This window comes from Ochlerotatus camptorhynchus, unplaced genomic scaffold (assembly GCF_037179485.1).
Source record: "Ochlerotatus camptorhynchus isolate MF236.1 unplaced genomic scaffold, CSIRO-AGI_Acam_v1.1 ptg000124l, whole genome shotgun sequence".
NCBI lineage: Eukaryota > Metazoa > Arthropoda > Insecta > Diptera > Culicidae > Ochlerotatus > Ochlerotatus camptorhynchus.
The window spans coordinates 2770234-2914412 of NW_027040614.1; the positions used below are offsets into that span (position 1 = coordinate 2770234).

The 144179-nt window shown below is 42.4% G+C and overlaps 6 protein-coding genes across 6 annotated transcripts; 2 read left to right on the plus strand and 4 right to left on the minus strand.

Annotated features, from left to right (window-relative positions):
• Positions 1 to 774: 774 nt before the first annotated feature.
• LOC135699944 (cuticle protein 18.7-like) lies at positions 775 to 2209 on the minus strand. Its single transcript, XM_065220271.1, has 2 exons — positions 2066 to 2209; positions 775 to 1951 (listed from the first exon to the last, which is right to left on the minus strand). Exons 1-2 carry the CDS (start codon positions 2075 to 2077, stop codon positions 974 to 976), a joined length of 990 nt encoding a protein of 329 aa, XP_065076343.1. The 5' UTR covers positions 2078 to 2209; the 3' UTR covers positions 775 to 973.
• A 14109-nt stretch (positions 2210 to 16318) lies between these two features.
• Positions 16319 to 17165, minus strand: LOC135699945 (cuticle protein 18.7-like). The gene is made up of 2 exons (XM_065220273.1): positions 17066 to 17165; positions 16319 to 16944 (listed from the first exon to the last, which is right to left on the minus strand). The coding sequence occupies exons 1-2, from the start codon at positions 17075 to 17077 to the stop codon at positions 16393 to 16395; spliced, it is 564 nt and encodes a 187-aa protein (XP_065076345.1). The 5' UTR covers positions 17078 to 17165; the 3' UTR covers positions 16319 to 16392.
• Positions 17166 to 37249: 20084 nt separating this feature from the next.
• LOC135699967 (uncharacterized) lies at positions 37250 to 95295 on the plus strand. The gene is made up of 8 exons (XM_065220291.1): positions 37250 to 37367; positions 37500 to 38069; positions 43003 to 43386; positions 58079 to 58132; positions 58266 to 58819; positions 78133 to 78312; positions 94063 to 94090; positions 94223 to 95295. Exons 1-8 carry the CDS (start codon positions 37356 to 37358, stop codon positions 94784 to 94786), a joined length of 2346 nt encoding a protein of 781 aa, XP_065076363.1. The 5' UTR covers positions 37250 to 37355; the 3' UTR covers positions 94787 to 95295.
• LOC135699989 (ras-related GTP-binding protein C-like) lies at positions 61879 to 63153 on the plus strand. Its single transcript, XM_065220333.1, has 2 exons — positions 61879 to 61934; positions 62014 to 63153. Exon 2 carries the CDS (start codon positions 62028 to 62030, stop codon positions 63078 to 63080), a length of 1053 nt encoding a protein of 350 aa, XP_065076405.1. The 5' UTR covers positions 61879 to 61934; positions 62014 to 62027; the 3' UTR covers positions 63081 to 63153.
• An 11782-nt stretch (positions 95296 to 107077) lies between the features above and the next one.
• On the minus strand, positions 107078 to 115835 carry LOC135699995 (cuticle protein 18.7-like). Its single transcript, XM_065220342.1, has 2 exons — positions 115700 to 115835; positions 107078 to 107599 (listed from the first exon to the last, which is right to left on the minus strand). Exons 1-2 carry the CDS (start codon positions 115709 to 115711, stop codon positions 107126 to 107128), a joined length of 486 nt encoding a protein of 161 aa, XP_065076414.1. The 5' UTR covers positions 115712 to 115835; the 3' UTR covers positions 107078 to 107125.
• An 18855-nt stretch (positions 115836 to 134690) lies between these two features.
• On the minus strand, positions 134691 to 140672 carry LOC135699968 (uncharacterized). Its single transcript, XM_065220292.1, has one exon. The coding sequence runs from the start codon at positions 140670 to 140672 to the stop codon at positions 134691 to 134693; it is 5982 nt and encodes a 1993-aa protein (XP_065076364.1).
• Between the last annotated feature and the right edge of the window lie 3507 nt (positions 140673 to 144179).

The window sequence follows — 144179 nt, forward strand, 5'->3', positions numbered from 1 at the left end:
TGGCAAAATCGCTAAAAGTTGCCAAATCAACCGTTACAAATGTAATTAAAGTGTTTGGGGAACGTTTGTCGACAACCAGGAAGTCTGGATCGGGGGGAAATCGAAAACCGGAAGCCGCTGAGACGACAAAGAGAGTTGCCGGTAGTTTCAAGCGAAACCCTAACCTCTCTCTCCGAGATGCCGCAAATAAGCTGAGTGTATCGTCTACAACCGTGCATCGAGCCAAAAAACGAGCCGGACTATCTGCGGCGAAGAAGGTACAGGCTGTACAAAATCTGATGGCAGGGGTCAAGCGTAAGGCCCGGCAATTCGGATTTGGAAAAGCGGAAGCCTAACTGAATATTTTTCCTGAATTTTATACTAATTGAACTTGAAAAAGAAATTTAATTTGATTTTTTAAATAAACGATTTCACCGATTTACACGCGTTTTCCCTTGACCAAATTTTGACCGTATCACCCTTTACTGTGTTTGAATCTCTTTTTCAATGAGAAACGGTAAATAAGTGGCAGTGGCAATTTCAGTTGTCTCAAATTACTTCAAAGTGTCTTACCGAGATCGAGTTGATTCGAACTACATATATATATTACAAATAAGCAAACTCATGTTTCCCATTGCTTGAAGCAATCACTCGGAATTTTCGGATCAAACGAAGCCACGCCAGAACAAAACGAACAACTGTTTTCATCAATGCTTTGCATTTTCGCTAGTACTAACAATGTGTTGCAATACATACTAAGTCAATTATAACAGTGAGAGTGTGTGTATCTGTGTGTGTGTGTTCCACGTTTCCTCCATTTGAAGCTACTTCCTCCGGAGACGGGTGGAAGCACTCCTCCTTCTACGGCGTGACGACAGCTTTCCTCATTATTTGGCACTCAATGGTAAATATCAGTAATATCGGTTGCGTTGGGCAGTGGTCCAATGACTTAGGTGGCTATTTTGGCATCCTCATGACAAGGTCCGGTCAAGCTTTAGTGTTGGTAGTTGTGTTCGTCCCACAGTTCTGGTTTGTAGGAGCCGTCGTCTTCAGGGCCATGGGATGCGGCAGCGTGGGCACTTGCCAGAGCGTTCAGGTGGTAGGCCTTGGCATGCTGGACCTCTGGGGTTTCGACTGGGACTCCACCGTGGATCACTGGAATATGCTGAGGTCCTTGCCAAGGTCCGTAGTTGTGGTGATCCTGATGGGCTGAATTCTGGTGATACTCGTGGGATGGAGCGTAGCCCTTGGCATGAGCGGCAGCGTGGAAGGCCTTGGCGTGCTGCACTTCTGGGGTCTCAACTGGGACACCATTGTGGATCACCGGGATGTGGATGGGTCCGTGCCACTTTTCAACTGGGACTTCCTGGTGATGATCCCAATGGCCACTGTGGACAGCAGGGGAAGCACTTGCGTAGTTTCCATTCTGAACAGCAGCATAAGCGGCGAAGTGGGAGTGCTTGGCAGCGGCGACTTCCGGGGTGTCAGCTGGGACGTGGTTCCAATGGGCAGCGTAGATCGAGCGTTTGTGTAGTCTAGCCTTAGCTTCGGCATGAGCAGCAAAGTGAGCAGCCTTGGCAGCCTGAACTTCTGGGGTATCTAGAGGAGCGCCATTGTGGCCCAGGACAACAGAATGCGAGTGAGCCCATGGGCTAGCGTAGTGAGAGTACACTGGAGCAACGGCAACGACTGGTGCGGGACCCTTGGGAAGGTTAGTTGCAGCTACCTGGAAACCATGGATCGGATCAGCGGTGTACTTGACAGTCTGCACATGACCATCACCATCGACGTAGGAATAGCCTCCATGGGTCACACCGTGGGCGTCTTTAGTTTCATGCTTCTGTGAATTCGGGTCAGCATAGCCATACGAGTATCCTCCAACGCCATCATGAGCCTGGTACTGGGCAGACACGGCATGACCCAGATACGAACCCGAAGCTGTCGAAGCCAGCAGCAACACCGATCCTAACACCTGAATGACGAAACAAATTACCACTAATTAACACACTGATTTTTTGCACAAAATTTACACCACATTTGCAGTCCTTCAATTGATGTTCATGAAATCAAACACCGCTCTACTTACAAAGGCTCTCATGATGCAATTGCTGCTATTATCGATTTTCTCGTCGTACACAACCGTTACAAAACTTGAACAAGAAAATGAAAAAAATAAAACACGATACACCACTATTGAGTGCGCAAATTGATTTCCCGAAACCTCGCTAGCTGCTGCTAGGACTGTTTACGAACTGTGCCTTCCCTAGAAGGAAGATTGTGGTTTTATACCAGCCAAACGGAGCCAAATGAAGCCATCCGCGCGCCATGTGCTGCGCCTCTCGCCGTCCATTTCCACCGCCCAAACGATCAAGTTTCCACCCGGTGCTCGTTCATGTTGGTGGCAAGGTGTATGGTCGACGGCTTTTTGCACTAACTACCACCCTCTCTCTCTCGCTATCGGTTGCTCTCACTTTCATTCTCTCTGGCAAGAGAAGATCGAGATCGGCCACGTGCTTTTGAAGTGATTCTCTCGCATGGTCTCGCTCCAGACGAAATGGCATGCTACCTGTTTGAGCGCCGTGGGCGTAGGCAGCAGCGGTGCCAGTATTCATGATTTGCTGTTCTCTTGCCAATTGACACATTTCTAGATTTCTAAATTATTTTCCAGTTTTTTTTTTGTCAAACGTTCCCTTAAAAGTTATGAAATGAGCCAATTAAAAAAACTTGAAATGTTCCATTATTGTAAAAGATTAAATGTTCCATTGAAATCGCCGAAGTTTGTGGAACATTTCCGCTCATTGATTGGAGCATTTGATCTTTTTTAAGGAACATTTAATCTTTTCACTAAATATTTTTCTTTTCTTTTAGAAGCTTATTTTTAGACGCATACCCGTCGCTCCGCCCCTCAAAAAAAAAGCACGAGCAGGTCAGTGAATCCTCGCTTGGAGAAAAGATTTCTAATTTTATTTATTAGTGCATTTCATATTTTATATTGAACATTTCAGTAATTGTTAGGGAAAATATTATTATTAATTCAACTTCAATATTCGCATCTACCTGTATTTTTTTTATGGTTATCCAATCCAGATCAAATAGATAAACCACGACTGGGACAATGTCCGTTGCTGCATAACATGTCAAAGTAGGCTCAGTTGACTGGTATTTTTTCCTCAATCATCGTCTCAGTGAATGATCTGTCAAATTGCAATAAAACACAACAATGTCCCATCATTACGCAGATAATTATCAAAACATTTTGACTCGAGAATTATCGTAAAAATTAAGGTATCCTTTATTTTGTCCATTGATTATCTGTACCACCATGTCTGATTATCTTGCTGCAAGTTTCGCAGAAGCGGGCGTCGATGAATACAGCATATCATGCGCTTCACGGATACTTTTTCCTTGGTCTATCCAGCTAACCTTGCAATCATCTATCGGAAGCATAAGTCAACTCTTTTCAAATGGATTTCCACGTATCAATATCAAATATCGGATCTTTTTTCCGAAAGGAATACGAACGCGACGTGAAAAATTTGATGCAGATGAGCGGACCTGGCTGGTTGAATTGTATCGCTGCAAACCGACTCTTTATCTGGACGAAGCAAAGCGGTTGTTTGAATACACGTTCCGGATCGCCATTTCATCAATTTGTCGAATCCTTCGCCAGGAAGGGCTTAGCTGGAAAGCATTCGAGAGACGAACTATTCAAATACGTAACGAAGAAGTCGTCCGGTTTGCCTCAGAAATGAGTGTAATCAAATGGGATTATCAAAATTTAATCTTCCTGGATGAAGCCAGCTTTGATAATAGGTCAATGCTTAGATCTAGAGGATACGGAGTAAGAGGTGAAAGTTTGATTTGTAGGGATGAGTTTGTCAGAAAACCCAGAATGTCCCTGTTATGCTTCATTGGACAAGAAAGATTAACTGAAGCATTCTCGACAGAAGGAACTTTTTACAGAGTAAAATTTTCTTTGGAATCTGGAACAGTTCAGTGCTACCCTGGGTTCGATTCTGTTTGGATTCTTGATGGTGCTAGAATTCATTGCGACGCTGCGATAATTTCCTATCTCCGGTCATTGGGCATTTATGCCATATTCCTGCCATCCTTGTGCCCTTTTTTTCAATCCGATAGAATTTGTATTTGGGATGATCAAACGAAAACTGAAGAGGAAGTATCAAGAGAACCACAATAACAATATTGAACTAGCAGTGACGGAAGTATTAACAGACTTCTCGAAGTATTCTATGAATAATTTATTCAAAACCCAACTGTTGGATTGGAATGTGACAAGATTGCTCTTAGTTTTGAAGACAATAGGTTTAAAAATAATTAATAATTAATAAACATAAAATATTAGTCTCTTTGGTCCACGTCGATGCTACTGACATTTCCAGCCAGAGAAGCTTCAAAATCCGACTCGTTGAATGTGATTGCTTCTTCCGCTGCTGAGAGAATTGATTCGCCAAAGCGGTCTCGCGCTTCAAATGCCTCAATGTTCTTTTTTAAAAGCCGCATTTGAGAAGTAAAGCATTTAACGGTTTTTTTTTCAAGATTGTTGAATGTTTCTCTTATGAAGATGATTTCATCGTGGTACCCTGCATTGACGTTGTGAGCCACGGTAAAGTTATGACGAATTTGTCTCAATCGCGGCAGCTCTTTGGCTGTGAAAAGCTTCACCAAGTGCGCTGGAGGTCCAGGCTTTCGTGGAGACAAGGGTCTGAAGCAAAAATGGCATTAGCCCACATCATCCATGCAACATCCACGGCTTGCCAATGCTCTCAGTGCCTTTGACGTAACTTTTACTATTATTATAGTCCATCTGATTTGGTAGTCTCAATGAAACACTCAAATCTAAATGTAGTCACTCATTAAAAATTAAAAATTGGCCTGCAGCAAACGATGACGAAATCTGGAGGCATTGATGTCAAAGTCAAATAGGTCAGAGGCTTCGTTGAATTGATGAATCATGGCGACAAAGGAACTGTTTGCAGCATAGTTGGTTGCATGTACTTCTTCATGTAGCAAGGCTCTCGGACGGAGTGTTCGGGCAGGAGCATACAGATTAATTTTGACCAGTAACTCAGGAACATCAAAGAGCAAGACTTTAGCAACGAAAACGACCTGCAATATGTTTCGTCGCTTAGCAAGAGTATCCTAATCCGACAGTGGTGGTAAATTCAGCGGGTCACTCCATGGTAGATAGCGCAGTGCGTATCTGACGAAATTGCGTTGAACAGCTTCGAATCGTCCACTCCATACTGCTTGGTAGGGATTCTAGACAACACACGCGAATTCCAGTAGTGAGCGTGCCAATGAACAGTAAAGGGCTTTAAAACACAGAGGATCACGAAATTCCTTAGATATCTTGAACATGAATCCAAGCTGACGATTTGCTTTGTCGATCGTGGTTGAAAAGTGGCGAGCTTTTCATCCAACATGCCACCGAGGTCTTTAACGTGATCGACACGTTGAACTGCAGTCCCAGCAACGTTATAATCAAACAAAACGGCAGTCATAGTTCGACGGAAACTAATTACGCAGCACTTTGAGACGCACAGGACCATAAAATTTCGTTCACACCAAACATTAAAGATTTCAAGAAGGTTTTGTAAACAGTCAGCATAGCCTCGAACGACTAGGTAAATCTTCAGGTCATCGGCAAAAAACAATTTATCTCCACGTAGTAGAATAAGCGTTACATCGTTCACAAATAAAGAGAAGAGCAGTGGTCCCAAAGTGCTACCCTGTGGAACTCCTGATCTGTTCGAGAAACAGTCCAATGCATACAGTAACTTCATGTTGCACGAGGTACAATCTAAGCCAGCTGCAGAAGGAAACAGAACATCCAATTTTTTCAAGCTTTGATAGCATGTGCACGTCGTGCACAACTCTATCAAACGCAGCTTTAAGATCAGTGTAGATGGCATCCACTTGAAGTTTCTTGCATACATTTTCCATACAGAACAACGTAAAGCTGACGAGATTAGTTTCCACGAAGCGGCCAGGTAAGAAACCATGTTGACATGTACTTATGTAATGCTTACAGGAAGCAAACAATCTCTCATTTATCAGCGACTCAATTAACTTAGATTCAACCCCAAGCGAGGTAATCCCACGGTAGTTTTCCACATTGCGTTTGTCTCCTTTCTTGAAAACAGGGAACATAGTAGAGCGTTTCCATAGTGCGGGAAATTTCGGTTGACGAAGTGACAGGTTGAAGAGCAAGGACAACGGAGCAGCTAAGATATCGGAGCATTTTTTTTAGGACAGCAGATGGAATAACACTCGGACCTGGTGAAAATGATGATTTGGTTTTACTCATCACAGAGAGAACCATTTGTACATCTACGGCAAAAACATCCATGTTTACGACGTCGGTTGGCACATCACGGACGGCTCGCTCAATATCTGCTTGCGATGGGGAGTCATTCGAGAAGACGTTTAAGAAGTACCTAGCAAATAGGCTGCATTTGTCCTCAGTTGTCAATGCTACGTCATTGCCGAGAAAATTTTTTGACGGCAGCCCAGTTTCCTTCCTCTTCGTATTCACAAACGACCAGAATCCCTTCGCGTGGTATTGTAGATTATGTTGAGTACAAATACATACCTCTTATGAAGAAGCTTGTTGTAGTGGCGATAATCATTGCTGGCAATTGAAAAATTTCATTTGGTAAGGGTACATCGTCGATGAGTGAGAGCGCGGAGAGCTCTAGATCGAGATTTTTTAAGACAGATGGGCAGGAACTCACGGTCTCCCAGTGTTGGTGAGTTCTTTGCCGTTAATTTTCACGAAAAGTTCACTATTTTGCCATACAGAAATTCAAAACAAAAATTTTTATCTGCGGATTTGCACTGTTTTTGACCTGTTTCGTACGACCGGAAGTTATATGCCAAACTGATTTCCTAAGCAATTAATCAATCTTTGATGTGAATTTTGCTAATAAACACGAGGAGCATTTCTTATAGCAAACTTGCCATAACAAAATGGGCATGGTTCATTTAAGTAAACAAACTAACACTTCTTCCGACTGTGGCACCTCTCTTACTCGCCTGGGCTCTAGATCACACTCGTTTCAGGTTCCGGAGAGTAACGTTAGACCAAGGTGGTTTTCTTGGAGGTAGGCATTTTGGTACTGAAGTACAAATAACAGTCGCGCAAAAGGCTATTATAACGAGCGACTGTTGTATCGATATCAAGGTCATTCAACACGTTCCAGTTGATCCGGGACAAGGAAAGCATCAGCAAACGGAAATATGTCTTCCCAAAATTGGGACGAGCTAATAGTCCAACAGATTTGTTGGCTGCCGTTAAATAATGCGAAACGACTGAAATCTTCTTCATCCGGTTGCATTTTTGTGCACCATGACGGCTGGGCAACACCATTTCCATCGTAGACGAAGACTATCTCGCGTTTGAGAAACTGTTGGGGCAACAACCTAGAGTTTTTCGCAAACTCCACGGGAGAGTCTCCTGAAACTCCCCATTTTTTTCGTCATTTATTTATTTATTTGAGAGGGAAAAGCCCACTTCAGAAGGACCAAACTTGCCCCTTCTCAAGTGGGCGGAAAACCTCTTCTTTTCGTATCAACAGGTAACATAAAATCCTACAGATACATATATACTTAAACTTAATCAGGAAACATTTATCTTTACTTAATCAGGATGACAAAACATTATAACATAAATACTTAAGGCTAGCACGGGAAGCATTGAAGGCAAAAAAGTTATAACATTTATTGAAAATTTTACACATGCTAGTAATTGGTTCGTTTGCACCATAGTTTGTGCGAGAAGTCGGGATCGTGAAGAAAGAGTGGGTTCGCAAATTGACTCGTCTTATATGAATGTTAAGCTGTTGCAAAAGTGGACAACAGTCAATGCCCGAACGCAGGAGATCAGCGATGAAGACAGCCTTAGTGACGTCACGGCGAGCACTGAAAAGTTGTAGGCTCAGCAAGTTACAACAACTTTCATAATTAGGAAGGTTTGCATGGTCTCTCCTCCAGGGTAGCCAACGAAGAGCATAGCGAACAAATCTCCTCTGAATAGGCTCAAGTCGATTCGTGGCATTGTTGTAAAACGGCGCCCAAACTACTGAACAGTATTCCCGTGTCGAACGGACTAGTGAACAATAAAGCGTTCTCAAGCACGAAGTGTCTCTGAAATCTTTAGCAAAGCGAAAAATAAAGCCAAGCTGAGAAGATGCTTTACTGGCGACATATGACACATGCTCCTTGAAGGTTAGTTGACAATCTAACATGACTCCTAAGTCTTTGACTGTAGTCTCCCGATTCAGTGTCTGACCATGAAGGCTGTACGTAAAGCAGGTGGGTGATTTTTTTTCTGCAGAAAGTGATGATGGAACATTTGGAAGCATTCAATACCATCCTATTCTTGTGACACCAAGTAGCAAACACGTCCAGCTGTTGTTGAAGGAAAACTGAATCACTACGATCCTTTACGACAAAATACAGTTTAAAATCATCCGCATAAGATAGCTTCGGACACCTGATTGAATAGTGAATGTCATTCAAATACAGCAGAAATACGAACGGCCCAATATGACTACCTTGGGGTACACCAGAAGAAACCGGAAACGACTGAGAATTTTTTTTTTATTTTCACTGACATTTGACGACCGGTGAGGTAAGAACGAAGCCAATTAAGAAGGGGACCATGGAAGCCTAATCGCTCTAATTTGGCAACAGCAATCTTGTGGTTCATTTTATCAAACGCAGCAGAGAGATCCATGTAGATAGCATCAACTTGTTCGCCTTTTTCAAGCTCGCGAATTATAAAAGATGTGTATTGCACGATATTTGATGCAGTGAATCTCTTCTGCATAAATCCATGTTGTTCGGAGGCAACGTAACTGGAGCAAGTGTGTTTAAAATAATCCAAAACTATCAGCTCAAAAAGTTTTGAAACTGCGCACAGAGCCGCAATGCCTCGATAGTTGATTACTGACTGTTTATCGCCTTTCTTGAAGACAGGAAAAACAAAAGAATTCTTCCAGCCATCAGGGAAGATTCCAGAATGCAACGAGAGGTTGAATATAAATTCTAGTGGTACGCATTTAGCTGCATTTCTTCCTGAATTCTGACCCTTAAACAAGCCACTAGGCAGCATAGATTGGGCGTAGCCACGATTTTCACCGGTTAAATTCAACTCATAATCTACAATCACGGCCTGGTCATCATCACAATCAGAGATCAAGCGTTCTTCTCCTCCTTGGCCATCTTCGGGATATTCCATCTCGTCATCGGGGTTGGAAAGAAGCGACAGATTTTCAGTTTCCGGATTTTCCGAAACTTCCAAGCGACGCCGTTTTGTGTTTTTCTCCATACTCTTGCAACTGTGCAATTGAGGAAATCGTTTGATTAATTATTCCACAACTGATATTTGAAAATACCCATCTATCGATGAATGTACACTGGTACAATAAACTTTTCCCCAGACTATTTATTCCGGAACGAAGCCGATAGGAAAACAGTGGAACAAAACAATTGAATACAATCTGACAAGCGCGTAAGTGGAAAACAATCAAAACAAATAAAGAAAAACGATCAAAGCATGCACGTTGTGGGTGAGGTGAGGGATACTGACTGAGAAAATAATTTCAGCACAGGAGTCTACTAAGGTGCAAAATGAGCAATATGTAGGTATATCCGATGTTCTAGGCTCTCCAAATCGTCGTGCAGCTCAGATCATTTAGTATACTAGATCAATCCCTACTAAGGGAATGTCCGTAGTAGTGAAACGTGTTCAAACAGATTCATAGAGTCAATGCCTCTCCCTTACGATCGATTTTCATGTTCCTGATTCTCCAAGTAGTCTACATTCATATGAAGCTTATTTGTAATAACTGAGTGAGCGTTTTGTAAAAAAATAATCAGTTTTTTACTTTCAAGCTAATTTGACACCTTGTAATTGCTATTGATATGGAAAATGCATTATTTTGCATGCTCTTATCAATCCAACTGATTTTATTTCTGAGCCAAAACGGCACTCTCTCTCTCTGATTTAAATCGTTACCATTGAGTTACCATCGCGTTCAGTCGGGTTCGACCTCAGCTCCGAAAAATGTTCGGCGTCCGTCAGTTTCTCCTCTGTTTCTGCTGCTTCTACAGAGCTGAAAACTCTGAAATTTATGAGAACAATTCATTGTCAAGCTAAGAAATTGGTTTCATCATTTCCAAGTTTTGAAATAGTTTTCAATTTACATAAACTTGCTAGCCATCAAAAAGTTCCAAAACATTTTATTGATTAAATATAACTGATGAGTCATTTGATTTAAATAGCATTTATTAAATTTACATATTCATTTTGATTTACGGTTTAGGAGACTTCGCAGTCAATTTAATTGTTTATGAGAAAGTTTGAGCATACTGAGAGGTAAGCACATATCATCGTGTTGTGTGTGTTGTTGTGTATCAGAGAACGCTTGCGCAAACAGACTAGGTTGGGAAACGGATTCGAAACGCAAATGTCATTAACCAAATACATCAAGAATAAGCAACTGTATTGTAGGCAATACTGTTTTCTGCAGTTTGACATAGTAGCCATGATATTTGTGCTCTATTCTTCTCATCAGAAACACCAATGTTGCCTGATGAACAGTTGATTGAGCATAATCATAAGACATCAGTGACTTGAATCATTAATAACCTTTGTTCCTTACATTTGATCGAAATCTGGTCTTCAACAAAGTTGAAGCTGAGAAAATTTTCAACAAGCTCAGCTATCATTTTCTAAAGTAGAGTGAACTGGTGAATTTTGAGATAGATGTGAACCGAAATGATGGTTTCTCCATAGTAATTCCCATATAAACTTCTAATGGTTTGTGCCAAGTCAGTTTCTCTCTAAATGAGTTCAAATTTTATGAGGCTAATCAGAGCCAAATTGGGAACCGTTTGAGCACTGTGGAGCAAAAATTTCAAATTTTGCATCAGTCTAATTGGTGGGCCCAAATTAGTGGCATTTACGCCGACAATACACCCATTTCCCCTATATGAAATTGAATTTTGTTTGATTATTTCGGAGCATTCCATTCCATATAATCTGTTCCAGATTTTCATAAAAATGACCTGGCAACGCTGAGTAGGCAATGAAAAATGCACCGCCGCTGCCGCGTGCTTGCAAAGAGAGTGATGAGAGCTAAAGAGAGATTTTTTTCTCAGCCGGACGGACCAATCGAGGAATGGTCAGCAAAGAGTAAGAAAGAGAGAGAGAGCGACTGGCCTTTGGTTGGTGTTGGGTTGGGACAAGCGATTCAATGACCGATCGCGGCGCTCTTGCGACTGCAGCTTGGTTACGTTGTTAATACAAGCCTTATCGACTGCCGGGTCCGGTGGCAATCATCAATCCATCCGACGACGGTCGTAGGGAGGTAGAATTTTCCAGAATGTAGGCACAAGAGAAAGGCCCACCCAAGGATCACTTCATACGGCAGTCAGCAGCAAGGCAGGGTTTCTCTGATACCGATCGTTGAACGTTCTAATTTTATTGTTCCATTACCCGTGGCGAACCGCCGCGTCACGTCAGTCGGGGTTGGGTTCTAAATGGATTGCGCACTGTGCGCTGAACTTTCGATTTTTTTTTTTATTGCTTCTATTTTTCGTTGTTACTGTTTATGAGCGGGCAACATGTGCCGGCGGTCGGTGGCTTAATCCATAATAGGGGGTTTATTGGACCTTAATGGGTGCATTTTTTTTAAATCGCTGATAGATGTTTTGCAAATTTAGATCGTTTTAAATGGAATTTATTTAGATTAGTAAAGTTCTATACCAAGCAACGCACATGCTTTAAAGCAGTTTATATAACCTTTGTGGGACTGTTTTTGTTTGTCTAGTAGTGTCTACTCAACATAATTAAATGAATTGGTGTTACTTTGTATTCGCCTTCTTCTTGCTTCATTATAGAGACTTTCAGTGCTGAGCTGGTTCGTATCTTAAATTTATATTATAAAGTATCAAATCTACAAGCAGGAATTGCTTGTCGATTCTGATTTTTGACCGTGTATTTTTATTTATGTGTTTTGAATTAGGATTTTTATTCATTTCATGTGAATATCTTACTTATTTAAAGACAATAAAACAAAAAATGAGGCAAAAATGGTCAATTCCGCATGTATGGAAGATAAATAAGATAATTTATGAATGATAAAGGATGTCCCTTACCAAATTGCATCACGGAAAAAACGCTTTAGAAAATTACCCATTGGGTATTTTCTCTTGAAAATTTGGGTGGAAGTAGTTTAGAGTGTATTGTTTACACTGTATTTTTATCGCTGTCAGTTTTTTAAAGGTTGGAAAAAATGGCGTCGAAAAGCTACGTCGCGAATTGATTTGGCGCAAGCACATGGAAAATCCTCAAATCTCTCATCGGTACATCGGAAAATAACTCGGAATCGTGCAGTCAACGGTGAGTCGTGTGATTAAACGTTACTACGAAACTCTGAGCATCGAACGGAAGGAGAAATGCGGTCAGAATGGATGTTCTATTAGTGATCAGGATCACAAGCGTGTCGTGAAAGCGTTTAAGCGGAATCCCAATGCTTCGGTCAGGGATGTGGCCAAAAAGTCGAATATGTCCAAGTCTTTCGTTCAGAGAGCCAAGGACCGGGAGGGATTGCATACGTACAAAGTGCAGAAGGCTCCAAATCGTGATGAACGGTAAAATACGGTGGGAAAGTCACGGGCCCGGAAACTGTACACCCAGATGCTGACGAAGTCTCATTGTCTCATCATGGATGATGAGACTTACGTCAAGGCGGACTTCCGGCAGCTTCCGGAGCTACTGTTCTTCACCACTCAGCACAAGTTTGATGTTCCGGAGGAAGTAAGGAAGCAGAAACTTTCAAAGTTTGCAAAGAAATACATGATTTGGCAAGCGATCTGCTCATGTGGCACACGGAGTGCGCCGTTCGTCACTACCGGGACTGTAAACGGGGAGATCTATCTCAAGGAGTGTCTACAGAAGCGTCTGCTTCCTTTGTTGAAGCAACACGAGGGCCCAACGATCTTCTGGCCGGATCTAGCTTCGTGCCACTATTCAAATGTTGTCCTGGAGTGGTACGAAGCCAACGGGGTCACTTTCGTACTCAAGGACCCCCCCTATGCATCGGAACTAAGGTCCATCGAAAAATACAGGGCTATTATGAAGCAGGCACTACGGGAGCATTCTAAGGGGGTCAAATCTGAGGAAGACATGAAGAAAAAGTGGGTTTTCGTACAGAAGAAGCTGCAGTCAGATGTTGTATAGAACCTAATGAGTGGAGTTAAGCGTACACACCAAATTTTGAAATCCTGTTCCAGCAAAATGAATTGCTGAATCGCATCCAGCAAAACTAACTTAAACTGAAAAATCAGTAAAATGAAATATTTTGCTGAACGTTCCAGTAAACTGTATGAAACGTCAAAATCAGGCCAAAATCTATCCTTCGTACCTTGACGATTTATGATTATTTTTATGTTCAAAGTGTTCGACTCACAAAATATCATGGATATTATATAAAAAGAGCTTTTGTCATGAAGTAAGTATACTAAACTACCTTAGCAACCTGAATTAAGTTGAAAAACTTTCGTTTTTCTCTGAAATTTACAGTTTTCTTCATTCGCAAACCTTCTCCTTAATAAAGAAACAACAACAACAATAACTCACCCAGGATGGCCCATCATAGCTTCTTCAAGACATGATTTTTTAAAGAAGTGCAGTCACATTTAATAAATTACTATATACAACTACATAAAAGTGTAATAAAATATTTATTCCAATAATGCCTCTTTAAGAAAACAACAATCGAGATTTGCTGCTCTTCCAGCAAAATGATTGATGTTCCGTTTTGCTGGATAATCAGTAAAGTGCTGTCAATTTGACATTGGCCTAAATTGCTGGTCGTCCAGCAATAATATTTTGCTGGATAGATTGCTGAACTTACAGCTCGGAAAAATCCAGCAAAATATTGCTGGTTTCCAGCGATAAAAAATGAGTGTGTAAGGTGCGAGCGTATGGTTGTGGTATTGAAGTTGAATGAAATAAATATGCCAAAAGCTTACTAATGGTAATTTTCTACAGCGTTTTTTCCTTGATGCAATTTGATGTGGGACACCCTTTATGTGGGTCTGTGTTTTAATTTTCATGGAATACCTTTTGAGTTATGGCAGATTAAAGGACAGGGAGCAGTAGGAAGATGCCTGGCTTCTTTAGATTGAAGTAGGTAGGCTACAAAACGGTGAGTTGACAACCTGGAAGGAGCGGAATACCTAGCCCTGGTCCTCACAAGTTCCTACTTCATGCCTCCCCGAGTCATATGATAACAAAAGACTACCAGCTGAAACATGGACACAGCTGGGTTGCGTAGCCTGGGCAATGTTGCCAGTCCGGCAATAGCAAAGTGAAGAGGTGCGACACGAACACTGGCGCGGTAGCCATAGTACGGTGATAGAGGAAATGCTTCACCAAACCCGAGCGTCTGTTCACCATGGAGGTGTGGCTCAAAACGGCGTCTGTTCTCCATGTTAGGAGCGGCTGATCACCGTCCTAGTGCCAGCGTGGGACTCTAAACAGGGCTGTGCACGATGGTCCCCCGGCGAGACAGGGGTTGGGGCAGGCACAACAAGCCGCCCTGGAAAAAAACAAAGCTGCAAATACCGAAGAAAGAAATACGGATCGGAACAATCGGCACAGACCTACGCGACGAAAAATACGATTGAAACTCGTAACATGGAACTGCAAATCGCTCGGCTTCCCGAGCTGCGATAGGTTAATCTATGAAGTAGAAGGTGACTTGCGGACCCTTCGCAGACTACGAGGTTGGCGAATGGCCATGGATCGAGTAGAGTGGAGACGACTTCTTCGGACAGCAGAGGACAACAAGGCCTTAGTCTGATTGGTAAGGTAAGGTAAGGTACCGCTGCAAAAATGTCGTGATTTGGGTTTGATGTGTTTTTTTTTTGCGTATTTAAGCGGTGTTTTAAAGTGATTACTATGGCACTTGAGTTGATGTTTTGAACAAAATATCACATTTTTTTACTTAAAATCTCGAAATTTTCCGATGCAGTCTGAAAAAATCTGGATATTTAATTTAGAAAAATGATCAGCCAAAATCTTTATTTACTCCCAATTAGAAAAATCTATGAATGTCTTCTTCAATTTCCAAACATGTCTTTACATAATTTCAAATGTCTTCAAGAAAAGACATGTTTTCAAATCTGGCATCCCTGTTTGCTAACGTCAACAGTTGTGATGCCAGCTTTCTCTGAAGTCAATTACGCTATTCAAAGATTTCAAATGTAGTGCCTCAAATATTTTTCCAAAATGGCACGTTGATCAGGATGTTTTGAAAACAGATTTCAGTAAAGTAAATATCTAAGTAAAATAACAGATTTCAGTAAAGTAATATAAATCTGATTTTGGTTACATTATTTATAGTTGACATGACAAATATGTCGTCTCTGATCATAAATCCTTTTTAAAATCATCGATGGTGATACAAAAATAGTTAAAAATGTGATGTTCGATCTTGTTTTCCGTACTGAGTACCAATGTACCGACGGCAGGGAGACAGCTCCCACACCTGGACCCTACCTATCGACCCACCAACTCATGAATAGAGGACCAACGGCTTTACTTCCCTTCCAAAGAAAGACGTGATCAGAGATTTTATGCCTCAGAAAAACCCAGCTGCGCCAACTGGGATTGAACCCAGGCCATTTGGGGTGAGAGGCAATCACGCTTACCCCTACACCACCGGTGCCGCTATTTAGTCAAACATGAATGCACCATTAGATGTAAATTGACTCTAATAATAAAAAAAAGGGGATTGATGGGATAGTCGCCCCGAGAAATGTCATCGACAACTTTTGTAATTTCTCTATTCAAAAAGCACATAGTTTGAGATTCTTTAAATCTTTTGCATTAACAGTCTTTTAATAAACAAGATAATTTACAGAGATTGCGTACACTGTGCGTAAAGGAAGAGTTACAAAATCGTTACAGAGTGTGTTTTCACATTTCTCCCATTCTCCTTTTCTTTCGTCATGAGGTTGTTGTTGTTGTTGCTCTTAATATTTTCCAGACTTGGATCTAAGTAGTCTTCGATCGATCTGACGTTTCTAGGCATTCGTTTGAAGCTACTCCCACTGGTGACTAAAGGCGTGGCCTACTTCGATCACGATGTTGACTCGAAGATTGTCACCCGTATGTTGTTATGGTGTGATGGCAGTGGGAGCACTCTTCCTTTGTTTTGACAATTCTACTTGGCACTCAATAGTTGAGCGGATTTGATGCACGTGGTGTTTGAAACGTTTTTTACAATAGTCGCGAAGCATCAGGCATGGACAGAGTGATGAAAATGTTGCATTTGGATAGTTCCTAAGGTTGTTTGGCATTCGTGGAAATGTGTCTTAATAGTGCTCGGCCTCGTACAAGTGTGGCTTGTAGGAGCCATCATCCTCATGTCCATGCCCTTGAGCAGCCCATTGAGCTGATCCGGAGTGCGCACCAGCGTTATGCAGTGCATTCAGGTGGAAGGCCTTGGCGTGCTGGACCTCTGGGGTTTCAACTGGGACACCGTTGTGGATCACTGGGATGTGCTGAGGTCCATGCCAGGCTCCGGCTTCGTGGTGGGCTGGGGCATGGACATAATCAGCGGGGGCATGGTGAGCATATCCGGAGGAAACCTTAGCGTAAGCGGCAGCGTGGAAAGCCTTGGCGTGCTGAACTTCTGGGGTTTCAACTGGGACACCCTTGTGGATCACCGGGATGTGGATGGGTCCGTGCCATTTCTGAGCTGGTGCATCATAGTGATCCCAATGGTGGCCAACTGGACCGGCACCTGCAGCGACGTGGGCGTGGGCAGCGAAATGAGCAGCCTTGGCAGCGGCGACTTCAGGGGTATCGGCAGGAATGTACGATCCGGAGCAGACCGCAGCCATGAGCAGCACTGATCCCAACACCTAAAGGATTGGGAAGAACAACAGAAAAGTACAACTTTCAATCAGTAACTGATTCACTAGATTTTCACTTGAGAGTCCTTATTGTCACTATCAAAACACTTAATCACTCGAAACTACTTACGAAAGCCTTCATTGTAAAATTTGGTTGACTTTGCAAAGCAAAAACAGACGCTTGCTGAAACTATTGAGTGCTGCAAACCTCCTGGTTGATCTGAATCGGACGAGGACTGTTCGCGGACTGTGCCTAACCGAGTGAATGAGAAGCAGCTTTATACACACCGCCCAGCGCACTGCGATTGGAAAGTCCCAAATGACGAGCTTAATTAATTTGCGGCCACCTAACCTAAATCTGTTTTATGACTTAACAGTGTCTTCGGATGAATTGTTTTTCTTACACCCTTGTAACATAGCATTATGTACATGTAAAACAATTTTCTTCTTTCATTCAATGTAAAAGTTTGATTTATTACATTTTCTGCATATGTTTCATAGAAGCAAGTATTTCTAGAATGCACATTTTTGTATAATTGCTTCACGAGACTATTTTCTAGACGCAATGCATTCGAGGAAACAATTGAAAAATAAGCTAACACAAAAATTACGAAATTATTTTTAAAAAACTTCCAGCAGCCAAATTTTAAAGTCTGTTCATGTCGCGAAGCATTGCAAATTTTGCACACTTAAATCATTCACATTGTTGCTAAAATTCGGTCATTTTGAATCTTAAAATTTGTCGAAATAACGGATTTGAAATTTTTCTAAAAATTTTAGCACGGAAATGGCACTTTTGATCGAAATGACCTCAGAGACAAAGTTATAGAGATAAAGTTTTTCTAGGAAAATTATACAATGAAATTATTTGTTTTCCGTCGATCTTGTTTTCCGTGCTGAGCACCCATGCTACCGACTCCAGGGAGGCAGCTCCCACACTTGGAGCCTACCTATCGACCCATCAACTCATGAACCGGGAACCAACGGATTTACTTCCCGAAGGAAGGCGTGATCAGAGATGTTATACCCCAGTACATCCCGGCGGCGCCGACTGGGATTGAACCCAGAGAGGTAATCACGCTTACCACTACACCACCGACGCCGCTTTGTAATGTAGCTCACAAACAAAAGTTTGATGCAAGTCGGAGCCGGTCTAGATTTTACGATTCGTCATTTGGCGTGGAATTGCCTAGTAAGTAACTGTAGTCTCTTAGCTGCTCCGAAGGGAAACCGGGTAAGGTTATGCTGAGCACTGGGTCGCTAATACTCAATGAGCACTCTCACACAACGTCAACAGAACATTCATTTTAGTTAGAGCTATAATTTCGTCCACAAATGACTTTTCCAGGTAAAGGGTCCTGTTATCAATCAAAACACCATAGTGAAAATATCTAAGGTACAGCGGATTTAAAAGGTCGCGGCCTGGGTTCCCTTTTTTGGATACGGAATCATGCAGAACGAGAACGGTGTATATAAATTACCTTTGGGAATGCTTGCTTGATAGAAAGGTAGTACACACCAAAAATTTTGCTTATTTTAGACTTGATGAAAGATCAGCAAACGTTCCAGCAAAATAATGCTGCTGAATTTTTCAGCAATTCCATCTTCTGTCAAAATCACAACCTTCTACTAAAAATCAGCTTTATTTCTTTACTGATCTTTCAGCAATTCAAAATTCTGACATTTGGCAGCATTTTTCTGATTAAACTATTAAATTCAGTAAATTGAAATTGTTTTCACTATATGAGCTTCCAGCTTCTGTAAAAGATCGTTCATACAAATAAACGAATAATAAAGATAAAATCGCCAGACTCTCGCCAAGTATCATTTATTAAATATAACCAGAGTCCGAGCCAGTGTTCTTACCTGTATAATTTATTTATTTGTAGTTTTTTTACCTCTTCCTCCTCCTGCGGTTTGACCGGTGGTGTACGAATGTAAAAATACTTGCGACTGTGATGCTAACAGTTTGACAGCTCTTTGACTGGGTGTTAGTTTATGTTAGCTGATTTTTTCGGTAAAAATATCGTTTGCTGTTTTTCAGTAAAGCATTGGATTGCTGATCATGATCCACCAATTCGTTTTACTGATAATGAAAATTTAAATTTGGTGTGTAGTTCCTCATTACATGCCTGATTTGTTTTTATTGGCCCATACTGGGGCTTTTGTTTCAAAAGAAAGAGAGAGAGAGAGACATCTTTATGGGTGTACTACTTGCGGTTTTTTCTGGAGTGGTGTTGGTGGTGAACGATGGCTTCGGTGGCTGGCATTGGTGGTGTTGGCGGCAGGTGATAATTGAAACGTCTTGGCGGCTTCTGAACAGTGGGTGATGGTCACGGCCCGTGGGTGGGTGATGGCAGACGGGCTGTATTGTTGGCGGTTGCGTGTTGTCTGGTCAGCTTCCAAGATGGCGCCGGGAAAATGGCCGCAATACGTTCTCCTTCAGTCTGATTTCACCGAACTTACTTCCCAAAATGTCAACGGAATATCGACGTCTCTCAAGGATACCGACGTGCGTCGTCTAGCACTCGGCCTACTCTGTTGCTGTGGAATATATACAATCCTTCCGCACTGGAAAAAATCCGTTCCAAAATGCATCAACCTCCAGTCACGATTTTTGGGACTAGTAAATTTTTCGTTTACGAAAGTACACCATGAATAAAAATCATGAAATCGTGAACATTGTTCCACAAAATAAACGTGACGCTTGCAAAGGCAACAAAAGTCATATGATCATGAACTCTGTTCGGAAAATCATGATCTAGTTCTGGCAAACGTGATTTATGTTCATGCGTTGTGATTGGTACCGTGAACCTTGTTCTCGAAAACGGGAACATGGTTCATGGACTGTAAAATGTGAACTTCATTATAATTACCAATATTTTAAATGGAGCGAGGAAGTAGAATGAAACAACGGAAGCCTTGATGCAGGTTTTACCCGCATCCCAAACTGGCAGCAGGTATCTGTCCAGCAGATGGAATGAACACACTCTCAGCCGAGTTTTCAACTCAACAAATCAACACCACCTTCGACTTCCATCGGAGCGGAATAAATGTTGTTACCACGTTGACACCAGACGCTGACGGCTTTGAATACGGATGACAATAGCTAACTGTGTTTAACAAAGGGTACAATTAGGCTATATATATCTCTTACGTACTACTACTGTAACTGCCCGTAATATTAAGGTTTATACTACCACGTCCAACTATAGACTAACTGATAGAAAGCACTACAAAAAGAATAATTATATACACCTTTTTTAACTTTAACAATTAACACTCTTACACTTTGAATTATCGCACACTTCGAGTACCTTGTAAGTCACGGACAGGAATGAGAGCGACCAATGCTTTGAAATGGTTATTTAATACCTTGGTGGTTATAACATTCTGTAACATTTTCGAGACATTCCGAAGTTTGCCAACATTATCTTGAAACATTTTTGATACAATCATAGATTTGAAGAAAAAAAACTCCCCAGCTCTATGAGAATATTTTAACTATATTTTTTCTTGATTGTTAGAAAGAACCGGAACAGCAAAGTTTAAAAGTAGAATGGATTTTATTTAACGACTAGCTTGAGTGGAGTCTTGAACAGGAATGAAAAGTTTTTCACCGTTGTTTATTTAAGAAAACTTAGGTTGCTAGGGGTGACGTTCGGTCTCCAAGGAGGTGATCAGCACACTGCGTTACCGATTTACTCCAACACCCCCCCTGAATCGGTCAGTCCTAGGAGGGTCCTCAGTTCGCGGAAACGTCCAGGTTCCAGGGGCTTGGTGAACGTGTCCGCTATTTGGTTTGCTGTATCAATTGCTTCGATTTGAAGTCTTCCTTGTGCCACATGGTCGCGCAAAAAATGGTGCTTTACATCGATGTGCTTGACACGCTTGCTTTCGGTGTTTGTGGCCATTGCAATGCACCCACGGTTGTCTTCGTACACCTTGAATGCCGTGTCCGGTCGAACTTGCTTCAGGTCTTCAAGGATTCCGTGCAGCCACAGCCCTTCGGAGGCCGCGGAACTTAAAGCTGCATACTCGGCTTCACACGACGACAGTGCAACGGTTTGTTGCTTGCGGCTTGCCCAAGACACGGTGTTCCCAAAGACCTTAAAGACGAAGCCACTAACGGATTTCCTATCCTCAGCATCCGATGCCCAGTCAGCGTCTGCGTACCCGACAAGTGCCTCGGCGTCGTCGTTTTGCTTGTACTGGAGCTTCAAGTTCTTCGTTCCCTTCACGTAACGGACCACTCTCTTCAGGGCTTGCCAGTGGGCCTCATCAGGTTGAACTTGGAAGCGCCCTAGGTATCCAACAGCGTAGCATATGTCCGGTCGAACACACAGCATCGTATACATCAGGCTGCCCAGCAATTGACGGTATTGATGCGACACAGGATTCGCAGCTTGTGGTGGCAGGAAACAGCCTTTCTCCATTGGGGTTTTGACATGGTTACAGTCTTGCATGCCGAACTTCGTCAGCACACGGTCCACAGCAGCTTCTTGCGCCAGGTACATGCATCCGGTGGCGCGGTCGTATCGGATCTTCATTCCAAGGAAATGATTAACCACGCTGCAATCCGTCATCTGGAGCTTCTTGGAAAGAGCACGCTTGATCTCCTTCACCAGGTCCAGTCGATCGCCAGCAATGAGCAAATCGTCCACGTAGATGATTATGTATACCCCCCCTCGATCGTCGATCCTGGTATATAGACAGTAATCATGCCGGGAACGGGTAAAGCCGAAATCCAGTAGAAGGTCGTTTAGCTTGTTGTTCCAACAGCGGGGGCTTTGCTTGAGTCCGTACAGCGATCGATCCAGCTTGCAAACGAAGCTCGGCGGTGCTGCAACTCCTTCGGGTATGGCCATGTAGACGTCTTCTTCAAGCTCACCGTAGAGGAATGCGGTCTTCACATCGAGTTGGTGAACGTGCATCCTTCGGTGGGTTGCTACAGCAAGAACGGTTCGTATCGTGGCTAACTTTGCTACGGGGGAATATGTTTCGTTGTAGTCGACTCCGGGCTTCTGTTGGAATCCCTTCGCCACCAAGCGCGCCTTGCAACGGATCGGTTCGCCATGCTCGTCCGGCTTGATTCGGAAGACCCATTTCGATTTGAGCGGAACCACACCAGCAGGGCATCTCACCAATCGCCAAGCATGGTTGTCCGCTAGCGACTGCAGTTCCTCACGGACCGCTTGCTGCCAAAGAGCTTCGTCGGCTCGTCCAGCGATCTCCTTGTACGCCTCCGGGATATCGAAGATCGAACGCTCGGCCTCATCTCGTCCAACGGAACCGTCAAATAGTACATCGGAAACGTTATGGGGAACATCTGCAGAATGGGATTGCGCGGCAGTGAAAATTTTTCCAACCAGAAATTCTTTCAACTTACCGGGGAGTCTGCGCTCCCGTTCGCTGCGCCTCGGGGTTTCCATTTCGAGGTTTGAACCACGGTCTAGTTGCGAAGGGAGCGCTCCGGTTTCTTCAACACCGTCGTCTTCAACCTCGCCTTCTTCATCATCAGTCAGGATGTCGTCATGTTGAGCCACCAGCGGCTCATCGGGTTGAACGGACTGTTCAGGGGTTTGCACGTCTTCCTCATCTTGATCCTCGAACTCGTACGGAGCAACAACCAAAGGAGTTTCGTCACGGATCTGGGTGGCAAACGGAAAACTGTTTTCATCGAACTTGACATCTCTGGCTAGGAATAACTGCTTCTTCTCTTTGTTCCACAGGCGGTAGGCGTTCGGCGCATAGCCGATCATCACAGCAGGCTTGCTTTTCGGATCCAGTTTCTTCCTCTGTGCCGTGGACACCCAAGCAAATGCTTTACAGCCGAACACACGTAGTTTACTAACGTCCGGCTTGTGACCAGTCCACATTTCCGCAGGAGTCTTCCAATCAGATACCGCGGTGGTTGGACTTCTGTTCGTCAGGTATACCGCCGCTAGAACCGCTTCATTCCACAGATTCTTCGGAGTTTGGGCTTCAATCAGCATCGCACGCACCTTTTCGACGATTGTCCGATTGAACCGTTCGGACACTCCATTCTGCTGTGGTGTGTACGCTGCGGTTGGCTCGACTTGGATCCCCTTGGAAACGTACCAATCACGCTGGTCATTGGAGCAATACTCGCGCCCTTGGTCGACAGTCAGCTTCGAAATCGAATGTCCCAGAGCGGCACTCGCCATGGCCTCGTACTCTCGAAACTTCTGGAACACCTCGGACTTCTTCTTGATGGGATATACTACTGCAAAGTGCGTGTAATCATCAATAAAGGTGACGAAGTACCGAGAATCATCCCAAGCCGCTGGTGTAATTGGACCGCACACATCGGAGTGCACTCGTTCTAGAGGTCTTGTAGCACGGACTCTAGTACCCGTGAATGGTTCTCGGCACTGCTTTCCGAGAACACAAACATCACAAAAATCCAATTTATCTGGTTTCTCGGGAATACCTGTTACCATGCCATGCTTCGCGAGTGTCTTTAAACTCTTGCTCCCCAAATGAGCCAGTCGACGATGCCACAGGTTACCAGTCACAGCTCCACACATGTTGGCCGCCACCGTATCGACACGGAGATCGAGCTCGTAAAAATCGCCCCGCATGGGACATCTCGCAATCAGGTCACGACCTCGCTTCATGATCGCTTCCTTTTTCGTGAATGTGACATCAAGATCCGCTTTTGCCATCTTCTTCACAGATAGCAAGTTCGCTCGAAGATCTGGTACGAAGAGGACGTTCTTCAAGCTGATATAGTTACCTTCCTTGTTGACGCCGTGGATCGTGCCACTGTGCCGGGAAATCAGGGATTGATCATCCTTCGCCACGTTTATGACGACAGGGTGCTTCAGCTTCGTGAGGTCGGCGAAACAGTGCTTCACATTCACAAGGTGGTCCGACGCTCCGGAATCCAGCTTAAAGGAAACTGCTCCCTCGTCCTTTGTTTGGGAGCATATCCCGGTCATAAAAGCCACCGCCTTACCTCCAGCAGCAGCGTTAGCTTCAGCGCGCCCATCTGTCTTCAACTTCACACGACAGTCCTTGGCCTTGTGCCCCTTCTTCTGGCAACGGTTACACTTTCCGGTGAACTTACCAGGCTTCTGCTTCGATCCTTGGAATGCTGCAGGTTTCTCTTGGCAGGAATCCGCTGCCCGGTCGGTTTTCTTGAGCTCCTCGGCAAGAAGGCGCTCGCGAACAACATCCAGTTTTAGGTTTTCCTCACCTAGATTTTCCAGTGCCGTAACCAACGGATCGAACGACTCGGGAAGGGTAGCAAACAGCTGGGACACAATATCGTTCTCTTCAAGCTTCGCTCCGGCCAGCTTCAGTTGTCGGATCAGCTCTTCGAAGGTTTTCAGGTGATCTTTCACAGACGAACCTTCCATCATTCGTAGCTTAGCAAGTTGCTTCCTGACGAATGTCTGCGACGAGACGGACTTCTTGGCGTAGGCGGATTCAAGGCTCATCCACATCTCCTTGGACGTCTCCTTGTCCCGCACCAAATGCAGCAAATCGTCATGAACAAATGACGTCAGCAGGAACGCCGCCTTACCGTCATCTTCCTGGAACTTCGTGAGCTCGACCGCTTCCATCGGAGGATCCTTCTTGATGATATCCAACAGCTTTACGGACTTCAGATACTTCTCCACTCGAAATTGCCAATTGTCGAAACCGGTGACCGAGAACTGCGGGATCCCGTGGACCAAATCCTTGCGTGAGTCGCCCATAACCTCTCGATTGTTAGAAAGAACCGGAACAGCAAAGTTTAAAAGTAGAATGGATTTTATTTAACGACTAGCTTGAGTGGAGTCTTGAACAGGAATGAAAAGTTTTTCACCGTTGTTTATTTAAGAAAACTTAGGTTGCTAGGGGTGACGTTCGGTCTCCAAGGAGGTGATCAGCACACTGCGTTACCGATTTACTCCAACATTTTTTAATCGACCTGACCAGTAGTTCAGAATCTTCTTGCTAGGTAGCGCTCGTATACATGTTAAGTTTTCGCATGTGATACATCCTGACCAGATAGAGAGTAAAAGTCTTTGGCAAAGTTGTTCAGGAAGTCAAGATCTTTTCGTTGGTGGATAGTTGTTCAGAATTTTCTCACCATGTGGCGCGTTTACTAGTGTACAATTCTCGCGTATGCTATAGCTTGAGATCATGAACAGGTAAAAAAATACTGTCTTCAACATGAGGTCAATTCCTATAGTGCACAATAGTTCAGAATGTTCACACTACGTGGCGTTAGTATACAAGCGAAATTCTCGCATGTAAAGTATCTCGAGATTCTGATCAGATAGAAAGTTACTGTCGTCGACAAAGTTGTTCAAGAGGTCATACATTTTTCGCTAAGGAAAAGTAGTTCAAAATTTTCTCACAACGTAGCGCTAGTATACACGTAAAATTCTCGCATGTGGTTTGTTTCGATATCCTGACCAGATAGAAAGCTACTGTCTTCGACAAAGTTGTTCAGGAGGTTAAAGCCTATTGCTTGGTGTACAATAGTTGAGAATTTCCTTAGCGACGCTAGTATACACGTGAAATTTTCACATTAAAATATCACGAGATCCTGACCAAATAGAATGTTACTTTCTTGGGTAAAGTTGTTCAGGGGGTCAAGGCCTTTTGACTGGTGTACAAAAATTCAAGTTTTTCACAGCATTGCGCTTGTATACACGTTCAATTCTCGCATTAGATGTATTTCGAGACCTACTAAACTGTCATCGGCAAAGTTGTCCAGGAGATCAAAACTTTTTCGTTGGTCGACAGTACAGAATTTTCTCACTACGCGACGCTAGGATATACGTGAAATCTTCGCATATATAATATCTCGAGATCCTGAACAGCTAGAAGTTTACTGTTTTTGGAAAAGCTGTTAAGGAGATAAAAATCTTTTGGCTGATGAAAAGTAGTTCAGAAATTTCTAAAAACTTGGCGGGCAATTCTCGCATATCAAATATCATAAAATAAAAATACAATTTACATCAGCTTAAATGGGATAAGACAAATATATTCTGGATTTCTTTTACTGGTGAAGATTTTCATGCAAATTTGTGGATACATAAATTGGGGTGAGTCGTTCCACTTGTATACCTCTGATAAATTTGTGGTAACACGTATCTCAGATGGAAAACATTATCTTAAAAGATCAATGTCGCTGAAACATCCACCAAATGAATGTTTAGAGTCTCCCTTTCATTTTAGGCTAATTTCAAAATGTCTTATCGATGGGGTATAGAACAAAGAAAAAACCCTGTGTTTACGTGTGCACGGACAACGAGACTAACTCAGAGAGTGAGCCACTTTTGCTCAGTTGAATGGAGAAATTTCTAAAACCGTACACTCCCGATTATAAGTTTAGGCACACCCCCAAAAAACATGAAAATGGGCTATGTTCATAACTTTGTCATTTTAGAGACAAATTGCTCAATATAATTTTCAAATTTTGTATACCAAAGGTTCACCTAAAGTTACACTATTTTTCAAAATTTACTCTGAAGAATCATGATTGATTTTCTCAGAATTGAGTTGGATTAAAAATATTTTAAAATTAAAAGTAGTAGTAGAACCCTTTTTTTTATTAAGTAATTTATTTGTACAGGCTCAATCTAATAAACTTTACAGAGCCAAGTTATCATTTGCGTTATACATAATTGATGTCTTAAATCTAGATCTAGATATGGATGGGGAGAGGGAGGAGGAGGTTTGAGTTATGATTTACGATACAAATATTTCATTATTCCTAAAACATGAACTTATTCCTATTCAATTTGGTATCCACAGTGTAGTTATACAATTATTACAGAAACAAACATTTAAAAAAAACCCACACGAACAAAACAAAAACTAAACATAAAGGTTAGTCAAACTTACAATCTAAGGTTAATATTCTTAAAGAAAACATATATAAGTTTCATAAACTCCAGATCGCGTCTACCAAAATATCTCGAACTGGAACATTAGGTTGTCTACCTCGAGCCCGAAGGGAATCGTACAGTTCAGATCTGACTCCACGATGCTCAGCACAAGAGCAAATAATGTGATCTGCGTCCTGGTAACCTTGTCCACATTCACAGAGATTGCTGTCCTTAGCCCAACACGAAACAAGTGAGCGTTTAACGAATAGTGATTGGACATGAGGCGAGACATCAGACGAATGAAGTCTCGACCCACATCCAACCCCTTGAACCAAGGACTCTTCGACACCTTAGGGATGATCGAGAATAGCCATCGTCCCAAACTCCCTTCACTCCATTTATTTTGCCAGCTGGCGAGCGACTGTTGACGATAAATGAAGAAAAATTCATTGTAGGCGATTTTTCGATCGTAAATATCGCCTTGCATAGCGCCCACCTTAGCAAGTGAGTCCGCCTTCTCATTGCCCGGAATCGAGCAATGAGATGGGACCCATGCAAAGGTGATGACAAAAGATCTTAAAGATAAAGCACTCAGAAGCTCTCGTATTTTCATGAGAAAATACGAGGAGTGCTTTACCGGCCTCATGGATCGAATAGCCTCGACAGAACTGAGACTATCCGTAAAAATAAAATAGTGATCTGGTGCAAGTGAGGCGATCGTTTCTAGCGTATAATGTATTGCCGCCAGCTCAGCAACATATACGGAACAAGGAGCTTGAAGCATTCGAGAGGCGCTATGAAATTCGTTATAAATACCAAATCCAGCGGACGCCTCTATTAGTGATCCATCTGTGAAGAACGATCTTGCGGAATCAACTTGGCCACACTTTGCAGCGTAAATTGACGGAGCAATCATGGAACGATGATGCTCTGGGATTCCGCGAATCTCTTGCGTCATTGATAAATCAAAATGAACAGAACTGTCGAAGTCGGAGAAGCAAACACGATAGGGATTATGCTGCGAAGGGCTGACATCCTGTGTTATGTACACGTAGTACAATGACATAAAACGAGTTTGAGGGTTTAGCTCAAGAAGCTTCTCAAAGTTTGCAATCACCAGTGGGTTCATAATTTCACAACGGGTGAGGAGCCTGAGGGATAATTCCGAAAACCGATCAGAGAGTGGCAACATGCCCGCTAACACTTCGAGACTCATCGTATGAGTCGAGTGCATGCATCCTAACGCGATACGAAGACAGCGATACTGGATCCGTTCCAGTTTGATGATGTGCGTTTTAGCCGCCGACTGGAAGCAAAAACTACCGTACTCTAAAACCGATAAAATCGTTGTCCGGTACAACGTTAGAAGATCTTGCGGATGGGCTCCCCACCACGTTCCGGTAATTGTTCGGAGAAAATTGATCCTTTTTTGGCATTTTCGTCTCAGATACTCAATGTGGGATCTCCAGGTGCATTTTGAATCGAACCAGACCCCAAGATATTTGAAAGACATGGAATGAGTGATCGGCCTACCCAAAAGTTGAAGCTTCGGTTGTGCTGGGCTATGCTTCCTAGAAAAAACGACCAACTCAGTTTTCTCCGTGGAGAATTCGATACCTAGCTGAATAGCCCAAGTAGACAAATTGTCTAAGGTATCCTGTAAGGGTCCTTGCAGGTCGACCCCTTTGGGCCCTGTCATAGACACTACGCCATCATCTGCAAGTTGTCTCAACGTGCAGTTGTCACTTAGACAATTGTCAATTTCTCTGACGTAGAAATTATACAAAAGGGGGCTTAAACATGAGCCCTGGGGGAGACCCATGTAACTAAATCGAGAAGCTGTAGAGTTTCCATGAGAAAAGCTCATATGTTTCTCTGACAGCAAATTGTACAAAAAGTTATTTATTAATGGAGAAAGGCCACAAGCGTGGAGTTTGTCTGAAAGGACTTCAACCGATACTGAATCAAAAGCCCCCTTGATATCCAAGAATACAGAAGCCATTTGCTCTTTTTTAGCAAAAGCCAACTGAATTTCAGTGGAAAGCAACGCGAGACAGTCGTTCGTTCCCTTGCCCCTACGGAATCCAAATTGAGTATCTGAGAGTAGGTGGTTCGTCTCAACCCATGTGTCCAAGCGAAAAAGGATCATTTTCTCCAACAATTTTCGAATGCACGATAACATCGCGATGGGACGATACGAGTTATGATCTGAAGCGGGTTTTCCAGGCTTTTTAATGGCTATAACTCTCACTTGCCTCCAATCATCCGGAACAATATTGAGCTCCAGGAACTGACAAAACAAGTTCAACGTGCGCCTCTTAGCGACGTCTGGGAGGTTCTTCAACAAGTTGAACTTGATACTATCAGCCCCCGGAGCCGAATTGCAACACGAAAGGAGCGCGAGTGAGAGTTCCAGCATTGAAAAAGGCTGGCTGATCTCGTCTACCGAATTCGTCGTTTCGCGAGGAATCAGCTGTGCCGGCACGGAATCAGGACATACTTTTCGCGCGAACTTGAGAATCCAACGATCTGAGTACTCCTCGCTCTCGTTGTTCGAAGACCGGTTACGCATCCTTCGCGCCGCGTTCCAAAGCGTATTCATCGACGTTTCGCGCGATAATCCGTCCACGAATTTCCGCCAGTATCCGCGTTTCTTGGCTTTAGTGAGGCTCTTGAGTTCGTGTTCAAAAGTCGAGTACGCTTCGAAATACTCGGGTGTTCCGCGTTTCCGGAAAAGCTTAAACGCGTCGGACTTTTTACGATAGGCCTCAGTGCATTGCTGGTCCCACCAAGGGGTAGGAGGTTTCCTACGAAAAGACGTTCCTGGAACCGGCCGAGTTTGAGCTCGAAGCGCGCTGTCCAAGATCAGATTGGAGAGGAAGTTATATTCCTCCAACGGTGGAAGCTCTTCTACCGACGACACGGCTTCATCTATCGCGGTCTTATACGTTGTCCAATCGATATTACGGGTGAGGTCGTACGCGACGTTAACGGATTCCGACGAATTGAACCCACTGGCAATCGAAATGCCGATCGGCAAGTGATCGCTACCGTGGGGATCCTGGATCACATTCCACGTGCAATCCAACGATAATGAATTAGAGCAAAGTGTGAGGTCTAATCTACTTCCATTTGAGGATGGACCAGCCAAACGTGTTACTTCTCCATTGTTAAGAATTGTCATATTGAAGTTATCACAGAGGTCATATATAAAAGTAGAACGGTTGTCATCATACAGTTCCCCCCAGCCTGTACCGTGGGAATTAAAATCTCCCATATTCAACCGTGGAGTAGGAAGAACTGAACAGATATCTGAAAGTTGTTTTCGATTAACAACGGCTCTAGGAGGAATATAAACAGAAACAATACAAAGGCTCTTACCTTTAAAAATAGCCTGACATGCGATAACTTCAATACCTGGAAATTGTGGAAGATTCACTCTGTAGAAGGAATGGCACTTTTTGATCCCCAAAAGTACACCTCCTCCACGCGAATCCTCACGATCCAGTCGAATAATGTTAAAATCATGAAAAGGAAGATCGATATCTGAAGAGAGCCAAGTTTCACACAGAGCAAATGCATCATAATCATTATTGTGAACCAAAAACTTAAACGATTCTATCTTAGGAATAAGACTTCGACAATTCCACTGTAGAACAGTGATCAAATCCCCGACCTCGTTTGGAAAATTATCCATCGAAGGAGATGATTGCTGCAAGGAGGGGCCACTTCAATGTCAACTGCTTCAAGAGGGTTTTCACAGTAGGAAGCATTGCCAGAACAATGCTTTTCAGAGGATCAGAAATATCGAGGTAATTGAGGATACTGTCCACAATGTTATCAAATGAGAACAACCCAGATGAAGAAGGGGCTTGTGTTCTGAAAATTGGGGCATCGGGGGTTTTGGATGTCCCCGGGAGAGGTGGAAAATCCTGGGTATAATCAGTTCTGCGGAATCCAGGAGGAGTAGAAGTCTCTTTTTTCCCCCACTCCTTGATTTGGGCAAGCTGATTTGGGGTTCTTCATTGTCAACTTTCCGCGAACGGATGCGTTTTCGTTTCCGTGCAGAAAAACGGAAAGAAGTTCCCTCCTCAGACAAGTCAGAGTCAGTCTCGTCATCTGACAAAAAAGAGAATGGATTTTTGTCGTTGGTCGATGGCGTGGCCGTCTTAAGCATTTCCGCAAAAGACTGCCGGGAACGTTCCTTAAGTGAGCGTTGTAATTTCTCCCCGCGTTGTTTGTACACCGGGCATGACGAGAGACCATGAGGAGTTCCCTTACAGTGCACGCATTTTGGTGCAGTGACTGTGCAGGCGAAATCCTCGTGCTTCTCCCCGCATTTGGAACAGCGTGCCTTGCTGCCACAGTGGGACGCCGTATGTCCCAACTGATTACAGTTTTGGCAGTTCATGACCCGGGGAACGAACAAGCGCACAGGTAGTCGAAGTTTTCCCAGCTCGATGTAGTGAGGAAGGGCTGAACCAGAAAAGGTCACACGGAACGAGTCTGTGGGGGTAAAACTCTTTTTACCCTCGCTGACAGATACTGAGCCCAGTTTTTGGACATGCAGTATCTTCACCGGGGGAAGCAAACGGTTCTTGAAACGGCCAACCGCCTGCTTCTCCAAGATCTCGGGGGTCAGACTCGCTTCGGTGACCACACCTTCGATCTCCACATCACGAGCTGGGAAATCTATACTCGAGCGTAAAGAGCTGGGAGACAGCAATCTCATTAGCCTGTTTCAGGTTAGAGACGGACACACGAAGTTTATTGTGCCTAACCTTCGTGATTTCGGTCACGGCCGAGAATCGCTTCGTCAAATCATTTGAGATTTGCACAACGTTCAAAGGTTTGTTTTTGGGCTGAAAGTAGACAACCCATGGGCCAGTCGAGTCATCTGGATAGGCTCGCGATCGGGGGTTTTTCTGAGCCTGACCTTTGCCAGACTGAGACGACGAACCAGGGAAGGCATCATCTGTCTTCTGAGAAGACGTACGTTTTCGAGCCTTCTTGCCATCGCGTGGCAAAGAATTGTCATCTTCCGACAAAACGTCCATTTCGTCTTGCGACAAAATGTCCATTCTGCCGTACTAGTGGGAGCGAAAAACGCTCTACCACTGAAACGATAATCACTCGATGACGATGATCCGTGTGCAGGTATGCGTTACCACGCACCGATGGTGCGCAAAATGGTTGGCGAATTCCGATGATGCCGAAAACGCACTTTCTTTTCAGAAAAAAACTCACTTTTAGTTAATTGTTTAACTGGGAACTCTAAGCGAGTAAAAAATTGATAATTTAATTCAAGCGAATAGCGAGAAAACTTCCAAAATAGCGGAGCGCGAACTAAGTCGACCGTACTTCTTGCTAGGACGCAGTGAGGTTCGAGTAGAACCCTTATGCTGTACCATTCTTACCATTCAAATAACCTAAGGAGATCAAAAATTGGACGTAAACTGAAAGAGCTTTGAAAAAAAAACACATGTAACAAGAGTAAGCGTTGTGTCCAAGATTGGTGAGATTAATCGCGTGTAGTTTTCGTATATTTAGTTATTAAATTCCAAGAAAAAGTTTAAATGTTCGTAAAAGGTAAAACGTCCCAGAATCCTCACGAACGCAGCCAGTAGGAGACACATCCCTATAAACTGTAGAACAATGCTACTAGCCACCACCAGAGCACGCTGTGTGCAGTCATGAATGGACGTCCATAGGGGTGGCGTAATCGGGCCATTGCGTGGAGAATTCGTGGCACGTACGACGGTTCAACGGTTACGGTTCGGGGTCATCGTCCACCAAGAGACACAGTGATCTTTATAGACTACGGTCACATAGCGAAAGTCAAAACTAAAAATTAATAGTTTGAAGGTGAAAACTAAAGCTAAAGTGCTAAAGTGAGCTAAGTTGGAAGTTTGAAGAAGTTGTAGAGGAAGTTGCCACATACCATTGGACAGCCAGGACCTCGCGGTTTTACCGTAACGCCAGTGAACTCAACGTATTTTTCCGGAGTCGACCAAGCCAATCGCCGATAGTGTGTCCGAATCGCAGTTCGAGAATCTGATCCCTCAGCTACAGTGTGCGCCACCAATCCAGGCAAGTCAACTTACCCTTGTGGTTCGTTGAAACCTCGAGTCCGTCACCATACTCGAGGGGCGCACGGGACAGGTAGAGGCGTCCACCCCTGGCCCAAGAAGGTGATGCGGTACCAGAGGAAGGAGAGGAACGACGACGGCAGTGGCAGGTGAAGGGGCCCCGAAGACAAAGAAGAGTAGTGCTAGCACAAGGTAGGAGTAGACATCTAAGAAAGTGGGAGACCGTCCGTGAAGTGAGTGTCATCAAAACGAATAAAGTGGGAGTTTGTCTTAAGTGAACTTTGAGTGTTTTCTTGGTTCGCGGAATAATCACGAGCGTGCACCGACCCTGAGGCTTGGAGACGGGGGTCTCATCAGTGCTGGGAGTAGCACCGCACTGGCACGTTACACACATTTGCATGTATTTTGGGGGTGTTTTAAGATTATGATCGGGAGTGTAGGTTACTCAGCGCTGAGTGAAGTACGCTTTTGCAAATTTCTCCAGACAACAGTTACTGAGTAAACAATCTCACGACTGAGATAGCCCTATGGCTCGACTGGTTAACTTGTGTGTATGTATTTTATACATTTTACATTACATTACACATTTTAGACAAACTGAGTAGATTCTTCTCGTTTAGATTTAGGATAAGGTGTATGTAACCATAAATTCGACTTCACACTACCAGCAGCGTAGGAATACCGGTATAATGAAAGAGATGATAATTTCATAATATCAGGCCTTTTCTGTATGACTTTGGATGTACCTACACACTTAGATTTTTTGCCGAGATGGGCATTTCCGAGCAGCATGGTATTTTATTTTGCTGGATCTCAGCGAAAAACTTGCCACGTGGTGAGAAAATTCTTAAGTACTGTCTACCAACCAAAAAGTCTTGACCCTCTAAACAACTTTGCAGAAGACAGCAACTTTCTAGCTGATCAAGATTTTGAGCTGAATATGCGTGAAAGGCACTTATATACTAGCGCCACATAGTAAGAAAATTCTCAACTATTTTCACCCAACAAAAAGATCTTGACTTCCTGAAAAACTATGCCGAATACATCTGGATCTAGAGATATTTTATATGCAAGAATTTCACATGTATAGTAGCGCCACGAAGTGAGAAAACTCTGCACTTCTGTCCACCTGCGAAAAGGCCTTGATCTCCTGAACAACTATGCCGAAGACAGTACCTTTCTATGTGGTTGGGAACTCGAGATATTTTATATGAGAATTTTACGTGTATACTAACGTCGCGTAGTGAGCAAATTCTGAACTATTTAGCACCTAGCAATAGGCTATGACCTCTTGAAAAACTTTGTGAGAGACAGTAACTTTCTATCTGGTCAGGATCTCGATACATTCCATGTTGTAATCAATTCAGTCAAATCTCACGTAGTATGGTCACAGTTTACGCGGTTTCCATTTACATTTTCCCTATTATCCGCACTTTTTAGGTGTTTAGGAAGTTTAGCTTGTTTAGATTAAACCAAGTTTTTTGAGGAATACTCGTTGGTTTCAGATCGATTGCATACCCAGCAACAAAATGGCAATGGAAAACTCATGTGTGTTCTACAAAGTACAACAGCGCGAGTAACGGAGGTTAAAATTTTTCAAAAAATTGCTGCACGGAATGACCTTTGAGACAATTTTCTGTTCATTGCGAGAAGCTTCTATTTGATTTAAAAAAGTAAGTAAAAACAGCATTGGATTTAGTTCATTTGTAGCACTATGAATTTCACATGTTCAAGGCAGGATTCTCATTATATGAAAGCATAACTAGCTCATTTGTTTACTTGTCCATAATTTAATTCGGGTCCAAAAAGTGAAATATACATTCCTATGGAATACAGCCAAAAATTTGTGCTTTAGAAATACGATGAAATCATATAGATTAGCAGGTATATAAATTTTCAGTAATTAATTACTCAAATAAGGGTATTATTCAAGTAGCAGCTGTCATCCACAAATCACGGGCAAGAATGCTTTTTTTATTTAGTTATAAAGAAAAATAAACGTTGAACCTTTATTTTTCATTTTTTGAAAACACACGTTCCATTCATGAACGTAACTGTCATGTTCTTCTTCTACGCATTTGAAGCTACGCACAGGAAACAGTTGTTTATGTCTATACTAATAGATTTTTAGGTTTGCACACATATAAGTGGACGAACCTGCTCTTATACGTGTTCATTTAGAGAAATAAAAAAAAAAAACAAAACAAGTTGAAAGTTGTGTTTGTGCAGAAGACAAAATTCGCCTGGAACAAAAGTATATTTTCAGTTGTTCTCTAACCAATCGAGTAGATTAATTGTAGGTGACTAATTTAGAGCACTTTTAGCACTAGTAAAGAAAATAGTTAGATTTGCGAAAAGACAGAAATAACGGTGTGTGGATAAGATGGCAGTGAAAACATGGTACATAATGGTTAAGAAACTGATTTTGAAGTATGGGTTTGCTGAAGATACATGACAGTTACGATAACAGTTAACTCATGCATCGAAAGCTCTCAATTAATAACTGTGGAAGTGCATCTAGAACACTAAGTTGACGCTTTTAGGACCACAATTAAATTATGGACAGAAGTAAAAAAATGATCTAGTTATGATTTCATGTAATGAGAATACTGCTCAGAACATGTGAAAAATATCATAAAAATATTATTGCACCATCGGCGTGAAGAAATTCAAGAAAAAATAAAAAATAAATATTAAATAGCATTGATTTTCCACCAGAAAAGCTTAAAACTCCAACTCACTAATCTGGTCATATCTCAAAAACTATTTGTTCAAATCATTTTCTCAGTCTGTTTACTGTAGTTACTATAAAAAAAAACAAAATGTGGGTTCACCTGTTCTAAGATCACGAATAGCTTATTTGCTTGTAGAGTAATCTCTTCTGAAAGATGAAATGCTGATTACCCCTCACCATCCCTCTCCAACGGGGAAGTTTGGTAAAGAGAGGTGATCAATCCGATTTGTACCTTCCTAAAGAAGTTATCCTTGCTCGGTTTCTACTCTCTATATAAAATTTTCGCACTGCCGCACTCTAACGGAACTATCAACTATATACTTTCATCTCCTCATCTATCGTATAAAAATTACCACTTTAGTCTGTTATTTGAAATTAGCATCTTCAACTATGTAAATCGTTAACTTCACGCAGAAGTAATACACAACAAATAGTTATATAACGGCGCCGGTGGTGTAGTGGTAAGCGTGATTACCTCTCACCCCAGCAGGCCTGGGTTCAATCCCAGTCGGCGCCGCCGGGATGTTCTGAGGCATAACATCTCTGATCACGCCTTCCTTCGGATGGGAAGTAAAGCCGTTGGTCCCCGGTTCATGAGTTGATGGGTCGATAGGTAGGGTCCAGGTGTGGGAGCTGCCTTCCTGGCACGTCGGTAGCATTGGTGCTCAGCACGGAAAACAAGATCGACGGAAAAAACAAACCAAAGGAAAAAAAAAAAAAAAAAAAAAATAGTTATATCTCACTTTTTCCTTGTTTCAAGATCATCCTCGGTGGACAAAACCGAGTCTTGTCACTATCAACAAGGCATAAAAAATAACAAGGACTAAAATGTGTTCCTTTGATTACTGTTCCCCTAGTTTGCAGTAGTCAGGATTAGAAATCGGTGGTAGATCTTACATCCCGTAACGAACCATGAAAAGGTGATCTACCCACGTCTGTCATATTGAAAATATAAGCCAAGTGTACTCCAGATCGAAGATAGTCATAGAATCGATCGAAAATTTCTTGCAAATCGGAGAAAGTCGAATCAAAAATTCAATTTATCATCCTATTTGGCCCAGAACAGCTCAAGGTTGTCTGATGGCTAATGCCTTGTTCAGATTGCAGAGTTATAACATAATTGTTATTACAGAAAAACACATCAAGATAGCGTTATCATATGTTATACCTGACCAATCTGAACGAGAATCGTATGAAATTTCAATGAATTTCTTGTGGTAAAAAATCATGTCGATTTATTCGCTTAGTGTCGAGGTAATACTACTATAATAGGTATCTACTCCAGTGATAAGTCTGACATAGTGAATTTACTTTATAGTAATTACTTTTCACTTAGGTGAATCAAGAATACGGCGATTAAAGCTATGTTCAGACTGGGGAGGTATACATGTTATAAGGCTGTCATGACGATATGTACATCTCTTTCCGATAATTATTACAATATGTTAAAGTCTGTAATTGTTTATAATTTTTTTCAAACGAATTCTTGACACATTTCCTTCAGATGCATGTGAACCGGCAAATAAGCACAAAACAGGTCGGTTGGCCGCTAATTAATTATGCTCGTCATGGTGGCCTTTCAAACCGCTGCGTGCACGGGTGTATAAAACTGCTTCCCATTCACTTGGTTAGGCACAGTCCGCGAACAGTCCTCGTCCGATTCAGATCAACCAGGAGGTTTGCAGCACTCAATAGTTTCAGCAAGTGTCTGTTTTTGCTTTGCAAAGTCAACCAAATCTTACAATGAAGGCTTTCGTAAGTTGCTCAGAGTGATTAAGTGTTTTGATAGTGATGATAAGGACTGTCAAGTGAAAACCATAAGAATATCAAGTGAATCAATTACTGATTGAATGTTGTGCTTTTCTGTTGATCTTCCTGGTCGTTTAGGTATTGGGATCAGTGCTGCTCATGGCTGCGGTCTGCTCCGGATCGTACGTTCCTGCCGATACCCCTGAGGTCGCCGCTGCCAAGGCTGCTCACTTCGCTGCCCACGCCCATGTCGCTGCCAGTTCCGGTCCAGCTGGTCACCATTGGGACCATCATGATGCCCCAGCACAGAAGTGGCACGGACCCATCCACATCCCGGTGATCCACAATGGTGTCCCAGTTGAAACCCCGGAAGTCCAGCACGCCAAGGCTTTCCACGCTGCCTCTTACGCTAAGGTATCTTCCGGATACGGTCACCATGCCCCCTCTGCTTATGCCCATGCCCCCGCTTCCTATGCTCATGCCCCAGCCCACCACGAATCCGGAGCCTGGCATGGACCTCAGCACATCCCAGTGATCCACAATGGAGTTCCAGTCGAAACCCCAGAGGTCCAGCACGCCAAGGCCTTCCACCTGAACGCCCTGCATAACGCTGGTTCTCACTCTGGATCAGCTCAATGGGCTGCTCAAGGGCATGGACATGAGGATGATGGCTCCTACAAGCCACACCTGTACGAGGCCGAACACTACTAAGCCATCATTTCCATGAATGCCAAACAACCCTAGGAACTAGCCAAATGCAACATTTTCATCACTCTGTCTATGCCTGATGCCTTCGCGACTATTGTAAAAAGCATTTCACACACCACGTGCGTCAAATTTGCTCAACTATTGAGTGCCAAGTAGAATTGTCAAAACAAAGGAAGAGTGCTCCCACTGCCGTCACACCATAACAACATACGGGTGACAATCTTCGAGTCAACATCCCGATCGAAGAAGGCCACATCTTTAGTCACCAGTGGGAGTAGCTTCAAACGAATGCCTAGAAACATCAGATCGATCGAAGACTACAAGAACAACAACAAACAACCTCATGAAGAAAGAAAAGAAAGAAGGAGCGAGGTGTGGCAACACACTCTGTAACGATTTTGTGATTTTTCACGCAGTGTGCGTATTCTGTAAATGATAGTGTTTATTAAAAGATTGTCAGTGATTTAAAGAATTTTAAATTTTATTAGTGATCTTTGATCATAATCATTGAGATAATGATGACTGTTGATGACATTTCGCAACACTTGGACAAAGCATTAAACCAAACTCAGCTTGCCACCAAAGAAAATCCTGAGGGGGGAATAACCTGAATTTCGATTGAAAAAAGGAAACTTGCAGAACACCCAAATCAACTCCTAAAAATATACAATAATGAAACTGGAACTCCACTGCCCATAATCGTATATCAGACCCATATGGATTTTTGTTAATTATGAGATAACAACGCTATCCACTATCAATTGGCATCTACTTTCATATTATGTCATAAAACTACACACTTTGATCATGAAAAATGTGAAAACCACATCAAGTCAGTTTCTACTATTTTGAAATTAGAACGTCCAGAGTTCAAGTTGCAGTTCATTTATTTTGCCCAGGGATTTGCCTTATGAAAAATAATGTTGACAAAAAAAATATATAACTGAACAGACTGGAACCGAACCATGGATATTGAGATTACGAGGCCTCTGTGTTGACCACTCGTTTTTGAACGCTGAGGAAACTGAAATGGTTAAAGGCGTATAAGAGCTATCTCACATTAGACGGAAATCATTAATAAGTCATGTTTATGAAATTCATATGTGTGGATCATAAGTCGAGGCTTATGAAATTATTAAATTTATTTGCCTCAGTGTATTTAGAAAGTTACAGATCTATCATACCAATGCACAGTGGTGTAATACCCCGTACAGACTATGGCTTATATCATGTAATATAGGCTGACTTGCAATGAGCACTCATACATCTACACAGCAAAAAAATAATTTTGATATCACATCAAAGTGGATGCACTACAATCATGTCGAAAATTTCATGTAATTTTTATGACCACATAAATAAACAAATGCAGTAAAAGCAGCGTAATGTCAGTTCATGCATTGTATTAATGATAATTTTGTCCTTTTTAGCAAGTAATATTACACCATATTTTCGACATGATTGTAGTGCATCCACTTTGACGTGATATCAAAATTATTTTTTTGCTGTGTAGTTTTCACTGGAAATTCTATGTATGAGTGCTCATTGCAAGTCAGCCTATATTACATGATATAAACCATAGTCTGTACACAGAAAAAAAGTTGTTGAATATTACATCCAAACTGCTCCAACCAGGTCAATCCATCGGTTGTGTAATATAACGTCGTACGATGTACATCGATTTTGCGAACAAAATTACGTCCATTGATGTCATATTGTATCTGCTTTTTGCTATTACATCATTATTTCATACATCAGCTTGAATTACATTGATCGATATTACATTTTTTTTTGCTGTGTACGGAGTATAAAATATAAAGCATATAGTATCTTCGGAGAAGTTTGTGCACTTAAAGAGCCCCTTCTTATGGGCTCAGCCATTTCATGATTAATCTACCTAGCAGGGAGATAAAAAAAATTAATTTTTTGTTTGTCGAAATAGTAAATTGGTATCTCCAGCAAAGTTTTAGACAATATTATTTAGGGGAAATGTTGGCTTCGGCAATACCTTAACCTATTATCGTCAGGGGGGTAAACAAAGTCCTAGAGCACTTAAATTTGGCCAATGGACAATGTATCCACATACCAAAATTGAGCCCTCAAGGACGTTGTTTACCCCCTGACGATAATAGGTTGAGGTATTGCCGAAGCAAACATTTCCCCTATATCAAACATTTTTGCTGAAAACGTCAAGCTTATAGATATATGTAATATTTATTTGTTAGAGCCTTCAGGAAGTCAATGTTTTGCAAATAACTTTTCTGGAAGCAATGTTTTGACATTAGTATTTTCTACACAAATGTTTGTTATTTTTTTTAAATACGCCATTTTGTTTTGGAACACAAGTTCCTTTCTTCAATATTGCTTAAGATATTCAAGGTTTTGAACCAAGATTAGCTCTATTTCCAGTGTCAACAGCTCCAAGTTGGGCAACATTGGGTGAACCAGGCTAATTACATTTGAAAGTATACTTAAAATGCTGCCCAATTTGCAAAATGCTGATTTGGTATACAATCATTAGTCTTCTTTAATTCTTTGCCGATCTGCTTATTACCAAACTATAGGGTAACGACCAGAGTTGGTAATGATCAGTTTAGTCAGTGACGTTTTACGAAAACCAAAAATAAATTGTCGCGGTACAAAAACCATCATTTCCATACATCCTTCGTCATTGACGAAGAGAAGCCGACAGTAATCCCTTTGAACAAATCCTATCGCATCTTTTACCTTTACTTCTCTTTTTTGTATCATGCATGGTCAAAAATAAAGCACTATGAGCGCTTCTTGTTTTTCTTTGTTGATAGACCATTGGTAAAGACACAAGCCTGTTAATCTCAACGTTGGTGGTTTTAAATTCGTATTGTACCCATTTTAAGTTTTTTGTGTTGCTTCCTACGATCATCATTTTTTTGTCAAACAATACGGAACGGCTGAGTAAAACGTGCATTTTTTAATCCTCTCCGAGTAACCGACAGATCTAAGAGAGAGTAAGAGAACTTCTGAGCTAGTTTTTATCACGACGTAAATGAAAGAGGACTGTCTTCATACGAAATTGGGGGACGACTCTATTTACGATGCAAAAAAGATTGTGTTTTGCTGTGGCTAGCTGCGCGCACGCTGAGTAGATAGAAAGAAGATTGATGACGATTCTGAAGATTTCTTGCAAAAAGATGATGAGCGATCCAAGTAGATGCGACCAATGAAAGAAGATTTTTCTCAGATTGATTCGCTAGTGTGAGATTTGTTAAGCATCTAAACTTGAGATTTAGATGTGTCGCCCCCTCGATGCGCTGCTTGGAGTGCAACGAAGATAGTAATACAATATTTTTCATCACTGACTTTGCTCTCTCTACGTTGATGCACGACAGCCCTGGTCACGACTTCCCGTATAATAGTGTCACTGTTGTTCTTTTTGACGTACACAGCAAAAAAATAATTTTGATATCACATCAAAGTGGATGCACTACAATCATGTCGAAAATTTCATGTAATTTTTATGACCACATAAATAAACAAATGCAGTAAAAGCAGCGTAATGTCAGTTCATGCATTGTATTAATGATAATTTTGTCCTTTTTAGCAAGTAATATTACACCATATTTTCGACATGATTGTAGTTCATCCACTTTGACGTGATATCAAAATTATTTTTTTGCTGTGTAGGACTACGTTTGTGATTTAGAACTAGATTGTTTGAGTTTTCCAAAGTGTGGTGAAAATTTGAGCCCAAAATATAAAGAAATAAAAAATCCCACCCATGGTGAAAATTGGCCATTTTTTGACAATTTGGTTACATGGCGGGAATCAGCCTGTTTACTGTAGTTACTAAAACAAAAACAAAATTTTTGTGCATTTATAAAAATCAACATTAAAAAACCTTCAAATTGACGTTCTAAGCTCACGAATAGCTTATTTGGTTGTGGAATAATCTCTTCTGAAAGTTGAAATTTAAAAAAAAAATCGAAAATCCAGGATAGTAGCCCAGAAGGATCTAGGCACTTTAGAGCAAAATAAAAAAAGGCATTTGTTCAAAATGCCAAAATAAGCGTTTTTGCCAAGTTTGGCTCAAATCGTTGACATCGACGATAGGTGGTGTACCCACTTGAGCTGGAATTGACCCATATGTCATTAAGCAGTATTTTGAACACCTTTAAGACAATCCGTTTCAAAATCATCGATGGCAATACAAAACTAGTGAAAAATGTGATTAAGGTTTGGGGCTTGCAGCCAATGTTTAACCCATCCAGAACGAGAAATGTCATCGACAGCCTTTGTTATTTATCTAATTAAAAAGCACATTGTTTAAGATTCTTCAAATCTTTTGCATTAATAGTCTTTTAATAAACAAGATCATTTACAGATTGTGTACACTGTGCGTAAAGGAGGAATAGTTACAAAATCGTTACAGAGTGTATTTCCACATTTCGCTCATTCTCCTTTTCTTTCGTCATGAGGTTGTTGTTGTTGCTCTTTGTATTTTCCAGACTTGGATCTAAGTAGTCTTCGATCGATCTGACGTTTCTAGGCATTCGTTTGAAGCTACTCCCACTGGTGGCTAAAGGCGTGGCCTACCTCGATCGGGATGTTGACTCGAAGATTGTCACCCGTATGTTGTTATGGTGTGACGGCAGTGGGAGCACTCTTCCTTTGTTTTGACAATTCTACTTGGCACTCAATAGTTGAGCGAATTTGACGCACGTGGTGTGTGAAATGCTTTTTACAATAGTCGCGAAGGCATCAGGCATGGACAGAGTGATGAGTATTTAACATTTGGCTAGTTCCTAGGGTTGTTTGGCATTCGTGGAAATGTGTCTTAATAGTGCTCGGCCTCGTACAAGTGTGGCTTGTAAGAGCCATCATCCTCATGTCCATGCCCTTGAGCGGCCCATTGAGCTGATCCGGAGTGCGCACCAGCGTTATGCAGTGCATTCAGGTGGAAGGCCTTGGCGTGCTGGACCTCTGGGGTTTCGACTGGGACACCGTTGTGGATCACTGGGATGTGCTGAGGTCCATGCCAGGCTCCGGCTTCGTGGTGGGCTGGGGCATGGACATAATCAGCGGGGGCATGGTGAGCATATCCGGAGGAAACCTTAGCGTAAGCGGCAGCGTGGAAAGCCTTGGCGTGCTGAACTTCTGGGGTTTCAACTGGGACACCCTTGTGGATCACCGGGATGTGGATGGGTCCGTGCCATTTCTGAGCTGGGGCATCATAGTGATCCCAATGGTGGCCAACTGGACCGGCACCTGCAGCGACGTGGGCGTGGGCAGCGAAATGAGCAGCCTTGGCAGCGGCGACCTCAGGGGTATCGGCAGGAATGTACGATCCGGAGCAGACCGCAGTCATGAGCAGCGCTGATCCCAACACCTAAACGATCGGAAAGAACAACAGAAAAGCACAACATTCAATCAGTAACTGATTCACTAGATTTTCACTTGAGAGTCCTTATTGTCACTATAAAAAACACTTAATCACTCGGAACTACTTACGAAAACCTTCATTGTAAAATTCGGTTGACTTTGCAAAGCAAAAACAGACACTTGCTGAAACTATTGAGTGCTGCAAACCTCCTGGTTGATCTGAATCGGACGAGGACTGTTCGCGGACTGTGCCTAATAGAGTGAATGAGAAGTAGTTTTATACACCCCGCCCAACGCGCAGAAATTGGAAAGGCCCAAATGACGAGCATAATTAATTTGCAGCCACTCAACCTAAATCTATTTTATGACTAAATACAGCCTTCGGATTCATTGTTTCTCTTGCTGAAGACGTTTTTCTGGGTGATAATTATTGTAACATTGCAAAAAAAATCTCTTACATCCAATGTAGGGTTTGATTGATTACATTCTCTGCATATGTTTCACACATGCAAGTATGTTTCAAGAATGCATATTTTTGTAAAAAAAAACCTTCACTTGATAATTTTCTAGACGCAATGCATTTGAGGAAGCAAATAAAAAATAGGCTAACACAAAAATTACAAAATTATTTTAAAAACCTTCCGGCGACCACTGAAAAAAAAAAACTGTCGAAGCCCATGGAATTTAAAATTTTTAATTGATCAGATTCAACGGTACTATTAAGAATGCCGTTTTATCAATCCTGGTCAGATCTTGCCAGCAGTCACTATACCCAGATGGTTCTATGATCGTACCAACCCAGCAAAGTGATCAAACACATCAACCCACCCAATTGTCCTCAGATACACCCATTCACAAAATTTAGGGCTACCGACAAGCGGAAGCTATGTTATGGAAGTTACCATATTTGACTCCATCGTTAATGCAGAAGTAGTTGAGTACATCATTTTCACAGCCACGACATCATGTTTCTTAATCCAAAGAATGTTAAAATCCACATTCCGTTGACTTTTATTAATCGTTAATCAATCAACTCGTTAAAAACTCCGTTCGGTTGGACTGACTAAGAAGATGGTTCATTCAATTTGCACGGATTTTTCTATCACTTCCACAGTTATTAATTGAGAGCTTTCGATGCCTGTACCATTTTTGCATTTGTATAATTGTGTGGCAAGTCTAATCATACTTCTATGCCCAGGGAAGTCGAAAAATTTTCCAACCCGAAAAATTCCTAGACCGGACCGGGAATTGAACCCAGTCACCTCTAGCATGGTCTTGCTTTGTAGCTGCGCCTTTACCGACTGATCTAAGGGAGGCCCCATCACACTATCATTGGAACATTTAATTTCACAAAAGTCTGAACCGCTTGGTGACACGATCTGTTGTCCTGAATGCAGTAACGACAGTGAGCATGCATAAGGGCGTATACGCGATGATCGATTCTCTTCATCGATTTTCTCTTTGCATTGCTACAGCTAAGCGAAACAATTTTCAGGAATTTGTTCAATGCAGAATTGTAACAGGTTGTATTGGCTGTCAAAAGTAACAGCAAACGCACCGAGAAACGTTAATTCTAGCAAGTTATTAACAAAATAGAAAATCGACCAAGAGAATCGATCGTCGCGTTTTCGCCCTTATGCATGCTCACTGTCAGTGATGGAAAAGTTCGCGAAAACTCACTATGACTCGCGAACTTTTCCAACACTGCTCACTGTCAACACAAACGAAGTGACAGACGACTAACTGGTGATGAAATCAATTAAAATAATGTGGATAGCTGTAATAGAATTTTCTTAGAAGCTTGTGCCATCAGCCACCAGAGGGGCTAGTATTTTTGTTTTGATTTGAACATAGTTCATTTTGTGTGCAATATGATCTTTGACAGTGTGCAAAGAGTGTATAATTTTGCCATTTTTTTATGCATTTCAGTTTAGAGTAGAGTGAAAGAGATAGAACCAACACATTCTAGTACATTTAGTGTTTCCATGTGGTACAATCCAGTAGTAGTGGTGTTGCCATGTGGTAGACTGAAAAATTGCCGTCTGTCACTTCGTTTGTGCTGTCAAGTTGATTGATGATAACAGAAAGTTCCGGAGAACTTTGAGATTTGGATGTAATTGCTTTTGTAAACAAACACGTCAATCACTGATTTCTTCCGAATAAAAACTCAATCTCGCAAACAAACTATTCCAAATGACAGAGGAATCATTCTTCTACATGATTGTGTTGTTAATTTTCTAGGCTGAGTTTTTATTCGCAAAAAAATGGTGATTGAAGTGTTTGTTTACAACAGCAATTACGCCCAAATCTCAAAGTACTCCGGAGTTATCGGCATCAGAAAGTGGTCTTCAGCAAAGCTGTAGCTGATAAAATTTCACTTAATAGTAGATAGCAAGCTTATCCTTAAATGATTCTGTGCTGGAATGTTAAGAACAAAAAGTTCACTGATGGCTATATCAGAAATACATTTAATAAGTGATTGTTTGAGTGCCTTTTCAGTCAGGCGAAAATAAATACTATTGATTTTTTTTTCAGATGTTTGGAAAATATGTAAACATACTACATAAACTAGATAATACCTTAACTACAAATCAGAAATAGTGCAAACAGTAAATTTAATCATTATATTCTGCTATCAAAGTTACCCGAATTATCAAAGATACCCCGTTTTACCAACAATCAATACGAAACTAACGATTTTAAATTAGCTCACCACTTTAGTAGCCTATTGGTCCCAAGCAAACGATTAACGTACCCTATTCTAGTCGAAATTCTAGAACTACGCAATGTTTGTTTTGATTCGCTATGAAAGTTTGACAGATAAAATGAGGGGTTATTGGTTTTACCTATGTTTCGAGGGGTGATTCGATAAGCTTGGGACCGAAGATAGTACCAGAGGTGAGCCAAAAAGTTGAGCACGTTTCTTCGGGACCTACTTGTCTTAGAGTTACCTCTATGGTTTTACCGTACTCAAAATAAAGGTCATTTATTGCACTTTAAATGAAAAATAGCGAAACAAATTATTCCGATTTGGTTTTGAAGAAATCTCGAATTTTTCTTCGAATACCACTCATTATATTTGGGCTAACCGTTGGCGGCCGTTTTGTTCCACCATCTCTTCATCTCTGTCACATCTTGAGTCACCTTTCCACTCTTCTTCAACTTCTGTTTGACAATGGCCTAATGCATTATGTAATTTTCACACTGCCTTACTCTAAACGGAACTATCAATTCTATACTTTCATCTCCTCATCTATCGTATAAAAATTACCATTTAATCTGTTATTTGAAATTAGCATCTTCAATTATGTAAATCGTTGACTTCACGCAGAAGTAATACTAAACATATTATAGTCAAAGTAGATAACTCTGGATGGGAGCTTACCATCAATTACTGTTATTGGTCGAAAGGTACAGTAGCAGCACCTACCCTACTCGTGTCCCTCGAGATTGTCAAGTCGACGATGACAGGAGCACATACCGTGGTAGGGGTAAACAATAGCTGCAATTTCCAAACCTACGACTGGATGCCTTCCAGATAACAACTTGAGTGCGGTAAAAATCGATAGAACTATTTCAAACACAGCGTCGGTACATGAGCAAGTCGGTGATCATCTCTTTTTGCCAGTGGTAGCAGGGGGGGGGGGGAATACCCCTCACCATCCCTCTCCAACGGGGGAGTTTGGTAAAGAGAGGTGATCAAACCGATTTGTACCTTCCTAAAGCTGTCCTTGCTCACTTTCTACTCTCTATATGCAATTTGCACACTGCCGTACTCTAATGGAACTATCAATTCTATACTCTACTCATCTATCGTATAAAAATTACCACTTTAGTATGTTATTTGAAATTAGCATCTTCAACAATGGCCCAATATTTCTCAATTGGGCGGAATTGAGGGCAGTTGGATGGCTTGATGTCCTTTTCGAAGAAATCTACCCCGTTGTCTCGATACCATTGTAGAACTTTTCCGCTGTAGTGGCAGCTTGCCAGACCAAAATCTTTAAAGGTCCATTGTGAGCCTTAATGCACGGAAGACTACGTTTTTTTTCAGGCACTCCTGCTCGTACATTTTTAAATCCATATTCTAGTTTGTCACGAAAACCTGTTTTTTTGTCCACAGCTGCAAATACCTTGCTAGATCATACGCTTCCTTGCAAATTTATCGGCAAAAACGAATTTGAACTTGCTAAGGACATCACCACGACCGGTGGCTTTATGGAACTTTTGTCCGGCAAGCTGCCCATAATCCATCTTCACGTGCGTTTCGTCGTCCATGAGGATGCATCCTTCGTATTTTGTAAGAACTTCCGGGCACGTCTTTCGATTACTAGATTCTGCTTTAGTGTCCTGATTGTTTGCTTGCTGACCCGAAAAGCAGCTTTCAACTACGACGCTTGCTATGATCCTGCCGCTCACGGAGACGTTTGAGAACACTGCACACGGTCGATTTAGCAAACTTCAACGGCTTCACGATTTTTGAACCTGACCACGTTGGATTTTTCAAGTGCGTGTCCAAAATTAAATTTCGAGGAAACATTTCAAAACAAACTGCTGTCAAAAAATTTCAGATCCGACCGCTAGGAGCACTGCAGTAAAATAAACAGTGCATCCAAATATTAAATGACTTAAGTTTTAGGATCTTTTATACAAATTGACCACCCTTATGGTTGTTCCGGATCTTCCGGAGGATTGTCTTGTGGCACATCCTGGTCTAAAATTTAAACTAATTAATGCAGCATCACAGCAAGTTGTTTAAAAAATCGCGGAGTTCTAGGCTATTTTTTACGAATTGACCATTTTTACACATGTTCCAGGTCTTCTGGGGGTCATCATTTTGGTTCCTGATTCAAACTTATTCATATATCATCATCACAAGTGATTTTTAAAAATTTTCAAATGAAAAACAAAACTGACATTTCACAGATAGCCATTCTTGGGTCGCTTGCTATCCCGTTGCTATATTTGTCAACCCGCTGTTCACCGAGAGGCAGATTGTAATTTCCCGCACTTGAATAGCAACCCCCGGTGCGGTAGCTGCCTTATGGTGGAGGTTTCCAAAATAGCTTTTGCAACGCATTGGTGCGGGTGCTCTAGGAGCAACCGTAAGTCCGTAAGGTGAGCTGCTAAAGTTATGCCTTCGCAACGTACCGGTCGCTTCCAAACGCGCTACCAAAATAAGAGCGAAGTTTTCGGGAAGAATCGGGTGCTCAAATTTAGCAGCGTTATAGGAGCCCTAGAGAGGGTTGCTATTTGACGAAATGTCAAATGCTCGCTGTCATCGGTTTGTTGTTGTTGTTGTTGTTGATGTTGTTGTTGTTGTCTATTTTTGTGCGGATGAGTATTTTTAATTCACTGGTAGATATTTTTCAACTGTTGGCTTAGTTAAAGATAAGTTAAAGTTAACTAAAAGATAGTTAAAGTTAAAGAAAAGTTAAGTCAATTAGTTAAAGTTACGTTAAAGTTTAATTAAAGATAAATAGAATTTAAATAAAGACATAATTAAGTAAAAGTTAAGATAAAGTTAAGTTAAGGTTAAGTTAAATATTAGTTACACATAAGTTATATATATGTTAAAGCTAAGCTAAAGTTAACATAAAGTTAAGTAATAGTTTAGCTGATGTTTAAATGAAGCTGGATCCCAACAGGAAGCCCGAAGCAAGGGGGGCGACACATCTAAATCTCAATTTCAGATGCTCAAAAAATCTCACACAAGCGAATCAATCTTCTTGCATTTCTCGCATCTACTTGCATCGAGCATCATTTTTTACAGGAAATGGTCAGAATCATCATCAATCTTCTTTCTATCTACTCAACGTGCGAGCAGCTAGCCACAGCACAACACAATATTTCCTGCAGCGAAGATAGAGTCGTCCCCCTCGGTCCGAAGCTGGATCTCAACAGAGAGTCCGAAGCTGGATCGCAACAGGGAATCCGAAGTCAGATCGCTAAAAAATAGGTTACATTTAAAGGGTGTCCACGATGAAATTGCCACACACAAAATTGATTCGCAAAATTCGAGTTTTCATCCGATTGCCATCAAATTTTCAGGAATTGAGAAATAACTATTAAACTTCATTTTACCATTTTACTCGTATTTTATTTACAGTCCATACGCAAATGCCCGCACCTTGGCCTTAACCCCGGCCATAAGATTCTGCACAACCTGTGAATCAACCGTTTTTTGCATGTAAACCCATACTTTCTTCAGTTCCTCGACTGTCTTCACTACCTTAGGTCGTTTAAGAAGGTGCTGCTTCATAATCGCCCAGTACTTCTCGATGGGGCGGAGCTCCGGAGTGTTGGGAGGGTTGAACATTTTCGGCACGAAATTGACCTTATTGTCCGCATACTACTTCAGCACGTCCTTGGAGTAGTGGCATGAGGCCAAATCCGGCCAGAAGATTGTTGGGACGTTGTGGGCCTTCAGGAGAGGAAGCAGCCGCTTCTGGAGGCACTCTATTATGTACAGCTGTCCGTTCATCGTGTCCTGGGTCACGAAAGGTGCACTCCGCTTCCCGCACGTGCAGATGGCTTGCCAAACCAGGAATTTCTTCGCAAATTTGGACATCTTCTGAGTGCGGACATGCTCCGGAACGCTGAACTTATCCTTGGCCGTGAAAAACAGGTTGCCGGGGATCTGTTTGAAGTCGGCCTTCACATATGTTTCGTCGTCCATGATGCAGCATTGAACTTTCGTCAGCATGTTGAGGTACAACTACCTGGCACGGGTTTTGGCGGACTTGTTCTGCTTCTCGTCGCGATTAGGGGCCTTTTGTACCTTGAACGTTCGAAGCCCAGCCTTAGTTTTGGCCTTCTGTACAAAACTTCGGCTTAGGTGCAGCTTCTTAGCCACATCCCTAACCGCGGTGGTTCGGATTTCGGTTGAAGGCCGCAACTACGCGGTTGTGATTTTTGGTGTTGTACGGAATACTTTTTCCTTCACTTCTGGGCTTCCGATCGGTGGTCAACCGTTCCTCGAACCGCTTAATCACTCGCGACACCGTGGAATTCGCGATTCCCAACGTTTTAGCGATGGAACGATGCGAGAGATCCTTGTTCTCGTGATGAATGCGCAAGATTTTATCACGCACGAGCTGTTCTTTCGACTCCATTTCCGCGAGTTTTGATCACAGGACTTTAAAACTTGCAGGATGTAAATAATGCACTATGAACTAAAACCACCCAAATTTTCATTAAATTCTACCCAACGGTTAAAAAGTTAGAGCAATTTCATAGTGTGGCAATTTCATCGTGGACACCCTTTATATCAACTTTAGTATGAATTCGCATCCAATAAATCCCGAAGGACTTGATTTAGAATGAGCCTGGTGAAGCAAAATCAATGTTTAGAACCACTCTAGTGCATATGCTAGTCCTAGATCAACCTGGTCTATACAAGGTGTGCAATTGATGGCCTGTACGTATTGGTGCAGTTCGTTTTTCACTCGGCTTTCAGTCGGCTTCGCACGATTTGATTCTTTCGTACGCTCAAACACGCTCGTAGTTACGTCATAACGTTTGTTTCAATCAGTGTTTGCATTGGAAATTGAATATGAATTATAGAATTTATGTATGAAACCAAAATTTATGAATGTTTTTCCACTGAATGTTGAGATAATGTATTGATTATTTTATTAGCATATTGTATACCATAAAAAAGTAGCCTTCTGGTGAGTTTTTGACCGTTTCCGAGTAATGAGTTACTATAAAAATACAAAACGCCTGCTGATATTTCCCGGATACATTACAAAAGAACACAAGCAAGCGCAAATCATCATACAAACATATCTAGAATTTGCTGTACTTTATATTTCCGGAGAACTTTTAGATTTGGGCGTAATTGCTTTTGTAAACCAACACGTCTATGGCCGATTAATCGTAAATTGAAACTTATTCTTGCAAACAAACCATACTAAATGATAGAGGAATCATTTCTCTACCTGTTTGTGCAGTTAATTTTTTAGATTGAGCTTTAATTTTCGAGAAATTGGCGATTGACGTGTTTGTTTACATAAGCAATTACGTCCTAATCTCAAAGTTATCCGGATTTTACAAATTTGCTCTCGACTGCTATAACTTTGTGGTCATCCTCTCCCGCAATGTTTACCTTTATCCCTCTACCAACACATACGGGATGGCTAGATCTCCACACCTTGTATAGACCAGGTTGAGTAGATCTGGCAGTTTATTCTAATATGAATTTCTGCTTTGTTTATGTTTACATCCAGCACCATTAACAGCAGATCACTCACACACTCTAGATTTTTAGCAGTAAGTTCCATTGAGAAACTTCTCTTGGATCACGCACACCGATTTTCCGCTGTGACTATGGCATGACCAGACAATCCCGGGTAACTAGCTCAGTTGCATGAGACCCCTGAACTGTGTCGCAGGGCCGGCATGTTACCAACAATCAATACGAAACTAACGATTTTAAATTGGCTCACTACTTGACTAGCCTATTGGTCCTAAGCAAACGATTAACGTACCCCATTCTAGTCGAAATTCTAGCACTACGCAATGTTTGTTTTGATTCGCTATGAAAGTTTGACAGATAAAATGAGGGGTTATTAGTTTTTCCTATGTTTCGAGGGGTGAATCGATTAGCTTGGGACCGAAGAGAGTACCAGAGCTGAACCAAAATGTTGAGCACGTTATTTCGGGACCTTCTAGTCTTAGAGTTACCTCTATTATGTTACTGGGTATTCGGAGGGGCTACGCGGACAAAGTATGAAACACACAGGAATATTCACATTTTCTAACACATTTATTTGCCCTTTTCTGTAGCGTGTGCGTGTGGGTTTTCACATATATGTGGCGTGTATGCAAGGGTTTAAAATTTAGTACTCACTGCTGCAGCGGGATCTCCTACGGCGTCGCGACGCTGGCGTTGGCCCACACGGCTGCTCCTGCACTACCGTGTGGCCGGAAACATGCGTGTTGTTGCAGCTTTGGAAGAATGGCGAATCTGGTGGCGTTCATCAGCCACATACGGCTCAGCAGGCGTTGCTGGCTCATTTGGCTGGCAGGCGTCTTCCGTCGTTGACGGCATCGGTTGACCGTGGCATGGCCACCTTGGTCAAGCCGAGACGGGACCCTCCTTGACAATAAAGGCCACTGGTCTGAGGGAATCGTCCCTGACGGACGATCGAGTATCATTTACTATTAGGCTCGGAAGCCATCTTGAGTGCACTTTACGATACCGGTCTACACGGACGCCTGATTACTTCTGCCAATTAGAAGGTTTTTCTTTTAGAAGATGGCCACTCGCATGCCTTTTGCCGATCATTCTCCATTTTTAGCTTAAGACTACGATTTTCCTCCCTGCTGTGTGTTACCTTCTGTCTTTGATATTAAAATACGTGAATTTTCCAAACAACAACAACTTATACAAACGAAAATCCAGGGATTGTAACCAATTGGTTACACTGCACAGCAATTGGTAGTATAACTTCCAAGCCCTGGGTTTGACGGATGCGGCTTGTTTTTCACTCCGCTTTGGCTTCTTCTGCTTCATATACGTCTTTAGACCCATTCTTGCGTTGACCCACTGGACGTTACTCTTCGAGGATCCAACTTTTTTAGCCACGTTTCGAACCAAACCACTTTTCTTGCGAATGAAAGCTTGCACGATTTTCCGGTCCAGATTTGGGTCAATAGGGTTCGGTTTATGTCCAGATTTTTGCTTGTCCTGAAAAGTTGCTTCATCACCATACTTCCGAATCGCGTTACGAACGGCTCCGATGCTTACATACCTTCCAATTTCGCTAATTGACTCAGAGAAATGTTGTGGATATATCACCATCTGTGCACGACCTGTTTGCGCTTTTCCGGAGATATGCTTCACATTGTCACGGAAATGTAAAGAAACGACACTTGCGATACACGAAACTGTTGGTCGAAATGTAAATAATGATTCAGCGTGATAATCAGCGTTTTTAAACGTCATCTGAAACAAGTAGGGGTGTTCCAAAGTCGTGCTTAGACACTCTGGGACACCCTATAGCATAAGTTAAAGTAAAGTTAAAGTTAAGTTAAAGTTAAGTTAAAGTTAAGTTAAAGTTAAGTTAAAGTTAAGTTAAAGTTAAGTTAAAGTTAAGTTAAAGTTAAGTTAAAGTTAAGTTAAAGTTAAGTTAAAGTTAAGTTAAAGTTAAGTTAAAGTTAAGTTAAAGTTAAGTTAAAGTTAAGTTAAAGTTAAGTTAAAGTTAAGTTAAAGTTAAGTTAAAGTTAAGTTAAAGTTAAGTTAAAGTTAAGTTAAAGTTAAGTTAAAGTTAAGTTAAAGTTAAGTTAAAGTTAAGTTAAAGTTAAATTAAAGTTAAGTTAAAGTTAAGTTAAAGTTAAGTTAAAGTTAAGTTAAAGTTAAGTTAAAGTTAAGTTAAAGTTAAGTTAAAGTTAAGTTAAAGTTAAGTTAAAGTTAAGTTAAAGTTAAGTTAAAGTTAAGTTAAAGTTAAGTTAAAGTTAAGTTAAAGTTAAGTTAAAGTTAAGTTAAAGTTAAGTTAAAGTTAAGTTAAAGTTAAGTTAAAGATAAGTTGGAGTTAAGTTAATGCTAAGCTAAAGTTAATTAAACTTAAGTTGAAGTTAATTTAAAGTTAAGTTAAAGTAAAGTTAAAGATATGTTAAAGTTAAGTTAAATTTAAGTTAAAGTTAAGATAAAGTTCAATTAAAGTTAAGTTACAGTTAAGGTAAAGTTAGTTAAAAGTTAAGTTAAAGTTAAGTTAAAGTTAAGTTAAAGTTAAGTTAAAATTAAGATAAAGTTGAGTTAAAGTTGAGTTAAAGTTAATATAATGTTTAGTTAAAGTTAAGTTAACATTAAGTTTAATCAGTACATTAGTAAAAATTTAGCTGATAATCATGTTAAAATTTTATTAAAGATAAAATCAAGTTAAAATTAAGTCAAAGCTTATTAAAGTTAAGTTATAGTTAATGATATGTTAAAGTTAAGTAAAAGTTATGATAATGTGAAATTATAATTGTGTTGAAGTTCAGTAGAAGCTAAGTTGAAGTTAAGCTAAACTTAAAGTTATGCTAAGTTAATAACATAAAGTTTAGTTAAAATCAAGTTTAACTAGTTCATTAGTAAAAGTTTAGTAAAAAACTATAACTTGTTTTATTAAAGACTAGCTGAGTGTGCCCGGCCTTGCTCGGGATTCAATATTAGCTTGAGTTTATGCGCCAATTAAAAACATGTACGTAGCCCCCCCCCCCCTCTTATCTAAGGGGCTACCCTCTATGACCTCTACATGGTTCCATTTGCTTGATTAGTTCTCGAGTTATGCAGAAATTTCTGTTTTATTTGGATGGGAGCCCCCACTTACAGAGGGGGGAGGGGTATCGAACCATCATTAGAACCTTTCCCGGCCCCAAAAACCCCTGCATACCTATTTTCACGCCGAACGGTTCAGTAGTCTCCGAATCTATAAGGGTCAGACAGACAGACAGAAATTCATTTTTATATATATATAGAAGATAGGTGGATAAAATCAAGATAAAATTAAGTCAAAGTTTATTAAAGGTTGAGTTATAGTTACTGATATGTTAAACTTAAGTAAAAGTTATGATAAAGTTTAGTGTCACAGTTCAGTAAGAGATAAGTTGAAGTTGAGCTAAACTTAAGGTTATGTTAAGTTAATAAGATAAAATTTAGTTAAAGTTCAGTTTATTTAGTTAATAAGTAAAAGTTTAGTAAATATTAAGTTAAAGTTTTATTAAATATAAAATAAAGTAAGGTTAACATTTTTATTAAAGTAAATGCTATGTTAAAGTTATGATAAAGTTAAATTAAAATTGTGTTAGAGATAAATTATGTTTAAGTTTTATGTCTTTTAAGTTAATAATATAAAACTTAGTAAAAGTTAAGTTAAATATATGATAAAATTAAGTTATAGAATAGTAAAATTTATGTTAAAGTTATTTTCAGAGAACTTCAGGAAAATCTCTTGGAGGTTCATACATATTCTTGAATTTTTTGAAAGTTTTTGAATGTTCTTGGAACTGCTTGAAACTTCTTGGAAGTTCTTGTTAAGTTAAAATTAAGTCAAAATTAAGTTAAACTTTAGCTAATGTTTAGTTGAAGTTATGTTTAGTTAAACTTACAGCTAAGTTGATTAGTTAAATATGTAGATGAAGTTGCGTTAAAATTGAGACAACGTTTAGTTAAAGTTAAGTGAAGGTTTAGTTAAAGTTAGGTTAATGATATTTATATTGATAAACTCAAGTTAAGTAAAAAATAACTCTTAGTTAAGATAAAGTTCAGCAAATGCTTAGGAAAAGTTAAATTAAAGTTGAGTTAAAGATATGTTAAATGTTTGTTAAAGTTAAGATAAAGCTATGTAAAACACGAGATAAAGCTTAGTTTAAGTTGTGTTAAATTTACTTCCAAGAAACTTTAGGAAAACTTCAGTTAAAGGAACTACTTGGAAGTTGTTGAAAGGTTTTGGAATTTATTCAATGTTCTTGGAACTTTTTTGAAGTTCTTGGAACTTTTTAGAAGTTTTCGGAACTTTTTGAAACTTCTGATAGTGTCAAAAAATTTCTTTACACTTCACTTGGAAGTTTTTGATATGTTAAATTAAGTTAATGTCAAGTTAATGTTATGCTAACGTTAACTTGAACTTAAAGCAAAGCAAAGTTTATATGCTAAAGTTCAGTTAAATTTAAGTTTATTTTGACTAAAGACCATGTTCATCAATTGCGTCCGCGTGGGTTCCTTAGGGCAACTAGCGAATTACTACTGTGCATTTAAGGAGAGTGGTTAGACCATGCTTCCCAATTGCGACCGCTTGGTAGCTTAAACATTATCCACACGATGCACAAGAATAGGTCTCGACTCATTCGGAACCGTCTGATCGACGGAAATCAAATCAAGAAAATAAAAAAGATTATTACCCAAGAAGTGCTAAATTAAATAACAAATACATTCCATTTCAATTCCAAAGTATTCTAAAGGATAGGAATATCTTTAATAGACCCATAAACACTTATTAATTAGCGTAGCACTTCCAACTAGAGCTCAAATGAGAGATGATTGAAATTCTCATAAATAAACGCCTCAAATAATGACCCGTTCGAAAGCGCCAGACCATAAACACATGCATGTGGGCAGGTTAACCGAACCATTCAGCCGACTGCCGATCACCCTATGCCTCATTATTATTAATAAAGACTCATTCATAAATTTTATGATGCACTTTAGCTGAACCATACCGAAGTGGATACTTTTTTCCTATTAATTCATCACTCTTCAGGAGCACTAACAGCGCTTGCGCTTTTTAACAGAAAATTAATGATTTCCGATGTGATTCCATCTACAGCTGTCAAAAACGCATTACAAATACTAGATCACTCTTTACACGCATAATTACAAAGCAACCAAATTTCAACAATTTCCGCGAACGAACCCATTCATTCCGCACCACCAGCGCCAAAGTTGCAGATCTTTATCTGCTCGACGACGACAGTGTGTGAACACACCACACCGGCCAACCGACAAGGTCCACGAATGTACGGAATTGCATTCCAACCCGTCAGCAAGGAGAACCTCAACAACCAGAGCCAAATGCCGCGCTGCTTTCCGGCTTCTCGCGAGCTCCATGGGTCCTACCTACTAGATAGATCGATATTATTTCGCTCGCGTGGTAGTAGGCGTCGGTTGGAATTCAGCGACGCGAGACGCCACGCGCATTTTCGCTCACAGCCTGCTCAGCTCGGAAGAAGCAATCAACTCTGGCAGTGGCAGCTAAATAGCGGCTTACCTGCCTATAGTCGTGTGCGCATGTGCTAAAACAGTTAGTTTTATGGTCTATCTCTCTCTCTCGTTCCATCATATGCTGCTATGCTTCGATTATTGTTTATTATATGGAGCGTTTAGGGTGCTAGGGGCGGATGGGGTTGGGTGCAAAATCAATTCGAATTTCATGGAAATTCGTGACCTTGCCTTTCCCTTTCGATTCTTTCGCGAGACTTGGAACTACACAATGCAGACAACCGGATCACGTTTTGCGGTGTTTTTCAGTGGCTGGTTCGGTGCTGGCTTTCCTTTGTGATTTTGTTTTTCTTTTGTATTTTTTGGTGCAAATACCTCCACACACGAAAATAGCGGCCTTAAACGGCCGAATGAATGGGATCGATATGGTTGCATCTCTCGGTATATTGGAAGTTAATTATCGTTTCGGAATTTACTCATGTGGGAAATAAGCTAGTGCCCGTGAAAAATTGGGCGAGCGTGTCCAGTCTGGGAACGACCTGCCGGAGCGCATCGGACGTTCTGATCGATTTTTATTCAAGATCATATAGCTCTAACTAGTCAACATGCACTTGCGTCAAAAATCTGAAAAATCTAACCCCGAAAAACAGTAAATTACTACATAAACTAATTACCATTGAGGGAGCTAAGCAAAGCAGGCGGCAGTGGTGCACGGAGACTATAGCAACAACAGCAAAGACGACGACGGCAGTGCATACTATGTGCAAAGTATTTGAAAGTGACCAGCCTGCTTCTGCTGCTGCTGCTTAGTTGGGCTGCTTTCGAGTAGAATCTGAGCGCTGGGGTGTATAAAACTGCTTCCTAGTCACTTGGTTAGGCACAGTCCGCGAACAGTCCTCGTCCGATTCAGATCAACCAGGAGGTTTGCAGCACTCAATAGTTTCAGCAAGTGTCTGTTTTTGCTTTGCAAAGTCAACCAAATTTTACAATGAAGGCTTTCGTAAGTAGTTCCGAGTGATTAAGTGTTTTTTATAGTGACAATAAGGACTCTCAAGTGAAAACCATAAGAATACCGAGTGAATCAGTTACTGATCGAATGTTGTGCTTTTCTGTTGATCTTTCCGATCGTTTAGGTGTTGGGATCAGTGCTGCTCATGGCTGCGGTCTGCTCCGGATCGTACGTTCCTGCCGATACCCCTGAAGTCGCCGCTGCCAAGGCTGCTCACTTCGCTGCTCACGCCCACGTCGCTGCCAGTTCCGGTCCAGCTGGTCACCATTGGGACCATCATGATGCCCCAGCTCAGAAGTGGCACGGACCCATCCACATCCCGGTGATCCACAATGGTGTCCCAGTTGAAACCCCTGAAGTCCAGCACGCCAAGGCTTTCCATGCTGCCTCTTACGCTAAGGTTTCCTCCGGATATGGTCACCATGCCCCAGCCCCACAATACGGCCCAGCTGCCCACGCTCCTGCCCACAACGGAGCCGGAGCCTGGCATGGACCTCAGCACGTCCCAGTGATCCACAATGGAGTCCCAGTCGAAACCCCAGAGGTCCAGCACGCCAAGGCCTTCCACCTGAACGCCCTGCATAACGCTGGTGCGCACTCCGGACCTGCTCCATGGGCCGCTCACGGTCATGGACATGAGGATGATGGCTCCTACAAGCCACACCTGTACGAGGCCGAGCACTACTAAGCCACATTTCCACGAATGCCAAACAACCCTAGGAACTAGCCAAATGTAAAATACTCATCACTCTGTCCATGCCTGATGCCTTCGCGACTATTGTAAAAAGCATTTCACACACCACGTGCGTCAAAAATTCGCTCAACTATTGAGTGCCAAGTAGAATTGTCAAAACAAAGGAAGAGTGCTCCCACTGCCGTCACACCATAACAACATACGGGTGACAATCTTCGACTCAACATCCTGATCGAAGTAGGCCACGCCTTTAGTCACCAGTGGGAGTAGCTTCAAACGAATGCCTAGAAACGTCAGATCGATCGAAGACTACTTAGATCCAAGTCTGGGAAATATCAAAAGCAACAACAACAACCTCATGACGAAAGAAAAGGAGAATGAGAGAAATGTGGAAACACACTCTGTAACGATTTTATAATGATTCCTTTGCGCGCAGTGTACGTATTCTGTAAATGATAGTGTTTATTAAAAGATTGTAAGTGCTAAAAGCAATGCAAAAGATTTAAAGAATCTTAAACGATGTGATTTTTGATTGGTGGGATAGCAAAGGGTGTTGATGACATTTCTTGCTCTGGATGGGTGAAAAATTTACACTATTTTAAGTAGTTATGTAACAATTGCTTCGATAATTCCGATGCCACTTTGACAATCAACAGGTATTCAAGGGCAGGCTCTTAAACCTGGTATATCAACGTACTTATTTCCGACAGCAATTAAAAAGCTATATGTTTACATAGGTCACTCATGCTCGACCAGATTTTAACCAAATTTGATGAAACAAGTTTTATTCGATCACAAATTTACTCAAGTTTTGTAAGAATTATGAACAGATCCGACCACTTTTGTTATTCTGGAATTTGCTTTATAATTTAATGTACATTTTGGAATGTATTAATCAAGGCATAACAAATTTATGATTTACTATAACTATTCTGAATGACCTCGAAAAGGTTCAAGGGTTCAGCTTATGCAAGGGGTTGGTCACTCAGCACAGTGTATCAAAAACACATATGGGCACACCTGGGCACACTCATTTGCACTTTTTGGCACCCATGGTACATAATTTGTATGATTTATAAAGAAACTGGCAACACTGCCATATTTATGTGCCTGTGGATGAGTCAAAATTTGATTGTTGACACAAACATTGTTGACACTTTTTCTCGTCTTAATGAATGCGATGGGAAAAAGCCAATTTAACTGGCGTAAAAACCCCATGTCTTCTCACAATTCAGTACAAACATGATCAATAGAGTGATGCAAAATTTGAAATTTTCGCTCCACAATACTTAAACGATTCCAAATCTGATCCTGACTTACCTCTCAAAATTTGAACCCATTTGGTGAGAAACTGAGATGGCACAAACCATTTGAAGTTTGTATGGGAATTACTATGGTAAAACCAAAATTTTTGTTCATGTCTATCTAATAATTCACCATATCGGTCTGCTTCAAAAGATTTGTACTTGTAGGAAGTTTTCCCAGCTACAACTTTGCTCAAGACCACTTTTTGATTAAATGCAAGGATCGAAAGTTATCAATGCTTCAATGCGCTGATGTCTTATGATCATGCTCAATCAACTGCTCAGCAGGCAACATTGGTGTTTCTGGGGCGTTGAATAGGACACAAAAATCATGGCTACTATGTCACACTGCAAAATACAGTGTTGCCTACAGAGCAGCTGCTTGATCATGTCATAAGTTTACCAATCTCTTAAATAATTAATAACTTTTTCCTGTCTCGTTTTACATAGAAATGATCTTCAGCAAAGTTGTAGCTGAGAAAATTTTCTATAAGAATGGCTACTGTTTCGCAGCTCAATATGGCAAAAGACTAGAAGGCAATGAACAAAAAATTGAGATTTCCCATAGTAATTTACATGTAAACTTCAAATGGTTTGTGCGAAGTCTGTTTCTAACCAAATGAGTTGTAACTTTTGGAGGCTAATCAGGACCCGATTTGAAACCATTTAAGCACTGTGGAGCGAAAAAGTCAAATTTTGCATCAGTCTAATGATCAAGGAGTTGTACATCTATAAGCGTACTCCATTCTAGTCGAACTGCTAGTACTACACTGTGTTTTTTTTTTGATTCGCTATCAAAGTTTGACAGATGAAATGAGGGGTTCATGGATTTTCCTATATTTTGAGGAGTGCATCGATTAGCTTGGGACCGAAGAGAGTACCAGAGCTAAGCCAAAAAGTTGAGCACTTTTCTTCGGGACCTTCTGGTCTTAGAATAACCTCTACGGTTGTACCATAGAGGTAACTCTAAGACCAGAAGGTCCCGAAGAAACGTGCTCAACTTTTTGGCTCAGCTCTGGTACTATCTTCTGTCCCAAGCTAATCGATTCACCCCTCGAAACATAGGAAAATCCACTAACCCCTCATTTTATCCGTCAAACTTTCATAGCGAATCAATACAAACATTGTGTAGTACTAGAATGTCGACTAGAATGGGGTAAGTTAACCGATTTGCTTGGGACCAATAGGCTAGTGAAGTAGTGAGCCAATTTAAAATTATATATATATTATCCTCGAATTAAATCCCAATCACGAATAACGGGCTGTTTTTTTTTTGTTGGCGTCCATGTTAATCAATACAATTGTTAACAAACATTTGGTGGATTGTCCAGCCAGAGACGGTATTAAAAGTTAATCCGAGTTGGAGCTTACCGCCACTAGTGTTCATTTTTAGTAAACATTGCCCCATCCTTTGTCAAATTTTCATCAGTGCATGAACTCAAATCCAGAACAACATGTGAAAAGGGCATACAAGCTTTTTGTAAACAAACCTTCTTATGCCCTTTACTCGCCACCCATATGACACCAACGCAAACCTTTAACATCACCGGGTAGGGGACACTTTCCCCTTCCCGATGATATTGCTTTTTTGCGTGGGCGACCCTCGGTTGGTGAGAAAAGGGCCTACAAAGGTTTGTTTACAAAAAGCTTGTATGCCCTTTTCACATGTTGTTCTGGAAATCCTCTCAAATCCAGCAGTGCACTCGTCCATTTATTCTTCACGAAAAAGTTGACAGTTCTCTGGTCTACCACCTCCCGATAACTTTACTCAAGCAGTTTATGTGAAAATACAACGGTAAGTTTGTAAATACCTTTCCATAATTAATCTGTTAATTTGAAATGCACCTGCGTAAATTGCGATTGTTGTGTCAAAGGTGTTTGTTCCATCATGAGCTATCAAGACGAAGAGGATCCGATCGACTATCCGGTGGGATCTGTTCCCAAAGACCTTGGCTACGGGAACTTTGACCACGAGGACAGCCGCTCTCGATCACCTGAAGATAGGCCTCGAATTCTTCTGATGGGATTGCGCAGATCAGGGAAAACCTCCATCCAAAAGGTGGTGTTCCACAAAATGTCACCCAACGAAACATTATTTCTAGAGTCAACCAACAAGATCGTCAAGGAAGACATCATCAATAGCGGATTTGTGCAATTTCAAATCTGGGATTTTCCAGGACAGATTGACTTTTTCGATCCTACCTTTGAGTCGGACATGATTTTCGGAAACTGTGGAGCTTTGGTCTTCGTGATTGATGCCCAAGACGATTACATCGAAGCATTGGCTAAACTCAACCAAACCGTAACAAAGGCACACAAGGTGAACCCGAGGATTAAGTTCGAAGTTTTTATCCACAAAGTGGATGGAGTGAGCGATGATTTTAGAGTGGAGTCACAAAGAGACATCCATTCGCGAGCTAACGATGATTTGGCCGATGCTGGGCTGGAGGGAGTCCATCTAAGCTTCCATCTGACATCGAATTACGATCATACCATTTTCGAGGCATTCTCCAAAGTTGTGCAGAAGCTTATTCCGCAGTTGCCAACACTGGAAAACCTTCTCAATATTTTCATCCTGAATTCTGGAATTGAAAAAGCGTTTCTGTTTGACGTGGTATCGAAAATTTACATTGCCACCGATTGCTCCCCGGTAGATATGCACAACTATGAACTCTGCTGTGACATGATCGACGTTGTGATGGATCTGTCTTGCATCTATGGCTCCAAAGATGATCCCGATGTTGCTGCCTTTGACAAGAAGAGTGCCAGCCTGATTAAAATGAACAACAGTACGGTGCTGTATCTGCGGGAAGTGAACTCATTTCTAGCGCTCGTGTGCATCATTCGGGAAGAGAACTTTTCCCACCAAGGCGCGATCGATTATAACTTTTTGTGCTTCCGAGATGCTATCGCGCAAGTTTTCGAACTCGGACGTATCTGACGGGCAGTGCGATTTGCAAGCAGACAATGCTGTTTAATACTGCATGGTTGTTTCCGAAATTACATTTGTCAAATTTTCTGAATAAAGATTGAGCTGCTATCGCTGGAACAACAAAAGTGTTGAACTATGATGTGAATCACGTACAAATTTCTCTGTAGAGAAAATCAATTCGTAAAGATTGATTCCTGGATGCAATGTTTACTAAAATTGATCATTTTAATATTCATTATAGATGAGTGCACTGGGGAATTCGAGTTCATCTACACGATCAATCAGAACGACTCAGCGACTGAATTCAATTGACTCAGAGTATTTTCTTTTTATACGAAACTAACTGAGTGTGCCCGGCCTTGCTCGAGATTCAATATTAGCTTTAGTTTATGCGCCGATTAAAAAAAAAAGCATGCTATATTGTACGCGCCTCCCCCCTCTTATCTAAGAAGCTAACCCCTATGACCATCGCCCAAATCTCCACATGCCAACTTTGGTTCCGTTTGCTTGATTAGTTCTTGAGTTATGCAGAAATTTCGGTTTCATTTGTGCGGGAGCCCCCCCCCCCCCTACAGAGAAGGGAGGACCCTCGAACCATCATAAGAACCTTTCCCGGCCCCAAAAACCCCTGCATGCAAATGTTCACGCCGATCGGTTCAATAGTTTCCGAGCCTATAAGGGTTAGACAGACAGACAGAAATTCATTTTTATATTTCAGTGCCAACATTTCAAAGGGGCGTAATTGCATTTGTAAACAATGGCTTTAGCCGCCGATTTCTCGTGAATAAAAGCTCACTCATGAAAAATAATGGCACCAGCAGGTAGAGGAATGTTTCCTCTACCAGCTAGCATTGTTATTTAGGAGAGGTAAGATTTCATTCGCGAGAAATTGACGGCAAAAGTCATTGTTTACAAAAGCAATTACGCCCCTTTGAAATCTTGGCACTGATATATAGATTTACTCATATTTGGAAAAACCTGCAGAAGCTATTAGCTAATGAGTAACTGCAGGTTTTCCCAAATATTAGTAAATTTCGTATGGAAAGAAAGCGTTCTGAGTCAATTGAATTCAGTTACTAATTCGTTCTGATTGACCGTGTACAGGGAGCTGCACCGTCGGGTTAACCTCACTTTTTGACATCTGACGGTTATAGACACTGTATATAGACCGGTTAATGTAAAATCATGCAATCTGGTAGCCCTGATAAATGTCATTAATTTGGAAAATAAATCTGGCATCACTTGAATTTGTTCAAACTTTCGGGGAGCAGCTCAATTAGCCAAGAAAAAGATATTTGGTTTTGTTTGTCGTTGCCATTTGCGGCACTATTTTACTTACGCACAGCGTTTCCATTTTGTCTTTATCACTCCTCTCCACACCGGTCGTTGCTATCAGAGACATAAATTAAGTTACCATTTTCCACACCGGCAAAACAAACTTTTGACGTTTGTTCAAAATAGCAACCGTCTGATGCGTTGCTATCGGGTTGCTAAATTTATGAACTCACTACTTCCCAAGGTGCGGATTGTTATTTCCCCCACCTGAATAGCAACCCCCGGTACGCAAATCGTTATAGTAGAGGTTGGTAAATATGCCTTATTTACTCATTGGTACGGTTGCTCTTATAAAACTGTGTAGAGGAATCAAACACACAGTCAAATTAACGGGGTAGCAAATTTTTTATTGATCTTCAATTAACAATGGTTGTAAGGGGAATCAAAATTTTCTCCGATCTCGCTTCATGGCTTACTGATCTCCAACATCCTCCGGGCCAGCGACGGAACTGGCCTTTAGTAGAATAATCTTCGTAATCGGTCTGAGGTAGGTTGATCTTGAAGTGCGTATCTTCACAGTCCTAATTTTGCCGTCGGGTCCCTTGTAAGCCTTTTCGATAATACCTTTGGGCCAACATCCACGATGCAGGTTCTCATCGATGATCATCACCAAATCACCTACTGCATACTCGTAATAGTTTCGATTGTCTTTCCATTTCTGTCGTTGGATCAATTCTGGGCGATAAGCTGACACCCAATTACGCCAGAAACGATCAGCGTAAATTTGTGCATGTTTGTAGGCAGCTCTCGTCATCAAACTGCTCTCATCAAAATCGTGATCGTACTGCATATGGTTGTTCCGTCCAAGCAATAACATATTATAGTACGTTCAGACTACAGAGTTATAACATGTTATAGCGCTATCTTGATGGTGGTTTCTGTGTTGCAATTATTTGACAACCGTTATAACATGTTATAACTCTCCAGTCTGGACAGCGTTTTAGGCGTTAACGGCTCAGGATCATGAGGATCATCCGACACATGTTGTTGCCGGAATGAAACCCCTCGCACTAACTTTCGATAGCAGTATATTATATCAGCTTCAAAGCTGTAAATCATAGGATTAGTTAGAAATTATAGTCATACATTGCGGATAATTCAATCTTACAATTTAGTGCATTACTTCAATTTTAAGGTTAGTAACCTTCACAACATTAGCTTTGTCCACGAACAGTGTGTTTCAAATTCTAGAATAACAAATTATAGTTAGTTCACTACACTTTTATAGTTTAATACTAGGCAATCATATGCATTCTTACAATGTTCAGTACTCTTAGGTAGAAATCAATTAATTTAATAAATTTACAGTCACTCCACTATATATCAAGTCACGGTGGATGCTCATATAAGTTGTGGTGATGTGTCCGTTTGACAGATCGATCGTCCCTCAGCCTGGCTGATCATCGGTGACAGCGCATGACGTTTTTGTTGGACGCGTCGCCTCGAGCCACCGGGTTACCAGTATCACCATCCCTGTGGTAGATCGGTAGACTTGCGGCAACATCCTCCGCCGGGTGCATCTTGCCATCGACCAAGACTGCACGGATCTCTCCAACATCCAGCAAGGCAATCTTTGTTACCGGTCTCCGCATAATACCTCCTTTGGTCCGCACGATAGCTTGACGTACTCTTCCATCAGTTCCTCGAATAGCTTGCTCCACTCGTCCCCTGGTCCACTCGCTTCGTCTTCCATCATCGGTGATGAGGACCAAATCACCAATCCTGATCTCCCTCGCTACTTCTTCGAACCACTTCGGCTGCCGACGAATGACTGGCAGATATTCTTTCAGCCATCGTTTCCAGAAGATATCCAGTTGCTGTTGGATATTCACCCACGTTTTCTGTAGATTCTGCTGCTGATAGCGAAAGTTCCGGCTTGGTTCCGTGACTCCGCTTGAACTCCCGAGCAAGAAATGGTTCGGAGTCAGGGCTTCGGATTCATCCGAGTCTAACGGCAAGTACGTCAAAGGCCTAGAATTCACTACGCTCTCAGCCTCCACAACCAAAGTCCAAAGTCCTTCCTCGTCAAGTTTCCCATCCCCGTAAGCTTCACCCATCGCGGCCTTCACTGACTGTACCATCCTTTCCCAGGCGCCGCCCATGTGTGGGGCACCTGGCGGTATGAAGATCCATTTACACTTCGAGCTGGTGAATGTTGCGGATAGCCCCTGCTCGATTTGTTCCCGCAGAAGTCGTTCGGCGCCTTGAAAGTTGGTCCCATTATCGCTGTGTATCTCTACTGGTGCTCCTCGACGGCCGATGAACCTTCGTACGGCGGAAACGCATGACGAAGTAGTCAGGCTGTGCACGACTTCAAGATGGACTGCGCGCACGGTGAGACAAGTGAAAAGTGCGATCCACCTCTTCACGCTCGCTCTTCCTTGCTTCACCAACAACGGACCGAAATAGTCCAATCCGACGAAACTGAATGGACGGCTGCAGACTGCAAGACGAGCTGCTGGAAGTGGAGCCATCGGAGGAATGTACGGCCGAGCTCTGCGAAGTTTACAGTACCAACACTCAAGGCTGCATTTTCGCACTATGGTTCGCAGTCGAGGAATTTCAAAATGCTGACGGATCTCATTGACTACGGTTTCCGGGTTAGCATGCTTATACTTCCGGTGGTACATATCTACCACGAGTGTAGTCACTTCACTCCTTCTGGGAAGAATCACAGGATGCCGGAGATTGTACGACGCATGTTTGGCTGCTCCAATGCGCCCACTCTGTCGCATAACTCAGTATTCATCCAGCATAGGTACCAGTTGATACACCGAACTGCTTTTTGGAATCGGTTGCGCATCACCATCCCCAGCAGACTTGTTCTTCGTGAGAATCGACATCTCGTCCGGAAACGTTTTCCACTGCACCTGCTTTATGATTACCACTTCCGCCGCCTGCAGCTCTTCCTGATGCAACTCGCCAGAAATGTTGCGTCGCTTTCTGTTGATGTTGTTAGTGAAACGCAGCAAATAAGCTACTGTGCGATGTAGCCTTTCCCATTTCGCGAACCTTTCGAATTGAATAACAGACTCATACGGAATGTGGAATAGAACAGAAGGTCGTATTTCCTCCGTCTCGACGGTAGATAACTCTGGAGGAGTCGGCCAGTGGTATTCCGGGTTCTTCAGAAACTCTGGTCCAGAAAACCAGTGGCTATCGGTACTAAAATAGGGTCCTTTACCCCACTTGGTCCCTTCATCGGCCGGGTTATACAACGATGGCACGTATCTCCACTCATCTACACTGGTAGTTTCCAGGATCTCTCCTACTCTGTGGGCTACGAACGGTCGGTAGTTGCGTGGATCTGACCTGATCCATGAAAGCGCCGTAGTATTGTCTGTCCAAAGATAGCGTTTCGTGATTGGAATGGTATGGTTTTCCTGAACAAATTTCAGCATCCGTGTGCCGAGTACGCACCCTTGTAGCTCAAGCCTGGGAATGGACATTGGCTTAAGAGGAGCCACCTTCGCCTTTGCTGCAAGCAAAGAACACTGTCCATTACCTGCGGAATCCATCACGCGTAGATAGACGACGCAACAATACGCCGCAGGACTTGCGTCGACAAAAACGTGCAGCTGTGCATGTTCATAGGTGGAGCTGGTCGCTGCCTCGAAGTAGCATCTCGGAATACGAACCGTTGATATAAACTGGATCATTTTCACCCAGTCCCGCCAGCGATTTAGCTCATCGTCCTTGATGTTTTCATCCCAGTTGATTCCGGTTCGCCAGAGTTCCTGTATGAGTACCTTTCCGTGAATCAGGAAAGTCGCAAGTAGTCCTAGCGGGTCGAACAGCGTCATCACACAGCGCAACACTTGCCGTTTCGTAGGTCGAGTAGATGTCTCGATAAGCATGCGTACCTCCTCGCTCATGTGCGTTGAGAAGCATAATTCGTCGGTTGCGGGCATCCACAGCATTCCGAGCACCCTCTCAGTGTGCTCCTTGTCAACCAGGTTGATGTTCTTGTTTCTATCGGTCCCTGGCTCTCCCAGAAACTCTAGCACTGCATCGCTGTTGGCATTCCAATTCCTCAGAACGAAGCCACCATTGCGATGAACTAAGCGCACTTCTGCAGCAATCTGCTTGGCTTCCTCTTCATCCCCGAAGCTGTCGAGATAGTCGTCGACGTAGTGGTTGTCTACTATCCGTTGAGCTGCACGGAGATACTGCTGCGAGTGCTCCTTGGCGTTTAAGTTCTTTACGAACTGCGCTGAAGCCGGTGAGCAGGTTGCTCCAAACGTAGCTACGTCCATAACGTAGACTACGGGAGGCAGTGTGGGATCGAAGCGAAATATAAACCGTAACGACTGCTTATCGCTTGCTATCATCAAGATTTGATGGAACATCTCTTGGATGTCTGCGCTGACTGCAATGTGGAACTGCCGGAATCGGAATAGAACGGCAGGAAGAGCGGTCAATTGGTCGGGTCCCTTCAGTAGATGACTGTTCAACGACGATCCATCAACCTTTGCAGCAGCGTCCCAGATGATGCGCACCTTTTCTGGTTTCCTCGGGTTCGTGACTGCTCCCAACGGAAGATACCACACTCTTCTTGGATCTGCAGTCTCCAGTTCTTCGTCTGTCGCTACGTGCGCGTAGCCCTTCGTCACGTAATCCCGAACTTGCTGTTGAACTTTCTGCTTCAAAATCGAATCTCGCTCCATACGACGTTCCAAACATTTCATGCGGCTCAGCGCCATAGGATAGCTTTCCGGTAGCTCGACGTAATCCTTCCGCCACAGCAGTCCGGTTTCGTATCGGTCTCCAACTCGCCTGGTCGTTTGTTCCAGCAGCTCCTGTGCACGTTGATCCTCGACCGAAAGAATAGGATTGGTCGTTCCTACTTCTTCCACAGCAAAAAATTGCTTCACTGTTTCGTGGAGTTCTTCGTTTAGCGTGCAGTCGCACATGTGAAAACTGTATGCTCTCTGCTCCGCCTGCTGCTGCTGGCCGTAGACGCACCAACCAAGCCTGGTTTTAGCTGCAACTGGTCCGGATCCATCTCCTTCTCTAATCTTCAGTGGTAGGGCCAAACGCAGGTTGTCGAGCCCAATAAGAATCCTAGGAGTAGCGTCCTGGTAGCTCTTCAAAGGTAGATGCTTCAAGTAATCAAAGCGCTTTGCTGTATCCTCCAGATGAAAGCTTTGAGTCGGTAGATTTAAACTCTCAACCGTTCGCGCACCAACTATTCTGTACTTCCGATCTTTACCTTCACCAGAGATCGAAATGGAAACACTCTGGGAAGATTTCTCTGTACGGGAAGTGTTTGCCGTCCATCTCAGGCAGAGAGGTTGTGGACTACCGGATATTCCCAACTGGTTCATGAATCCCCTTTCGACTAGCGTTAATGAGGACCCTTCATCTAGAAAGGCGAAAGTATTCACCTGACCGCTATTCCCATAAAGAGTCACGGGAACTATCCTGAAGAGAACGCTCGAACTCATTAGGCGATGAGTGTGATTATCAGCTACCTGCGTGACGCCATTCGATGATCTTGGCGTTGAATGTAAGAGAGAATGGTGCCTATACTGACAACCGTCGATGCCACAGCGTGTAATGACTCGGCATGATCGCCTGCCATGCCTAAACAGGCAGTTTTGGCAGACACCCAGTGAACGAATTTTCCTCCTACGATTCTCGATGCTGAGAGCTTTGAATTCCCCACAGTCTCTGATGCGATGTCCAGCCTTGCTGCAGTTAATGCATTCGATCTTGTCAACCCGGTTTTGTAAAGGTATATCGGATGATCCTTCGCCGGTGGACGCGTGTTGGTTGATGAATCCTTTTTGCCTCACTTTGTCCTTTCCCTGCTCTCTTCCATGGTATTTTTTCCCGTCCGACTCGAATGAAAGTACACTTGTAGCATCTTCGACGACCTGCTGCATATAAGCACAGAACGTTCTCAGGTCTACGAGGCCGACACCTCGTCTGTACCCAGCCCACATCATCTTCTGGTCCGCTGGAAGTTTAGTTACCAGTTCCTGCAACAGTGTAGGATTAGACAGGTGACTGAGTTCGTTCGCTGCCTCGATGTGATCGCACAGTGACTGTATCGCGGTCCCATAATCGATTAACCCCTCTAGCCGATCCGACTTTGGGGCTGGAATCGATCGAACTTTCTGGAGAAGAGTGTTGATTAGGAGTTCCGGACGTCCGTAGCGCATTTGTAGTGCCTCGATGACCTGTGGGACAGTGGAAGGTATCACAAGTCGACTCCTTACACTCTCGAGTGCACTGCCCTTCAGACAACGTTGTAGCCGGATCATGTTTTCCCCATTCGTATAACCGCAAGCTTCAGTCGTGTAGTTGTAGCTGGAGATGAATATGGGCCATTCTGCTGGGTCCCCGGTGAAAGCAGGGAGATCTCTAGCTAAGGACTGTCGGGCTACAAGCTGCTGCGATGTTGGACCTAATTGCGAACTTGCGGAGGGAACTATAGGGAGATTTCTTGACGGGAAAGCTTGACTGTCGAACTGGGACCGATTCACATCAGGAAAGTGGTTGTTAATGTTCGAGCGTGAGTTTGTGTTTAGCAATGGCACAAACTGATAAAGTGGGTGGTTGTTTTGGTTGATTGTGGGAGGACTTATATCAAATAAACCGGGTTTGTTTTTATTTTGAGCGTGAAAAGGGGCCTGACGCTTACCTGTTTGTTCTGGGTTAGGATACATTTTAGGAATAGCACCCATATCACGGCATTCATCACCTGTCGTTCTTTCTGGTTGAGGTGCCCACAACGGGGGCACTTGCGGTACCGTATTCGCTGGCTGATGACGAAAAACTTCTTCCATTCGCTGGACGCAGAGCTCCAACTTCGCTCGTAATTCAGCCACTTCATCGCGAGATTTCGCTTTTGCAGGTGTTTGCTTCTGGGCACTGGTATCGGAGTGTGGTAGTTGAACGCCGGAAACGAGTGGCGAGGCAGCTGGTGCTGGATTTCCTCCCACCGCGCCTTCTTCCGTACCGTCACGGGACTCTTCTAACCATTGCCGCACCCGTCGATTATGTGCATGACGACTAACCTGACTTCGGTTCTCTTCAGCTGCTCTAGCCTTATCGAGCAGCTTTTGTTGCTGCTCCAAAAACTTTATCTGCAACTTCAAATTTGCCTGCTGCTGTTCAATGTCCTGCTGCCGTTTCAGTCGTTCAAGATCGCGAGCGACAGTCGATCCACTTTTACTCGATTTACTGCTTTTTGCCGATACACTGGGGGCGGCTTCGCACTTGGTACACATCCATGCTCGTTCACTAACCGATGAATCGACGCCGGCACACGCAAAGTGCCACCAGGAATCACAAGCGTCACATTGAACGAAGTTACCCGGCAAATCAGACTTGTTGCACGCCACACAACTAACCTCATTTTCTCTCGGCGTTGGCGGAGGGTCCGGGGGGTTTGGCATCGTTAAAGATAAATTCTTTGAAGAATTGTTGCCGGAATGAAACCCCTCGCACTAACTTTCGATAGCAGTATATTATATCAGCTTCAAAGCTGTAAATCATAGGATTAGTTAGAAATTATAGTCATACATTGCGGATAATTCAATCTTACAATTTAGGCTCTGAACCATTTGGTGGATTATTTTAACTTTTGGTTAAAATTTGACAGATGAAAAGTTATCGATTAACCCTGCTATCCGAGCGTGGTTACTTTTGACAGAGAAGAAGTTAAATTTTGACGACCGTGGCTCGAAAACCGGTCGATCGACAGCACGGGGATTTTCGAACATAAGAAATAACTTTCGAAATGTCACTTTTAACCACGAGTTAAATTTAACTTGGCAAATGGTTCACAGCCTTAGTGCATTACTTCAATTTTAAGGTTAGTAACCTTCACAACATTAGCTTTGTCCACGAACAGTGTGTTTCAAATTCTAGAATAACAAATTATAGTTAGTTCACTACACTTTTATAGTTTAATACTAGGCAATCATATGCATTCTTACAATGTTCAGTACTCTTAGGTAGAAATCAATTAATTTAATAAATTTACAGTCACTCCACTATATATCAAGTCACGGTGGATGCTCATATAAGTTGTGGTGATGTGTCCGTTTGACAGATCGATCGTCCCTCAGCCTGACTGATCATCGGTGACAGCGCATGACGTTTTTGTTGGACGCGTCGCCTCGAGCCACCGGGTTACCAGTATCACCATCCCTGTGGTAGATCGGTAGACTTGCGGCAACACATGTGTTAAAGGGCGATTGTTGACGACGTTCATTACTTCACACAATTCTGTTATCAGAACCAAATCGGTAGGGTGTCTCTCCTTCAGCATAGCGCGCAGTCCTGTCTTCACTGAACGCACTAAACGCTCACAGCATCCTCCAAAGTGTGGCGCACCTGGAGGTATAAACGACCATTCCACGCCTCTTAGGCCGACAACATAGTAGAAGCGATTCGAAGCGATTCGATTCGTTGGCAATAAGCGGAGCGCTTGCGTGAAAGCACCCTCTATGAGCGTTCTATGGGAATCGCCCAAACCAGCCATAGTGAAAGCGATGCGAAGAGGTGTAAAGCGTTCAGCAAAGCGACAGAGCTGTTCGTGTTGTGTTTTGACGCCTTCGAACGCAAGTGGACTGATTCTAGTGAGGAAAAATGGACACCGAAATCGATTCGGAAAATCTGATTGCTCTCGTTTTTACGAGAAAAGCGCTGTGGGACAAAACATTGAAACAGTACCGGAACCGGTTGATGGTCGATAAGCTTTGGCGACAAGGGTGAACTGCAAACTCTCTTTCGTTGTTGATTATGAAATTAATCGTGCTTGAGGAAGCGAAATATTCCTCATCGGATGAATCCATGCTGAATAACAAATTTGAACAAATATTTTGCACTGCGCGCGCGACTGTAATGTTTTCAAAAACGCTTTCACTATGTCATAGGTTGCTTCGCTTGCCGCTGCATTTCGCTTTGCCAATTGCTATCGCATCGAATCGCTTCGAATCGCTTCTACTATGTTGTCGGCCTTACACTCAGTGTTTCGTCTATCTGCTGCTGGTTAAGGTCCTTTATCATCTTCTTCAGTTCTTGATTGGCTCCTGTGAAACTCGTCCCGTTGTCAGTCAGGATGTTCTGAGGAACACCACGAATTGCCATAAAACATCGAATGGCCATTATACAGCTGCTCGTATCCAGTGACGAAACCACTTCCAGGTGTACTGCTCGACTTGACATGCACGTGAAGAGTACAACCCATCGCTTCTCGATACGTCGTCCAATCTTCACCATCAATGGCCCAAAATAGTCGATTCCTGTAGAAGTAAAAGGAAAAACAAAGGGGGTCGTCCGCTCTGGTGGTAGATTACCCATCTGTGTCACACTTGGTTTGGCATGTAGCTCTCTGCATCTCACACATGCTTGTGTAAATTTCTGTACTTGGGAACGAATCTTCAAAATGCGGTACCGTTGTTTCAAGTTGTTGATAACTGTTTCTAATCCTTGATGAGCGTTAGCATTGTGGAACGTCAGGATCAGCAGGTTGGTGAAATGATGGTTGTCCGGTAGTGTTACGGGATTGTTCACATCGAACGGTTTACTTTCGTCTTGAATGCGACCTTTCATCCTTATAATTCCGTTAACCAGAACGGGTGAGTAAGCTAACAATCGGCTTGACTTTTTCACAATGCCAGTCGTCCTTAAGCTGTTGATTTCATCATGGAACGCTTCTTTCTGTACTATTTTATACCACAGGTTTCTTGCTTCATCCATATCGTGCACGTTGATCGAAAATTTCTTCGGTTTGTTCCTTTTTGGAATGCCAAGAACTTTTCTCATCTTCAGATAATAGGCTGTTGATCTTATCAAACGGTTGTAATCCGAAAATCTGCTAATGTCAGGCATATCCATAACATCTTCTTCACAAACATGATGACAGACCAATTCTGCTTCAGCTTCGATTTCCACATGATAGTTCACGGATTCGTTTGATGACATCGTGACACATTCTTGGTTTGGCCATTCACTTTGATTGTGCTTCAAAAACTCTGGACCACTCAGCCATTTAGCGATGTGTGCGAACTTAGAGGACTTTGTAGCGAGGTCAGCAACGTTCAAATGCGATGGTATCCAATTCCACACTCTAGTGTTGAGTCAATTTTCTTTGATTTTTCCTACTCGGGATCCCACGTAAGCGTTCAGTTTTTCCTTCGTACATAGCCAAGAAAGACAAATTTTGGAGTCAGTCCAGAAGAAAGTTGATATCACTTCTACTTCTAGTTCTTCTTGTACCACCTTCATCATCTGACTAGACAGAACGCATCCTTGCAACTCTAGCCTGGGAACAGTTTGCGATTTGAGAGGTGCCACTCGTGAATTGGCCACAACTAAAGCAACATGCAAAGGCTTTGTCACTTGCGTCCGAAAAAGCATGGAGTTCAACACTGTGAAATGACGGAACATCAGGAAAATAATACTTTGGCACTCGAACCTCCGTCAGCTTCGAAGTTTCTCCACGCCATTCAGTCCATTTCGCAATTAGACCATCAGGTATTTTATCATCCCAGTCAACTTGCAGGCGCCACAAATCTTGGAACAATATCTTCAAATGGATTGTGATTGGACTAAGTACATTTAATGGATCAAAGATACCCATCATGAATTGTAGTAACTGCCGCTTGGTAGGAATATCAACTCCGGAACGGAAAGCTATATCAAGCTTCGGAAAGTCCAAGGGGAAAACGAGTTCATCGGTACCAAGATGCCATTGTAGACCGAGGACACGAACATCCGCACTCGGTTCAGCTCTCATTGATGGATCAAGAGATTCCAGCACTGCATTGGAGTTGGAGACAAATTTTACCAGTTTGAATCCGCCTTGTTTGTGTGCCACGATAACATTCTTTGCTAGTTCAATTGCTTCTTTTTCGGTGTCAGTTGAATCAAAATAGTCATCAACATAGTGCTGTCTAACTATTGCACGTTCTACTCCAGGAAAACGCTCTTCTAGTTCCTTCGCATTGAAATTCTTTATACACTGTGCAATCGAAGGAGATGACACAGCACCGAAAATCATAGCCACCATCACGTATACTGCGGGAGCTGAAGTACGGTCCATGCCACGCCAGAAGAAACGCTGAGAGTTTTGATCCAGCCATCGAATAAGCACTTGGTGAAACATTTCTTTGATGTCTGCCATGAAAGCGACCTTTTTCTGCCTACCTCTCATCAGTACTCCAGTCAAAGATGGAATGAAATCTGGTCCTTTCAGCAACAAATCATTCAAGGAGAAACCATGAGACTTGGCTTTGGCGTCCATTACCAATCGAAATTTGTTAGCACTCACAACGCTAAAATGCGGCAGATACCAAGTATTGGGTGTTTCAGCTTCCTTGCATAGCCCTTTGCAACGTAATCATCGATCTTCTGACAATACTGCTCGGCAAACTTCGGGTCAGCGTCCATCTTCTTTTCCATAATAGCCAGACGACGAAGTGCTTGAGGCTTGCTGTCTGGGAACGTGAAGTTGTTGTATTTATACACTTGACCAACCTCATACCGATCTCCACAACGTTTCAGTGTCCGGTTCATGATATCCAAAGCTCTCTCGTCTTCTTCAGACATCTTTGGACCCTGCTGTTTGATGCCAAAATCTTCAACCTTGTCCTGATCGTTGCTGCAGAGGAAAACGTGAAATTGGTCAGCAATATCCACTGTTGCAGGTTCGATTTCACCATGGATTGTCCAACCAAGATGACAGCGCGTCAATTGCAAACCTCTTGTTGAATACTGCACAGTTTTCAAAGGGACTATTAGACCAGCGTTGTTGGAACCGATCAGCATTTTCGGAGCAGCATTCTGTATGGCGATCAGTTTGTCTTCATCCAGAAGTGTATACAATCTTTTAATCCTTTCAATATCGATGCTTACTAGGTTGATGTTGCTGATAGTCCGTACGTTGTCCATTTCATACCACTTAGCTTGTTCGTTTGGTCCAGCAATATGGAAAGACAGTAGCATTGGCTCATCATCCTTATGCGAAATTCCATTCGTCCACCGGTACGTTACAGGAGATATTGGACCACGTAGTTCCATTTGTTCAGCAAGTTCCGCATCGATCATGGACAGAGAAGATCCTTCGTCGAACAGAGCAAATACGTCCTGGACTGCACCGTTGCTACGAATCCTAACTTTTCCGACACGAAGAAGAGTGTTCACGCTTCTACCGTTTACATGGCAAAGATCTTCGGAAGTTTTCTTCACGAACTTGCGTACTGCTTTGTTGTATTCCTTATCCGAATGTACCAATTCATGGTGATTCTTGTCACACACCGAACATGTTCTATCAGATCGGCAGTCACGACGGGAATGGTCTTGCTTCAAACACACATAACATACGTTGCAGGATCTCGCAGCAGATCGATGTTGCTCTACGGAAAGTTTATCAAACTGCTCATACTTTGCCAGGCTGAAATGATCGTTCGAGTTGCATAAAGGACAATATCCTCTCTGGTTTGTTTCACGAGTGTTGACGTTCAGAACAGGTTGCTTTGATCTTGTGACCGGCACGAATTGCTGATCCTTGCGATCCTTTTTGCCAAAGAAATGGGGATTGATACTTGCCAATTGGTTTTCCATTTCATCCTCCAACCAACGCGAAAATGCTTCGAAATCGGCCATCTTGTCCTCTTTTAGCAACAAAGCCTTGTGCCGCACCCACATTTGCTTGCTAAAAACAGGTAGCTTGTTGGCCAAATGGGAGATTAGTTCAGGGTTCATCAGATACATTTCGGCCTTGACATTTTTCAGCGCTACCGCAGTTCCGATAACAGTGTTGAAGAATGAACGGAAAGATTCAATATTACCGTCCTTGACAGAATCCAGGTTTCTGAGCAGTTCCATTCTGTTAGCCACCACCCACTAGGTGCGTCCAAAATTCGATTTCAGCATCTTCATTATCAGGCCAACGTTTTCTGGAGCAGACAGCAGAGACTCCACAGTTCTACGAGCTTTACCTTGCAATGCGATGTTCAATCTCCTGAGATTCTGTCTGTCCGTCAGCTTGCACTCACTGGTGGACGTCTTGAACTCGTTTTCAAAAATTGGCCAGTCCGTAATGTTTTCAGAAAACGCCGGTAAATCTCTTACATGTCGACTATGAAGAGCCTTGAATGCTTGACTGAGAACTTCGTTCATACCGTTACCTGCTACTTCAGGCTGAATATTTTCAGTACGGTGCTCGGAATCTTGCACTGGATACTCGTTTGCATTTACCCACGTTGCACAGAATTACAACTTGAGGCTCCCGAACGGGAACGCAGCTCATTGATTTGAATTGCTCGTTCGCGTATTTTCTTGATGAATTCTGCCTTTTTTCTGTTCTCTATTGAGCTCCAACTCTTTCTGCATGTTGAGAGCCTCCAAACGCTGTTCAGCCAGAATTTTATCCTGCTCTAAAGAGGCACGCAGTTCCTCTTCTTCAAGTTCGTCGACAAGTTCCAATGCTCTAATTTGACTTTGCGCTTTGCTAGCTGCTGACATCCTGCTTCTATGCGATCGTTTGCTAGCGCCACTAACCGAAACGCAACTTCTTAATGATTGTGGGGCCGAATTAACATTACCGGCTTCGTTTTGCTCGTTTCTAACAGAATCAGTGACTCCTCAGATAACACATTTTGTCTGACCGGAGTACGTTGCATTGTGTCTTTTCGTTCTAGGTTTGGAATTTGGTAATAGTAGTTTTCGAGGTTTTTTGGGACTGTACCTGCGTTACAACGTTTAGGCCGATGCAGGCGTTCTTCCATATAAACTGGAAGTTGATCCGGTTCGAAGGACCAATGCTTCAGGCGGCGGGTTCGGACTCACGCCGACAGTTCGCTCACCTGAGGACGGGACAGAAGGACCAATGTTTCAAGCGTGTGAAGAAGATTCCGTTCCGTCTTCAGGTGATCGAACTGTCGGCGTGAGTCCGAACCAGCCGCCTGAAACATTGGTCTTTCTGTCCCGTCCTCAGGTGAGCGAACTGTCGGCGTGAGTCCGAACCAGCGTGAGAGTTGGAGAATCTTCCATAAACAGTTCATTGAAGTGCTGATGCGTATCATCCTTCCCGGTAATGCTAAAGTTCTCGAGTCAATCGCCGTTACTGAAGCACCGTGCCAACAGCAGCTTCTTGCTTCGATGCTAATGTAATTTGCATCCAAGAATCATCCAACACTACGGGGCAACCACGGTTTCCAGTGGGTTTCCGGTACTCCAGTAATGTCTCCCCCACTCGTTTTTCAGTCGTCGTCTCTACCGTGCTCTACCGTACGTTTTTCAGTCTTATTGAAACTTATTGATGAATCGAGAGCTGGGATTCAAATGCCAGTGGCCGGATGTTGTTTTAAAACATATAGCTGGGTAGAGTAAACGCAAACCGTAGTGGATGTTGAAATTGTAATCCTGTTGAGAGAGAGAGGAACCTTTTCACTATCACAAATCCAGCCGCGTACAAATAATATGTTGACAAACCTTACATTGAGAGAAACAAAATTTTACTAGGAGTTCGCCTCTTTGTTTATATTTAGCTTTTTGTCAAAAGAACACTAGATTACAAGACTTGCTCCTTTGAAGCCAACTAAAGGATGACAGTCCGTTTGGTTACACTTTTTGACAGTTCGTTTGGCTGCATAAGACAAACGTTGTCCAGTCTATATACAAACGATGTTATATAAGAGACGCGCGGAAAGAATAAAAGTAAATCTGTTTGCACGGCCAACTAATTTATTTTTCTGCAAGATTTGGCAACCCGCAGTTTTGTGTTTACTTCAAATGACTTTTAATTTGAGCGACTGTCGTCTGCTTCAGCATTACGGTAAAATGAATACTTTTTTAACCGTATCGGTAGTATCGCTATTCAATGGAAGCATTTGAAGACTCGATTTTTGACAACTCTGAGGGAAACCAAATATACCACATTGGAGGGTACACAATGTACACAAATTATTCAATATGCCATTGTTGCTTCCTATCATGTACAAGTCAAATCTCTTGAAAAATTACACCGGAAACGCCTTGATCTTTGTTAAGGCCCAAACGCAATGTGGACGGAAGTGGAACGGAAACGGAAAGTTTGACAGTTGTCACAAATGACATCAAGATGCCTAACCGAAGTCGATTTGGTTCCAACAAGTTTTCAATCCGAAAGTTGGCTTACTCAGATCGGGCTTTTTCGCTTCCGCTGTCATTGCGCTAGGGCCTTTAAAGAGCCTGTGTAGATATATTTCGTTGTGCTGGAGCAAATTTTTTTTTTTTTGAGAACATAACGAAAATACAGTTGTTGAATAACAATAATATTCGCTGTCCAATTTCACTTGAAATACGCAAACTTAATTATAATTATTTAATTCTCATCAGTTAACCAGCGTCTGGCTGAAAATCTCCTTAATAAAAACAACCAACTTCAACAATTAAATTCAACACCAATCTCAATACTTTCCACGCTTTTCTTCGTGAAGCGTCTCTGATCGATACTATAGATATGATAGATAAGCGGAGGCGAAGTAGAATGTAGCCAAACGAACTGTCAGTTAGTGTATCCAAACGAGCATGACGTCACCATGGTGTTTTTTGCGCAGGAAGTATTGTAATATTATGGGCAAAATTATTATTTATTTTCCGAGTTATTTTCACTCTATTAGATTTTTTTCTTGAGTAAATTAAAAATCGAAAGGATGCATCACCATAGAGGTAACTCTAAGACAAGAAGGTCCCGAAATAATATGCTCAACTTTTTGGCTCAGCTCTGGTACTCTCTTCGGTCCCAAGCTAATCGATTCACCCCTTGAAACATAGGAAAATCCACTAACCCCTCATTTTATCTGTCAAACTTTCATAGCGAATAAAAACAATCATAGTGTAGTACTAGAATTTCGACTAGAATGGGATACGTTAATCGTTTGCTTGGGACCAATAGGCTAGTCAAGTAGTGATCCATTCCGACATTCCGATTTATTTCGCGGAAAACGGAAGTAGAAAATACTACGCAAACCACTCCTCGATTCATTGCTTCAAAGATTTGCTTTGAACTTCATTTTCATTTTGCACAACGGAAGAGCTCTTTGATGGCATTGAGATTTTCACGTCCGGTTGTATTGGTGCGATATGTGAGAGCGTGTTAGTGAATATCCGAGAAAAATACAAAACAAATCGACGTCAAACTCATTTTGACAGGTCTACTTTCATACATTTTTTAGGTTAGCCAGAGGAAAATAATAAACAACTTTACACGGCGTTGCTTCCGCTAGTGTGCGTACGTTAAACGTCACTAATCTCTATGGACGTTTTTCACGGATGCCAGTAAGATCATTTTAAGGTTGCCAAAAACACTTTTGTGACTCCGCTTATCTATGGAACCTATAGGGATTAGTAACGTTTAACGCACGCATACTAGCGGATGCATTGCCGTGTTAAGTTGTTTATAATTTTCCTCAGACTATCCTCAAAAATGTATGAAATTAGATCTGCCAAAATGATTTGAAATCACATGCACCAGCTGCTGGGAGAACCATCCATCGTCCACATTGCAAAAATTGGGCGACTACGGTGGGCTGGGCACGTCGTAAGAATGCCGGATGACGACCCAGTGAAAATGGTTCTCGAAAGCAACCCAACAGGAACAAGAAGAAGAGGCGGGCAAAGTGGATCGACCAAGTAGAAGGCGACCTGCGGAACCTTCGTAGACTACGAGGCTGGCGATGTGTGGCCATAGAGGTAACTTTAAGACCAGAAGGTCCCGAAGAAACGAGCTCAACTTTTTGGCTCAGCTCTGGTACTATCTTCTGTCCCAAGCTAATCGATTCACCCCTCGAAACATATGAAAATCCACTAACCCCTCATTTTATCTGGCAAACTTTCATAGCGAATCAAAACAAACATAGTGTAGTACAGGAATTTATACTAGAAAGGGACACGTTAGTCAATTTGCCTGGTCAAGTAGTGAGCCAATTTAAAATCGTTAGTTTCGGATTGATTGTTGGTGCAGCCATGGATCGAGTCGAGTGGAGACGACTGCTTCGGACAGCAGAGGACAACAAGGCCTTAGCCTGGTTGATAAGGTATCGTACAATACTTCGTTGAATCTGTACACCATCAAGATCAAAACTCCAGGACAATTTGTAGAATGGAACATATTTTACTAAGAGAGACGCGCAAAGAAAATTTCTGTCAAAACAGCAGCCCGTTTTAGGGGGGATCTTTTGACAATGTCACTGGTAACCATGTTTCTGCAATGCTGTTGAGAAAATTTGAACGTTCGACCGAAACTGAATAAAAATGAGGCTGAGAATTCATGAGCCGTACAAAGTTCGATCAAATAAGTATAAAAGTCGCTCCATGACAGTAAAATTTTTGTCATATTTTACTGTTTTGCTTGCAGCGTAATCATCTCTCTTATCTCCCTTGCCCAGGACATTTTGGAGAATGAAACATCCATGTCACAATTGTTGTATTATGAAGGTTTTGTAGACCATGATTTAAACTTGTAGAGTACTATTAAACCTCTATAAATCTTGCAATGTTACTTCGGATATTTTATAGTACAACTTCTTATCTCACTTGATGTGATGAGGTCCCATGGAGCTTCATGGATTCATATATTTAATCTGAAAATCATACAAGACATTGTTGAGCCTGTAGAGCACCAGTACTTAATCCTCAGGATAATTCGAACATGTTTTATCATACAACTAAATAACCGTGTTGATATTATGGTGCTCCACGAAGCTCTACATTAAGTTGAGACATCTTACAATACCTTGTTTAATCTATAGAACATCAAGATCTGAACTCCAGGCTTTCCAAATTCCACGACACATCGACCAAAAGAACAGCTGACGAAGAACAATGAGGAGGACCACACAATGGTTGCTGCCGAGTAAACAGACGATCTCGTAACACACATCGAGAGTGGCCTGCTTCTGTCGACAGTCGAGTGAACACTGCACTTTGATCATGAAAAATATGAAAACAACATCAAGTAATCGCATATCAGTCCCATCCTGAAGTTCGATCGTCCAGAAGTCAAGTTACAGTTCTCCTTTTTGAATCGCCATATTTTTCGGTGATGTAACAAAACTTGAAAATATTATCAATTAATTTACTATGATTTTTCAAAATTTACATGGCAATTGCACTTCTTAGCTGCCATTTTTTGCAATGCCTACTTTTTCCATATGGGACTGATGTGGGAAACATCAGGATGCTATTTGGTTTAATGAAGCTCTTTTGCATCAAAAATTCGATCGGGACATTGTATGCTACGTTGAGACAACATGTTAAGCCTGTAAAACTTCAAGATCAAATCTCCTCGATGAACTGGATAGCTTTTACTACCATGTCTTTTTGATCATACCGATTTATCATTTAGGCTCGATATTTGAAGAAAACTCTTCAATGCAAGTTTATTATTTCATTAGCTTGTGGAGATCCAGATCATGTATATTATAATACTGCTGAAGAAACTATGTAAAGGTGTATTCGATAAACATGGCACACTGAAAATCGTCTGTAATTTTTGAACCGCGAACTCAACGCTGTCCACGAGACAGTTGTGATCAGCTGACTTCTGACAGCTCATAGAAGTGCATCAGTATAAACATGGTCAACGTGTTCCAACGAGGAGTGGAATGAATTGCCAATGTGACGTATGTATAGCTGCTCATGTAACATTGCCAAATCTATGCGGCTTACAGAATAAGGCGAAAAAGCGTGGGAGGCCTTCAGCGAAGGATGCGCACTTCAAAATTCTGTACGGCGTGTTTTTCGGAAATTTCCAATGGCAAATGGCATTTATGTACCCTCCTAGAACGACACAATAACCTTCTGCAGCTTGTGCAAGGTGAACAACCACGAACCGGCGATTCAGTTGTTGCATCTTATCTGAGGGAAAACCGTTCTGATGACGATGGTTCCGTAACTCTTGCTAACATAAGAAGACGTCCTTCCCGTTGGGTCACATGCAGGTTCATCGACTTCGCATAGTGATAAAATTCTATCTGTTGATGACTTGTTCCTAATAAAAACCGAATGCAATTTGAGCACAAGGAAAACATTGCAGTTAAGCAATGCCTTCCAAGGAATGGACACCGAAGGCCCCACTTGTCTTCCTCCAAAAAATAAAAGATATGAACCAGAAGCTCAAGGAGTTCTTGTCTGTTACACATCTTCCATTCGAATTTGAGTAGACCAGTAAGGGGTCTTCTCCAAGAGTCTTGATGAAAGCAGTCATATATTGTAACGACGTGAAGGCTTTAATCGAGTATGTTGAACATGAAAGATTTCTATCTAATAACAATATATTCTATAAGATAGGAGCAGATGGGGGAGGAGGCTCATTTAAGATTGCGTTAACTATCGTAGAAAAGGAGCGAAAAGGGGGGAAGGGACCTAAAGGTACAGGAGTGAAGAAGTTGTTTCTTCTTGCAGTAAACCTGGGTTTAGACAAGGCAAGTCAATTGATCAAGTCAGTTGAATTCAACTGACTTGAACGCGAATTAAACGTGTAAACCATGCCATTGAACTGATTTGATCAACTCACATGCTCAACTTTTCAAGCCAATTGAATTTAACTGGCTTGTACTCGAAAAAAATGCACCATTTTTATCCGTGTGTAACTTTTTTATCCGTAGGTAAAAATTGATGAAAATCTGGGTAGAACTAGTTTGGAGTGAGTTGTTTACATGTGCAAAATTTCATTACAATCGGTTCAGTGGTTATTGAGTTGTCATCGAAACAAAAAGAAAATCGCCGGAGAATTTTGCGCGCCGTCATGGAAAATCCGACTGCGACCATGAGATGGATCGGAAGACAACTGGGAATCACCCATACAACTGTGTCTCGGGTGGTAAAATCGTTTAAAGAGTCCCAGACGACCGAGCGGCGGGCTGGAAGTGGAAGAAAATCGAAGACAGCTGACCCTGTGAAGGCCCGGAAGGTGTTGGATTATTTCAAGCGTAATCCGAACCTTTAGATTCGCGACGTGGCTCTGAAGGCAAAGTGTTCCGCCTGGTTCGTTTAGCAAACCACGAAACGAGCTTGGCTTCATGTATACAAGGTCCGGAAGGTACCCAACTGGCGTGATCAACAAAACACGGCGGCCAAATCCCGCGCAAGGAAGCTGCATCGAGAGTGGTTAACGAAACCGATGTGTGTGGTTATGGATGACGAAACCTACATCAAGGCAGACGCAAAGCTGATACCGGGGCTAGAGTTCTACGTTGCCAAATCACGGTTTGATGTTTCGGAAGACATAAGGTAGAAGAAAGTGGACATATTCGCCAAAAAATACTTGCTCAGGCGGTAAACTGAGTAAACCGTACATCACAATGGGTACCATCAACAGCGAAATTTACCGCACCGAGAGCCTCCAGAAGCGTCTGTGGCCCTTCCTGCGGTCCCACGGAGACGAGACATTATTTAGGCCGGACCTGGCATCATGCCATTACGCGCGATCGACGTTGGATTGGTACAGAGACAATAACGTTGTTTTTGTACCAAAAACCGCCAACCCCCCAAATTCACCAGAGATTCGCCCGGTGGAAAGATTTTGGGCCATAATGAAGGCCAAAGTTCGAAAATCGTCCAAGGTGTTTAAGAACGAGCTGGAGTTGAAGAAATAATGGATAAAAGTGACCAAAAAGGTCGGCTCCACCTTTGCACAAAATGTAATGGGGGGTCTTAAGGGAAAGGCACGGGCTTTCAGCGATGGAAAGGAAATTGAATAAAGTAATTATGCCGAAACCCCATTCCCTGAAAGTTTCAAGAAAATCCGACTTAAAATAAATTTTTGGCGAACACTTTTGTCTGGTGCATTTTTTTCGAGTACAGGCCTTGGTCTAAACCAAGCTTAATACCCACCATTCCGGAAAAGTACACCAAATTGTACAAGTTTGGTCGACACTTCTCACATTGGACAAATTGAAAGCAGTTGTCGCAGGTGACCTAAAAATCATCAATCTTTTGCTTTATCATGGGTCACAGTTCAATCTTTGTCCATATTGCTGCACAAGTGAGTCCATGCTTTCTCAAGAGAGCAAGATTCCAAGAACGTTGGACTTAATAAACACAAGTTACGTAAAATGGAAGACTGATGGTGCTGATGATAAAAGAGCGAAGCATTTTTATATTTGCGTTCAAAAACCAATGTTGTGTGGAGCTCCTAATCAAAGAACTGTTCTGCTTTGTCCACCACCCGTGCTCCACTTGGGATCATAAACGCCATTTACAAAGGTGTTGAAGCTGTGGATCCAACAACTGCTGAACAGTGGGTGAAGCTAAGATCATGTCAACGTCATAGCAAGTAGGGCTTCACAGGTAGAAACTGCCACAAATTACTAGAGAAGAGAACTTTGTGGAAATCTGATGGACCGCTGAGTATTTTCAGAAATGTAAGAATTCAATTTAACCAACCGGTGGAAACTAGTGGTTTTAAATTGGCTGTAAGGTTTTGAACGCTTATAACTTTGTCATTTTTAGATGAAAATAAAATCCAAATACACCAATCGATAGGAAATATTTATCACAATCTGCTACAATAAATGCTTTTCCAATTTTCCAATTAATTGTTACGTTCACGAAGTGCCGTCATCGACAGGTACATAGGCAAGTCTAATTGCATCGGAGGGCCTTTGTAAAAAGGCGCAAATGGACGCCAGCACTGCTTCGGATGACGCAGCTATTCGGCTGCTACAGAGCAACCAATTCTCGCTGCTCGGAGTTGAAAATGGCAGTGGTGACGCCGCTGAAATTGCCAAAAAGGAGCGGATTCCTCCGCTGTTTACCCCGATGAAGGACGTCGCCAAGCTTAGGGATGAGCTGGCAAAACTCAAATTGTTCCCGCGCTACAGATAGCGTCCCTAGTAGCACACTTGTCACTTAACAGTTGTGGTTACTTGAATGCACCTTATTTCAGTCACAATCAAGTTGCAGCAACCTATTTTGATGGATGTGTGTTGCTTGGGGTAGGAACAAAGATCATGTGCTCCAGCCTACAGTAATACAAGTCGGTCGGTGACCTACTGAAGAACAGTACGGCGGAGTTTTACACCCACGATTTACCTTCGGTGAAACCATTGAAGGTTGTTTTACGGGAACTGCCGTCGTACGAAGCAGTTGCCGTACAAAATGAGCTGGTGAGGCTTAGATTGAAACCAGAGGCAGTCCACCCAATAAATCGATGGCCTATGCTCAATACTAACTATCGTGACCAACTGTTTCTGGTACACTTCACGAAGGGCTCCACCACGCTTGCTGCGCTGAAGAACTACATACGTGACCTGTTTCAGGTCATTATCTACTGGGAATCCTACAAACCATAACACTGTGATGTGACCCAATTCACAAGTTGCCTCTCCTTCGGCCATGGCACGAAGAACTGTCACGCTGCGACATGTGTGCTATGGCCTACTCGACGGTGACCTGTGTTCAAGCTGATGACACCGAGTCGAAGTGTGTGAATTGCAGCGGTACTCACCGTGCCACTACTCGGGACTGCCCCAAGCGAACGGTAATCATCAACATCAGGAAGAAGGTGGCTACTAGCAACCAGCCAATCGCCTGGTCCCAAATCTCCCACCACTACCCCGCAACTATCAACGAGCCGCCCCCTCAGCTCAGCATCGCCTCACTGCTGCACCGGCCCTGCCAAATAAAGTTTCTGCCTCGGTGCCTGGACTATCGTATGCCCGTGTTGCTTCAGGCGATTCAGTTGACGGATCTCCGTTTACATCGGAGGAACTAGTAACGCTGGTTGCAGAGGTGATCGGCATCCTGCGTGCCTGCAAGACTCGATCTGAACAGCTTCATGCTGCCTTGTCACTTGTCACCAAGTATGGACCGTGAAGCTATAAAAATAGCAATTTGGAACGCTTGCTCGCCGAAGAACAAGCATAGAGAGCTACTCGATTACCTCAACACCAAGGCGATCGACATTGCTATCATCACCGAGACGCACTTGAAACCCGAACTGAACGTATTCCTTCTCGACTTCCGGCTCGTCAGACGTGACCGCACCTGCTCCGAGGGTGGGGGAGTGGCCATCGCTGCAAGACGGAACATCAGTTGTCGGCTGCTACCAAACATTCAGCTGAAAACAATTGAAGCCATGGGAGTGGAGGTGAGCACATCACTTGGCCCAATTACCATCATCGCGGCCTACTGCCTGGCGACCTGAACGCAAAACACCAAGCTTGGGGCAACGGTCGGAGCAATCGAAACGGCACCATCCTGAATCAAGACTATACCATCTTGGCTCCGGCCACTCCCACCCGGTTGAATCGATCTGGGGTCCATGCGACCATCGACATCTTCGTCAGCAACATGGGACACAACCTGTGGCCTTCCAGGAGCTAAGCTCGGAAAACTACCCGGTGGTGGCCATTTGGGTTTTATGAGGGTACTGTAGACCATGATTTAGACTTGTAGAGTGCTTTAAAGCCTCACTTTTGAGCGTCGATTTTTCGTAAACAACAATTCAAACACACAAACTAACATCACGATTAGATAGGGGATTGTCTCACCTGTCCGATAGTATTGTTACTTTACGGTATTAACCCGTAAAAGCCCGGGACAAACTTTTTATTTTCAAAAATTTGTATCTCAGAGATGCCATGGCCGATTTAAATGACTTTTTTTTAACATCATTCCGGTGAGTGGTTCTTACATTTGTTGGGTGGTACTCCCCCCCATGACCCTCCCTTTTTTCTATATATTCAAGAATGTGTTGGCACGGGGGTATTTTTTTCAATCTCTATCATATATCTTACATATCATTGCGACAACATATTGATTTTTTTCGTGAAACTCCTGGAAATGATAGAGTTCATTCATAAGACCACATGGCTACCATGGAACCGGTTTCGGATGTTCCGGATTATGGTTCCAAACGGTAAAATTTATTGTCTGTCTTAAAAATATCAAGCAACATATTAAATCACATCTACTCGACGAAATATGACCAATGGCACTCAAAACGACGTCCACAGAGCCATATGACCACCGTAAAATCGGTTCCGGATATTCCGGACTATGGTTCCGTATGGTCAAATTTGATATCGCTCATAACCATACCAAGCGACATATCAAATCACATCTACTCGACGAAATATGACCAATGGCACTCGAAAAGACGTCCACAGAGCCATATGGCCACCGTAAAACCGGTCCAGATATTCCGGATTATGGTTCCACATGGTCAAATTTGAAATCTCTCATAATTATATCAAGCGACATATCAAATCACATCTACTCGATGAAATATGACCAACGGCACTTAAAACGACGTCCACAGAGCCATATGGCAACCGTAAAACCGGTTCCGGATATTCCGGATTATAGTTCTGTATGGTCAAATTTGATATCGCTCATAACCATACCAAGCGACATATCAAATCACATCTACTCGACGAAATATGATCAATGGCACTCAAAACAACAACAATAGAGCCATAGGGCCACCGTGGAACCGATTCCAGATATTCCGAATTACGGTTCCGTATGATCGAATTTTATATCTCACACAACCATATCAAACGACATATCAAATCACATCTACTCGATGAAATATGTCCAATGGCACTCAAAACAACAACTATAGAGCCATAGGGCCACTGTGAAACCGGTTCAAGATTTTCAGAAAAATAAATAGAGATATTTTGATAACTTAGAATAGGTTTCCGATGAACCAGGTAATGGATTAATTTTCTTTAATTTCATGATTAATCATTATCATATCATACGATAAATCATCAAAGCATATGTACTCGACGAAATATTTATCACCAATCTCAAATAAAAAAAAAACATAAAATCATATGAACGGCTCCAGATATTTGGATGCAGGCAAATTCGTTGTCTATCAATTTTTGGTTCTAAGATTTCAAATATTTGGTATCAAATTTACAAGGAGACATAAGTAAGACTATTTTTTTCCTTGATTTTGTTTTCCGTACTTAGCACCAATGCTACCGACTCCAGAGACGCAGCTCTCTGGCCCTACATATCGACCCATCAACTCATGAACCGGGGGCCAACGGCTTTACTTCCCTATAATATCTCGGCGGCGCCGACTGGGATTGAACCCAGGCCTGCTGGGGTGAGAGGTATTTTTTATATATATATTTCGATTTTTTAATTCTAAACCTACGCTATATACATGGCCGTGTATGCAGTTCAAAATCGATTACACCTGCTTTCATCGGTAAAAATCAATACCGATGGGAGGTAACTTCTAGCGAAAGTGCATTCGTTGGTGGTGAATTTCATCTACTCAATATTGGGCCAGCGAGTATTGTAAAAACATGAAAACTCCACGACATGTTTTCGAAGCGTTCTTTACAGCCGAAATTATTGAAAAAGTGGTTTCTTGTACAAATGGCTATGGCGTACAAAGGTTCTCAGAAAGCTGAAAACCTGTAACAAGAAACGAAATGCTAGGATTTATTGCCATCTTGATTGCGACCGGTCGAAATAAACAGAACCATGTCAGTTTGGTTCAACAATGGACATCAGATAAAGTTTGGCGGATTGAGTTCTACCGACTGGTAATGAGTAAAAATCGATTCAAGCAAATGTATATCGGCCTACGGTTTGACGATCGGTCCACTCGTCCTAAGCGGTTCCAAGTTAGCAATGACAAACTTGAACCAATTCGATCGGTGTTCGACAAGTTTGTTGTCAGGTGTCAAGATAATTACGTCGCTCCCAAAAATTTGACCGTAGACGAACGACTGTGTCTTTTCAGAGGTAAGTAAGGATTCAAATTAAAATATTGCTTAAGAGTATGAAAGAAAATGTAGTTTGTATTTAATTCTTTGACACAAGTGTTTATAAGCAACGTTTGGCAGATTGTATAAGCAATAGGGTAAGTGTGCCAATTATGGCACAAGTTCTTCAGTTTTTGGCCTGGCGCCTAACTTAAATTTAATATAAATTGTCTTGGCTTTATTTGCATAGATATACGACAAAATCTATATTCTAATCGTGCATCTAAATAAATTTGGTAAAGAATGAATAAAAAAATAAAGGTAGGGCCAATTAGAGGACCACTAGGATCAAAAACTAGCTCATTTACCCTAGTTTTCATGGTCAGATCTGCTTTCCTTGATATATGTATAAAACGAATTCACGATTTGATAAAAACGGCTTTAAATTTCTTCGTATCCACAGGATATTGCCAATTCCGCGTTTATATAAAATCGAAACCCGGCAAATATGGGATCAAAATATGGGTTTGTTCTTCAATTCAAGGATATGTACTAAACTTGCAAGTATATACGGGCAAGGTGAATAATATGCCCGAAAAAAATCAAGCTATGCGGGTGGTCACTGATCTCGTCTCTTCATATTTGAATGAATGTAGGGAGGTAAAAGCAGATAATTTATTCTCATCCATAGACCTCGTCAACTACCTGTGGCATAACAGCACTTACTATACTGGAACAGTCAGATCAAACAAACCCTTCATTCCACCAGAATTTCTAATTCAAAAGGACGAGAGTCTAATTCAATCATTCAAGGATTCAGCACATTTATGACATTGACGTCATATTTTGAACGCAAGAGAAAGAAGCCCATCGTCTTGATTACTTCAAAAAGAATCCAAGAAACAGATCCTCGAATTGAAAAACCGGATGTTGTGAAATATTACAATCAAGCCAAGGGTGGTGTTAATGCAGGAGATCACAGAACGAGAAATACAACCGATGCAAGGAGAAGTCCAGTGTGGATAAAAAAAAATTCTTTGAAATTATTGACATTGGATGCCTGAATGCATACATGATTTTCATAGAGCTGTACCAAAATTGGGAAAATTCAAATCCCAGCCGACATTCCGAATTTTTGCGAATTCTTTCAGAAGAACTGTCGATAGAACAAATGGAGAATCGATTGGAAGCTGGTCACCTTCCACAAGACGTAAGTGATGGAATTCGGGATCAATTGAAACGGTTTTGAGTTTCTTAGGCAGCTTATATATTTGCATCGTCTTTCTTATGTCTCTTTATAAATTTTAAACCAAATATTTTAAATATTAGAAACAAAAATTGATAAACAACGGATTTACCTGCGTCCACTTCGGATAAACTCAAAAACTCAAATCTCAAGCATAAGTTAATTCACTTATGAGTTTTGCCTTGCAATCACCAATGAGGTTCAAAAATTAATTGCTTTATATTTTGGAGTTATTCATAGTTAGTACTGTTATCTTTTTTTTTTACATTTCATACAATTGGTAATTTGTAGCTCCAGTACCAGATGATCGTCCTCGTGCCACCGTGGGTCTCTAAACAGTGCTGTTATTCTCTCTGGGAGGCTCCTTAATGAATGATATATGAGGATGATTTTCCAAACCATTCCTGGCCATAATGTTGAACATATAGTTTTTGTTATTGCTGTGTTAGTGCCATTGATCATATTTCGTCGAGTAGATGTGATTTGATATGTCGCTTGATATGGTTGTGTGAGATATAAAATTCGATCATACGGAACCATAATTCGGAATATCTGGAATCGGTTCCACGGTGGCCCTATGGCTCTATTGTTGTTGTTTTGAGTGCCATTGGTCATATTTCATCGAGTAGATGTAATTTGATATGTCGCTTGGTATGGTTATGAGCGATATCAAATTTGACCATACAGAACCATAATCCGGAATATCCGGAACTGGTTTTACGGTTGCCATATGGCTTTGTTGACGTCGTTTTGAGTGCCGTTGGTCATATTTCATCGAGTAGATGTGATTTTATATGTCGCTTGATATAATTATGAGATATTTCAAATTTGACCATGTGGAACCATAATCCGGAATATCTGGACCGGTTTTACGGTGGCCATATGGCTCTGTAGACGTCGTTTCGAGTGCCATTGGTCATATTTCGTCGAGTAGATGTGATTTGATATGTCGCTTGGTATGGTTATGAGCGATATCAAATTTGACCATACGGAACCATAGTCCGGAATATCCGGAACCGATTTTACGGTGGTCATATGGCTCTGTGGACGTCGTTTTGAGTGCCATTGGTCATATTTCGTCGAGTAGATGTGATTTAATATGTTGCTTGATATTGTTAAGACAGACAATAAATTTTACCGTTTGGAACCATAATCCGGAACATCCGAAACCGGTTCCATGGTAGCCATGTGGTCTTATGAATGAACTCTATCATTTCCAGGAGTTTCACGAAAAAAATCAATATGTTGTCGCAATGATATGTAAGATATATGATAGAGATTGAAAAAAATACCCCCGTGCCAACACATTCTTGAATATATAGAAAAAAGGGAGGGTCATGGGGGGGAGTACCACCCAACAAATGTAAGAACCACTCACCGGAATGATGTTAAAAAAAAAGTCATTTAAATCGGCCATGGAATCTCTGAGATACAAATTTTTGAAAATAAAAAGTTTGTCCCGGGCTTTTACGGGTTAAATTGTTCGTAGTGAGAAATCAACGATGGGTGTGAAAAGGGACAGTTACATATCGAGATATATATGTATATGACACTTCCTAAATGGCCAGACAATTCTGAAAAAGTTCTAGATTTTCTCTGGGCGGTTCACAGATCTGCTAAACCATGTTCTCGTGGTTATTAAATTATTTTAAATATGAACCTTAAACCCTTGAATTAAGGTTCAAGTCATTTGGAGAGGATTTTATTTCAGTTTATCATAGCACAGGAATCAGAATTTCTTTCTTATGGAATGTGAATTAAATGTTATTATGTTGTATTATGCAAAATGAAAATTTGCAACCTTGCTCGAAAATAAATTAAAACCCCCACCCCCTGCACTTTTCCAAAATTTCTGATACAGAGAGATACAGACATTGTATAAGCTTTCGTACAGATATTCTGTAAAACTAGCTGGCCTTCCCTACAGGAGAGCTAAAATTGTCTTACTTTGCCTTTTGAAGCATCAAAGAATTCTTAAAATTTCTAAACTTGATACTTATTTATTATTTGCCATCACTTTTACCAATGCATAGAGCAAGAAAGAAGGATTGGTAATTTCCATTCAATTCCACTACCTTAATTGCATATCCTTGACAGATACGCGTATTTCGACTACAATGTAAAGACATCTTCAGTGTCTTGAACAAATAATAGTCATTTAATTTCCTTGCCATTGTCATCTCAAAGTTAAAAACTTCCAACGCATCAAATTCTTCACAAGAGAAGGTTTCCAAAAACATATTCATAAGAAACGAACAACGCCTGGTTGGAAATTGGTTGACCGCGTCCAGTCTGGGAGCGATTTACCGGAGTGAATCGACCGTTCCAATCGATACTCATTCTATTCTATTATTCTAGTTACCTTTCACACTAGCTAGGTACTTGCACTTGCACCGGAGCTGCGTGACCTTCCGCCGAAAATACGGTGAATTGCTACATAAACTAATTACCATTGCGGGAGCTAAGCAAAGCAGGCGGCAGTGGTGCGCGAAAACTATAGCAACAACAGCAATGACGATGACGGCAGTGCCTACCATGCGCAAGTTACCCATTTGAAAGTGACCAGCATGCTGCTTTCGTGCAAATCTCCGGGCGATGGGGTGTATAAAACTGCTTCCTAGTCACTCGGTTAGGCACAGTCCGCAAACAGTCCTCGTCCGATTCAGATCAACCCGGAGGTTTGCAGCACTCAATAGTTTCAGCAAGTGTCTGTTTTTGCTTTGCAAAGTCAACCAAATCTTACAATGAAGGCTTTCGTAAGTAGTTCCGAGTGATTAAGTGTTTTGATAGTGACAATAAGGACTCTCAAGTGAAAACCATAAGAATATCAAGTGAATCAGTTACTGATTGAATGTTGTGTTTTTCTGTTGATCTTTCCGATCGTTTAGGTGTTGGGATCAGTGCTGCTCATGGCTGCGGTCTGCTCCGGATCGTACGTTCCTGCCGATACCCCTGAAGTCGCCGCTGCCAAGGCTGCTCACTTCGCTGCCCACGCCCATGTCGCTGCCAGTTCCGGTCCAGCTGGTCACCATTGGGACCATCATGATGCCCCAGCTCAGAAGTGGCACGGACCCATCCACATCCCGGTGATCCACAATGGTGTCCCAGTTGAAACCCCTGAAGTCCAGCACGCCAAGGCTTTCCATGCTGCCTCTTACGCTAAGGTTTCTTCCGGATACGGTCACCATGCCCCAGCCCCACAATACGGCCCAGCTGCCCACGCTCCAGCCCATAACGGAGCCGGAGCCTGGCATGGACCTCAGCACGTCCCAGTGATCCACAATGGAGTCCCAGTCGAAACCCCAGAGGTCCAGCACGCCAAGGCCTTCCACCTGAACGCCCTGCATAACGCTGGTGCTCACTCCGGACCTGCTCCATGGGCCGCTCACGGTCATGGACATGAGGATGATGGCTCTTACAAGCCACACTTGTACGAGGTTGAGCACTATTAAGCCACATTTCCACGAATGCCAAACAACCCTAGGAACTAGCCAAATGTTAAATACTCATCACTCTGTCCATGCCTGATGCCTTCGCGACTATTGTAAAAAGCATTTCACACACCACGTGCGTCAAAAATTCGCTCAACTATTGAGTGCCAAGTAGAATTGTCAAAACAAAGGAAGAGTGCTCCCACTGCCGTCACACCATAACAACATACGGGTGACAATCTTCGACTCAACATCCTGATCGAAGTAGGCCATGCCTTTAGTCACCAGTGGGAGTAGCTTCAAACGAATGCACAGATCGATCGAAGACTAATTTAACCGAAACAATGTCACGAGCAACACCAATAACAACAACAACCTCAATAATAATGATAGATATGTGAAGATAATTACGCTCTGTAATGATCTTGTTGTGATCCCTTAACGCGCAGTGTACGCATTCTGTAAATGATCTTGTTAATTAAACGATCCTGAACTGCTACTTGCAAAGCAAATGATTTAAGGAATCTTAATTCACGTGCTTTTTTTTTTATTAAGTATTACATTGATGACATTACTCGTTCTCCTTTCGACGGTGATAAGTTTGCTGGGAAATCTGGTGGCAAATCTGAGACTCTTTTAAAAGCTGGTCAATATATCCAACACGTCCCGAAAATCAGGTGAAGAAAAGTGGACATCGGGGAAAAAAAGTCCGCGCGATTGTAGCGAAGGATTTTGTTTTTCTGCTGGTGTCAAATTTGGGTGGAAAAGTGCATTCAACTTCAAATGGTGTGCTTTTTCCGGGAAATTGGCATTTCCTCCCATAGAGAATATGTATCTGGGGTGTTTGATACACTGAAAATGTATTTTTTTTAATTTCTCTGAAAACCGTTTCGAAAAAATGAATATCGTTTATAAAACACACATTTCATAAATGGTACGAAACATTCGTTTTTCCTGTCATCTGGCGCAATGCCTTATTCATATATTATACAAAATCAACTTCGCACAATCAAGCCAACAACTGCGCTTCTTGTCTCCTAAAGTGCTGATTGTGTATTGAAATATTGTTGCAAGCTGCCACAATAAATCATATTATTGGTCGCGGTGGTTTCGTGTCCCGGACAGAGAATAAAAAATACGTGCAAACAGCAGAAAAAGGAAACGCAATTGAACTACCGTTCTATGAGTGCTTCTTATTTACCTTTAGCCTAACTATTGTAGCACAAATAGAGCGAAGGATAAAGCACAAACCTATCTATCGCAAGGTTTATGATACGAGTTTTTTTTTTTAATTTTGACGTAGGACTACGTCTGTGATTTCTATATGGGGGTACACTTTGTGAAAATCGAAAATGGAACATGTAACAAAATTATGAAAGATTTTGAACGTTAATAACTCAGCTGCCCCTGGACCAATTTCAATAAATTTATGACCAATCGATCAGAAATATTTCTACGCACCTGTTAAATTTAAGACTTTATCATTTTTCAAAATGTCACTATTGAAAATTGCATAATTAAAATAATCACTGATTGCATGTGAAACGTGATTTCCCTAACACAGTTTTAAAAGTTGAATTCCGGAGTTTATTCAATCACCGCGTGGTGAGTGATGGTGTTCTCCAGTTCATAACGATAAGTTGCCTGCAAGCAGCGAGCTGCAGCCCGCATGACCATCCATAGAAGAAGGAAAAAGCCGCACAGCTATTGATCGGAATCAGCAGCTCTTCGTGAGTTGCTAAAGAGTATAAACAGAGAGAACCCCGCTCAAATTCCTATTCCTACACAAAACACAAGCTCCTGCTACAGTTAACAAATAAGATCAATTATATAAAACCACGTAGTCCTATGTCACTATTGCGTACAACACCATAGGGCTGTTACTTGTAGTTTTTGTCATGTTAATTCCTTCCAATGATGAAGCTATTTTTACCCATCCTCACTAACACACTCCACATTTTTCGGTCTCCACAACCAACACTTGTGGCCCACTGGTTGGGTGTAGCGATAGCGAGTGTGACAGTTCTAATAAAACTAGCTTCATAATTTGTTGTTTTTTTTTCCTTTGGTTTGTTTTGCGTCGATCTTGTTTTTCGTGATGAGCAACAATGCTACCGACGCCAGGAAGGCAGCTCCCACACCTGGACCCTACCTATCGATCCATGAACTCATGAACCGGGGACCAACGGCTTTACTTTCCCTCCGAAGGAAGTCGTGATCAGAGATGTTATATCTCAGATTATCCCGGCGGCGCCGACTGGGATTGAACCCAGGCCTGCTGGGGTGAGAGGTAATCACGCTTACCACTACACCACCGGCACCGCTTAGCTTCATACAATGTACAAATCAATTTCGTTGCAGAAAAGAACGAATAAATTCATAGAACAAACGAGTGATTTCGTTGAATAAACGATAATTCTATTTTCAGTGAACTACTGGCTATTTCTCCCATCAGTACACTGAAAAAAGTGTTCACTTAGTTTCTTTTAGGAAAGCACATAATATTTTTTTCCAAAAACAAAAATAATTATTTCTACCTGAATATCACATAACATCAGAAATTCTATGTGAGTGATCATACACCGAAAATAGTTTTCATCAAGCTTCCATTGGAAACGAACATGATTTTCATCCATAATCAAAATTAATGGAATTCATCTGAATCTTACATAACATTTATGCGATCATATTAGTTTTATATGATTTTTCATATAAATTTCATGTGATCTTGTGATTGGATTTGCTGCTATGTGATCACACAAAAGCTATGTGAAATTCACACGGATTTCATCCATTATATATGTGATAAATTGTTTGAGTGTATGGATTCCATTGGACACATAACGTTCATGTAATTTAGTGGTGCAATGTCCAAATATAGGATCACATGAAAATTATGTGAAATTTTCATATATTTCCCACTGGTTATGTGATTTATTTTATGAGTGTGTATATGCGCGTGCAAGGAAATCTAGAGAAACATTTGAAATGTGCCTATGTCCAAAACGTAAACAAATCAGGTTTTAAAACCATTCTATAGCACCACTTGATAGCTACTAATCGTGTGGGAAAGCTCCACATAATCGATGAAAATCATTAAAAATAACTCGATTTTCGAAACGGTCGATCAAAGAAATTTTTCGATTCATTAATAAACCATTAATTTTTTTTTCTTTTCATTGATAAGCCTAGTGACGTAGAAGGGCCGATGATTGAACATTTACAAACCAAAGCTAGGCCCTACTGCCTGATACAGGGCCGATGATTTGTTTTGAATTTATTTGACGTTGCGAAAAGGCTTAGCAAGGGTGTACAATAGATTGATGCAACTCCACAGTGCTTAAATGGTTTCAAATCGGGTCCTGACTAGCCTCCCAAAGTTACAACTCATTTGGTTAGAAACAGACTTCGCACAAGCCATTTTAAGTTTACATGTAAATTACTATGGGGAATCTCAACTTTTTGTTCATTGCCCTCTAGTCTTTTTCCATATTGAGCTGCGAAACAGTTCGATAGCCATTATTAAAGAAAATTTTCTCAGCTACAACTTTGCTGAAGATCGTTTCTATGTAAAACGAGACAGGAAAAAGTTATTAATTATTTAAGAGATTGGTAAACTTATGACATGATCAAGCAGCTGCTCTGTAGGCAACACTGTATTTTGCAGTGTGACATAGTAGTCATGATTTTTGTGTCCTATTCAACGCCCCAGAAACACCAATGTTGCCTGCTGAGCAGTTGATTGAGCATGATCATAAGACATCAGCGCATTGAACCATTGATAACTTTCGATTCTTGCATTTAATCAAAAAGTGGTCTTGAGCTAAGTTGTAGCTGGGAAAATTTCTTACAAGTACAGTTGAAATCTTTAGAAGCAGACCGATATGGTGAATTATTAGATAGACATGAACAAAAATCTTGGTTTTGCCATAGTAATTCCCATACAAACTTCAAATGGTTTGTGCCATTTCAGTTTCTCACCAAATGGGTTCAAATTTTGAGAAGTTATTCAGGATCCGATTTGGAATCGTTTAAGTATTGTGGAGCGAAAATTTCATTCATCACTCTAGTGTACAATTTCTGATGACAGGCTTAACAAAAACGTATTCTGCTTTCGTCGATGATAAAGAGATCGTTGCTTGCTTCCGTGTGGTCCTCGAGATAGTATTACCATAGACTTCGAACACATAACCACTCATTTGGAGACGAAACAGCCCCAGGGCTGAAAGTCTCCTTAATAAAGATAAAAAAAAAAAAAAAAAAAAACAAAACATAACCACTCGTCGAGTGACGGTCGACAACGTCACAGCGGGTCAGCACCTTCATCGCGACGATATTCTAGGCTAAGCTGCATGGTCCCACGCAGGTAACGCAACATTCGCTTCAAACGACCCCAATGCACATTGGTTGCGTCACTTTGGAAACGACTCAGAATGTCAGAAAAGTCAGGGCACGACGATAGCATCAGGTTGGTCAAGCATCCTATGAGCTCCCGGTACGGATGTTGAGTCGCTTCCTCGCCATTCTTCCTCCTCTCCAACTTGAGATTGGCGTCCAAAGGAGTTTAAGCTGACTTACAGCCAGTTATGCCGAAACACTTCAAAAGATCCAAAATGTATTTACTTTGATTCAACAGCAACATACCTGCAGCCACGCTGTACTGAACACGAAAGCCCAAGAAGTTTTTCAGCTCTTCCATGTTGTCCATCTCAAATTCTTTTGGCAATCGTCGTTTAATCTGTCGTATTTTTTCCAAGGAACTTGATGCCAAGATGATATCGTCGACGTACAAAACTAGATACATCTCAACACCGATCATGTTCCTTGCTTGAGCTTGAGCTTGAGCTTGATTGACCGCCCACGGTTGCTACTCTGCTATTGCCAGATCAGCTGTAATTACACAGAGAACCAATAGACGATGCTTGGGACTAGCAATCATCCTCAATGTGCAAAAACTGGTGATCTTAAATTAGGCAATACCAGTGCCGGCCGCGCCTGAACACGGGTCAAGAAAGGAATGGGAAGGATTGTGTTGACATGACACTCGCTTTGATGGAAGCCGAGAACACCTCTGCACTTCCACGAAGAATCACTGGGATGTTGGATAAGAGGGCTGGATTTGCAGCAGGGTTCGTCTTGCTGAATTGATGTCCTAACGATCATATAACGCGAAGGAGCTTGGGACTAAACCCACGGTCTTCTGCTCAGTAAGCAAAAACGTTTGCCACTAGGCAGACGAGCACCTTTTTAATCACCGAGTTGCTGTTATTACCATGTAGTCATATTAACAAATAAAACGATTGACGAATCTTGAATGTGGATGGGCCTGAGATTAGACTCATGATGTTCTGCTCAGTAAGCAAAAACGGTTGCTCTAAGGCCACCGAGCCCCTCATATCACATAATACCGTTGCTCAAATTTGTGTATCCATTCAAACCCGGAACCAACGACAACAACGAGTTTCGCAAAATACACGATACACAAGCGATTTTACCATAAATCTCTTTGATATGTAAGGACCTGGGACCGCGTTTTTCTGCTCAGTAAGCAGGCCACTGTAACCGACGATCTTTCAAATCCGAAAACTAAAAACTACGAAAAAGAACTTAGGCCTTCATTAAGTTCCACTTTCACGCGACGTTCAATGTTTCAATTTGCTCTTTACGTATTGTTCAGGCTATAAATAGACTCTTTTCAAAAGTTACGCGAGAAATACGCACAATCGTCGCCTACCTCGCAAAACTGGTTCCAAACGACAACAAAGGCATAAGTAACGATGGATTGTTGAACTTTGCTGGCTGGTGTAGTGCTGCTGAAAAAAGATAAGTCTATTATTTTGGTTAGTGATTGTTTGGATTTGGGTCACCCCACGTTGTGTTTAGGTTAGTATAAATAAATAATACTATTTAGTCATATAAATCACCACAGCTCATTATCTTCAGCGTTATCGGTTTTCGTTTCTGGATCTTTAGTTGCCTCTGTGATATACTTACTTGCGGCATACTATTTTGGGAGTGCATATGAGCGTGCACCATGTACGGTAGCTCATCTCTCATCGTGATGGTGGGACATAGTAGACAAATTAGAGAGAAAACAAGGAGATATTAGTATTAGTTATATGTAAACAAACAAAACAAAAGAAGAGAAGAGGAAAGAAGAGCAGACAAATAAAAAAGGGATGAAGTAGATAACAAATAAAAGAAACGTAGGCAGATTATTAGAAAAGGCATTATCCGAGACTCGGCAATCAAATGTCACTCCCGCCGAGATCTCAGCGAAACCCTCCCCGCCAAGACCCGCACAGCCGAGCTCGGTAGAAAAAACTAAGTGTGTAGATAGATTAGTAGGAAAATACTACTTTATGACTCAAAGTGCAATGAATGAGCGTTAGTTTCGGGATCATTTCAGTGTTAGAGTTATGTTAGTTTTGATCCATAATCAGCCCTGCTGACCCCTCCAACATTAGTTGCAGGCAGTGGTTGTTAGATAATGCGGCACTGTAACTACTACTATTTTAGAGGTATGATTCGTCAAGTTTATACAACTCAATGTTTCAATTGAGCCAAACTATCTATCTTACAATTACAAAAGCAAACCGAAACTTAACATTATATGCAAATGCAAAATGAAACTTGACAAATCATCGTCAATCCCCTTATTACAGGGCAGGGCCTGACGATATGAATCTAATTTAATTTTGATCAGTGAACGGGCACCATATGGTACATTTTCTCAACATGAACCTATCATTTCCAGCCTATCTGAACTATTTAATAAATGGAAGCCATAACATGGGTTACGCTCCCCCTAAGCGGGCCCTCCGCATCCTGTCTCTGTCTTATCTCAAATACAAAATGCCAATGGTATGAATGTATCTATATATATTGGTCAGGCTTCAGAATCGTCCAGTGGGCAGTGCGCTCTACACTCCAAGTTACCTTTTTTTCAAATTTACCGCAAATTTGATATTTTACCCATTGATTGTTGATTAGACACAATGAAACATTGTGACAGAAGTTGAGGTTACTAGTGTATTAAATAATCTAGGTCCTATTTAGGATTATATCTGAAAAATCCAAATCTGGCCAACGCCCACCCTAAACCTAAACCTGTTCTAATCCACCTGAAATGACTAACGTATGGAAGACTTTGACTACCCAGCCATGCAATAGTCTCATTCCGTGCCTTATGGCAACTTGATGATTCTATTGCGCTCATCTTCTGGCACCACCCAGGGGAGACTTGGTCCTGTACCCAATGCTTAACTTATCTCCTTTCCACTCAGCTACTCGCAATTTCTTGTGATATAGTGGGCGGAATATTATTATATGAGACAATTCAATGCAGACGTCTTTCCAAATTTGGCAGATCGACAGGTAATCGGTGAGTTACCACGATAGTTGCTATTCAACAACTCGACAACGTCAACGCCTGCTATGAGAATTTCCCATTGCAGACGCCAACGAAATGACGTCATCGAGCTATCGATCAACTACCCTGGTTATCGCCTGGTACCTTATAGCACGATGCTAGGAGGCGAACCGGAAGAATCGATGAGCTACCTCCCCCACATCTCAACACCGATCATGTTCCTCACATAAAAGCAGCTGTCGTATTGTGAGCGCTGGAACCCCATCTTCAGGATAAAGCTGTTGAAGCGCTCAGGCCATACAGTGATTTGTTCAGCCTGCATACTTTGTCCCCCTTCTCAAATCCTGGTGGTTGAGATATGTAGACGGTTTCTGACAGGCGCCGTGCGCACATCCATTTGATGCAAATGGAGGCTTTTCTGTACTGCCACCGCCAGCAGGCTCCTCACAGTTGTCATACGAACCAAGGAGCATATGTTTCCTGATAGTCGTATCCTTGGCGCTGGGAGCAGCCCTTGACTACGAGCCTAGCTTTGTACCTATCGATGGAGCCGTTATCTAAATATTTTATCTTGAACACCCACTTGCAGGGAATCGATCAAGCACCAGTAGAAAGGTCCACAAGATCTCACGTGTTGTTTTTTCAAGCGCACGTGTTTCGTCGTTGATTGCACGCTTCCTCTCAGGCCAACCGTCTCGCTACTGAAGCTGATTGATACTGTCCGGCAATACTTCCACGTAGTTTTCTGCATTCATAGCAAAAGCAACGCACATATCATAGTCAGAAAGCCGATCAGACTGTCTACAACGCTTCGTCGAACTGGAACTAAGTTGTCTTCTGCACTTCCGAATTCTTCACTAGATGAATCGTGAACACCACTAGCTTCGTTTTCGGTACCATCCGAACTTGATTCTGCATCTGGATCACTTGTTGACATCCCTTCCAACGGTTCCAGGCAATCGGACACCAAATGGTCATTGGTGTATACTACCTTCCGAATCCTTGAATCCGTTTCCTCGATGACAACGTCACGAACGATGATTATCTTCCGTCGCATAGGATCCCAAACTCGACATCCGTTGATTGCATAGCCAATCATGTAGCACACTTGACTCTTAGCGTCGAGCTTCGTTCGATTTTCCGTAGGAACGTGCCAGCACGCCTTGCTTGGTTAGTGCCCGAACCACATCTCGTATGGCGTTTTATTCCCAGCCAAGGCACTAGTAGGACTTATACTCACCACCATTGTCGCTTCTCAACCTGGCGATTCGACTTCCAAAGTGCACCGTAGTCATCGCAGCATACTTTCGGAAAGCATCCAGAACACCAGTTTTAGATTTCAAGATGTAAACCGCCGTGAAGTGGGTGAAGTCGTCGATGAAACTGACGAATATCTTCTGGCCATCCCCGGACGCTGGTGTGAGTGGACCGCCGACGTCGGTGTGAATCAACTCCAACGGACGGGATGAACCCCATCATACATGATTGACAAATACCTGTGTCCGGCTTCAAACTTCCACCAATCTCGATACATTCGACCATATCGCTTCGAATGAGCTTCACTAATCCAGTGTTTCCGATGTGACCTTAGCATCTTTATTTCGCCAGCAACACGACTGTTAAACGATACTCCAGACTTGGCGACGTTGATCACGATAGGCGAATCCAGTGTACGTAAATTTTGCAAATACGTCTTGTCGCTTACCATGTTCTCCGATGCGCCGCTATCCAGTAGGGTTTTTGATCTAATTTCCGTCTTACTAAGCACAACCCACACTTTACCTCTCTTTCTTGAACGGGTTTTATCAATAAATGAAATTTTTCTATCAAAGATGACTTCTAAATGTATTCCCCTTTCCATAAGTTGGCCAGAGATCGATGACCGATGCCATCTTGAAACATTTTAGTGGAGCATGTATTATTTCTGTAACTTTTTATAATGCATTGAAATGGCGTTTTGACTTGATTTCTTCAGCAAAGTTGTTTATCTTGATAAAATTAACAACTATTTTCAAGACGTCAAAACTCCACAGCCTACTGTTTTCGAGTTATATACATTTAAACGATATATTTAAAATTAAAACACTTATCTTCATTTTTTCTGTAATTCCATCTATGGAACCTATTTAACTCGAAAACATTAGGCTGTGGAGTTGGTCACTATCTTGGATTCCAAAATGGCATCGAGTATCGATTTTACCCATATCTTAGGGTATTTAACAATTTTTCTGAAACCCGATGGCTGCCATCTTCGACTCCAGAATGGCTTTGTAAATTTAGTTTTTATTTAATCACAGACAAACAAACGTAACATTTCATTCTGGATCAACGTTCACGCATTTAACGACTGATTCTAATATTATCAATTCCGCGAACTGCTCACCACAGCGCTGGCATCGGATCACTAGGACATTTCTATATATTCTGTTAAGCTTGCATGCAGCATTGTTTGCGAGCTAACGAGCTAGCTTGTTCTCCGCGAGAAGCTCGAGAGATGTCTTTTTTATTGAAGAACAATGTTTTCAAGAAAAACTTATTTAAAGAGTTAGAGATGAACTAGCCTAAGGCTAAAAATCTCTTTAATAAAGCCTAAAAAAAATATATATTCAAAGAGTTATATCTGTTTGTCTGTGGTTTAGTATGAAAGCATATTTAATTAATGCATATCATCTGGATGCCATCCCTATTGGCAACCGATACTGTGCGGGTACTATCCGGCTTCTATATTTTGATGCCAGACGACGCGACGCGTGACAAGTCGAATGAACCCCGAATTGAAGTGAAACTGAAAAAAACGAAGGAAGCAATTTTCGAGTCATTCATTGCGTGAATTGAAACAAGTCTTTACTTCAAATGAAGTGAACTGATGCACTTGATGAACGAAACAAGCAATAGTTAAGTCATATTTAACAGGAGGAATGTTCATCGTGACTCGATATCAAGAAACACACTGACTTACATGAAAATTATATTGCTCGAAATGAAGCGATTCTGTGGAGAGTTCATTTTCTTTTCTTTGTTTCGAAAATGCAGAACCCTGGTCATGCCACGCCACCGAAAAAACTTACTCGCCGCGTGTGAAATTTTCTTCGCCGAACGTATTTATTCGCGGTAGCTATGGTAACACGGAGGGCCCGTAACCTGATAGAAAAACAAGTTGTTAACTGGTTACTGGTTTAATGTCTCCATTGGGATGCCTTGGTCCTCTTATCATTTTCAAGAACTGACATATACTAAATTGAATTGAAAAAGAATTGGCATCACTGATAAGTTCGACATGTAGAGGCTTCCTTAACGCTTCAGTGGCGCCACCATGACAAATGGTTTGTCTGTGATACAAGGTTACAGTGACACCCAATCGAGATGATAAGCAAAACACCACGGCCAAAGCAAGAGCACCTACGTTTTACACGACATTGTTGACCAAGTTTGATTGCGTCATAATGGACGATGGAATTTCAAGCAGCTCCCAGGTCAAGAGTTTTACACGGCTACCAGAAAAGGACAGGTTCAATATAAGTTTAAGCAGAAAAAGTTGTCAAAGTTCCCGAAAAATGCTTGGTTTGGCAGGCGATTTGCTCATGTGGGTAGAAAAGCGGAATTTTCGTGACAACTGGCACTGTTAACCAAGATATTTATGTAAAGGAATGTTTCAAAAAACGCCCGTTGCCTTTTGAAGAAATATAGCCGCCAACAACGTGTAAGTTGTATCCAAGGACAAAAACCCTCCAAACTCGTCGGAGCTGCACCCAATTGAAAAATATTGGGCAATCATTAAGCGGAACCTCAAGAAAACTCAGAAAATAGTTGTAAATGAGAAACAGTTCAAAGCAAATTGACGTTCACCATTAAATAAGGTTGATACAACAGCGGTACAACATTTGATGGATGCTGTGAAACGTAAAGCCCGGCAGTTGGCATTTGGAACGTCGGAAGCCTAATACAATAATATTCCTGAACTTCAAACAGAAATAAAGTTTGATCATTTATATATTAATATTATCAGTGTGCACTTAATTATATTTGACCAATTTTTTACCGTTCCACCCTTTATTATCAAACACCCCAGATGAATATTCTCTATGGGAGGAAATGCCACTTACTGGAAAAAATCACACCATTTGAAGTTGAATGCCCAAGTCCTTCACCGGATTTTCGGGACGTTTCCTGAAAAATCACCCAAATCACAGACAAATGGCTTAAAATGTCCGGACTATGGCCTTAAGAAAATTGTCAGTTGTGTGCTCGAGAAAATGCCATTCGATGAAAAAAGTTTAAAGAGAGAATGACCCCAGGAATAATGTCCTTCAAAAATGCAAAACGATCTGTCAAACTGCGCCATGGATTTCTTTCATTCGCACCCGAATTTTCGAGCAAATAAGCACGATTCAACCATATTTTTTTTCAACTTTTAAAATTGATTTGCATGTATGTAAACATATCTCGCTATAATACAAGGTAAAAAATTACAAATTCGAGTGAGAGTTTCCGTTTGGTGTTCCTCATTTTCTGCAGTTCTTATTCGCGTTGGATTTCAATTGGATTTCTGTTTTTTGTTGTTTATTCGTGTCGAAGCTAATCCCGCACCAGCACGCAATCTTTTGGAAATCGATGTTCAGTTGAGCGTTTGGGCATCCACCAGATCAGGAGATGAGGAAGTGGAGCCCCGGATTGTGTGCTCTGATGACTCGGGTGCGGGAAAACTCTTCGCCTACTGGACAGATACGCACTCAATAGGGGGGCTTGCTGATTCTGACTCGAGTCGATCCTTTTTGCTGGTTTGGATGACTACAAAAACTAATATCTAACTTGCTGCACGCTCGACGTGACTTCCGAAGCTCTGGCGTTTGAAATAGATTGAATTTACAAAAGATTCTCGCAAGGACTTCTTGAGGGGCAGTGACTTCTTGAGTATTTGACTTTTTTGATTTGTTAATAAGATCCTAAGGCCTAGCTAATGTGAAGGGGAGTTTGGCAATTGCGGGAATTTAGTGGTAGTTGTCGTATTCGGGCTTGTAAGAGCCATCATCCTCGTAGTGGGATGGGGCCCAGTGAGCTCCGGCACCGGCGCTGGCCAGGGCGTTCAGGTGGAAGGCCTTGGCGTGCTGCACCTCTGGGGTTTCGACTGGGACTCCATTGTGGATGACTGGAATGTGCTGGGGTCCGCGCCAGGCACCGGCTCCGTGCCAAGCGTGGGCGGCAGCTGGGGCAGCGTGCCAAGCTGGGACTGCAACTGGGGCGGAGTGTCCGGCGCGGGCGGCAGCGTGGGCGGCAAAGTGCTGGGCCTTGGCGTGCTGAACTTCGGGGGTGTCAATTGGGCCGGCACCGACCAGACCGCGGGCCTTCTGGTGAGCGGCAAAGTGTTCGGCCTTGGCGGCGGCAACCTCGGGGGTGTCGGCCGGGACGTAGTGCCAGTAGGAGGCAGAAGCGACCGAAGCCAGCAGCAGAACGGATCCTACGATCTGGGGAGGGGAGGGTGGAGAAAGGTTTGTTAGAGATTGATGTGTTCGGAAAATGTTGTGACTGATGCGGTTGAACTGGAAGTGAGCTTTGTGAATTTTTTGTCATCATAGCAGCCGTGGGAAAATTGAAATAATACATATACGTAAAGTCGGCCTAAATGCTCCTAATTTGGGCCCATACATAAATTCAGCAATCGACTAAATTTTCAATCGCGTCCAAAAATATCCATTAGTACTGTTCCAATGCGTTCATCTAGATAACATTGATTAACAGAAGATTTTTAGCGATGGACCCAATCTTAGAGGAAATATAACGCAAACCACTGCTCGATTCATTGTTGCAAAGATTTGCTTTGCACTTCGTTTTGAACTTTAGCGGACGAAACAAAATAAAACTATAACTGCACAACGCAGAGCCCTATGACGGCATGAATATTTTTCACGGATGCCAGTTTTTCATGGTTGCCAAAAAAAACTTGTACCTCCACTTACGTTGTTCGTGTCGTAGAAGCTGATATTTGTGCACTTAAAGTTTCGAAGTGGTTCTGAGCATAAGGATGTCACAGCGATTCACCTTAAGAGCCACCCACATTAGATCTGGATCTGACGCGTTGCGGCAAAGTGACAGCTAAACCTATGGTCTACTGGCTCAGATTTTGACAGTTCATTTGGCTCAAAACATTCTTTCCCTCTGAGTATTTCTACTTTTCACCACTGGATTCAATCAATTATAACAGAATGTTAACTCTAGATAGAGCTGGAATTAGGGCGTAACAGCTTTTGTAAGCAATGACTTCTATCGATGATTTCTAGGAATTCAAGGCACGTCCACGCAGACCAACCTAACCATCCGATAGGGGAAGTCTTTCCCTACCCGATGAGAATGTTGGTTTGCGTGGGCGAGCCTTGAATTTCTAGAAATCATCAAGAGAAGTCATTGTTTACCAAGGCTATTAGGCCCTTATTCCAGCTCTATCTAGAACTGTCAAATTGAAAAGTTTTTAAAAAAGTGCTAGTGAATCTGCAATTTAAAGCAGTCGTAAAATTTGCTGCGCTGAAATTCGGTATTATGGTCAAGTAGTCGCCAATTTTGGATTTATCATGCAACTGGCAATAATTACCGTGTACCCCCTTGGAAACCGAACGACACTTCGTGCATATTGACGGGGATCATTTTTTATTCGTACTTCTAATAATCCTCTTATCATCATAAAAGCGAATTTCTGGCAGCTTTATTTGCTGTTTTGTTTTGAATCTGCGTTCCGTTTCACTTTACTCCATTCCATGTGCTAAATGACATTTGAGCAATTTTAAGTTTGAACGGCGTGCAGATTAGCGGGGTTCAAGCTAAAAAAGTGTTCTAAGCTAAAAATGGTTAGATTACCGGGGGTCCACAGTAGATCTATTGTAGCAAGTGCTGACAAACAGCATTTTGCGCAAAGCCTAATAATCTCTAATAATGACTCTTCGATCGTTTGTTTACATTCGTAATTTTTTGATTACTTTTGCAAAGGGACGTATTTGCTATTGTACACACAAATTCAAACGTCACTTTGTCAAATTAACGCAAATTAACAACGCCATCTTGTTGGGGAAATAATACTCTTGCTGTTAGTGGTGTAAGTTTGAGTGAGAGTTCTAAGAGTATCGACAAATTGACGTTTGAATCTTTGTAAGCAAAATGAAGGGAATAATGAATCAACGTTTGATGCATGGCTTACATTAATACAACATCCGTTCAGAAATTGGAAGATTCGAGGACGCATTGATTGACTACCACGAGAGTACGAAATTGACTCGATTTGACAGCTCGAAAATGGTTCGATTTTGATGTCCGCCTGCGCATCACCCAGCGTATTAGAGCCCAGACGCAATGTGGGTGGAACGTCAGTTTGGACCGAAGGGTCTCAGAATACCGTGGATCCCAGCTTATCTGAACGGCACTTCATTCACATTAACGGGGTTCATTTTTAATTTAAACTTAGTAACCCTATGAGCATTAAATAAGCATGTTTTTGGTAGCCCTGTTTGTTGTTTTGTTATCATTCTGCGTTCCGTTTTGCAATGATCCATTTGCATGAGTCAAAATGGCATTTGAACCAGTTAAACTGGGTTTAGACAGGGCAAGTCAGTTGAATTCAACTGACTTGAACGCGAATTGAACGTGTAAACCATGCAATTCAACTGACTTGATCAACTCACTTGAATTGAAAAAAAAGTTGAACTAGGCTCAACTTTTCAAGCCAATTGAATTCATCTGACTTGATCAATTGACTTGCCCTGTATAAACCCAGTATAGTTTTCCCTACGTGCAGATTAGTGGGGTTAAAATTAAAAAAGTGTTCAAATTAAAAACGAACCGCAGAGACGTTGAATAGAGACACGCATAGAGTGAAGCAAGAAGAACCAAACGAACCGACAAAGAGAAGAGATGACTTAGCCCACGGCTAAAATTCCCTAAAATAAAGAATTATTGGATTCATGATATCCTCATGCTCCGTTATCAAAATCGTTACACAGACTCCCGTGACGGCAGTCCCGTCCACATTTCCTCCTATCTGGGCTCTATCCGCTCATTAGATGAACAGAAGACAAAGAACAGCTGACAGCGGTGTCGTGACCGGACCGAGGTTTCCAGTCTCGGTCACGGCTTCACGAATCAGCGATGCAACTCCCACGGGTGCAGCATTTCAATTGGTTTTTTGCAATTTGCCTGGACCTGCACCATGTATTAATTTTTTGCAACATGACCGAAAGAGACAGTCAATGAAGAGATTCGATCAAAGCGGGTAGGACCTTTCGAAATGTTCATCTAGACTTCACAGCAACGGTTGTTTATATTTGACAGTCTAAACACTGTGACCGGAGGTTTGTGAATTTGATCATTTTGCTATGCATTGCTTCTACCTTCGCTGCTGTGCTGCTGTTCCTTGTATTCTGGAGAAGTTACCAGTCTTCTTGAGATGATGTCTTCGGTAAAAATAGTAGGAGTGAAAAGAATTTGATTTTAATGAAGATTTTACATCGCCTAGAATCTCGGCATTCAATGGAATTGGCTGGGATTCAGCAATCAAAGCTTCCGAGATTTAGCAAGCTGTCAAATATATTACTGAATTGTCAGCTGAGAGTCAAAACATTTGCCGGGATCTCAGCTTGCCTAGCTAGATTGAGTGTATTCGCCATTATCTGGGTAGCCTTCATCAGTGCCATTTTATTTTCAGTGGAAATCGCACCGATGACGACTGCACATTGAAGTTTAAATACATATCGTAGATACAAAATACTAAGTGGAAGTAAATGTAAAATAATCACCTTTGCACTTATTAGTATTTCACTATCATCCAAACTCATAACTTTCCAATAATAGGTCTGTTCCCGTACTTGCTGTTTTGTTTTTGCTGTAGGTTGCTGAAGCTTTCTGTAAGTTGCTGTAAGAAAATAATATGATGCAGCAAGTACGAGAACATGCTTTTGCTTTTTGCTGTACAGAATCTTACAGAAATGCAAGTACAGGAACCGACCTAATGATAGATGAATCCAGCTTTTTACGCTCGCCATAATTTGGCCGAGGGGTGATTCATCTTTGACATTAGACGCATTTTTATGGCTGTAGAAGGCTATGACTTTTTTGCATTGTTTTCAAAAGTGACAGGTGAAAAATGAACCATCCAACATTCCAACCACGTCGGTGTATGTCCCCGGACAGACTAAAGGCCCAAGCGTAATGACAGCGGAAGCGGAACGGCAGCGGCAGCGGAAAAGCCCGATCTGAGTAAGCCTACTTGTCGGAGTGAAAACTAGTTAGAATCAAATCGACTTCGGCTAGGCATCTTGATGCCATTTGTGACAACTGTCAAACTTTCCGTTTCCGTTCCGCTTCCGCCCACATTGCGCTTGGGCCTTAAGGAGAAAGTCCTCCAGGATCAGGACCAGGCCAAGCTGAGCCAGGAATATCAGGGCTACCAGAAGAAGCTCGAACTGCAAAAGGAAAATCCCAAGTCGCAGAAGGATGATTTGGAGAATTTATTCGAAGATTACAACGCTCGAGAGTTGAGACTCAACACGAAGCTGGGGCCACATTGTGCATCTTGAAATGAAAAACATTTTCATACAAGCGTTCGTACAAAAAGTCTTTCGTTTCGAGATGCGTAATGTGGCCCCTGATCGATATGAAGGAAGTGAGCCACCACCACCACCCGTTACACAACAGCACCAGTCCGAACAAACAATTTGAGCTGATTAAGCAAATTTTTGCCTCAACAAGCTTTTATCCAGATAACGTTTAGGTTCAAATCCCAGCCTTGCCAAGGGTCTTCCGCGATGGGAATTTTATCGTTTTCCCCTGTGTTTTTCCTCAGATATTCTTGGTCATTGGTTTGAATTGGGTACATCGATGGGAAATCCACAAGACTTTATAGGGATGTCCATACAAGCCCCAGTTTTGCTGGAGAATGTCAAAGGGGCGTAATTGCTTTTGTAAACAATGGCTTTAGCTGTCGATTTCTCGCAAATAAAAGCCCACCCTTCCAAATTACCAATGCTAGCTTGTACAGGAAACATTTCTCTACCTGCAGGTGTCATTTATTGTTATGAGTGCGCTTTTAACCACGAGAAGTCGACGACTAAAACCATTGTTTACAAATGCAATTACGCCCATTTGAAATGTTGGCACTGAGTTGTCTTAGTGCAAGAGTATATTGCAGATGCATCTCTTTCATCATCCTTATGTTGAACTAGTTTGTCTCAAGAAGCCCCGATGCGATGGGTGGCTTATCTATCAGTTCTTGGCAGGTCAGTAAGGCCTTGCTCACTCTCTAAAATTTGATTCGCGGTAGAAGCATAGAGGTAACTCTAAGACCAGAAGGTCCCGAAGAAACAAGCTCAACTTTTTGGCTCAGCTCTGGTACTATCTTCGGTCCCAAGCTTATGATTCACCCCTCGAAACATAGGAAAATCCACTAACCCCTCATTTTATCGGTCAAACTTTCATAGCGAATCAAAACAAACATAGTGTAGTACTGGAATTTATACTAGAATGGGATACGTTAGTCAATTTGCTTGGGACCTATAGGCTAGTCTAATAGTGAGCCAATTTAAAATCGTTGGTTTCGTATTGATTGTTGGTAGAAGTGACATTAAACAACTTGCTGTTCGACAAGAACCCATGGGCGTACAGATGAGCAACAACAACTACAGGGCCCTGCCTGCAGTAGAACCAACCAGTGGAAACTAACGATTTTGAATTGGTTCACTACTTGACTAGTCTATTGGTCTCAAGCAAATCGGTTAACGTACCCCAGTCCACGTCCAGTAGAATTTCTAGTACTACACTATATTTGTTTTGATTCGCTATGAAAGTTTGACAGATAAAATGAGGGGTTAGTGGATTTTCCTATGTTTCGAGGGGTGAATCGATTAGCTTGGGACCGAAGATAGTACCAGAGCTGAGCCAAAAAGTTGAGCACGTTTCTTCAGGACCTTCTGGTCTTAGAGTTACCTCAATGGTAGAACTGCAGATGCGAAGCATAGCTGGATCACAAACCGTTCCCAAAGTGGATATTTGCTGGTTTTCATCGGTGATATATTGGCCATTGGTTTTCATCAATAGTACATTGCGGAAGTCATTGCGAAACGATAGGTTTTCGTGATGGCTACGTAATTCTGAGTCGAGCAGATGAACTGCTTTGAGGATGTTGTTTCTAGGGTAGGATGGAACTTTCGTCCTTTCGGCTTCTGGTTTTGATTTTGTCAGGGAGCATTTAACAGGCAGCTGGAGATAACTTCGTCCACCATCAATTCTCGATTACTTTTTCAAAGGGACGTATCAGCATTTGTAAACAATGAATTTGATCGATGATTTGACGTAACTGGTAGCTCGGACACGCTTACTTACACCACTAGCATGTAGGTAGTGTTAGCATGCGTGGGCGAGCTACCAGTTATGCCAAATCGACGATCAAATGCATTGTTTACAAAAGCTGATACTTCCCTTTGAAAAAGTTATCGAGAATTAGGTTAGACATTCGTTTCTGCACACGTTTCTTTTGAGCAGATCGAATTTTCTGGAACACGGTTTAGGTTGGATGGCATCGAGTTCCTATTCTATTGCCTACTATGCACACATTCAAATGAGAATGAAGCTTAAGGTTCAATTTACTTTGATTCTTTTTGGAAATTTTCAAAAGCTGTTTTTTCCAACGGATTATTTCAGATTGCAAAAAGCTCGCACTATTCGATTCCTTTTGATATTATACACAAAATGACGCAAACTTTTTGCACTGTTTTTTTAATAATACATCATACAATACGTCATTTTAACTGCTCGAATTAAGTGGATAATTGCCATATGTCAGAAAGGGGTGCTTCAAATTTTATGGCGCTCAAGCGTGAAAAGGTGTATACAACCGAAAATTGCCTTATCCATCTAAAAACCAGCTAATTCAGCATCTATTCAGCAAAAATATGTCCTAAAGTGTACACCGGCTTAACAAAATACTGAGCTGATGTAGCTGTTACAATGTCATGCTATTAAAACCACATTTTAAAACGCCGTAATCAAGACAAGTTTTTGTAAATTAAAGCTATAGATCTGCGTTTATAATAAACCAATGGTTGGCAAACATATTTCAAATATCCAGGTTTAACGTCCTGTTTCGGATATTTTACTTAAATCCTTCATGCGTTCACAAATTATGAGCTTTCAGTTGATCCCATATTTCGTGGGCCAGCGATAGTGATTGATGGCCCTTATAACCGATGTCACATCACGACTCATCTAAATCTCAATTTTAGATTGTCGGAAAATCTCACGTTAGCGAATCAATCTACGAAAATCTTGTTTCAACTATTGCATCTAAATCCATTTACTCACATCGCTCTCCAACTTTTTAAAGGGAAAATTTCACAATCTTCATCAATCAATCTTCTTTCGATCTACCCTGAGACGAATCAGCGTTCGAATGAAAGTCTCCTTAATAATGATAACTAACTAACTTTCGATCTACTAAGCTTGGGTGCATCTCATAACGCAAAGCGAAATGTTTCCTGCATCTTAAGCTGGGTTTAGACAGGGCAAGTCAATTGATCAACACGAATTGAACGTGTAAACGATGCCATTCAACTGACTTGATCAACTCACTTGAATTGAAAAAAGTTGAACCAGGCTCAACTTTTCAAGCCAATTGAATTCAACTGACTTGCCTAGTCTAATCCCAGCTTTAGAGTCAACAAATGATCACAACACAAAATTCTCAGACCTCCATTGGTCCCTTCACGGTAAGAATCAAATACCCATTTATGGGAAAAATTTAATCCATTTTCAATATAAGGAGATCTACTCATTAATAAGTAATTATGTTGAAAAATCAATTTAATTTAATTTACTCAAGTAACTTTAAATTTGGCCTTCAAAGCAAAGTTTTTTTTCAGTTACCGAATGCCGTCCGTCATTCGCGAACTGAAATGCAAGTTGTTGAATGCAAATGAATCGATTTGTACACTTGACTTCTGGTATTACACATTTCGACAGATAAGCGTCATTTAATTGAAATTGCTCTCAATTACCGGACATTCAGTTGAAAGACATTGTATCTAAAGCGAAAGTGGTGAGTCAAATACAAGATTTTCCAATCAAGCTAGATCAAATTGACTGTCGATGCTGATAACGACATCAAAATGCAACATCAAATGAATGTATTTGTTGTGCATTGAAGAGCTCTCATCTAAGGCAGCAAATTAGTCACATATATAAGTAAATTTCACCGCCAATAAACTTATCAACGAATGGCTTATTCGTCGCTCACTTGCGTTATTTGCCATTCTAAAACACTGAAATTAATTTGAAATGCAACCACTTCACTGCTCTTCAAACTCATGAATAAACCAATCAATCACAGTAAGCCGTTGCGGTGTAAAACGACAATGTTTATCATTCCACTCTACTTCACACTGAATCCGGCTTCCTTCGATCTAACCAGATCGCTCATTCACAAAATAATCCAACGGTTCCTCCAGATATTCACGCCGTCACTTCCCGTTCGATACCGATGCCCAAAATCACTTGACTAGTTGTATCACAGAACTTTTCCTAAAACTACTTACGAAAAGTTTCATTTTTGCTAGAATTTGCTGTTGATGTTTTCTTGGTGGTCGAAAGAACACTTTTTGCTTTTCTCACTATTGAGTGCTTTGAAACCTCCTTGGCGTTCGTACCTAGGACTGTTTGCAAACTGTGCCGAAACAATGCCCAGGGACATGGTTTTATACCAAGCCGCATCTATCTTTCCTACCAGCAAAAGAACCTACAACGTCGACCGCCCAATCGCCCAACCGCCCAACCGACCACTCGGACGGAAAACTGTAACACCCATACACGTACACATCCGAATGGCGACGATCGTTGCATCTCTTTCCGACTATCTACCTATCACGAGTTGGCACGCGCGCCCCAGCGCCTTCTCCAATTTAATATACATACTTATTTGAAAAGCAAAAACAGAAACAATCCAAGGAGGCGGCGGGCGAGCAAGTCGCCCCTTCCGCGCCCATCAGCCGCAACGACACCCGCAAAAAAAAAAAGCACAAAGAAAGAACGCTGCTCTCTCAGCTGATCGGCGCCGATTCGCTCAACCGCCGCGCACTTGCCCGAAAAAAAATACAAATATTCTGGTTTCTGGTATCGATTCTTTCAATTATTTTCCGCGATCCGTCCGGCAAAGGGCGGGTAGAGACAGAGAGAGAGCGGGACATTCCTAAAAGTTACACTCGGCATATACGCTTTAATTGCCGATTTTAGCCTTTTCCTCGGTTGAGACAGCGAAAAAGCCTAAAGCGAAAAAGATCTTGGGGTGAAGCAAGCCATGAACCTGACTTGACGCGATCAGTGCTCCGCAGAAGGGGCGGCAAGCCCCAAGGGGGAGGCAGTTTGCTCGTTTGACAGGTGGTAGGTATTTGTTTTTGGCGGCGGGGTTGTCATTATTATTACTAGCTTTTTTTTCTTAACGACACGATCGTATGAAGGTACGAAGCAGCGTGTTGAAGCGTGTAATTGTAGCGACAGCTAGAGAAACCGCGTTCTTGATCCAGTATTTCCATCATTGTCGTCGTCGTCGTCGTTGAATGGATGATGGAATCCGCCCATCTGGGGAGTAGGTTGGCGGGCGTTTCGCAAAAAGGGCGCCGGAGGACGATGAGAGTAGTAGGCGGACGAGCAGGAGGAGGAGGAGGCACAATGAGAAGTCGATTGCCACCACCACCTTGCGTGACCTTGCTTTCGCTTTCCGCGATGATAATTTTATGGATGTAAGTGCGAATTAATGCAAAGAGCACAAGTACAAAGGGGAGGAAACCGGAGCAATCATCGTACTATCATATCGGAGATCACGGGTTGTCACAAGTGCCCGAGTGCGGTTCGAGATTATTGTTTGCAGGTGGTTGGATAGGAAGAGGATAACTAGACAACTTTTGGTATGCTCAAAGAGTGGTCTAAATGTTCTCTTCTTGGTAACCATGTGTATAGAATAAGCTAGAACGCCTCGATATGATAAGATGATTACACTGCTGGTGCGGTGTCTTCCGCTTTGTACTTGCGCTCTTTGAAATCATTTGTTCAAAGGAAGGCACTTCTGGGAAGTCTCCCTGAGGCTTATGAGCACTTCCAGGCTGAATATAAATAAAGGAATTTTTGAATAGGCCTTCTCCGATTTGTATGAAACTGCGCGTAATTGATTGTTATGGACAATGTAATCTTGTAGAATTTTCAAAATGACGTCCTTGAAATTAAAAAAAAAATGTAGCGCGGAAACGGTATTTATTATCTGAGACAAATCTGTAGCAAAAAATAATGTCTTACAGAGAAATTTATATTTTTGATAGAAATATTTAAAAAAAAACACAATGCAAACCCCAAGTATCTCGAAATGTCCTTGACCGATTTTGTTTTTTTTTTTTAAGTGAAGAAGTAGGCGTTGAAAAGCTTACAAGCGCTTGTGGAAAATCAGTGTGCCGCAGCTGTGCCGTCAGTGACAAGAAGTAATTGAACTGACTTTTGTTTACTTGTGAAAAATGTCTTGATTGGCATCCCGATATTTTGACAACTCTTGTTTTTGTTTTGTTTTTCGAAACCTGAGATGATGCGGGAGTAGGTACAACATTTCCGCTCCGAGATACGGGCCTTGCGGGTGGATTTTGCCACGACGATCCTGAAACATTTTATGCTGGATCATGGAATGGTTGGTGTAGCAGCAGCCGCCGCCGTTAATGGTATGTCTTCGAGCAATTCCAGCCAGCGGTGAGGTCGGTTGGTATATAGTCTTTGGTTGGCAATTGACTTTCTGACTAAAACTAACTCCGCTATCAGCTGTTCTTTGTCTTCTGTTTCTGCTAATGAACGGATAGAGCCCAGAAAGGAGGAAATGTGGACGGGACTCCCGCCACGGTAGTCTGTGTAACGATTTTAATAACGGAGCTGGAGGATATCATGATTTCTGAAAGGATGAGAGCTTTGACGAGGGTTAGGGTGATAAACTCAGAGCTGGTAAATATCACGGCCATCATGAGACAAAGAGAAAACAGGTATTCTCATTATCACTAGACGAAACTACCTATCATGAGCATTCTTGTCATTTTCTAATGATCAAGCACTCATGAGAATAACTCTCACACGGTTTTGACATCAAAATTTCTTACTCATTTAAATTAATTTAGACAAGCAACAGTATGTTATCAGTAAAGTGAATATATTTTTAAGATATCCGCGGAACAAGAACTATCATTAAAGAAGCTATTAATTGGGATGTTCCCAACAAGGTCACGTTCTGTCAAGACATTTGCCAGCCCTGGATAAACTATCTTGGGTGAGCTTTTTTTTCCGGTAACGTTGGGATTGATTGAGGGGTGTTGCTATGCAAGCGATTGCCTTGATGTTTTCATGAACTCACTTCTTCGGACAGGCATTAGGATGTGCACTGACCGTGTTTTAAGGAGTCCAATTTGATTTAAGAGAATCCATGGCTCGATTTGGTAGAAATTCACGGTTGTGGTTTGTAAAAATTTGATTGTGTTGTTGCAACATCAATAACAATTTTTTGACACATGCACACTGCGCAGGCGCAGGAAAGGTTCAGTGTTGCCAGTAGCTTTAAAGATTAGTAAAATTGTAACCATGGGTGCCAAACAGTGCACCCTGTGCACTGTGACCAGAATGTATCAAACATTGTTTTGGCACACTGTGTGGGGTGCCCAACCCCTTGATTTTTTTCAAAATGATTTAAAATATCTGAGATATTGTTTTTAGAGCACAAATCACTTGATAAAACGTTTTTACAACGAGTCCACAAATGTTACCTAAAGTTCTTGTTTTAGCATTTTTGTCAATTGTTAAGTGTTCATAATTTTAAACATTTTTTTTTTAATTTATCATTCTTCATTAGATCTTCTTTCATTCTTTTTCATATATCGGACAAGGAAATTTCGAGAACTTAGATGTTTGACATGTTTTGACAAACTTACATCATCCAAAATGGTCGTATTAAAAAAAAAATTGAATCATTGCCAATATCAAACAATTTTCATGCACATCGGAGAGGGTCGAGTTTTTCCGGTTTGTAATTTGGCGTGGAACTGCTCTTATGGGAAGTGCCTCATATACTTCTGGGAAGGCCCAAAAGTATTTTTGTCTCCAATTTGAAAGTCTCCCAGGCACTACTAGGAAGTGTTGCAGAGATTTTCAAGTGTACTACCAGAGATTTTTGAGGAGTCTTTCAGCATTTCCCGAAAACCTGGAGGACTAACGAAAAGATGTGCATCGAGTTCGAGTGGAATTTGCAGATCTCCCAAAGAGCTTCTGCAAAGTATCCGAGAGGCTTCTGGTAAGTCTGCCAAAGGCTTCTAAGATGTCTCCCAGAGACTTCTGCGTTATCTCCCAGAAGGTTCTGAGAAGTCTCCCAGAGGGTTTTCGGAAGTCTCCCAAAGGCTTCTGGGAAGTCTCCCAGAGGCTTCTGGGAAGTCTCCCAGAGGCTTCTGGGAAGTCTCCCAGAGGCTTCTGGGAAGTCTCCCAGAGGCTTCTGGGAAGTCTCCCAGAGGCTTCTGGGAAGTCTCCCAGAGGCTTCTGGGAAGTCTCCCAGAGGCTTCTGGGAAGTCTCCCAGAGGCTTCTGGGAAGTCTGCCAGAGGCTTCTGGGAAGTCTGCCAGAGGCTTCTGGGAAGTCTGCCAGAGGCTTCTGGGAAGTCTCCCAGAGGCTTCTGGGAAGTCTCACAGAGGCTTCTGGGAAGTCTCACAGAGGCTTCTGGGAAGTCTCCCAGAGGCTTCTGGGAAGTCTCCCAGAGGCTTCTGGGAAGTCTCCCAGAGGCTTCTGGGAAGTCTCCCAGAGGCTTCTGGGAAGTCTCCCAGAGGCTTCTGGGAAGTCTCCCAGAGGCTTCTGGGAAGTCTCCCAGAGGCTTCTGGGAAGTCTCCCAGAGGCTTCTGGGAAGTCTCCCAGAGGCTTCTGGGAAGTCTCCCAGAGGCTTCTGGGAAGTCTCCCAGAGGCTTCTGGGAAGTCTCCCAGAGGCTTCTGGGAAGTCTCCCAGAGGCTTCTGGGAAGTCTCCCAGAGGCTTCTGGGAAGTCTCCCAGAGGCTTCTGGGAAGTCTCCCAGAGGCTTCTGGGAAGTCTCCCAGAGGCTTCTGGGAAGTCTCCCAGAGGCTTCTGGGAAGTCTCCCAGAGGCTTCTGGGAAGTCTCCCAGAGGCTTCTGGGAAGTCTCCCAGAGGCTTCTGGGAAGTCTCCCAGAGGCTTCTGGGAAGTCTCCCAGAGGCTTCTGGGAAGTCTCCCAGAGGCTTCTTGGAAGTCTCCCAGAGGCTTCTGGGAAGTCTCCCAGAGGCTTCTGGGAAGTCTCCCAGAGGCTTCTGGGAAGTCTCCCAGAGGCTTCTGGGAAGTCTCCCAGAGGCTTCTGGGAAGTCTCCCAGAGGCTTCTGGGAAGTCTCCCAGAGGCTTCTGGGAAGTCTCCCAGAGGCTTCTGGGAAGTCTCCCAGAGGCTTCTGGAAAGACTTCCAGGTGCTTCTGGGAAGTCTCCCAGAGGCTTCTGGGAAGACTCCCAAAAGGCTTCTGGGAAGGCTCCCAAAAGGCTTCTGGGAAGTCTCCCAGAGGCTTCTGCGAAGTCTCCCAGAGGCTTCTGCGAAGTCTCCCAGAGGCTTCTGGGAAGTCTCCCAGAGGCTTCTGGGAAGTCTCCCAGAGGCTTCTGGAAAGACTTCCAGGTGCTTCTGGGAAGTCTCCCAAAAGGCTTCTGGGAAGGCTCCCAAAAGGCTTCTGGGAAGGCTCCCAAAAGGCTTCTGGGAAGTCTCCCAGAGGCTTCTGCGAAGTCTCCCAGAGGCTTCTGCGAAGTCTCCCAGAGGCTTCTGGGAAGTCTCCCAGAGGCTTCTGGGAAGTCTCCCAGAGGCTTCTGGGAAGTCTCCCAGAGGCTTCTGGGAAGTCTCCCAGAGGCTTCTGGGAAGTCTCCCAGAGGCTTCTGGGAAGTCTCCCAGAGGCTTCTGGGAAGTCTCCCAGAGGCTTCTGGGAAGTCTCCCAGAGGCTTCTGGGAAGTCTCCCAGAGGCTTCTGGGAAGTCTCCCAGAGGCTTCTGGGAAGTCTCCCAGAGGCTTCTGGGAAGTCTCCCAGAGGCTTCTGGGAAGTCTCCCAGAGGCTTCTGGGGAGTCTCCCAGAGCCTTCTGGGAAGTCTCCCTGAGTCTTCTGGGAAGTCTCCCTGAGCCTTCTGGGAAGTCTCCCTGAGCCTTCTGGGAAGTCTCCCTGAGCCTTCTGGGAAGTCTCCCTGAGCCTTCTGGAAAGTCTCCCAGAGGCTTCTGGGAAGTCTCCTAGAGGCTTCTGGGAAGTCTCCCAGAGGCTTCTAGGAAGTCTCCCAGAGGCTTCTGGGAAGTCTCTCAGAGGCTTCTGGGAAGTCTCCCAAAAGGCTTCTGGGAAGTCTCCCAGAGCCTTCGGGAAAGTCTCCCAGAGCCTTCTGGGAAGTCTCCAAGAGTTTTCTGGGAAGTCTCGCAGAGGCTTCTGGGAAGTCTCCCAGAGGCTTCTGGGAAGTATTCCAGAGGCTTCTGGGAAGTCTCCAAGAGTTTTCTGGGAAGTCTCGCAGAGGCTTCTGGGAAGTCTCCCAGAGGCTTCTGGGAAGTATTCCAGAGGCTTCTGGGAAGTTTCCTGGAAAATTCTGGAAAGTCTCTCGGAGAAGTCTGGTAAGTCTTCCGAAGAATTCTGGAAATTCTCCCGGAGAATTCTGGGAAGTCAGCCAGGGGCTTCTGAGAAGTCTCCTAGAGGCTTCTGGGAAGTCTCCCAGAGGCTTCTGGGAAGTCTCCCAAAAGGCTTCTGGGAAGTCTCCCAGAGGCTTCTGGGAAGTCTCCCAGAGGCTTCTGAGAAGTCTCCCAGAGGCTTCTGGAAAGTCTCGTGGAAAATTGTGGAAAGTCTCTCGGAGAAGTCTGGAAAGTCTCTTGGTAAGTCTGGAAAGTCTCTTGGTAAGCCTGGTAAGTCTTCCGAAGAATTCTGGAAATTGTCCCGGAGAATTCCGGGACGTCTCCTAGATGCTTCTGTTAAGTCTCCCAGAGGCTTCTGGGAAGTCTCCTAGAGGCTTCTGGGAAGTCTCCCAGAGGCTTCTGGGAAGTTTCCTGGAAAATTCTGGAAAGTCTCTCGGAGAAGTCTGGTAAGTCTTCCGAAGAATTCTGGAAATTCTGCCGGAGAATTCTGGGAAGTCATCCAGGGGCTTCTGAGAAGTCTCCTAGAGGCTTCTGGGAAGTCTCCCAGAGGCTTCTGGGAAGTCTCCCAAAAGGCTTCTGGGAAGTCTCCCAGAGCTTTCTGGGAAGTCTCCTGGAAAATTCTGGAAAGTCTCTCGGAGAAGTCTGGAAAGTCTCTTGGAGAAGCCTGGTAAGTCTTCCAAAGAATTCTGGAAAGTCTCTTGGAGCATTCCGGGAAGTCTCCTAGATGCTTCTGTTAAGTCTCCCAGAGGCTTCTGGGAAGTCTCCTAGAGGCTTCTGGGAAGTCTCCCAGAGGCTTCTGAGAAGTCTCCTAGAGGCTCTGAGAAGTCTCCCAGAGGCTTCTGAGAAGTTCTCAGAGGCTTCTGGAAAGTCTCTTGGAAAATTCTGGAAAGTCTCTCGGAGAAGTCTGGAAAGTCTCTTGGTAAGCCTGATAAGTCTTCCGAAAAATTCTGGAAATTGTCCCGGACAATTCCGGGAAGCCTCGCAGGGAATTCTGGGAAGTTTCTAGGATAAGTCTGGAAAGTCTCCTTAAGAATTGTGGAAAGTCTCCCTAAGATTTCTGGAAAGTCTCCCGGAGGCTTCTGGGAAGTCTCTAGGAGAATTATGGGATGTCTCCCGGAGAGTTCTAGATAGTCTCTTGGAGATTTCTGAGAAGTCTCCCGAAGAATTCTGGAAAAAAATCCTTGAGAATTCTGTAAAGACTACCGGAGACTTCTTGAAAGACTCCTGGAGACTTCTGGAATGACTGGGAAGTCTCCCGGAGAATTCTGGGAAATCTCCTGGAGATTTCTGAGATGTCTCTTGGAGAATTCTGAGAAGTCTCCCGGAGAATTCTGAGATGTCACTTGGAGAATTCTGAGAAGTCTCCAAGAGAGTTCTGAGAAGTCACCTGGAGAATTTTCGGAAGTCTCCCGAAGAATTTTCGGAAGTCTCCTAAATGTTTCAAGAAAGTCTCCCGGAGGCTTCTGAAAATTCTCTCGGAGAATTCTGGGAAGTCTCCCGGAGATTTATGGAAATTCTCTCGGAGAATTCTGGGAAGTCTCCCGGAGAATTCTGGAAGGCGTATAAGAGAATTTCGGAAGTCTACCGCATATTTCAGGAAAGTCTTCCAGAGATTTCTGGAAATTCTCTTGGAGATTTCTGGAAAGTCTCCCGGAGAATTCTGGAAACTCGAAAGTCTCCCGAAAATTTCAGAACAGACTCCCTGACATTTCTGGAAAGTCTCCCAGTGAATTCAAAGAAGTCTTTCGGAGAGTTTTGGAAAGTCTCTCGGAGAATTCTGGAATGCCTTCCAGAAACGTCTGGCATGTCTTCTAGAAAATTTTGGGTAGTTTTACAAGAACTTCTGATGAATTCTCTCAAAACTATGTAAGAAGCTTCAGAAACATCGGAGAAATTTTCCCGAAATATTTAACAAAGTTACCATGGGAAGCATTCTAGAGACTTTCAAAAAGACTCCCAAAACCTTTTGGAATTAGCTGCTGTTAGTAACTGCAGCTTGTTGTTAGTTGGTGTAAGAAATTCATATGCCGCAGAAAGTACGGGATCATACTTTTGGTTTTTGACCCGTTCCAGGCCAAGGTCAAATAGGATAAACCATTTCGATCAGACATCATTTGGATCAGAAAAAAGTACAACATCCAAAACTGCCCATAACAAATAATTATTCAAATTTTCATGAAAATTGGAGAAGGTTGAGTTTTTCCGATTCGTCATTTTGCATGGCTACAAAAAGGGAAGTACGGGCAAAAAAACCTGATTTTCATGATTTTCACAGTCTTTAGGAGCAGACCCAGAAGAGAGGCTCCAAGACTTATAACAAAATAACCATGAAGTTTAAGAGGAACAACTCAGAGACTTCTGAAGATGTTCCTCAGATGATCGTAGGGCAAAATTTCGATGAACAAAACATCGAAAGAGAACATGTCAAAGGAAAAAAGGTCAAATGATAATTAGGAGGACAAAATATCGAAAATAAGGACAGGTCGCATGAAAACTAGGAGGAGAAATTTTCGAATGGACAAATGGTTTCAAGTATGCTAAGAAGACAAAATAGCAAATGGACGGATGGTTGAACGGATCAAAATTCTTCAAAAGGTAAAATACTTCTACTTTGTATATTTCTATGAAAAATTTCGTTCTTTGGGACGTTTCGCCGATTTTGACTTTTTAAACTATTGTCTATCAGACGTTATGTCCTGCTTCTTAATAGCAATCGACTTTTTTTTCAAGCTGTTGTCCATTTCAACCTATCTTTCCAAAGTAATAATTAAGGTTTATGAAAGTTCTGTAAGCCATAATTTAGACTTGTAGAATGCTTTAAAAGCATGATAAAATTTGCAATGTTACTTGGGTTTTATTCGATTTTATGTCCTTCGAAATATTATCTTCCTAGCATCCATTCGATCTTTATTTCATTCAACCATTAACCTTTGTTAACTTTTTTTTCCAGTTCAACCTTTTCGACCGTTTTGAATATTTGTCTCCTTAAGTTTCATTCGAACAATTATTGTCCATTTGCAATGACTGCAGGCGATGTTTTTCAGAGAGATTCGAATATTTTCAGAGGAAAGTCTCAGATAAATTTCTGTAGAAATCTACCACAGTCATTTTCGAAAGACTAATAATTCAAAGGGATTGAAGACATGGCGAAATCTTCATAAAACCTCCAAAGGCCTTTAAAAAGCCTCTACAAAACCAAAGGCCCATTTTGATGCAAATTAGTTAAACTCTTAGTAGGCGTGAACCCATTCCCATGATTGCTTCTTAATTATCGCTCCAATTATCGCAATTAACTCCAAACTGTGCCCTATCTAATTCAATTAGCGTCCAACCCCGTTCCATTCTCCGGTCACATACCGAATTTTAATCAGATTGTCCGACTCATAACTTCACAAACACATGTGCAAGAGCAAGCTCCTTCTCTTTATTCGTGATCGCAACGCCCATATGCGGGCGCTCTCCAGCGCGAGGAGATTACCATCGATCAATTATAATTAACTATTCGCTTGCGCACTCACTGCTAGGCGGTCTCGGTGGTAACCTGGATGTCGTCAGCTCAGCTCAGCCCAGCTCCCAGGCAGGTGTCTTTTCCTTTCTATGTTCACAGATAGCCGCACTGTCAAGGTCAGAATGCGATCACGCTCTTACGCCACGGGCTTCCATGGAACCAAGTTCGAATCGCAGTGAGTCATGATGGGGACGCTTTGAAAATTGATCTGTGCGGTTCGCAGTAACCTTTGCCAAATGGATGGATTTCTTGAGGAATCACCCAGAAACCGCAGGAGCCGTCAGTGCAGTCAGCGTGATTCCGTTACAGGGGTGATGGCACTGTTCTGCTTTGCGCTTGTCAAGGGCAACTACGATCCAGTATACACGCAAGAATAATTCGAATTAATTTTGACTTTGCCAAGAACCACCCACTTTCAATCAATTTTTCATATTATTGCATTCCAAGAGAGTAAACATTCAGATAACCTTCATTGAAATTTACCGCATTCCAGACGAAACCAAAAGCGCTGAAGCCTTTTACAAGGAACCGACAAAAAAAACTTGCCCGTCTAAAATAGAACCAGATCCTGTTTCACATAATAAAAAATTAAGTTCGGACGCTAACAAAAACATTTTCGCTGTCTCTCTTCTTCCATCGAGAGTGAATTAATCGGATTCCACTTTTTGTCGCCTCCGGCTATAATTTGCATCGCGTATTAGTACAACCATTATAGGAGGGAAAAAAATCTCCCCGTACACTGAATCAATTAGTCCAAGCAGATCAAATTACCCCCCTTTCCCCATTTCACTCCCCTGGCTGACGATCGTCGTTTTTATACGCTTCATTTCGCTTCTAGCGACGCCATCAGGATTCTTGTCCGATGAGTGGATGCTGCAACATGGATAAAACCTAACCCCCAGGGAAATTCTAGGAAGCAATTAGTCAAATCGATTGTCACTTATTCTTTGCTAGACCACCTGTTGCCGGAATCAACTAGATAGCTACTGAAGGATGGCCCACGTCGGGGATTGGAGACACCCAGGAAATTGCACCCCCTCGCAGTACGATTATCGGCATTACCAGAACCAGGTTCAACATCATTTCACATATGTCAGGGGGAAATTTATTGCGGTTACAACCATAGCGATCTGATATCTCGCGTCAAACCGGGAAGCAACCACTCCGTCCGATCGTTGGTGGTAATTTTACATGGATGATTAAGTTAATCCGATGCGAAGCCGGCATTATTAAACGACATGTTCTACATATAATAATAATACTTCGTCCATTGCTGAGCGAGGAATGGCAGCCTATAAGGGAGATCGAGATCAAGTTGTCATCGAAGCCGGCTAAACGCATGCTGTCACTGCTGTCCTCATGAAGCCAAAGCCAACTGCGATCAAGCTGGTCTTTGTTGACGTACCACCACCGCTACCAATGGGAGGATCGCGATTGAATCGGGCGGATGAAAAGTTGCCTGTCCCGTATGGTTGGAAGATTGAGCGTGTGGGATAATTTGACGCCCGTTTCAGCGGATCGTGTGATCGAGTATGCTTGTGGTTAATGGACGTTGACGGTGGTGTGAGGTAACGAGCGACATTGTTTCATTTGTGGTGGAATGTGGAATGGTCCTGTTTGAGAAAAAATTACGAGAACTCTTCCTGAATACGGGGATTTGTTCAAGGTTTTCGTCAGAGTTGATAATAGAAGAGTTACGCAGAGTGAAAAGCTTGCAACACTGATGTCGATCAATGGCAATATTTGTTTTTGTTTACACCTTGGAGGACTTAACCTGGGTTGTGGAAGTTTCCTCTAGTTTCGATAACAATACTTCCCACGCTCGATAGGTAGACGGTTTGACAGTTGGATAGTGTGATATTTCAATATTTATTGTTCACTCACTGGTCTCAGAGTAACCAACTGTCTTTATTCCTTGTCCTCTAAGTACTGAAGTGCCTCCGCACTCACACTCTCTAGTCTAGATTACCACCTTACCACATCAACCCCTTTCGAAAATGTAAACAATATGTGGTCCATTAAAAACCTTAAGCACAGAACAGATAGGTAACATGGGAATCAGAAACGGAGCCATTTAAATTTCAATTGGTAGTGACACCTAGCGGTGGAGAGAACGCTTTTTACACTCAAAATTTACTTACACTTATACAACCTTTTACCATTTATACCAGCTTTACTGGTATGTACAATTCCAACATACCCAAGATTAATATATTGAAAGGTGTGTACACTTCTGTTGGTGCTTATGTATAGAGTGTCTGTAGGCAACATCTTATTCAAAGATTTCAACAATGCTTCCTGCAAAAGCAAAGGGTGAGTAAAATACTAATTGTGGAGTGACAAACAAAAACTGTATTTATGATTTTTCTGCTAATTCTAGTACGATTATCATAATTCCATACTCTTGGATATTCAAAAACACATTTGGAATAAAACATATTCAAAGATTAACGAAAAAAAATAGGGGAAATGTCGGATTCAGCACTTCTTCACCTATTATCATCAGCGGGTATTTATTTGCATCGTGTTCCAATGCATTGTTCTGCAAAAAATTAACACTCTAAGTCTGTGCTCTACACGGGAAAAAATCTGATCTACGAAATGAGACAAATGACTCATGATTTCATGAACACAGCGTATTTTCATGTTATGAAAATACACCATGAATAATATTCGTGATATCATGAGCAACTTTTGCGTAACGCAGCAAACATTCCCAAAATCATGAATCATCCGAGTTGAAATCATGAGCTAAATTCATTGGTTTAACTTTTAACCAAAAAATGCAAAAAGATCAAAACAAAGCATCAGACTGGAGTCGAACCAAGAACCTTGAGATCATCAAACCCATACTATGACCACTAGACTATCAGTACTTGTATCAATTGAAAGACAAAAGGCGTATAAGAGATACCTATGTAGTGCGGTTTATGAACACGGTTTGCCAAGTACGTGTAGCGCTTGTAGCGGTCTTGATTCCACTGCATTATGAAACCATATGAATTTCCACGACGAAATCATGAATCATTGTTACGATTTCATGGATGGCAAGTTTTTTCATTTCATGATTTTTTATTCATGAAAATGGAATTGGATTTGTTTCCCCTGACGATAAAAGGGAAAGAAGTGCCGAGGCTGACATACCACCTAATTAAATCCAATGTTTCATTCATCCTGAATTCTCAAAACTATATTCAATCTACATGCAGATCGCTTTACCTGTAGGATTTGAACATATCTTGGGTTGTAAGAGGATATATCGAAGGAATGGCAGGGAAACTCTCTTTACTCCAATGGCATTTCGCATGGCCGTGTGCGTTTGTGTTAAAAGCAAAACATCTTCCTTCTTTCACTTTTCATGCGTAAAAACTGTCGTCCAGAAAAAGCGAAATGATAATGCATTTCGTGGCAGAAAAAAATCGTTCCATTCACGACGGATGACCCCATTGTTTACGATTTATGAGAGGGAAAGCGAATACGAGCTTATCTGTCATGTAGCATATACTTGCCGTCTCTTTTGATCTTTCAGTCCTCCTGGTAGCAGTTAGTGGGACAACACACCAAGGGAGGGAGGTGGCTGTCAAATACGAACAATCGTCGCCTACCTCGCATAACTGGTTCCAAACGTAAACAAGCCATAAGAAACCTACAGCGTTTGTTTACGTTTGGAACCAGTTTCATACAAGATGATCAGTAGGCTGATTTGACAGCACGTCCCCCCCCCTCCCCAGCAACACACTCGACATAGGAATTGGCGTTGACGAGAGCTCTGTAACTCTTTACTCCTATCATGAAAAGCAAATCAGTGGAGCCTTGTTGCCAGTTTTCCCAGACTTTTCGATTCTTTGCGTGTGTGATAATAATTTTTGCATTCCTTTGCTTAATGCCTTTGATTTTTTTGATCGAATAATTCAATGAAACAATTAAATAAATGTTGTCATGTTACTTTGACATGTAAAATTTGTATGCTCATCAGTACATAGTGGCTTTAGCAGTTTTTAATCCAAGGTTAGTTGTGTACTAGGATTTAATATTTTCTTTCAATCTGGCATTGCTGGTACTGGTATAATTAACAACAAGAATCGTACAGACTATCCTAATATTTAGATCATGTGAATCAAAATAAAACTTTACCGTTTTATTAAAGTACGTTAAATTTATTTTACTAAAATTGAAAAGCCAAACGCAACAGATTATAATTATGTTATGCATTGCCAGCTTATTTGACACATGATCTTTATTAGCATATTTGTATAGCTTTAGCTTATTAGTGGATTTATGAATTTAAGGAATAAACATCAGTAGAAATTCATCAAAAACTACTTGAAATTATATATTGCACATGTTTTAATAGTTAATATTTTTGGGCTATTTAACATGACGTTAATTACAAATAATACACGCAGTCGTGACCCGCATATTATTAAACTTTCAACAGACGCGCTGGTACACTTGATGAATGCGCAAAAAAGGATAATACCGTAAGTTGGGGGGTAAATTGGGCCAAAAACACACAATTTTAAGTTCCGTTCCTTATCAAATCACATTTTAGCGAGGAAATTAGTTTTAAGCATGTATTCATCAATAATATATTTACTAAAGTTGAAGAGATGGTTTATTTAAATCAAAATCTCATTTTACTAAAAATCTATAAAAACTGGACCGCTGAAATTCCTTATGAGGGTTGACTTTGGGCCAAAAATACATTTGACCATAAATCTCAAAATTAGTAAATGCAATGTAACTATTAGGAGTTCAATGTCAATCGTATACATGAATAAAGATCACGTTTAATCCATGTCTATCCACATAAAAGTGTGTTAAAATATGGGATTACCAATGGAAAATTTTAAACAACGCTTTTTTAAGGTAGTTATGGCACTTAACTTTTGAACCCTAATTAAACAAAACTTTACCCCAGGAGTGCAAGCAACATGATTTAGTCATCCATTTTCCCAAAGCATCTGTGGTTTAGGGTTACTAAGCCTCTTATCTCGGTTGTTCGGGTTCAATCCCAATGTTCTCGGTTACTTTTGGTTTGATTAAAGTTAATAATGCATCCGGTTTTGTCACATCCCAACAAACAATTGCCTATTGAAGAAACGACCTCTTGACGATTTTATTCAACTACATGCTTAATAATATTTGTACTATTTTTAATAATAACTTCTGTTCAGGCTTTGTTCACAAATCTGGAGAATTTATTCAACCACAACATCGAAATATTTGGTGTTGAATAAGGTATGTCGAGAAGCCTTTATTCGACTTACAAGAGTTGTAACAGAGCTTTATTCGATCAATTTTTTGATTATTCAGCGTTTATTAGACATCATTTACTTCCTTAAACAGCGATGGTATAAAGGTGTATTTATAGACGCTTGATTCACATGTGAAAAAATGTTTAATTAAACACTATTATACGTTTATTAAACGATTATTCAACTACGGGATAATTAATCCGAAAATAAGAACGGCACACCAGCAGGGTTGTTTTTCTCGTTCGTGATTGTTGTGTCATCAATTTCTTCAGTCGCAGCACGCACCCACCAGACAGATACTAAAAAATTTACTACATACATACACACACACATGTCGTTAGATGGGATTCGAACCATGACCTTCCGATCACCAGCCGCTTGCCTTGCCATCTGAACTATCCTAGATTACATCATATGGGCAGCTAAATAATCAATAAAAGCTTGAATCTGAAAACCTATCAGCATTCCCAGCCGTAACTCTAGCTAATTCAAAGAGATGTGAGAATGATTAATGATAAATGAATTTGTGACTCTGAATTGTTTGTCGGACAGTGTTGTGGAATAATGAATATAATACGCCGTTTAAAAAGCATTTACAAAGCATGCAATTAAAACATGGACGCATAGTGGTATAAGAGCTATTATGCTGGCTGAATTCACCTTTATACAGCAATATTGTAAAGCAATGCAATGAAATCTAATAAAGGGCGAACACGAAATTATTGCGACACATTCAACAGGGCATAACTTTTTTTACCATTGGGTAAAAATCAACCAAATTTTGCACACTTTCTCATTGATGTGTATTGTGTACCTGTACATGCTGTCAAACTCGAAGTCGTGTTTTTCGATTCAACGAAAATGGAGGTGACAGTTGGGAAAAATGTTGAACATTCACCATTCAACCGTCTCCAGAGTGTTGAAGCGGTTCCAGGAGCGGTTGACGTTGGACCACGGCAAAGGAGCTGGAAGAAAACCGGGACCGGAGAACAAAAAGACGGAGGGAAAGGTGAAGCGGATGATTAAAGCAAATCCCAAGGTCTCAAGCCGTGATTTGGCTAAAAAGATCGGCATGTTGCAGAGCTACGTCCAGAATGCAAAGAAGAGAGCTGGACTACATACATACAAGGTACAGAACTTCCCAAACCGCGATGAGCGGCAACAATCGACGGCTAAAACTCGGGTACGGAAGCTCTACAAGAAGATGCTGACAAAATATGGCTGCTGTGTGATGGACGACGAAACGTATATAAAAGCCGATTTTAAGCAAATTCCGGGGTTGGAGTTTTTCACCGGCAAGAGCAAGTTCGATGTGGACGACAAATTTAAGAAGAAGAAAATGTCGAAGTTCGCCTCCAAATATCTCATTTGGCAGGCCATCTGCTCTTGCGGACTGAGGAGTGAGCCTTTCGTGACAAAGGGCACAGTAAATGGCGAGATCTACAAATCTGAGTGCCTCGAGAAGCGCCTTTTGCCGTTCTTGCAGCAGCACGACGAAGCTCCGCTATTTTGGCCAGATTTGGCATCATGCAACTATTCTAAAAGTGTCCTGGAGTGGTATGAGGCCAATTCTGTCAATTTTGTTCCAAAGGACATGAATCCTCCAAACTGTCCGGAGCTGCGCCCGGTGGAGCAGTACTGGGCAATAATGAAGCGGGAACTTCGGAAGAGCAAGAAGACAGTCAAAGAACCGGATGACACTGTAAAGACTTTGATGGAGGGCATCAAGCGAAAATGCGTTCAATTTTACACTCAAGGCTCCATCGATTAACTTTTCTTTTGATTTTTGAAGTAAATATATGTATAAAACTACCCTAAAATTTTAGTTTGATTCTAAACATTATAAGAAAATTGGCATGACATTTTCGGTGTCGCAATAATTTCGTGTTCGCCCTTTAAAGGAGCTAGAAAACGATTATAATACGTCTAATAAAGCATTTTATTAAATCAATTGAAAACAGTCAAATTAAAGCGACAATGTATGTGCAAATTACACTTATTCAGTTTATTATTAGATCAAACTTCTGGTTCTGAATAAGGAAGACAATCAACGTTTATAAAGCTTTTAATAAGTAAATTAATCATATCAGAGCAAACGGCGGAATAAAAGCGCATCTGTCGATCTCAATGAGCTTTTTTCAGCACATAATTCGATATCCTGTTTTATTCAGCATTGTACACTGTTATACAGAATTTATTCAATGTGTATGCTTATTTGTGACTTTGAATTGTTTGTTGGGATATCAAGTTTCTTTTATATCACTGGAACCAAATGAAGTTTTTGGATTGTTTTATAGTGGCGCCGGTGGTGTAGTGGCAATCGTGATTGCCTCTCACCTCAAAAAGCCTGGGTTCAATCCCAGTTGACGCCACCGGATTTTCTGTGGCATAAAATCTCTGATCACGCCTTCCTTCGAAAAGGAAGTAAAGCCGTTGGTCCCCGGTCCATGAGTTTATGGGTCGGAATCAACGGAAAACAAATCAAACGGAAAAAAGTGTCTTATAATGAAGTAAAATTATCTCATAAATTCATAAAAATATAATTTGAAAAATGTTTTCCAAGAAAATTTTCACGATGGAGAAAATTTGCAAAGAAAAACCGAAAGAACCATTTTCTAAGTAATCACATTTTTTCAGTATATTTTTCGAAGGATAAGTGTGCCAGGTTTTAACCCTTGATGTCATCTAATTGGCGCTATCCTGAATTTCAGATTTTTTCATTCATTATATTATTTATTTCGTTACAATGTTAGAGCACAAAACTGGAGCATTAGTTTTAAAACTGGCACATTTACTGGCATATTAAGATTTCTTATCGTTCACTGGTGAAAACTTCAGAATGGATTCCCTTACCTTTTTTGTGTTAAGATCAAAAATCTAACTAATTGAAAATTTGAATATAAATCATTATTTTTACAATGCTTGAGGGTGGCAAAATTGCAAAGCAAGTGATGAATGTAAAAATCAGTAAAATTGTGAGCAAAGTTTCTAAAAAATTCTGAGACTCCTCTTTGGCACAAACCTGCAGACATATCTTTTGAACCATATAATTTATTCCGCGCACCTACTTTAAACTTTTACGTTGCGTTTTCGTTGTTGTGTAGTTGAATTGAACAAAAAAAAATACACCAATTGCTTGACCATGAGTGATTAAATGGCGGAGGCATCGAACCTTATTATTATCATACAGAGTAAGAACAGCAAGTAGCATAGTTGTACATACATACATAGTTGTTACACAAACACATTTGCAATCACCATATTTAAAAACGAGACATTTCACCAAAATCCTATCAAATATGTTTATAATTGTTTCGAACCAATTGTGATACTAAACGTGATTTTATGCAAAGCAATGTAATACCCCATTCACGTATTCAAACAAAGCCGCTAGAATTACGTCAATAATGATTGACCAAGCATTGAAAAAAAAAAGAAAATTTAATTTTTGCATGTTCAAACAATTAGGAGCGTACTGTAAGCAAAATGTTTTAACGGTTATTATACCAATTTATACGAGATTTAAAATCATCATGTGCACTGCGAAATGAAAATAGAAAGGAATAGCAAAAATTACAAGAAAAGCATGAACTCAGTTTCAGTCTTCAGATGAAACCGTTTGCTCTGAGTTACCTATCTGTTCTGTGATTGCATGCTGTAGCCACTGAAACTCTTTCAAGCGATCCAATACACGGTTGTTGTTGTTGGAATATGCTTTAGCTGTAAGTGTTTTATTATAAGTATACATGTTTAGAATATATATAATATTACCTACAAATTTTCAGTATCTTCACTTTAACAACGAGATTCTTCCCTTTAGGTGGTTTTTCAATTTTAGGTTACGAAACTAGGATAGTAAATTTTGCGTGTTAGATGTAAGCTTTAGCATATAATTTCACATTTTATATTTGAAGATTTACTTACTTGTAGTAACTGTAAATACTAGTTTTAATTTGTATATACTAATTAACTAGGTTTATCTAGACTTTAATAGCGCTTTCAATGAATGCACGCGTGGTGTTATCACGGCACTATCACTCTTATCAATCATAAACAACACGCTCATCTGTCTGTCGGTGTCAGTTGGCACTCGCTGTCCCAGTGTACCGAGTACGGCGCCGTCGACGTTAGGGCATCTTCATCGCGGGGAGGTTCTCGTCGCCACACTCCCCCACCCGTGAACCGCTACCATCTTCTTGGTCAGGATCACCTTCCTTCACGACGTCGAGCAACGCTAGATTAGCCACCGACCTGCGATCGACTCCGCCTTTCGTACGAACCAACGCTTGCCGTACTCGTCCATCCGCTCCCAGCACGATTCTCTCCACTCGTCCTCTGGTCCACTGGCTTCGCACTTTTCCGTCCACCACCAGCACCAAATCTCCCTCCTTCATGTCCATCACATTCTCGAACCATTTGCATTGCCGTGAAATCACCGGAAGGTATTCCCTGATCCATCTTCTCCAGAACTCATCGGCCAGATGCTTCGCCAAGTTCCAGCTGCTTCTCAACGTCGTTCGATAGTCCGTAGGCAGAACTGACAACTGCTTGACACCTGAGGAACTTCCTAGCAGAAAGTGATTTGGCGTTAACGCCTCCTGGTCTGCTGACTCCAACGGAATGTAGGTTAATGGTCGACTATTGATCATGCCTTCCGCTTCGATGATTACCGTTTCCAGAGTTTCGTCGTTGGGCTTTCGAGTTGTTTCCAGCGTGGACTTTAAGGCTACTTTCACCGATCGTACCAATCGTTCCCAGACCCCTCCCATATGGGGCGTTCCTGGTGGATTGAAGGACCAACGCGTTTTGGAATTAGTGAACACCGATGAAAGTTTCCTACTTCGTTCCTCTATCTCCTTCTTCAGCTGATTATCGGCTCCATGGAAGTTAGTCCCATTATCAGAAAAGAACTCTGCTGGTGATCCTCGGCAGGAGACGAATCGGCGAACTGCTTGAACGCACGACTCTGTTGACAGGCTGTGGACAACTTCCATGTGAACTGCCCGTATACTCAGACACGTAAAAAGCGCAATCCAGCGTTTGGCATTGCTGCGCCCAACCTTCACCAGAACTGGCCCGAAGTAGTCCAGACCAACGTAAGTAAAGGGTCGCACGAACGGTGTCAACCGAACTTTCGGCAGTGGAGCCATTGGAGGTTGTCGTGGCACAGCCTTGCGTACCCTGCAGAACATGCAGTCCCGTGCTACTTTCGCAACCAGCGCACGCATCTTCGGAATGTGGAACTCCTGCCTCATTTCGTTAATGACCGTTTCTCTATTAGCGTGACGGAAACGACGGTGGAACATGTCAACCAAAAGAAAGGCGATGGAAGACTGCTGTGGTAGAATTGTGGGGTACTTCGCTGCATATGGCACGTGTGGCGCTGCACCTATCCTTCCTCGCATCCGCAGCACTCCGAACTGATCCAGGAACGGCCACAGCTTGAAAATTCTGCTGGATCTGGATACCGCCGAATGACGAAACTGTATCGCTTCTTCCTTTCCACTGAGTTGCATGATTTCATCGGTGTAATATTCTTGCTGCGCTTGTTTGTACAGAGTGATCTCTGCGTCAGCTAGTTCTTCCTGCTTCAGTTCACCTAACTCCAGCTGAACGCCTTGCTTCTTGCTTTTAAGGTTGTTTACGAATCGATGAACCCACGCTGCGGTGCGGTGTAGTTTTTCCCAGCTGCTGAATCTTCCGGTTTCGATAAGCAGTGTTGACTGCATCACGTGCATGCCTACATGGCGAATTTCTTCGTTTGTGGTACACGGCACCATCTCCTGCGTCGGCCACAGACATTCTGGTTCCAGTAGGAACTTCGGTCCATGAAACCAAGGATTACTTTCGTCGAAGATCGGTCCTTTGCCCCATTTCGTTGCGAGATCCGCCACATTACGCTCGGTATCTATCTTCCTCCACTCCTGTACATCTGTTGTGGATAGAATCTCAGCTACCCGGAAACCCACGAACTGTTGATATCTTCGGTGATCGCACCGCAACCAAGCAAGCACTGTCTGGGAATCTGTCCACAATACGCGACGGCTGACAGCAAGATTGTGCATTGCAACGACACTGTTGAGCAATCGGGTGCCCAATACAGCAGCTTGAAGCTCCAATCGCGGGATCGACATCATTTTTAACGGAGCAACCTTCGCTTTTCCGGCTACTAATGCCACCTTCATGCCTTCCTCGGTCTCTACTCGGAAATAGACAACACTGGCGTAAGCTGACTTGCTGGCATCCACGAAGACGTGGACTTCAAGTGACGAATACGTCTGATAATCCGCTGCTGTAAAATAGCAGCGAGGAATCCGAATGGAGTTCAGCTTCGGCAGAAGTGCTATCCAGCGCCGCCATAGTTCGCATAGTTCGTTACTGATGGGTTCGTCCCAGTCTACTCCCGATGCCCAGATGTCTTGCATTAGAGTTTTTCCGTGAATCACGAAATGACTGATTAATCCTAGTGGATCAAACAAGCTCATCACCACGCGTAGCACTTCTCGTTTTGTTGGCGTGTGGTTTATCTCTAGCACATGTTCCATGTCGGCGCGTACTACGAAGCTGTAGGTGAGTTCGTCTCCGGTCGGGATCCACTTCATACCAAGAACAGATTCCACGTTGTCCACTTTCTCCGGCTTGATCGTTTTCACGGTTTCACTGGATGTTGCTCCAACCTTCGCTGCAACAACTGGATCGTTCGAAAGAAAGTTCCGAATTTCGAATCCCCCTTCCGCATGTATCCACCGAACTTCACCTCCCACCTGCACTGCTTCTTCTGTCGTCGGAAAACTATCGAGATAATCATCAACGTAATGATATCGAACAATTGCTTTCACTGCCCGGGAAGATACACTCTGAAACTCCTGTGCGTTCACATTTTTGACGAATTGCGCAGAGCTTGGGGAACACGTTGCTCCGAATATTGCAACGTTCATAACGTAGATTTCTACTTCTGACTTTGCGGAATCCCGCCATAGAAAACGCAAATATTGGCGGTCCTCCTGCCTGATAAACAAGCGATGAAACATCTCTTTGATGTCTCCCGTCAGCGCGATAGTGTAGAGACGGAAGTGGTAGAAAACTTCAACTAGCGAGGCGAGGTAATCGGGACCCTTCAGAAGTGCTGAGTTGAGCGATACTCCGTTAACCTTTGCTGCGGCGTCCCAAATAATCCGAACCTTGTTTGGCTTTTTAGGATTTAGGACTACTCCCAGGGGCAGGTACCAACTCTTACCTGTGCTGGTGTTGGCGAGTTCCTCCTCGGTAGCCCGATGCGAGTATCCCTTCTCCTGATACTCCCGCATCTGTTGACGGACACATTCATACAGTTGTGGTTCCTTGGTGAGTCGTTTCTCCAAAGAGCGTAACCGACGAAGCGCCATCCCGTAGCTATCCGGAAATTGAACATTGTCCCACTTCCATAGCAGGCCGGTCTCAAATCGTTTTCCAACTCTACGAGTCGTGACCTGGAGCAGCTGTCGAGCCCGTTTATGTTCCTCGGATTCTATAGGTGTGAGCGGAGGTCGCACACCAGAATTGTCCAGTGTTATGTAGTCCCGAACGAGTTGGTTCAAATCACCTTCCGAATTGGTCCATCCTCCAACATGAAACCCACAGCTGAATGATTCCGTCGCGAAACGTGAACAGCCGTAGATGCTCCAGCCTAGACGGCATTTTGCTGCCATCGGTTGACCCCAACCTCCTTCTCGAACTTTGAGTGGAATCGTGAGTTTCAAGTTGTCAAGACCAATTAGAAGTTTTGGTGTCACATTTTCGTAGTCGGTAATTGGCAAACCTCGAAGATACGGATACATTTCCACTAGATCCCGGTAGCGCAAGGATTGTGATGGCAGCCGGAGACCTTCTACCGTACGCGCGTCCACAAGCTTGAAGTGTTTAGCCGAATACTTCCCGGAGATCTCCATCTGAATGATACGCGAGTTCGGCTCTTCACGAGTAATATTTCCCGTCCACTGTAGATTAAGTGTCCCAGTAGGACCCGTTACTCCTAGCTGTTCAGCCACTGCAACATCCAACAGAGAAATCTGCGAGCCTTCATCCACAAACGCGAACACATTCACCTGACTTTGTTTTCCATACAGCGTCACCGGTAAAATTCGGAAGACTGGACCCCCTCCACTTTGGAGTTTCAAATGACTCGTGGACACTACCGCTGGGACCGCTGGTGTGGCAGAATGCAAGAGCGTGTGATGACGAAGACGGCAACCTTCTATTCCGCATCCTTTCCATGTTTTGCAAGGCCATTTGCCGAGTTGATTTAGGCAGGTCCTACAGAGCACGTTCTGACTGACGAATTTGAGACGCTCGTCGATATTCATGGCCTTAAACTTGTAGCAATCCGTCACCTTGTGCCCTTCCTTCTTGCAGGCACCACAGACCTTCTTCACGGGGCTGGTTGGAGTAGTAGAACCATTGTAAGAGGAAGTAGACCCAGCCGAAACATTTTCAGCATGTGCGTGTATGAAACTCCGGTCTTTGGGCTTTTGATAAACTCCTTTCGTTATCTTCACAATCGGTTGGTCATCCATCACATCATACGCCAACTCCACCAGTGACGACATGAATGATCCGAACGTTCCGAGGTTAACTAACGGACTGGAACTCTTAAATGCTGACCACTTCAAACGGTAATCCACGGGAAGCTTCGCAACCAGGTCGTGCAACAATGACGGGTTTGCCAAGTGCGCCTGTTGTTTCGCATTCTTCAAATGTTCTACCAAACTATCCACCGCCATACCGAAGTCGACGATGCTCTCCAAATTATCCATCTTTGGAGGAGGAAGTTGTCGAATCTTTTCGGTAAGTGCTCTTATCAGAGTTTCGGGTCGACCGTACTGCATCTGCAATGCCTTAATGACGTGTGGAACACTTAAAGGGGATAGTAGTCTGCATCGTACCATCTCCATTGCCGGTCCCTTGAGGCAGCGCTGAAGTCGGATCATATTCTCATCCATAGAGAATCCGCACGTATCTGTTGATCGCTGGAAGTTGCTTATCCAGATCGGCCACTCCTCTGGATTCCCGGAAAACGTTGGTAAATCCTTCCCCATGACTTGCCGTGCTGCTAGCTGACGACTTGTTGGGCCATCTAGATCTTGATGATGAGCAGCACCATTGCCTCTACCACGAACCGTGTTTCCCCTTATTTCTCGTGAATGAAAACTGCAGGCTCCATCCTCCTCATCCTCGTCCTCATCTGCTTCGTTCGGTCCCTCAATGAACCGGTAGTTGCCTGTCCTTGATGTGCCGGGAACTGGATTACGAAGATTGCTGAACATTTCCTTTCCGGGATTCTCCGGAACTTTGCGGGTATCTCTTGCTGCTGACGTGGATTTCAAGTTTCCCTCTGTCTGCTCGCCGGATTTCTGCAACCAACCTCGTACTTTTTCCTCCGAATTTGGCACATCACTTTCACTCAAGCTGGAAACTTCGCTACCGCGTTGCGAAAATTGCCGAACGATGCTCTTTTTCGCCTCGAGTGACAACCGTTTCATCTCTAGGAGCGCTTTACGACTTTTTTCTTCTTCTTCTAACTGCTTTTCCTGAAAAGCCTTCTCTTCAGCTAACTTTTTGGCTTCTAAAGCTAACTCGAGATCCCTGTTCTTCCTCTCCAGTATCAACTTTTTATTTTTCATTTCTAGCTCAGCCTGCAACTCCTGTTCCTTGATTCGGCCCTGTTCCTCAATCATCTTCAGCTCGAATGCGAGCCTAGCCCTGGCACTAGATGTAGAACTTACGTTATCTCCAGAAACAGGCTGCTTACTTTTCCGAGAGGTGCCCTTGGTGCTGACGGACGTCTTCGACGACTGCTCTGCACCGGTTGGGACCGTGAGCCGCTTTCCACCTTTCTTTCCGTCAGTCTTGCGGATTTCCTTCGTCGCAATCGGTGTCCGGTTCGATATTCCACATGATGTACACTTCCACGGTACGTTGGAAACACTTCCGTCGACTTTTGCACAGCTGAAGTGGTACCAGGACCCACATGTATCACAGGCTACCATGTTCTCGCTGCTGTCCGGACGTTCGCAAGCCACGCAATCCGACGGTGTGGCGGAAGCAGTGTTATTATCTCCCGGATGACTCATCTCACACTGTAGGGGATCTCACCGTGAAAATTTCTAAAGTTTGTAGCCACTGAAACTCTTTCAAGCGATCCAATACACGGTTGTTGTTGTTGGAATATGCTTTAGCTGTAAGTGTTTTATTATAAGTATACATGTTTAGAATATATATAATATTACCTACAAATTTTCAGTATCTTCACTTTAACAACGAGATTCTTCCCTTTAGGTGGTTTTTCAATTTTAGGTTACGAAACTAGGATAGTAAATTTTGCGTGTTAGATGTAAGCTTTAGCATATAATTTCACATTTTATATTTGAAGATTTACTTACTTGTAGTAACTGTAAATACTAATTTTAATTTGTATATACTAATTAACTAGGTTTATCTAGACTTTAATAGCGCTTTCAATGAATGCACGCGTGGTGTTATCACGGCACTATCACTCTTATCAATCATAAACAACACGCTCATCTGTCTGTCGGTGTCAGTTGGCACTCGCTGTCCCAGTGTACCGAGTACGGCGCCGTCGACGTTAGGGCATCTTCATCGCGGGGAGGTTCTCGTCGCCACACATGCTCTATGGAGGTTATATAGCATTCTACAAGTCTAAATCATAATCTACAGAATCCTCAAAAAAACTAAAATTGTTACTTGGGAAGTGATGTCCAAGCAAGAGATTTTTCAGAGTCGTCCGCTCTTTTGATTTTACCGCGAAATGTTCCCATTTTGTTTGTTAAATTTCTTAGTAATAGCTATTTTCACTATTTGTAGTTTAGACCCAAAAAAATGCTTGATAATTGTGACTCGACTTTCTTGGCAACCACCGCAGCACCGATTTGGATGCATCAACAAGTATTATATAGGGATAACAACGATACTGATTTAGCAGAACACTAGAGGTATCCCACTCTAAACTTGGTATTTCTATCGATATACCTATATATATATATATCCGGGAATATTTATAAATTCTTAAGAAATACTTAAGAAATATCTAGCGATGGTTTGTTTGCTCGGTTGCTATAGTCTATAAACAAATTTAATTTGTGTGTTTATCTGACGTTTGGATTCAAATCTTATCTGATTTTGCGTACATTTAACAATTATTATATTATTATTATTATATTTATTATTTATTATATTATTATGCACAGAAAGTTAACGGTCAATTTGTAGTAGATAGCAAAACGCATAACGAATGGGTGGTGGATGAGCTATGATGAAGAGGAGAGAAGGTCAGCGAATCTGAAGCTGTGGAACAGAGTGTACAATGCCACTATGAAGGTCGTAGCGAAGGGTTCAGTCGTGTTGGACAGCAACGATGGTCGAATCGATGTCAGCGGTGTTCTGAAGATTCCCGACCTAGCCACCAACTTGTTATCCGTAAGTACGATCTGCAAAAAGGGCAAAACTGTTATTTTCACCAAAGACAGATGCGAAGTTCGGGACGAAGACGGTGATCTGGTTGTCACCGGCGTCGAGGAAGGTGGCCTCTACAGAGTCAATTGGCCAGAGAAGTCGTTTTTGGCAAGCGGCATGGAGCTCTGGCATCGACGTCTGGGGCATCTTCACGAAGGTGGTTTGAAGAAGCTCAAACGAATCGCCAACGGAATAGATTTCCAAGATGGGTCGTTAGAAGGATGTGTTGCCTGTCTGGAAGGCAAGCATACGAGGCGTTCATTCCCAAGCAGCGAGTCAAGAGCTGAAGAACTGTTGGAGTTGGTACACTCTGACCTCTGCGGACCAGTGGAGATTTCGTCGTTGGGTGGAAGCCGTTATTTCATGACGTTCCTGGACGATGCAAGCAAGCGGGTGGTGGTTTACTTCTTGAAGCAGAAAAATCAAGCACTCGAAGCGTTCAAGTCGTTCAAGGCCAAAGCGGAAAGACAGACGGGCAAGAAGCTAAAAATCTTGCGTTCAGACAACGGAAAGGAGTACGTGAATGCAGATTTCCGGAAGGTGTTGGAGTCCGATGGGATTCGACATCAAACCACGTGCCCGTATACGCCTGAGCAGAACGGGGCGGCAGAGCGCATGAACCGCACGCTGGTTGAAAAGGCGCGGTGCATGCTCAACGATGCGAAGCTGGGAAAAGAGTTTTGGGCAGAAGCTATTTCGACCGCGGCTCACGTGGTGAATCGATGTCCTACTCGTTCCCTGGAAGAGAAAACGCCGGAAGAGGCGTGGACCGGAAAGAAGCCGAATTTGAAGCACCTCAAGATTTTTGGCTCGAGCGTGATGACTCTGGTACCGAAAGCGAAAAGGAAGAAGTTTGATCCCAAATCCGTGAAAGGCATTTTCGTCGGCTATTGTGAAGACACGAAAGGTTACCGGGTGTATGATCCAGAGAATGACCGTTTCCGAGATGTCATGGTACTGGAAAAAGGCGTCGCTATCTGTATGGCAGAACAACGAGTGCAGCCGGTGGAGTTCATGGAGCTTTGTTCGGATGAAATCCATGATCGTCCTGAGTCCGGTGCAGCTGATACTCCTGAAGATGGTCAACACGCTGTGCTTCCTCTAGGCGAACAACCGAATGGCATCGTCGTACCTGGTGCAGCCGGGCCTGCTGTTGTTATCGATCAACCGGGTGGCAATCCTGGTGAAACCGGAACAACGGAGGAAGACATCGTCGTTGTTGACAGTTCGTCCAGTGAGGCAGACGAATTCGAGGATGCCTGTGCCGATTTTGCGCTCCCACCGCAACTGATTAGACCAGCTGAGTTGCAGCAAAGGTTAGGGCGCAGCGGTCGGGAGCGCCGTAATCCAGGCAAGCATAATGACTTTATTAGTTACGGTTCCTTTTCTGGTGGTGTTCATTACCCTCAGTTATCCTTCAACACGACGAGCGACGATGATACGATGGATGATCCGACGAGCTACGATGAGGTTCTGCGGCGGCCGGACCGAGATCATTGGATTGCGGCTATGCGTGAGGAAATTGCATCCCTCAGCGAGAATAGCACGTGGGTGCTCACCGATCTGCCTGAAGGGCGGAAAGCGATTCGGAACAAGTGGGTGTACCGAACGAAGCGAGGTCTCGACGGAACCATCCAGAGGTACAAGGCCCGCCTCGTGGTGAAGGGCTGCTCTCAACGACCTGGTCTGGACTACGACGAGGTGTACTCCCCGGTCGTGCGGTACGCGACCGTCCGGTATCTGATGGCACTGGCGGTGCGGTACAACTTGGATATTGACCAAATGGACGCGGTCACTGCATTCCTGCAGAGCGAGCTGAAGGACGAGGAGATCTACATGCTCCAGCCAGAAGGGTTCGATGCGTCGAATGGAAAGGTGTGCAGACTGAAGAAGGCCCTCTACGGTCTCAAGCAGTCCAGCCGCGTATGGAACGCGCAGTTGGATGTGGTGCTGCAGGAGTTCGGACTGAAACGGTCGAGCGTGGATCCCTGTTTGTACTGGTGCATCCGTGGAGGAAAGATGATGTTTGTGACTATCTACGTCGACGATCTCTTGATTTTCACAAACGATCGGAAGCAAAAGAAGAAGCTGAAGGCCCATCTGCACAA

Coding starts and splice junctions, on each gene's coding strand:
- LOC135699967 (XM_065220291.1), top strand. Junction 58,820..78,132: donor CCACACCTGTACGAGGCCGA/GCACTACTAAGC, acceptor TACAACGTTTAG/GCCGATGCAGGCGTTCTTCC. Junction 78,313..94,062: donor CAGGTGATCGAACTGTCGGC/GTGAGTCCGAAC, acceptor TGCTTTGCAAAG/TCAACCAAATCTTACAATGA.
- LOC135699989 (XM_065220333.1), top strand. CDS start 62,028: ATGAGCTATCAAGACGAAGAGGATCCGATCGACTATCCGGTGGGATCT.
- LOC135699968 (XM_065220292.1), bottom strand. CDS start 140,672: ATGAGTCATCCGGGAGATAATAACACTGCTTCCGCCACACCGTCGGAT.